Raw genomic sequence first — 144,179 nt, forward strand, 5'->3', positions numbered from 1 at the left:
TTTTTAAATGCAGCACAAAAAGTTTCTGCTGAGAAGATTTTATGGGCAACTTAGTTGAAGTTTACAGAGAAAATATATTCAGTTAACCAAGTGTAATAAAATGACGTGTAAAGTTAGCAAGAGAAGCAATATACCAACAAATTAAGAGATAAATCAACCATTTAAAACATTTAACAAAAGCATAAGAGTTAACAATTTGTGAGACTTTAGCAAAATTAATTTCATTAAAATCATATGCAATGTTAAGTTCAGGTTCAACTAATCTTGTGGGCATTGCCTTCTGTTAAAAGTAGCCAACTGAAGCTAACATAGCCCACTAATTAAGTACTATGGTGATAAGGTTTAAAATCAGCCTGCAGGTAATGTAACTATATCAAGGTTTTCTTTTTTGTTGTTATTTATCTGAAATAAAATAAGACTTTTTAAAACCTCATATTAAAGTGTTTGAAAGCAAAGAAGACTGATGCATATAAAAATGTTTTCCTCATAGCCTAATCTGTAATTAGCATGATGATCAGGCTTTGTAGCTTGCAACTGAAAGCAAATTAATGACATAATTGATTCTGCAGTGCTTCGCATTTGGGGAAGATTAGCCTCCTTGAAGAATCAGGGATTTTTAGCATTTTCAGAAGTGTACCAACTTCTTTCAAACCATTAGGTTAATAAGACACTAAATTATAACCAAATAGCACTTGGGTGACCTAAATGAGTTAATATGCTCCCAAACTAAGTGGAATCCTGGTAACCTAAGGGACACTCAGGGCACAAATCCAGTGAAGACGGTTCAGTAACTTCTGGGTAAATAGGAGGCTATCACCTAATTCTCTCTGTGATAGAAACTGCAGGGACTCAACCCTAGAAAGGAGAGATCCATGTTTATCCAACCTTACCCAAGTGCCTTCCCCTGTACATGCCACTGGGCAGGTAGGACTCAGGCAGAACGCCATAGTCTGTCTTACCTGCGGAGTCAGAGAATGGAGTCTGGGCTGTCAGAGTGGTTAAAAATCAAGATGAGAAGTCACTGAAAGGAGCAATCACTCCTAAATCTGAGTACAAAATCCTCTCAGATCTTTGACTGCAAGCAGGGCAAGAACTCCAGTGATTCCAGGACAAATAGATAGCTGGATATCTGAAAGTACTGAGCAGACATTTCAGCAGCTGACCACTCAGGGGTCTCCTGAGTTCAAAGTTCAAGTCCTGCAAACACTTCGTGCTTTTCATTAAATTTCAAAAGGGCCATGCCTTAGAAATAAGGGCCACTTCCAGGACTAAGGGACTTATCCTAAAACTAAGGACAAAACCAAAGTACATCTACTCCAACAAAGCCTACAATCAAGCCCCTACAAGTACTCATACAAGATGCTCTGTCAGTAATTTACCTCCTAGAAGAAAACTCAACACTGTTCCGAGGGACATAATAGAATCCAGAGTCTCTAACATGTATTATCATACAATTTTAAAAAATTACTAGACAGGGAAAGAAATAGGCAAATGTAAATAAATCAGTCAACAGAAACAGATATACTGGTGCCCCCAATGTTGAAATTAGCAAAGACTTGAAGATAGTTAGATAAATATGTTAAATCTATAGTAGCTATAATATCAATCTATAGTATCTATAGAAAAGTGGTCATAATGGGTGAAGAAATGGGGCATTTCAGTGGAGATATGAAAACCAGGAAAAAGAATGAAGGGGAAACCTTAGAACTGAAATTAAAAAGTTACTGAATGAGATTAACAGCAGATTGAATATAAGAGAAGAAAGGAATCATAAACTTTGAGATAAATCAAAAGGAATCATCCAATTTGAAGCACAGAGAGAAAAACTGTTGGGAGAAAGAAGCCACAATAACTTGTGGGATAGTATTAAGTGATTAACATATGTAATGGGACTCCTAGAAAGAGAAGTGCAGAAAAACACATATACCAGAAAAATAAACCACACTATGCACATCATACAAACTGCTGAAAACCTAAAATAAAGAAAAAAAAAAACTTAAAAGCAACCAGGGAAAAAGGGTACATTATATTAAAAAAATCCATAAGAATGAAAACTAATTTCTCATCAGAAACAAGGAAGGTTGAAGACACGGAACAATCTTTAAAGTGCTGAAAGAAAAAAAGTTGTCCACCTAAAATTCTAAATCCAGCACAAAATATTATTCAAAAATGAAGGTGAAATAAAGACATTTTCAGACAAACAAAATCTGATAAAATTGGTCTCCAACAGAGCTGACCTTCAAGAAATCAATAGTAAAAGAAGATTTTCAGGCTAAAGGAAAATTATTCCAGATAAAGGCATAGACTTGCATGAAGGAATGAAGAGCAATGAATAAGGTTTACATGTGGGTAAATGTAAGACTATTTTTTTCTCTTATTTTTTCTTTGTTTAAAAGCAAGAATAAAAATGTATAATGGGGCTGGTAACAGAAGTAAAATATATGACAACAATATCACAAAGGAGGGGTAAAATGGAATTATACCAAGTTAGGATATCCATCCCTAATGTATTACAGGTAGATTTTATTAAATTGTAGAGGCACATTGTAACCCCAGAGCAAACCCAAGCAGTCTGGCCCCAGAGCTCATGCTCTTTACAACTGTGCAATGCTGCTGTTTGTCAAGTGAACATTTTTGCCACTACTTGATTATATCCTGAAGTAGCAATATTGACAATAATGAATAGCATCATTATCATTTCAATCAAATCCATGATCAGACTGAGAAATCCGTGAGATTCTAACGGTCTGTCCTGCTCACAACCTCTTCTGAGGAAAGCTGCCAGAGATGGGTCCTTCCTCATAATTTGCTGTGGTATGTCACCCTCCACACTGCCCACAATTGATTGTACCAGGGATCTCTGCCCTAATTAAGGGAAGCCATCCTTTTGCTTGGACATAAGGGAGGGAGGCTGTAGCCAGAATGACCCAGTTGAATAATCTCTGCCCAATCAGGGGGCTCTATTTTGGATTTAACTAATAGAATCAATCCTCCTTCAGGCACAGCAGAAGTAGCAGAGGGAGAAGTAGGCAGAGAGAAGCTGGGGAGCACACGAATAAGAGGATGCATATTGTGACTACACAGCAATGAACACCCACTTTGAAAAGGAGGACACAACTCAGTCATCTGAGCAGCTGATGTTCCCTACGTGAAAAAGCCATTTTTCCAGTTCTCCAAGAAGCTTTGCCTCTGATGAGGCCATTGTCTCTTCTCTTTATTTTTACAATAAGCCTCCAGGATTTAAGACAATGTGAGTGTGTCTTGTTCCTTGACCTAAAGGAGGCTGTCCAAACTTATGACACATACACACACACAAAAAAACAGGCCTGCAATTTACAACAGATTAAAACAAATAATTCAGCCATAAAAAATATCACATAAAAAGGAATTATACAATCTGAAACCTAGGCTTTGACATTTACTTTAATATAGGAAATAAGATGTGCAATGAAAATTACTACATAGTTGTTCAAAAGATAAATGAAAATGTGAATAGTTAAGCACCCAGAGTTCTCTCAATGTCATTTAAAAAGCAAGCATTTCAAACTGTAATTTAACTCAAGAATCAAGGGTAAGTTAGGAAGGCATTAGTAACTACACTTAATTTCCTAGGCTCCTTACATCAAACTGAAAGTAATTTTCCATTCATAAAGTTCATTTTTAAAGATATTTCAATTAAAGATATTTTATCTCTATGTGTGAATCTTTTTGTAATAACCAAAATAGTTTATGGAGAAGAGAATATGTATTGTAGCCAATCCGACTTGAAAAAAGGAAATCAGGGTCTCCTTGTCAGTTGAGCCATGAGAACTTGGTCTCTATCAGTCTGAGGATCTGTGTGTAAACATGTGAGCTTTCAATTATTATGACTTAAGAAAATTGTCTTAAAAGTCACCTTATGATTATTTAGGTTTCTTTGGCATCCAAGTACTTTTCAAAAGCGTACTTTCCAGCTGTAATTATTTTGAAGTTTAGCATTCATATATTTCCAAAGCCCTATGCAGTTAATATTTTTGGACAAATCAATAAAATAGTTCTGTACCATTTAGATAAAGTTTTTAATATCTATATCACTGTCCTGAAAAATTCCTTTATAAGACAAAGTCTTTGCCCAAAAGTTGGTTCATTATCTCTCCTTTGGCTTGCAAATGGCACAACAGTTGTCTGTCTCAGGGAACAAGCAGTTTAACTGGGTGTTAAAAAGACTGGGCATGGTCCCCTCATTGAATATATCCACTCACATTTAGAAAAACTTTGAGGCATTAAGAAAAAGGGGTTATAAATCTAGATGGGATCTTAGGTGTGCTTACAACAACATAAACCCATAATAGTACAAAAGAAAACAAAGGCAACATACTATGATTTCTCATAGAGAACTGCACATTTCCAGAGTAGTTTTCTTTTGAAGAAATTAAATAGGGATATTTTACTTTCAAAGTAAAAAATATTCCCCTAATTAAGCCTCCATACAAGCTGCATTTTCTTTATGATCTCACTTATTTATTGATTGATTGATTGATTGATTGATTGAGACAGAGCCTTCCTCTGTTGTCCACGCCAGAGTGCAGTAGCATCATTATGGCTCACTGCAACCTCAAACTCCTGGGCTCAAGAAATCCTCCTGCCTCAGCCTCCCAAGTAGCTAGGCCTACAGGCACACACCACCATGCCTAGCTAATTTTTTCTATTTTTAGTAGAGATGAGGTCTCACTCTTGAAGCTCAGGTTGGTCTCGAACTCCTGGCTTCAAGCAATCCTTCCTCCTCAGTCTCCTAAAGTGCTAACATTACAGGCATGAGCCACTGCACCCAGCCTTTTCATGGTTTTTTTAGATACTCCAAGTAAACCTGGCATATAACATTAAAACTCTTATACTTCCAGTTCTCTACTTTGAACAATACTTTCAGATACTGACATTTCTGAAAGTGGTATTATTTTAAAATACTGCTTATTTTATATACACTGCCACAACCACAACCCCTCTTCCCCCACAAAATGTTAATCTGGTAAATATTTAATATTGAAATCATGTATTTATGACTTGGTACACTTATTTTGTTATAATCAAGTTAGCAAAACAGATAGCTTAATTTAATTGGTGACTAGTACTTGGACATCACGTTTCAATTCTGAAAACCCACTGTTAAACACAAACATTTTCTATTTGAAATTTGTTCCATAAGCTTCAATTTCACATTTAAAGCAAATTTATCAAGTGATTCACACCCTATTTTCAAAATATACTCGTGAAAAACTCACTATAGCTTTAACTACTGCACTCTTGTCAGATGTACCAAATAACAACTCATACCTGCTTAACACAATTTTATTTTTACCTATATTTCTACTAAGATTCACCCTGTATTCGATTGGCCACAATTACAAAGACTGATAATGGGGATCTGGAGTCACTCGCAAATACCGTTAGTGGGAATGTAAACTGGCAGTCTTTCTAGAGCCCAATTTGGCAATAATTCACAAAATGTTACATATATATACAGTTTGATGAAGCAAATTCATGTGTAGAGTCATCCAACCAAAATCTAGACCCAAAGGTCAATGCAATATTGGTGGGAATAGTGACAAATGAAATGAACCTGTGCAGAAAAAAGGTAACATAACAGGCCTAACATTGCTATTCTTAGAAAGGATTGCTTACAGGGTTGGCCCTTGGCTAACATCTAGAACTTGGCTGGTCAACAATTCCCTACAATAATATAAAGCTTTCCCTAAAAACCCAAACCCAGGTATATGAAGCCATCATGGAACTGATGTCCTCTACAAGCTGGAGCCACCTTGCACTGGGACTCACCTGGTTTTAAAATACACTTTCCTTCTTGTTTAAGCCACTTGAAGTGGGGTTTTACTGCTTACACTCAAGTATCCCTCTGGATTTCCATTTCTGTTGGCTTATAATAAAAAGACACTAAAATTATAGGCCTCAGCCCTGTGTTTATATCCCAGAAGCATCACCTACTAACTTTGTGAAATGACACCATGTATTTTTTAAGTATAGTTGTGGAAAAATAGAGGGCAACTCATGGTGTTAGCTGCACAATCTTTGTAAATTCAGTGATCAGACAAGTTCTAGCAAATAGTCTGGTATACAAGTAGCCAATAACGGATCTACACCTCAGCATGCCCCAACCCTAAAATGTTTAAATCCTAGAAACTGCCCAATGTCCACATTATGAAAACTGCCTCATCTATTACCAGAAATATCTAATTTCAGTTAAAGGAAACAATTGCTTTTAGTAGACAATGTGATAGCATGAATTCTAGTAAGTGAAAATTTTATTTGGGTCAGCATTAGTATTTTGATTTTAAAAGATCATATATACAGAGATAATCACACATTTTCACTTGCAAGATATTTGCAGATTTGAATTTAATCTTCAACCCAGACTTTAAATCCCTGAAAAATACAATGCTGGAAAACAATATGAATTATAATCAGCCGTAAGACAGGATGAACCAACCACATGATTTGGAGATGGTCTGCTATGGGTAGTAATTCAAACAACATATCTCAAGCAATATCCGTTTAAATATATGGAAAGAAAAATTAACAGAGAGGCATACTCACGAAGCTCTAGAATCTTTTTCTGTGAATACAAACTAATATACAGAATATAATACATTTTCTGTACCAGAGACACATTCTAAAATTTACATTACTACTCTTAAAGGTTATATTAGAAAAAATTAGGATTTAAGTATTACACTTAAACAATGTATTGACTAATCATAATATATATAAATAAGGACACATACATACATATACCTACATATACACAAACATACATGTATATTAGACCAAAGGAAGCTTTAAAACAAGCACTAAAGAATATTTAATTAATTGCAGAGGTAGAAAATGAGTTGTGAACCTCCTAAGTTATCACGTAAGTTATGACCATTTAAATTTCATATATTAAAAAATAAAGAACATAAGGCAAAAACTTTATTGCACTTAACCATATACAACATACAAAATAGTAAACATATATCATAAACAAATCCATTACCACACTGTAGCTATAAAATAGTCATTTTCCTATAATAAATATTAATATTTCAAGAAAAAAAGATTTTAAAGTTATAGGAAACAGTGATAATCTGCAATTAACAGAATTATTTCTAATATATACTAAATACAAATTTTATCTCCATTTATGCATATTTCATAAAAGAAAATGTTAAAATTAAAATTCAGAGTAAATACTCTACTTTTATATACTTTTATTCTAGAGCAGCGTTAAGGTATTGACATTTCAAAGAAATAACCTACATTTTCCCAGAAGAATTATTTTTAATACTGGCAGTCTTCATGTTCCATACACAAAACATAAATCTTCTGTCAGAAAGCTCAAAGTTAAAAACTCTACACCAGGCTCTTTGTTTAGCGTTTTCTTTTCCTCTTGGGTACAGTGAACTCTAAAGACATAAAGTTAAGAAGTCAGTCAGGTCTAAAAAAAATAACTCACACTTAAATGATAATATTTAATTGATAATGTACATTTAAACTAGATGTTTACTTAGTATAACACAATAAGAATGATCACACAGCAAAGACTCAACAAGAAATCTTAAATTCATGTGACATACACATGAATTTTTTCTTCAAAATGATATAGCAGTTTAAAACTTACTGGAGATAGTAAGATCTCAATCTTACTAAGATATCAATCTATTAAGACAGTGGATCTCAGTCATTCTAAATCTTACTTGAAGTCATTTCACGTAAGTATGCCTTCCCTATAATAAGCATAGATCCAGTGCGCCAGATCTGAAAGGTATCTAGGCCAGTACTAAGAAAGATAAAATGACTAAGATTTCCGCTTCATTTCAATTATATCTGCAAACATAACCCAAAACACAAGTACCATACATCTTTCTCTGGCTACCATAGCAGATGCCATAACCAACACTCAAATAATTGTCCATATAGAAACAGCTGTGAACCTAAAGGTTACCAATCATTACAAGCAAAGAAAGTAATATAGAAAATACAAAAACATAAAAATTATGAAGATATGACAAAACATACTCTCTACCAATGAAAAACAAAAAGGGAATGGCAGAAAAAGGAAAAGAGAAAAGACAAGGGGAAAAAATTAAGACAAAGAAAACGGATTCCTAGAAGAGAGCAGCACCAGGATAAAGAGTACAGCAAGGCAAAGAACACTGTCCAGATGAACAGGTCACAGGTCTGGGAGAGACAGCTATAAAAAGATGTAAGTGACAGAATTCCTAATATCCATGTCCATTCATTTATTGTATTATCACTGACATTTTTTTTTTTTTTTTGAGACAGAGGTCTATATTGCCCAGGCTGATCTTGAACTCCTGGCTCAAGCGAGTCACGCTGGGACTATAGGCACATGTCACCATGCCTGGAGTCACTGACTTTTAAGTCAATCATTAATAATACGATTAATACTGATATTCTCCAATAAGCCATAGATAAAAGGATCACAAGAACACACAGCCAACTGTCACGCTCTTGAATGGTTCTAAACCTTGATGCTCTGAGCATAAGTTTCCTTCACTAGTTTGAGAAAATTTCATTTGTACCTGTTTCACTAAAACTTTCATTCTCTTCTTCCTCTTCTGTAATTATAGGCATACTCAGACTTAAAGATTTATCTTCCTTCTGTACATTCTGTACGTTACCTGGAAATATTTAGAAAATGATTTTATGTGAAAATAAAGAATATTAATCTTTGATAAAACTTTTTACAGAAATAATGTCAGTATTATAGCAACATAAAAATTAGATGTTTAAACTAAAAACTGAAATTATAATGAACAGAAATATGTATTCTAGAATACATATCTTTATAAAGTATTAACATAGTTGTATCCATGCTTTGAAAGTAGTCTCTAATTCTTCCACAAAAATAAAGAAAACAGAGAAAATGGGAAAAAACAAAATTAGCCAGATACTTTATTCAATCTTTATCACACACAACAGGAGTTACATCAGAGAATAATCAGGTGTGCTATTAATACTTCAATTTTGTCAAATTAATCACAAATGTAATTTTTAAGTTTAATAACCCTGTGTCTGAACGCAGACACACTTCCCTCACCACATACGCTCACAGCAAGACATATTTCTCTAGTCATAACTTACCACTGACTTTCTTTTTGCAAAAACACTGGAGGTTTTCTACATCAACTCCTGTTACTTGAAGAAATATTCAAATCAAATTTACCAGATACCAGTGTCACATCAGCTGCCATTTAGCACACAACTCCCATGTCCCAAAAGCAACCCCCATACACAGTTACTCTTTATTCCTCATGCTGCATTTTCTTCTCTACAACACTTTTATCACTTGATATACTGTATATTAATTGTTTCTTTACAGTCTGTCTTCCCATTTAGAGTATAAACACTACAAGTGTAGATTTTGGTTTGTTTACATAATGTATTCCTAGCACCATAGCATATGAAAGTGCCTGGCAGATAGTGGGGCCTCAATAAATATTTATTAAATGGCTAAATATGGATTCAACTGTTTTACAGCACAATATTTCATAGAGCAGATATGTTACAGTAATAAGTACCTATCAACACAGAAAGCAAGAAATAAGATGAAAATGAATTTAAGCTTTCTGCTCTGAATGCGTGTGTGCTATCATAATAGAGTACAGATTTTATGGAATGAACAGAGTGCTAAAATGGAGTTGAGTGAACTGTAGCAATACACATTCATTTTAAACACAATTCAACCTTAATAAAATAATACCAATTTCCCATTAAACCATTGAAATGATTTTATCCTTACTTGCAACTCCTAAGTAAAATGATTTCTTACATGATCTTTAAGATGATACATAATCTTTTAGGAAACCTCTTTCCATAGCTAATCATATATCTTTTTTTAGACTTTGAACCTATAATTTTTTTCCAGTTGTTTACAAAATTATAATCGGTAACATCTACCCAAAATTACTAATATTGTTCTTCATAATTGTTCAGTCACGTCCATCTATTATCAGTACTAATGATTTTTAAAAATCCACATTTACAACCTAACAATCTATCCAGGAATGTCAAGGTAAGGACTTCTGAGTTAACTATTGACAGCTGAAAAACAAAGCTTCATCTAGTCACATGACAATTACTATTTTTTTTTTTTTAAAGACACAGGGTCTCGCTCTGTCACCCAGGCTGTAGTGCTATGGCATAATCATAGCTGGCTATAGCCTTGAACTCCTCCTGCTTGGGGGATTATAGGCATTTGCCACTACAACCTGCCTTAACTAAATTTTATACATCTATTTCTAGATTCAATGAATCAATGTTTCTAAAAGATCTTAAAAACAAACAATGTTTCACCTACCTAGAATGCAGCCACGAACCACAAAGTAAACACACAAAACTTGAAGACATTTATCTCAAAGTCTGCATATTAAATAAAGCTCATGAACTTTAGTCACAGGTATGTTCCTCTGGCCTTTATTCAGAGCCTAATACATTTGTTATACATAAGACTGAAATAAATGGTCAACCAGTTTCCTGGACCATTACAGTTTAGAAGTAGCAAAAGGGTAAAAAAAAAAACTTGCTACAAACCTCCACACTGAGAACAGAGACATCTACTACACTAAATATGACAGAAACACTGTTTAAAAAAAAATAAGATATAACTGATAAAGTACTGCAGCATGAAGTACTGCAGCATTTAGTATAAATTGCCACACACTCAAGCTATTTTTTGATAGGATCATTATATTATAAAACCCAGCAAAATAATATACTCATGATGATAACCATGAGTCATCAGGAGAAAATTAAATTACGTTCAGGATATAGTGTTCCAGAAAATGAGAAAGTATAAAATAATTTTATCTCAATATTTTTCTAATTATAAAAATGATAAATGGCAGGTGCAGTAGCTCATGCCTATAATCCCAGCACTTGGAAGGCTGAGGTGGATCACTTGAAGCCAGGAGTTCAAGACCAGCCTGGGCAATATAGCGAGATCCCATATCTACAAAAAAGTAAAAAATTAGCCAGGTGTGGTGGCTCATGCCTGTAATCCCAGCTGTTTAGGGAGACTAAGGCAGGAATATGGCTTGGGCCCAGGAGTTCGAGGTTGCAGTGAGTTATGATCATGCTACAGCACTCTAGCCTGAGTAACAGAGCGAGACCCCATCTCCTTAAAAAGATAAATGCACACTGTTAAAAAAGAAACATGAAAAAGAATGCAATATATTTTATGAAGCTATCAACCAGAATAATTAAATTTTTAAAAGTAAATTTTGACATTTTAGTCATTAACCCCCAAAACTAATTCCCCAGAGGGTCTTGGGTAGATAGTTTTACTATGCTCCAAGCTAATTGTGTGGGATGCAATTATCAGTACTAGACCATTACTTATTATCAAAACAAATGATTACTAGACATGCAGCTAGAATACAACTAAGAATAAACTTGCTGAAGTATATGTTTAATCTGAGTTCCAGATCCACATTTCTAATGTCATTTCTAATGACAGTATAGTAGACTCAGGCTCAGATTTAGACATACTCTCAATCAAGTTTCAGCTCTGCTAATGATTAGCTAGGTAACCTTGGACATATGAGCAAAAGTATGGCAGGTGTTATACAAATAGTACATCATCTTGACCATCACATCATTACTATTACTGATGCCCTTCTGATAATGTGCATGTTATATTCAAGGAATGACGAACACATAACTGAAGTTTAAATAATACAAACTTAAGTAAATTCAATCCATATGCTGAGCACCTATTTATGAGCCAGAAAGTTATTATAGGAATTGAGTCTGGAAAGGCAGACTGGAGTAAATTCTCCCCCAATTGAAATCCTTATCATGTCATCATATTTCTCCAACATTAAGGACACCAATATCCTCCCAGCTCCTTAGACATTAAGCATTCTTGTCCCACCCCTCTCCATCAGCCTCCATATGTGGGCTCTTGTATCTGTTAGCCTGCTTCTCTAATTCCTACAACCACCTGGCCAGATACTCATTACTCCTAAACCTCAACTACTGCAACAGCCTTTTACTTCGTGTTCCTATTTTGAATTTGTTCCCATCTACCTACCATACTACTCCCAGATTAATTTTCTTCAAGGAAAACTTTGATCATACCACCTTCTAGCTCAAAAATTTCAGATAACTCCCCTCTGACTACCAACTTAAGTCTAAACTTCTTGATTCCACATTTAGGCCTGGTCACAATACAATCTTCAACAAAGTTTTCCAGCATTAACAGTTAACTCCTCAACATATCCTTTACACTCCAGCCTCTAACTGTCTTAAGTCTACAGAATTATTATGTTTTTCTTATTTTTTTAAAAAGGTCTTTGGATCTCTTCTGATTACCAAAGTGATACATGGTTATCATATAAGTCCAAACATTACAGAAATTTATGGACTTGACAGTAACTCATTATCCCATCCCTGAGAATTAACCACTGATAACACTTAATATGTGTGTAGATTTCTTCAATGTGCTTGTGTGTGTGTATATATATTTATTAATAAAAATTGGGATCATATTCTTATTTAAAAAGCCCTTTTCAGCTCTCACAGCCAGTGCAGTACATTGAGCTCCACAGAAACAGCGCCGGGGCAAGTGAGAGTCGTACGGGCAATGGGCGACTCTGTGCCTCGCTGAGGAAAAATAACTAAACATGGCCAAAGGAGATCCTAAGAAGCCAAGAGGCAAAATGTCATCATATGCATCCTTTGTGCAAACTTGCCAGGAGGAGCACAAGAAGAAGCATCTAGATGCTTCAGTCAACTTCTCAGAGTTTTCTAAGTGCTCAGACAGGTGGAAGACCATGTCTGCTAAAGAGAAAGGAAAGTCTGAAGATACGGCAAAGGTGGACAAGGCCCGTTATGAAAGAGAAATGAAAACCTATATCCTTCCTAAAGTGGAAACAAAAAAGTTCTAGGATCCCAATGCACCCAAGAGGCCTCCTTCGGCCTTTTTCTTGTTCTGTTCTGAGTATCACCCTAAAATCAAAGGAGAACATGCTGGCATATCCATTGATGTGATGCAAAGAAACTGGGAGAGATGTGGAGTAACACTGCTGCAGATGACAAGCAGCCTTATGAAAAGAAGGCTGCAAAGCTGAAGGAAAAGTATGAAAAGGATATTGCTGCACACCGAGCTAGAGGAAAGCCTGATGCAGCAAAAAGGAGAGTCATCAAGGCTGAAAAAAGCAAGAAAAAGAAGGAAGAGGAGGAAGATGATGCAGATGAAAAGGATGAAGAGGAGCAGGAAGATGAAGAAGATGAAGATGAAGAAGATGATGATGATGATGAATAAGTTGGTTCTAGCGCAGTTTTTTTTTCTTGTCTATAAAGCATTTAAGACCCCTGTACACAACTCATTCCTTTTAAAGAAAAAAATTAAAATGTAAGGCTATGTAAGATTTGTCTTTAAACTGTACAGTGTCTTTTTTTGTATAGTTAACACACTACTGAATATGTCTTTAGCTAGCCCTGCCCTGGCGGTACTTTCAGTAGCCACTAACCTTGCCTGGTACAGTATGGGGGTTGTAAGTTGGCACGGAAATGTAAAGCAAGTTCTTGTTGGTGCACAGCACAAATTAGTTATATATGGGGATGGTAGTTTTTTCATCTTCAGTTGTCTCTGATGCAGCTTATACGAAATAATTGTTGTTCTGTTAACTGAATACCACTCTGTAATTGCAAAAAAAAGTTGCAGCTATTTTGTTGACATTCTGAAAGCTTCTAATACAATTTTATTAGTAAAAAATTAACAAATAAAAAGCCTTTTTCACTAAGCAATGTATTGATATATTTTGGATATATATTTTCATGTTAATATTAAGAGAGCTTTCTCCTGCTTTTTAATAACTACTAAGTATTCCTTTGCATGTACTGACAATTTTATTTACCCAATTTTTTAATGTTATACACTTGAGTTGTTTACAGTCTTTGCCATTTCAAATAATCCTACAATGAATATTCTTGTGTATTTGTCATTTGCACAGGATAAATTCCTATGAATCGTTAAGTTAAAAATACACACGTTTCAAATTTTGACAGATGATTCCAAGTTGCTCTCTGAAAAGGATGTGCCAATTTACTCTCCCATTTAAATTCAGAGATTTTATCTCTTCACACTTTCACTATCAATGGGTATTCAGGTTTCTTTAATCTTTGCTGATTAATAAATGATATCAAAATCATGTTTTAATTTATATTTCTTTTTTTTTTTAACTTGTAAAGAAAAAATTATTTCTCACAGTTCTGGAGGCTGGGAAGTCCAATGTCAAGATGCTGGCATCTGGTGAGGACCTTCTTGCTGTGTCATCCCATGGTAGAAAGTGAGAGTTGATTTATATTTCTTTAATTATTAATGAAATTAAATCTCTCTTCATATATGCATTGACTGTTTGCATTTTGTGATTGCCTATTCGTGTGCTAAGCCCATTTTTCTACTGGGTAATGGCCTTCTTCTTTTAAGATCTCTTCTAAAATTAGAAATTTTAACATTATCATTTGTGCTACAAATGATTTTGCAAGATCTTTTGTCTTTTATGGAACATAAGGCTCCTCTTTTTGAAAAAAACTATGAAATCAAAAATAACTTTTCCACTGTAAAGAAATGAACTTTTGATTAAAGATAACCTATAATATGAAGTAAGCACTTGGGTCTTTAATATTTAGGTAATTACTTCTGCTTCAGAGTATTTATAGTACCTTATGAGCTACAGGCCGGCTAGCTGGAATAGTCAAGCTATGAAGGATGATCTGAATTCAGATCATATTTTCTTATACTTTATTCTTTCTCATGGGTTAAATCTTCCCCAATACTTGGGTAAATTCAGTAACAAATCTAAGGTGTGCCATGGAGGCTGTCTATAAATTAATTTCAGAGCTCACAAAACAATTTCTTTCAGTAACGACATTAAGTAGTAAGATATGGCTAATGAAGGAAGTGACATTTCATAAAATATACCTGTCACACATTCGAGATTTTTAAAAAATTTCATTTCATTTCTTTCTTATCCTATCTTGCACTTATTCCCCCTTTGTTCCTTAACCTCATAAAAAAATCTGTTTTTCAAGTGTTTAAGAAAGCAGCTTGACCAGCTAACCTCCTTGCCACACCTATATGAAGGTTGATTATTAATAAAAAGTTCTTATGTGGGTTTCTAAATCTAAGTATCCTTGACATTTTAGAAAAAAATTTTAATCCACCAAAAGTTAATTTTTAAAACATAATCAAACTAAACAATCTTTTCTTCATGTCCTCTGGTTTTGCTTTGGTCTGGCTATCGGTCAGATTTACTGAAGTATTATTAACAGTAAATAAAATTTACTATTTTTTAACTTTTTTAAAGAGATGGGGTCTTGCTTTGTCACTCAGGCTGGAGTGCAGTGACACCGTCATAGCTCACTGCAGCCTTTAACTCCTAGGCTCAAGCGATCCTCCTGCCTCAGCCTCCCAAATAGATGGGACTACAGGTGTGCACCACCAACTCCCAACTGTTTTTTTTCCTATTTTTATTTTTTAGAGACAAGGTCTCACTGTGTTGCCCAGGTCTAGCCTCAAGCCATCCTCTCACTTCAGCCTCATGAGTAGCTGGGATTATAGGTGCAAGACACCATGTCGGGCAAATTCACCATTTTTAATGTACAGATCTAGTAGCTTTGACAAATGCATAGTTATGCAATCAAAATACAGAATATTTCCATAGCTCCCAAAATTTCCCTTGTGTACCTGTGCAGTCAACACCTTCCCCAACTCCTAGTCCCTAGCAATTATTGGTTTGTTTTCTGTCCCTATAGACTTGCCTTTTCCAGAATGTCATACAAACAGAATCATATACTATGTAGGGTTTCGTGTCTGTCTTTTTTCACACAGCATAATGAATGTGAGATTCATACATGTTGTTACACGTATCAGTAGTTTGTTTATTGCTGAGCAGTATTTCATTGTATGGATATACTACAGTTTAGTCAATTACCAGTGGAAGAACAGACTAGTTTTTGCAATATTTTTTGCACACAAATTTTTATGTGAAAATAAGTGCTCATTTCTCTTGGGTAAATACCAAGGAATAATATTTCCCTGGGTTAGATGGTAAGTATATGTTTAACTTCTAAAAACTGCCAGTTTCCCAAAGTGACTATACCATTCTGGATTCCCACCAGAAATGTATAAAGGTTCCATTTGTTCCAAACCCTCACTAGCTTTTGTTACTATAATTTTTTTTGTTTTGTGAGGGCTTTTTTGTTTTTGAAGCTATTCAGGGTATAGTGGAACGTCACTATGGTTTTATTTTGAATTTCTCTACTGACTAAAGATGCTCAGCATCTCTCTTCATACGCATATTTCACATCCACATATTTTCTTTGGTGAAACGTTTTATCTTTTTCACTGGGTGAGTTGTTTATTAAGTTTTAAAAGTTCTTTATACATTCTGGATATAAGACCTTTATCAGGGTTGTACTTTACAAAAATTTTCTCTCAGTCTGTGGCTTGTCTTTCCATTTTCTTAACAGTGTCTTACAAAGACAAGAATTTAAATTTTGAGGAAGTCTAATTTATCAATTTTTTCTTTCATGGCTTGTGTTTCTTGTGTCATACATAAAAAACCTTTGTTCAACCCCTGAACACAAACATTTTTCTCCTGTATTTTCTTCACAAGTTTTATAATTCTAGGTTTTATATTTTGAATTATTTTTTATATCTGAGGTATAAGTTCAGGATCTTTTTTCTTTTTGAGACAGTCTTAATCTGTCGACCCCCTGGGTAGAGTGCAGTGGCATCATCATAGCTCACTGCAGCCTCAAACTCCTGGGCTCAAATGATCCTCCAGCCTCAGTCTCCTGAGTAGCTGGGACTACAGGCACATGCCATGAATGGCCAGCTAATTTTTCTATTTTTAGTAGAGACACTAGGGTCTCGCTATGTTGCTCAGGCTGGTCTCTTAATTCCTGAGCTCAAGCAATCTTTCCACCTCAGCCTCCCAGAGTGCTAGGATTACAGGCATGAGCCACCGCAGCCGGCCTGAGGATCTGTTTTGGGCTGTAAAACTGTATCAGCACCATTTATTGAAGACTATCTTTTCTCCACAAAATTGCCTTTGCACATTTGTCAAAAGCTAAAGGGAAGTGTGGTTTATAGAATGCATTACTTAGCATATCTTATTCTATACATAACTTTGATTCACACATAAAAATTATTAATGATATACTTTCAGCATTAAGATTCCAAGAATCTAAGAGAATATATTTTTAATAATAAATCTCATAATATTTTCACTCAGTTATCTAAATCCTTGTTAATAAAGAAATAAAGGTGAGGGGACCTTTAAGACCCATTCTCCCTTGTTGAATCTTAGGAAGACTTTAAAAAGTTACCTTTGTTTCTGGAAGACATCTTCTTTCCTGCTGATTTCACTGTTTCTTTGTTCCTTTTCTTCCTAGGTGTTCTGGTTTGTCCTTGACCAGATGCAGAATCAGAGTCAGAAGAGTCAAGTTTGACTTGACGATGCCTTCTTGATTTGGATGCCTTAAGAGTTAGAAACCCAGTTAACCACAATAAATTACAAAATGAACTGATAACTTAGAGAAAATAGGCAAAAATGAGGAAAAATCGGAAGTATTTGTCTTTAGGTATTATTATACTAGCTGGCTTACTATAATTACTTATATCCCGTAAATTAGCCCTTTATCTTTATAACATGAAAAGTTCCCTGCAGTTATCATCACCATCTATGCATACTGGGTTAAAATAAAATTCTGTTACCTAGCATGGTTGGGACATGGAGGTATAGAGACAAATGCTGTTTTAATCCGATTCCTCCTTTCTAATAACAATAACTATTTCCTTTAGGCACCATCCTGTGTTTTAATGCAACTACTTCATGCCTGGCTCCAAGTACGGCCATGTGGCCTAGATCTGGCCAAAATGAGTTTCATATTCCCACGGCTGCCATGATTTGTTCATAGTGGGTATGTGATCTGTATCATAGCTAATGGAATGCTATTTTACAACTATTTAACTATCAGGAAGGAAAACTTTCTCACCTTCTTTCTTGCCATTGAACCTAAAGCTGCGAATAAGGCTGGAGCTACCATGAACAGCACATGAAGACAGTAAAAGCAACACAGAAGGTAAGAAATGGAGGGCTAGTCCTAATGACATCTGTGCTTGTGGGCAGTTAGCTAAGGACTTTTTTGTTACATCACCCAATGAATTCCCTTATTTGCTTAAGCAAAGAGTTTTAAGTTAATGCTATATATGCAGTATAGGTATTAACAATTCTTAAAAAGCAACCATGTGTAGTCATCCCTCAGTATCTACTGGGGGATGGTTCCAGTACCTCCCACAGATACCAAAATCCACAGATGCTGAAGTCCCTGATATAAAATGATGTTTTATTTGCCTATATAACCTACACACTTCCTCACTCATACTTTAAATCATTTCTAGATTACTTATAATACCTCACACAACGTAGAAACTATGTAAATAGCTGTTATCTCATATTGTTTAGGGAATAATGACAAGAAAAATATGTCCATACATGGTCAGTACAGATGCAATTTTTTTTCCAAATATTTTCAATAAATAGGTGGTTGCATATATGGCTTCAGAAACTACAAACACAGAGGGCCAACTTTACTGTATGTCAATTGTACCTCAATAAAGGGTAAAACCCATAACTATGCAATGACATACATATAACAATTTATAGGGAACATAATTCAATTGTTTAATGACTTAAGAAATGAATAACGTCTTAAGAAATACATTAAACATCAATTAGTATCATATTATATAAACATAAAAAGAGTTCTGGTTAAAAAAATTTGATATAATTATTTTCCTTGGTGCTTTCATTCAATAATTATTTTAGAGTCAATTTATTATGAGGTAGCAAATATATAACAACTAATCAAGAGTCATTTTTCATTTTTTATTACTTTCTATTTCTACAACTAGAATATGATAGTACATTCCACAAAATAAACTCATTCTTAGCTTGATGAAAAAATCCAGCAAAAACATGGGACTTAAGCACATGAAATTATCAGTGCTCTCTCCTGAAATCCCACTAAAATGACAGTAAAGGAATAAAAATACATCAACCCACAAAAACAGAGGTAACAGGAAATAACACAACTGTAAGCAAAACAACAAAATTCTGGAAGATGGAAAGTGGAAAAGTGAGCAAAAGCTGACTTAACAGAATGAAGAAGGCTGAAACCTCATTGCCTGCACTGAGGAAGTTAGCATAAAGCCAACTGATCTAAGTGGATCAGAAACTGGAGTCATCAGAAATGGGATTAAAAAAATGGGGAGATGTTTTGAAAATCTACATAGGGAATAGTGTCCCATTTCCTAGCCTCAAAACTAGGTGACTGAACACCTCCTGTAGAAAATAGGTGGTCTGCTCTCTGGAGGGGCTACAGCCTACAGAGAGGCTGTAGGCTTAAGGAAACTGGTGGAGCTGAGGAAGAGGATGAGTCCTCTTACTGAAAATAAGGAGGTTGAGTGAAGCCTGCATAAGGAATGGCGAGCCTCTGGGCTGATTCTCTCTGTAGGCTCCCATAACACTGACAGCTGGGCTTATTTCCCACCCTCCTCCCCTAGGCAAGGGAATGGAAGACTGCTCTCTGGTAAAAATGACTAGATCCAAGAAAAAAATAGGGGTTAAAAAAGCTGCAACTCATCTTGACCACTCTTAATAAATATGAACAGACATCTGAGGATCTTCAGTCATTTCAAACCAAGCCAACAAAATGAAAGACAGAGATTAAAAAAAAAAAAAAAACAGAAAAAAGGAACTCAGAGGAAATAGGAAGAACTGTCAAAAAACTGTAGTTAACAGACTTAAAGAGAAAAAGATACTGCATCCTGCAAAAAAAGAAAAATGCATTTTTTAAAGACAAAAACATTCAGAGAACAAGAAAAATTCTTAGTAATGATAAAATATGTCAGCAGAAATTTTTAAAAATCAATGGTTCAGAAGATAAAGCTTAAGAAATCTCCTTGAAAATAGGAAAAAAGAGATTCAAAGTAGAAGAGAAAAATAATAAAAGTTCAAAAGAAGAAAAAAATGCAGCAAATACTACTATCAAAGAAACAATGTAAAAAATTCCTCAGAAACAAAGGATATCACATTGAAAGGACAGCTGCCATGAGTGTCAAGGACAATGAATGAAAAAAACCTACACCAAGTTATATTAGCAAGAAATTTCAAAACTCCATGGATAAAGCAAAAGCCCTAAAACATTCCAAGGTCAGGAATACTAGAAGTTGGAAGACAACAACAACAACAACAAAATGGCATCAAAATTCCAGGTAAAAACCAGAAGAAATAGCTAAGAGAAAAACTTGAAGATGTTGCCTCAAGGTTCAGAATACAAGGGTGGGAAATGGTGAAGCAGGAGACTGTCAGGCTGTATAACTCTGTAGTAATATCAGACTTTTTAAACTATGTGTATTACTAATTAAAATGTAATTTCCAAATTACCTTATTAAAGAAATAACTTACCTGAACGACAACAGAAAAGGCCTTTGATTTTATTTTTGCTAATGATTCTGCCCTTTCACATCTCTGGAAATAAATTAAACAGGAAGAAAAAAAAGTTAAAACACACAAACATTAGGTGAAATTTTGAATACCCAAGTATTTGTTATCAGAAATAAGATCTGAGACAGAAGGTACAGTAAAAGAAAACAACATTTACTGGATACTGGATACCTATTGAGTGCACACACATATACATACACCATATTCTCTAGCAGACACAGCAGATGCCATGACACCATGCCCATAGTGATCATTTGCATTCAGGATTCCAGGAGGACAATATGAATGAAAGCTTGGTGTAATCAGGCAGAGCCCTTTACTGGCATTCCCTCCTCATCTGCCTATGCCCAAAGATGGCTTCTTGTCTCAGCCACTAAGATGGATGAAAACTCTGGAGGCAGGAAACAGTAAATAGTAGCTTGGGCTCCAGAGAGGCTGAAAGGCTGACAAGTGAGAAAAGCTGTGTTACAAAAGCCTTACCCTGCCCCTCTAAGAACTGAAGGTGCCTTCCACCATCATCCTTTCCTTTCCCTGCTGAAAACTATTAACATCCTCACACACAACCTACACCTGATGTGGCCTTTCACAAGGTTTCCAGTCAAGAACATACTAGCTTTTCACAGAACCAGGATTCAGAATTTTCTGTGGTATTTATTACAATACTGATCAAGGGTCACAATGCTTAGCATATAGAATCACAGTCCCACATAAAATGAAGCCAACCAAATGACTGCCCCATAAGCAATCATACAGCAAAGTTTTCTAACCTCTGATTCTTGTGAATTTCCTTCTCTCTTTTCTTCTCCATCGTTAATTTTTGATTTTAAGGATGGATTCTGAAAGAGCGAAAAATTTATTTATATATACATATACACAAATTTAGAATTCAATTAAATGCAAATCAATGTCAGAACAGTGAGAATCCGCTTCTTTTAATTACTGAAAAACTAAAAGATCATTTTGCATTATTACAGCATGGCTTACCAGCTGATGTTAAGATCACAGTTGGGTTTCAGAATAATTCTAAAATTCATCAACAAAATGCCTAAATCCTCCTAACAAATGAAAGACAGCATGCGCTTTATGCGTAAGCAAAAAACTGGTTTATTCTCCTTTCCTTCAGATTTTCAGACATCTTAGTAATGCTCACTGAAGAAAATTTATCAAAATACTAACAGATTTTTACATTAAATGCATAGGTCATTTGTGTAACCTATTTGTAGCACTTCAAGTATTCAAACATTCAAAAACTTGACATCTCTCATTAAAATAAATATGGGTAGAGAAACAAAATTATTTTCTTCCTCCCAAGACTGTCATTCTCCTTATCACTTCCCTTGTTTATCTTTTTTAAAATTTAGTTTTCGGCCAGGCACAGTTGCTCACGCCTGTAGTCCCAACTACTTGGGAGGCTGAGGCAAGAAGATCGCTGGAGCCCAGGAGTTTGAGGTTGCAGTGAACTATGATGACACCACTGCACTTCAGCCAGGCTGACAGAGCAAGACTCTGTCTCAAAATAAACAAATTAATTAATTAAATAAAATAAAATTAAGTTTTCAGCCAGCTTCCTTTATATAATGAAAAGTGAAAAAGTGGCAACAAATCTTTCTGTAAGACAATAATATGTAGATAATAATACCTATGTAGCATTTGTGAAAACACAAACACTAACTAACACATTATCAGACACATAGTAAATAATCAGAAATTTCTTATTTTTATTTTTTCCCCAAAGTGTTTACTAAAATAAGACGGAATAGTAATTTCAAAGGTGAATTTAGCAAGGCTGGCCTTTAGGTTTCCAGAGCAAAAAAGTTTCTCTAGCTGAAAAGACTAATGTGGAATATGGGCAGCTCTAGCATCAACACTTTTGGTTAAGAAAACTAAACTGAAGATTTGTGTTGCTGAGACTTGCAAATGGATAAACCACACCAGGTAGGGAACGTGTAAACAGAGAAGCAACTGCCCTATCACAGTGGCAGAAGCCACCACTCAGGTCCAGCTGTCTGCTGCTATGTAGGAAAGTGGGATAAGTGTCACCGGACCTTCTGACTTTTTTTTTTTTCTTTTTTTTTTTTCGGTTTGCCACTGGTGAGTTTATTACATGATTAAAATTCAAATAAAAAATGAAAACCAAACTCTTGGCAGGGAGGCTAGAGCCAGAATCTAGGAGTACTGTCTTCCTGCCCCCAGACTCCCTGGCCAAGCCCAGCTCCACTAACTCAGCTTGACTCCATCAAGTTCCTCATCAAGGCTTGCATCTGTGCCCTGGACAGCTCTGCTGCTCCTGCTGTACACCAAGCGTCCTAGGCCCCTGGCATAGGGGCTTTGGTGAGGGCCCCATATACACCCATGACCTGAGCAACCATACTGGTGACACCACTGGGAATGAAGGGCAGGAGGATAGTGACAGAGTTCTTGACCAGTTTAGAGAACACATTGACACACTGCTGGGTCACAGTCAGTGAAGCTGCTGCTTATCTATTATGTTGTGTCAGAGCTGCAGCCAGGATGTGCATAGCTTTGGCCTTGGCCTTGCCCAGAACTGCACTAGCCTCTCCTGCTGTCTGATTTATTTGTTCAGCCTTTTCTGCTTTGGAGACCAGGATCTGGGCCTGTTTCTTCCCCTCTGACACTTGATGACCAAGGTCCCCTCAGACTCTAGAACTGTGGCCTGTTTCTGCCACTCTGCCTCCACCTGCATATGTACGAACTCATTCATCCAGGGTGGCACATGAATGCAGTGGATGCCCCAGCAGTCAGCAGCCTGGTTGAAGGCATCCACAATGCTGGCATTCAAGGACTCCCACTCCTGGAAGACTTTGTCCAGACACAGTTTGTCAAGCTCTGATCTCATGGTCATCTGAGCCAGCTGGGTGACAGACAGCACACTCAGGGTCTTCCACACCATAGCTTGCCTTGTAAGAGTCCACGATGCGCAAGTAAAGGACCCCATCAACATGCAAAGTTTCATTGTCAAGATTCACAGCCAACTGCTCAGGCACATTGGTGACAATTTCCTTGAGACTCTGCACATATCAGATCCTGCACAGGGATGAGGATGTTCAAACCAGCCTCCAGGATCTAGTAGGATAGCCCACTCACTCCACCACTCAGGCCTCCTGCTGCAGTACAAACAGTACCACAGTGTTTCAGGGGAAATCCAGAGAAAGTGTGGTACGGGTTGGGGGCATAGAAGCCTGCACAGAGCCCCTCAGCAAAAGGGCCCCCAGTGCTCCTTGCCGCACACATCAGCATTGCCCACAACCTACTGATTTTTAAGAGAAGTTGAATATCTTGAATTTTAGGTAAAGTCCACAAATATTTAAATGTTATTTAATTCAAATTTTAAAAACAATGTTAGGATTAAAACAGTGCAAAACAAAACACATCTGTGTGCAGGATTTGGTCCAAAGACTGACAGTGTACAGCCCCTGGAAAATGTCAATTTATAAAAATTATAATTAATCTGTGGTACAACAAGACTATACACTACTCTACAAAAATACATATATACTCCATTTGTAAAGTTAAATAACACCATATAGCTAATAGGCGGCAAAAGTGGAACTGAAGAAGCCCTCTAAATCTCAGTTCCTCAGGAATGTAGCCACTAAACTAGGCTGCCTCTCAACATTATCATCCACATCTAAACATTTGTGTATAATACAAAGGTGAGGTGCCAAAAGAGCAATTGCATACCTTTTTGTCTTTGTGCCACTGCTGATGCTCCAAAACTATGTTCTTAATATTGTCAAAAAAATCATCCTTTATCAAGCTGAGGGCTTTGTCTGGTTGGGATTTGTCAGCTGAAATTACATGTTTCATGTTCTGATAATGATCATGAACATTCAGCATTTCCTAAAAGTAAAAAGATGAGTCTTTTATTTCAATTTTTGAGGAGAAATTTAAAGGCAAAACCAATACAAAATATAAAATCACCTTCCAAAGTGACTATAAATTGATAGGGAACATGCTGTAGTACACTGAAAATAATACAACCATGCAAGCAAAATAGCACAGGTTTATTAATGAAGAGGATGCTTTCATTGATTTATCTCAACAAACATTAATTAAGGTACACGGTTATGGGGAGACTCTAGGGAAAGACTAATTATCCAGGACATAACAAAAATAATTTCTAGTACAACGTATCATTAAATATCACTACTGAGCCAGGGTACAGTGGCTCACATCTGTAATTCCAGCACTTTGGCAGGCTGAGGTGGGAGGATTGCTTGAGCCCAGGAATTTGAGATCCACCTGAGCAACACAGCAAGACCCCTGTCTCTACAAAAAATACAAATGGTGATTTTAGTAATTGAATCCACATATCCTGAGTCCAAGTCCACTCTTTTACATCTTTCTGTTTCTCATTAAGCTTCAAGATTTATAAATCTTGTGGGTGGGCACAGTGGCTCACACCTATAATCCTAGCACTTTGGGAGGCTGAGGTGGGAGGATCACTTGAGGCCAAGAGTTCGAGACCAGCCTGAGTAAGAGCGAGACTCCATCTCTACAAAAAATAGAAAAATTAGCCAGGTGTGGTGGTGCGTGGCTGTAGTCCCAGCTACTCGGGAGGCTAAGGCAAGAATATTGCGTAAGCCCAGGAGTCTGAGGTTGCAGGGAGCTATGATGACGCCACTGCACTCTAGCCAGGGTAACAGAGTAAGACTCTGTCTCAAAAAAAAACGCAAGATTTACAAATCATGATATAATTAGGGATCCCCCCCATACTTAAAACAGTAGTCTATGACTGGTTAAAATCATCAGAAAAATTGTCAGTATACAGTAGGTGAAAGTACAACCTCAATATATAGTTGGCAACAAAACAATTAAAAAAAATTTCTAAAGCATAAAAGCAAATTTACCTCTAATACATCAGAAGTGATAAGTTTCATTACACGATCATCAGGGTCCTTAAATTCTTCTGTAACTTCAGCTCGCTGAATTTTTTTCTTCATTCTATATGACAACTGTATGATAAAGAATGTCTTTTACAATGAATGTCTTTTAAAGGATATTTTTAAAGTACTGAAATATAAGTCAAGTCAGCAGTAAAAACTGTCTATCAGTAAACATGATGAAACAAAAGCAGGTAAAAATGTATATTTGTTAAATATCCATTTTCCAAAGAATTGTATGTCTGAACTATCCTTTTAGATGCCATGCCACATGTTTCGAAGTTCAGGTAAGATTCTGAGAAATTGCATAATTTGTTAGCTAATGCCAGAACCAGATCTAGTGCTCTTCCAACCTAGTGTCTCAATTGTCACATGATTGAAGGAATAACAAAATCTATTAACAGTTTCAACTTTTCACCAAGTGATTTATTAAAATTCCTTGCTCTTCTCTTTCAGTAACCTCTCTAACGTTTGACTAAAGAGAGGCATGAGGAAATGCAGATGCAAAATCTAATTTCCTCTCATAACAATTTGCTTAATATGTGGCATCCAGAAACATTTAAAAGCAGAGGTTAAATTTTTGTTTATAGGAAAAAAAAAGTAATCAGAAAATATTTTCTTCTCCTATTAAGAAGGCTACACGTCTTGAACACTATTAATATTCATTCCATTTTCTGGAGATTGCGGTGTTTTATGGACAATGAAGTATAATTGCTCATTTTGAAAAACCAAATTATTTTAGGCAACATACCAATTTGGGCATTGCTGTAAAGTGAAATGCTCTGTCTAGTCGTAGCTTCCTAAAAATATAAGCTGCATCAAAATGTTGTGCATTTATCAAATCTTGCTGAAATTTTAAAACTTCATCCCAATCTTTCAGGGCAACTCTGATCTGCAACCAGAAAGAACAAAAAAGTTGTACTAATAAATATAAGTCTTTTTTCACAAATGTATTGTAATTTTAAAATACTGGCATTTCTAGAGGATGGTCCATAAAATGACTAAATCAAGCTACATGGACCAGCTAACATTTATTTTAGGACGGAGTAACTTGCAACTCCAGTCCTGAAGGCCACCTCACTCTCCATTGCATCCACAGATTTGTCAGGATAGATTTAACTTCCTGGTTGAGGAAAATGCCAATTTCAAAGTGGCCCCAGAAGCCCAGCATACTCTCTCCCCCCAGTCCAGATATCCTGCATGGAGCTGCCTGTTTGGTTTAATCTGGGGAGCTGACACCTCGCCCATTCCCTACTGACAGGCCTGCACTGTTCACCATTCTAGTTTTTGCATCTGTCATTATCTTTTCTATGCAAGCTTTAATGTGCAATAAATGTAAATGGGCAATGTAAAACAAACAGAAAGAATACTGGCATTTCTATTGAAATCACGTTTAATCACATAACACATATTATAAAAATACAGTACCTGTTTTACATTTCTGCTAAGGAAAAACACCTCACCAACTATTACCTTTTGTTTTGGTTGACACAGTTGGGTGTTATATAATCCATACAGCAGATACAAAGCACCAACTCTGATCTGGAAGGTGTATGGAGGTAAAAAATACCGCCAAGCCAAAGCTAAAGCTTCTTTTGTAAACATGTTCTTTTCTAAATTTCTCATTCTGCCACTGGAAAACAAAGAGAAAATATACTATAACTCATTAAGGAATAAGTAATGAAAAAAGTCAGAAGAAATATACACTTGTTTAAAAAGCAGTTGGTGATAACGGGATGGGGATTCCTTACCTGACTCTTTCATGATTCAACCACAAAGAGCTAATTTTCTACTGTGCTTCTTACACTGAGGTATAGGCAGCTACTAGGTAAACATGATGCAGCTTCCAAAAGCATCAACTTTACTTGCCAAATTAGAGAGCAAGAAGGAAGGGGTTTCGAATTATTACTGGTTAAGTATTTACATCTATTAATATTAAAATAACCACAGTAATACTACAGAATCAAAAATTTTGTGCGTTTTAGTACATAATGAACATTTTCTGCAATACTTTGTCTTTCAAGGCCAAAGAAGACTTCCCTGAGGAACTGTCATTTGAGCTTAAATATGAATGAAGAATAAGGTGGACACGCAAATGGAGTTGGGGGAAAGCCCCAGCCTTAGGAAACGCCTGTAAAGGGCCAAAAGCAGCTGCAGCTGCAGGAAAGTGAGTGCTTGGAGGAAACTGGTAGATTAAGGGATAGCCAGGGAATAAAGATGAAGGGTCTTTCCAGCCACGTTAGAGAACTTGAGCTTTATCCCAAAGGCAATGGGAACCACTAAAGGGTGGTAAGCAGGCGGGTGACGGATCAAATTCGCAGTTTACAAAGTCATCTTCGGTTGTTGCATGAAAAATTAATTCACTCGTGCAGAGTTTTGTCTTTGTGTGTGTGTTCTGTTTTAAACATGGGGTTCTAGAAGAACAAGACTGGAGAAGGACAAATAAATGACAGTAGCCTGGATCAGGGTGGAGGGAAGTGAAGATGGAGAGAGTTGCTTAGAAGGCAGGCCTGGCAGAGGACGCACATTCTGGAAGAGGCCTAAAAAAGATGCAGTCGAGGCCCAATGAAACCGCCCAAGGAAAGCGCGTACCCTGAGCACAAGCGAAGGTCCCGGAGGGATGGAGGCAGCGTTTGGAGACTGCCGCCCTTCTGAGCCCTTCCCACGTGGGCAATACGGTCGGGAACGAAGCAACTTTCTACACAGCCCGTGGGCAGCAGGGAGAGGCGGGCAGTAGACGAGAAACACCCACCAGAAAATGGTCCCGAACTTCATGTTCCTCCAGAGCTCCGTGAAGTCCTCGAACCGTACGCTGTCCGTCTCCTGGAAGCGGCTGAGCAGAGCCTCGCAATCCGTCTGCAAGCCGGAAGGAGTCCCCATGCTGCCGGCGCCGGCACTCCACGCGCGGAACAGCCAGCGGTGGTCGCCGAGGAAACCAAGCCTCGACCCCGCCCCCTACGACCTGACGCACACACGCTCCGTGGCGCATTATTCGGCCCCTTTAGCTCCGCCTTATCCGGGCCCCTTGCTAGTGGGTGTGAGCCGTCTGCGCATGCGTGAAATTGTATAGCTGTTTTCTCGGCTGAGGTCTCTTTTATGTGGAGGGCTGCGATTGGCCCTTTTAATTTCGGAAGTTCCATTGAGCACAAGGATTTTGGGTCTTTATTTTCTCCTAGTTAACGTAAATTGGCTTTACCCTTACTATCACTCTCCTTTACTTTTTTAAAATAAGTCCTTCATTTCATATGAAATTTGAATACAGTTTATTACATTTATTTAATGTTTATGTAGAAATATAAATAAAGATGTTAATATATAATAATACTTATATTTCAACTATGGACCATAAGAATGCGAATATTTATAATCCACTTTACAATGTTGAAAGTGTTTACAAGAAAGACAAATTAGCTGAATTGAGAGATGTACAAGGTACTTGGTTGGGGAAGAAAAATAATAACAAAAGGGTTATTCTGTAGAAATCAATCTATGAATTACATTGAATGCAATTGGGATGATATTTTTGTTATTTCAGTTATTCTAAATTCCTATGAACAAAATTGAAGCCATTAAAATTATGAAAATATAGAACAAAGTTGAAGGTGTAGACAACTGAAAGCTGGGATGGGGCGAATGGTACCTTGATCAATGTGTATTACACTGAGCCATACTTTACATATACGTTATTGGCATAGGAATCAGTGTGAGAAACTCAATATCTCAAAACAGAAAGACCAAGGCAGTCGCATGCATATACAATATATAACAGAGATGGCATTAAAACAGTCAAGAAAAGAATGAGATACTCAAAAGCTTTTAAAATTTTTATATTAAATACATTAAAAACAAAATTATATCCCTAATTCACAACATAGACAAAAAGCAAATTAGTTATAGTAATGAATTCAACTTAAAAACCTTAAAATATCAGAAAAAATATAAGAAATATTTAATGACCTCAAGATAAGAGATGAAATAAAAAAGTAAAATATTATAAGCAATATAAAGTTGCTTATAATGTAAAAAACCTACAAATAAAAACAAAAGTAATCATACACAAAATGTTAAAAAAAAAGATTGGGTGAAATTTTGCAAAAAAAAAAATAGACAAAAATTAGCATCTAGAAATTAAGAAAATATAAACAGTAAAGTAAAAATTGACAAATATTGCCAAAAAGGCATAGCACATAATAGACATTGTATAGAATCAACATTTAAAAATATAGCTAAAATAAAAAATAGTGACAACATCAAAGGCTGACAAAGATGTGGAGAAACTGGATCACTCATATATTGCTGGTGGTACTTTAAAATTATATAGCCATTCTAAAAAACATTCTGGCAGTTTATTAACAAACTATGCAACTACCATGTGATACAGACATTGCACTCCTGGTCATTTATCTCAAAGAAATGAAAACTTACGTTTACACAAAAGCATGTACACAAATGTTTACAGAAACTTTATTTATAATAGTCCAAAGCTGGAAACATATCAGATGTTGTTTTTTGGTTTTGTTTTGTTTCATTAAGATTTTTTTAAATTTCAAAATATTAAGGGGGTATAAATGTTTTTTGTTATGTGGATCGCTTTTGTAATGCTTATCACTCTCCTTTAGAGGGATGCTATGGTGACACAAGTCAACTTTTGAGCTTGGGAAGAACAATGCCCACCTCAACCAACCCCCACGTGGAAGTAGAATCTAAGGAGGGCTTACTAGGAAATGGACTTCACTCACTCTCCTTCTGCGTTTGTATTGGTATGACTTCAAGTTTCATTTTTCTGATAATTTATTTCTATTGTATTTCTATTCAAAATTATCAGTCCACGATAGATTGAGGAGAAATGGTCTTACTACCACAGTTTGAGAAGCATTGGTGTACACCATTTCAGTACACATTTCGTTGGCTAGAACTCAGTCACATGGACCAGGTGCAAGGGGACTAGGAAAGGGGAAATGTAGTCCCTAACGGGGTGACCTCCTCCCAGCAATAGCTCTAATGTGTGGAAGCGGTGCACAAACTTTTTTAAAATTTTTTATTTTTAATTATGGGTACATAATAGTTGTATAAAAGTGCACAAACCCTGTCTTAGTTCATTCCTGCTGTTATAACAAAATATCATAGACTGGATAAATTATAAACAGTGGAAATTTATTTCTCACAGTCTGGAGGCTGGTAAGTCCCAGATCAAGGTACCAGCAGATTTGGTGTCTGGAAAGGGCAACTCTTTGCTTCCAGGATGGCACGTCATTGCTCTGTCCTCACATGCTGGAACAGTGAAAGGACAAAAGAGGCCTAGCGGGTTCCCTCCAACCCTTTTAAAAGTCCTGCTAATCCCATTTATGAGATCAGAGCTCTCATGATCTAATCACCTCCTAAGGCCCCACCTCTTAATACTGTCACATTGGCAACTAAGTTTCAGCACATGAGTTTTGGGGAACCTGCAGATCACAGCAGACTGCCAACATCTCTGCTACAATTTTATTCTAAAAGTCTTAAAGTATTGCCTTTCAATCTACTGTAATCCATCTAAAAATTATTTCTTTTGTATGGTACAAGTTAAGGATCCAATTTTACTTTTTTCCATATGTATAACCATATGTATGCATATGTATTTCCATATGTATAATTTTTCAGCACCTGTTATTGAATAGTCAGTCCATCCTTTCTCAATGATCTGAAGTCACTTCTGTCATATATCAAGTGTGCAAGGTTAATTGCAAACAGTACACAATTGTATACACAACAGGCTCTGTACTTGTTAAAATATTAAACTACAGTATTTCCATTACTGTTAGTGTATAATTACCACCCTGAGCCTATTGACTGCCCTCAATCCTACCACTTGGGTTACCCAGGCCCCTCCCTGGAAACCCCCAGGCTCCCCGCAGTTGAAAACTGAAATGATTAAGCCTGCCACAGGAAGACTTCAGTGCTCCCTCCAGCTTCAGTGTGTCTATGAGATTATTATCTACTTCCAAGGCTCCATTTAGATTTCACTACATTAATACCATACTCTAATTATTAATAGTATAGCTTTTTAAAGAATCATATCTAGGAAGGAAATTTCTTTTATTTTTCTTCAAGGGAGTGTCTTGACTATACTTGGACTTTTGCTTTTTCATATACATTTTTTAATTTGACTTGTCAAATTTCTCTAATGGTGCCTTTGGAATTCTGATTAAATTACATTAAACCTACAAGTCAATTGGGAAGGAATAACACCTTTATCATATTGAGCCTTTCAATCCATAAACATTTCTTTAAGCCACCTTGAGCATCTTCAATAAAGTTTTATAATTTTTTTTTCGTGAACTTTTTACTTGTCTTTGTTGGATCTTTCTCTCTTCCTTCCTTTCTTTCTTTCTTTTTTTTTTTTTTTTGACAGTGTCTTGCTCTGTCGCCTGGGCTACAGTGCAGTGGCATGATCATAGCTCACTGAAACCTCAAACTCCTGGGCTCAAGCAATCCTCATGCCTCAGCCTTCCGAGTAGCTGGGACTACAGTAGGCGTGCATGACGACATCATGCTTGGCTAATTTTTCTATTTTTTGTAGAGATGGGGTCTTGTTAAGTTGCCCAGGCTGGTCTCAAACTCCTGAGCTCAAGTGATCCTCCTGCCTCAGCCTCCCAAAGTGCTTAGATTACAGGCATGAGCCACCATGGCCAGCCTTGTGTTGGATTTTTCTTATGTACCTTATGTTTTTGTATGTCTGTTGTATTTGGTACTGTTTACTTCCTTATATTTTCTAACTGCTTGATTCCAATATATAAAAATGCAATTAAGTTTTATATATTGATCTAATATCCAGTCCCTTTGTTAAACTGTTTTTAATTACTATAATTTTTCTATAGATTCGTTTAGGTTTTCTAGATAAGTGATATCAGCAGCTGTGAATAACGGTAATGATAGATAGTATGTAATTTCACTTGTATCCTTTTTTTTCCTGAGTATGGATCAAATTTTCCTGTTTCTTTTCATATCTCAAAATTTTTGTTAAAGATTGCATACTTTAGATAACTTACTGTGGCAATTGGATACTGATTGCTTCTCCTTCCCCCTGGAACTTGTTGTTTTTGTTTATTAGTTTAGTGACTTGGCTGGATAATTTCAGTGAAGCCCATTTTCCCCACAGTGTGAAGCCTCTGACGTTGCTCCCCAGATACAGCAGCCTTGGCCTTGTTTATAGTCAACTTTGGTCCATGCGGATTCTGCCTGATCCTCTTTGTCTCTTTTCCTGATCACTCTGGTAAACTGTCTGCCTTTCAGTATCCACCCAGCTGTTAGGCTCCACTAATTGCTGGCTGATTGCTTTATTGTTTCTGACAACACCCTGGGGCATACATTGCTCCACAGGCTAAACCAATTAAATTTTACCTCTCCTTTGCTGAGGTATTGATAGTTTTTGAGTTCAGTCTGGAGGTTTGTCCCTTCCCTGGCACTCTCTGGTGAACTAGCTGGCCCGCTGTTTAGCTTGTTGCTTTTAGGAAGCAACCAGCTTCCTCTTAATTGCTTACAACCAAAATATCCATTGTTTTCAAGACCACCTTTAGGTTCAAATTTTCCTGTAGTCTGTTCCAAATGAAGTCATTTCCTCTGAGAAGAGCTTCAGAGTTCTCTGTTCTTATGGAGGCCTCTCTCCCTGGGCAAAATCTCTGAGCCAGGGCTCCAGAGCTGAGGGTGGGGATACTGGCCTTCTTCCCTCAGGGACTCTCTCCTACTTTAGGAGCAGGGCTCTGGGAGGGGGCAGTAGCTTCTGTTCCTCTCAGGGGAACTCCCACCCTATGTGTGAGCTGGGATAAGGGCAATCAGGGTTCCAGTGTTCTCCACCTGCTGCCCCGGGGATAGAGCCACTGCCCTGTGAGTGTCGTCTGAATGGAAGAAAGGCATTCCCAGCCTCTCCAATCTCAGGCCACACTCCTCTGAAATTCAGCCCTCGCCACCTAGTGTGAGGGAGGATGAGAAATGCTGGGAGCCTGCCCCTCCAGGGAGATACCATAGTCCTTTACTGGGATCTGGGGGAAAGGGGAGCCCCATCTTCTTGGCCACACCAACCTGAGTGGCACTTGCCTTGTCCTGAGCAGGGTGGTGGAGGCAGCAGGTCATGGCTCAAGTATCACTCACTAACTACAGCTGTTCTCACCAAGATTTAGTAGATTTTCTTGAATAAACATTTCTTCATTTGCTATATTCCCTTCAGGTGATTTCAAGAAACTTCTAAGGGTTGTTTTTAAAAATCTTCACCAATTATAGTTATTTCATTGGGTAGCGAGTCCACGAGTTCCTTATGCTGCAATTTTGCTGGCGGTGCATTTAAAGGCACAACCCCGTCCTCAAGTTGCTCACTATCTAGTGTAGAACAAGTCACCTCAGGTAGATAAGTACAATGCTAGTGTGATAGATAGTATGAAAGAGTTAAGCACAAGGTTAAGAGTTAATAGCACAATAGTTAAGCACAATAGTTAAGAGTTAATGCTACAAGGGAACAGGAAGGGGAATCTCCACATCCAGTTCCGGAGAGCATAAGCTTTGTGCAGTAGAACTCTGTTGTGAAAAATGAGGGTAATTATTAGGGAAATGAAGATGAGTTAGGAAGGGAGCGGCAGACACAGAAAAAGCAAGCACAGAGGCACAAAGAGGTTAGAGAGCATGTTAATAGGCTATATCACTGGAGCAGGGGACGCACAAGGGAGAAGTTGGTAGAATTTGGAAAAATAAGCAGGAGATCCCAAGGCCTGGCATGACTTGTGCTGGGAGATTTTCTCCCTGGATTTCTCAGTGTTCCTGCACCGTCTGGGCCTTCTGAGTAAAGGATGACTGGATATCAACCCTAGAGATAGAGAATTCTGAAGAGATTAAGAGATTTCCTTGGAACCATTTGTTTACATTCCAGGGTGGTAAAGGAGAGTTAAAGACCTTCCCTTTCTCTCCCTTTCCAGAGAAAATTTGTTTGCATTCCATAGCAATGTTCTGTAGAAGAGGATGGACAGGTGTCCCAGCTGTTATATATAAGCTCCAAGTCTCATAATTTTGGAACTCCTCTCCTGTGGTGCAAACCCTACTGCACATACAGGTAAATATCTGGCCCTCATTGTGTAGCCCATGGGGAATTGACGCATGGTGTGATAAATGTTCTGTTCTCTGGTGTTTCTGTCTTACATGTATTGACAAAAACACCAGAGAACTGAATATATATGTATACACATACACATATATGTATACACACACATATATATGTGTACATATATAAATATATATAAATCTCAGACTTCTCACAGTTTTGGCCTTAACACCAAATATGTAAGTATTTGAACTCTCATCTGAAGTTCAAATTTACTAGCTACTAAATTTTAAAAATCATTATTTTTTAGCTAGGCATGGTGGCAAGCACCTATAGTCCCAGCTACTCAGGAGGCTGAGGCAGGAGGATCACTTGAGCCCAGGAGTTTGAGGTTGCTGGGAGCTATGATGACGCCACTGCACTCTAGCCTAGGTGACAGAGCAAGACTCTGTCTTTAAAAAAAAAAAAAAAGTTCTATTTAGGCTTCAGCTGTGTTTGCACAATTACACTTAAATGTGTGAGTACTTCATAGAATGGGAATTAATCCATGTTCTAGAATATTTATATCACCCAGAGGTCTTAGAATAATAGCTTGCACTCACCCAGCCCTAATTATTCATGGATTGAACGAATTCCCCTGGAAAAGCTAGAAAATGGTCCTGTTTTCCCCACTCTGTTTCTCTGATCATAATTCTTCTCTGGTCCCTGTGTCACACAGGAAATCCTCTCCCACCTTTAATCATGGGTGAGTTGTCTTTGTGCAAATAGAGCGGAAGGTTTTAGGAACAAAGATGAGTCAGATGGGAACCATACCCTGAAGAAACTAAGGGTGTAGTAGGAGAGAAAAGACATGCATAAATTATCATAGAAAGTAAAAAAAGAGACAGAAGTGAAAAGCTAAAGATACATAAGGACGTTCACAGGGGTGACAAATATTTGCAGTTGGGAAGACCCTAAGAAGCGGCATATACAAAGTACCTACCCAGAGTATACTGACTCCTCTCTAATTTTCCGTGTTTGTAGCTCACCTTGGGTAGGTTTTTGCTTTAAATATTCTACCAGCAGACTAGGGAGTCAGGCAGCAGTTTACAATGGTTTGCCATACACCTTGTGCAGTACTCCTAGGAAAGCTTGTGTCACAGCAGTTGTATTTGGAACCATTTAAAAAAAAAACATTTCAAAGAGCAAATGATATCATCCAGTAGTCTTTCACAAGGATCTCTACATAAAACAGGGTTTCTTAATGTTGACATTTCAAAGATCTTTAAAAATTAGATAGGAGTCAAAGAATCCTAGTTTACTTGTCAAGCTATATATGGCATTTTTTAACTTTTTAAAAGGCATGACCCTCTATGATAAATATTACAGCCCACCACCCAGCCTGCTCTCCTCTATGGAGAATGGCTAATCTATGAAGATTAAGCATCTGTAGGACCAAAAAAATTATAGCACTCCCTTTAGTGGTACCTCCCTAATTAAATACAAACACACATATACATGACTGATGCTACAGACCAGTTTCCATTAATAAAAAAATATTTAAAACACCTCGGCTACATTTAAAAAATGTATCCTTAATTTCTATGCAGTTCTATTTGAAAAACCACAATGAGTTTTCCTGAAGGAAACACATTCAAATAAAATGTAATAGGTAGTGAGCTCTGGATATGCAGAGGCCAGGTTATTTATTCTAAACAATACCTAGCTTGGTACTTTATAATAAACTGTGCAATCTGAACCTGATAATTGCAGAGATTAAATTTAAGGCCCTGAGATTTTTCTGTATCCTGTAAACTCACCTTTCTTCTGTCCAACAAGATTATCTTCCCGTAAAAGATTCTCCATAGCTAGCACACATCAAATTTAGAAAAAGAAGCAAACAAGCAAAAAAAACCGAAAAAGCACCACCTGGGGCAGCTGAAGTTTCGACATACTTAATTAGTCATATCTCAAAATGCTTTATTTAAAATAAGGCAAGTCCCTGAGTGCCTTAGGGTAATATATTTAAAACAACTCTATTTTTGACTAGATTAGTAGATGAGGACTAATTTTTATTTTTTATGGTATCATTCTCATGAGGACTAATTTTCTTTTAAAAAATTACATACCTAATCAAGGTGCAATCTGTTAGGAGACCTCAGATATTTCTCTATTCTACAAAGGACTCCTTTACACCCCAAAGCATTTTCTTGGAAATTCGGGGGAGACAGCTCTACAGCAACACCCTGGGCCCCATTCCCCCACGCTCCCCATGTAAAAAGCCAAGGTTGGGGAAGCGCTAGGCGTCCGGACTTTGACAGGTCACCGAAGACAAAGGCCAGGGCCGCCCCTCGCGCCCCGCCCGCCCGTGCCGGCCCAGAGCGCGGCGCTCCCGCATGCGCTGCCACACGTAGGCGGGAGGCCGCGGCGGCCGCCCCACGCAGCACACGCAGCTGCCTCGCGCGGGCCGGAGCCCCGGGGCCCAGGGGCCGGGCGGCGGGCGGGGGCCGGGGCTGCTGCGCTGCGCCCTGGCACGTACCGGGGCGTGGCCTGCAGCCCGGCGGGCGGGGTTTGGGGAAGTTTCTCGGGTGGCATGGGTTTCGCTCCCTTGTCATGTAATGCCAGCCGCCCCAGGAACAGGAGGGGTGCCGGGTCCCTTCCGCATGCTTGGTATTTCGAGGGTCTGATCGCTGCCGCTCTCAGGCACCTGTCTTTCCGTCCCAGAATGGAGCCAAGACAAGGCAATTAAGGAAATTCAATAGTACACGGAGATCGGGTGTCTGGGCAGCGTCTTGGATAAAACCGTCCACTACAGGTAAGAATAAAAATTATGTCCCAACCTCTGAAAGGTGTGAACACAACAAAGCCCCAGAAGGCGTTCATGGGAAGGTTTATGGTAAAGTCTAGCTTTTATCTCATAGGGGGACTATTTCGTATCAAATTATACAGATTGCACTAAATCTTTGTAAAATGATCTGGGACAACAGGTTCAGCATTATTTAAAGGGACGAAATATGAGCAAAGTGGTTAGTGGCAGACTTAAACACTCGAGTGAAAGTTTTTTTCTTTACATTTTTGTTGGTTCCAGCTAGCTACATGTTTGGAAAGGTTTTATTTAACCAAATCTTAATGTTGAAAAAAAGGAAAGATTCCATACTTTGTAACTTGTTTTTGAAATTGCTAGTTAAAATTTTGAACTGTTAGATTAAGTTTTTGCAAAGCCAGTAATTTTAAGGTCATCTTTTCCGTACAGGTTTGTAGAAGGAAATCAGGATCTGGAATGGTAATTGTGAGGTTACAAGAACTTAAAAGAAAATAAACATGTCAAACATTAAGTCAAGCAGCTCTGGGAGAACCATACCATACGTTCATATAGCCTTTTAGAGTTTTAAGTGCTTTCCCATACACTACCTCCTTAATGTGAGTTAACGTCTCCATAACTAAAGATCTAAATCTGTGGTTCAAATTCAGAACCCACTAAATAGCACTTAAACACTTTTATTCTTTTCTATTTATGTCCTGCCACTCCCCTTAGAACATTTCTTCAATGTGCTATGTGATCTCATTACTCTGAAGTGATGATACTCAACCGTCAGTTTTCCACACCCCTGTTGCTTTCTCATTTGCTATCTAAACAGTTAAGAACGGGTAAAGGGGTATGTTCTGCTGGACTGACTAGCACTGCAGGGTGGTTAGCACCATGGGCTTTGGAACAGTGATGGCCAGCTCAAAAGCTCTGAACCTTTCCTTAGAAGGCCAGCTCTCCAAGACTTTCTCATTTATAAAATTAGATACAAGCAGTTATCTCCTAGGAGTTTTTTGAAGATTGAGATAACATATGCAAAATACTTTGCACAAAGTCTAGCATGCCGTAAGTACTCAAGAGATATCGGATTCATTTTAACTCCTAATCTAGGAGCACTGTACCTGGCACTGGTAGGCTCTCCGGGTGACTATTTTCAGTTCTAAGCTTAATGGTGAGGCTTAAAGCAAATGAACAAAATATACGAAATTCTTCTGCTGTACTGTCTTTAGGGTGAAAGTAAATACTATAGTCATTCATTCATAGCAGTATCAGAGAAGGGAGGTGCATAGGCATACATGGGGAGGAGAGAGGATTAAGGAGAGAACAGTTATTACAGAATTATAGTTGTTAGGGTAGGGTTATAGTCCTTGGGTAAAAGCATTATAAAGCATTTTGGGATAGTGCATAATACTGGGAAGGGCTGGTTCTATTTCGAATAGCTTAAATCATTCCAGGTAGCTTGTTTTCTAAGTGACTGAGCAGTGGGTACTTGTTTTCTTCCAGCTCTACTGTCCGCTAACGTGGCTTTCCCTTCTCAATCATTGCTCTCACAAGTCATTTTCCCAGACTCCTGGCCATTACATAATCTGCTTATTTAATAATATTTGAAAATTATACATAACTTCTAGCTTTCAGCTGAAGCTAATTTGCTAAATAAGCAAAATTTTTGATTTTGTGACCTGGGAATATTAAGCAACTACCTTATTCTAAAATACCACCTCTAGTACTATTTGTAATTAAATGTTAAAGCACTTTGGATCGTAGTATTTGTGGTGAAGTACACCTGTGCCCCCCAAATTTGGATTAAATTTTAGTATTGTGTACTTTTGTTCTAAAATTTTCATTTAATTGTAATCATCGTTCTTCATTCTAAGATACAAACAGCCACCTAAGAGATCTGTGGCTTAGTTCAATTTGTCCAGGATATATACCACAGGCTACAGGACCTAAGGTATGGCCTACATAATTTGTGCATAAAAAAAATATTTTTACCTTTAGGTGCATGGATTCATAGTGACTTTTTTGTATCTTTCTATACTGTCTGATTGTTTTAAAAATGAGACTATCTTTCCTTTTATAATCATAAAAGAAATACAGCTATTTCATAAAAGAAAAATACAGAAGAAAAAGAATAAAACTATTTAGATTTGAGAAGAGTAAGCCTTTAAGTGCCAGGCAAGTAGCTGGAGATAATCAGAACCACCTGAGATTATTCTGAAGCCAGGAGGAGTGAGGGAGGTTGGCCTGGGGATGACACCAGTCAACAAGCCAGGACATCCAAAAGGCTGGGCCAGCTCAGGGCCAGCTCAGGGGCAACTCAGGCAGCCACCAGCACCTGAGGTTCCAAGGGATGGGAGCCTGTAACAGCAGCAGGGAATTAGGGAGACAGTCACTTACCCAAGGGTATGCCCATGAAATGCACGGTCCTAGCCCCCAAGCTCCAGCTCCAACCTATTTCAACTGTCGCCCACTAAGAACCTCTTGGAGATTCAGTTTCCTGTCTGGGCAGTAAGAGTAATAATAATTCCTCCCTTACGAGGTTGTTTTGATGAATAAGTGCACATTAACAAAAACAAAATATTTTAAAAAGCCTATCATTAAAACAAAAACAAACTAAGATTTGTTCTAAGTTTGAAGTTAGAGTCAGAAGACCTAGGTTTAAATCTTTGGTCTGCCATCTACTACTTTTAGGGCTGGAGCAAATCATTTCCTCATTTGAGGTCTACATTTATTTATCTATTAATGGGAATAGATTGGAACTCTTTAGAGGAAACCGTAGCCTTTATAATATTATGTAACTATAACGTTCAGGATTTGCTTCACTCATCCCATTCATGTTAAATACTAAATTTCTGTGTTTCTTGCTTTAACGGGCTAAGAAATTTATAAATGACATTTCTTTTCTAAAAACACTCTTTTCAGTGGAATACTATGGTTGTTATATAGGGACTCAACATACATTAAAGTAGATAAATGTAGAAATCAGTACCAATGTAATTTTCATAAAGTACTTAAATTGTCGGTAAACAATTTTATGAGTTGGAAGTGTTGAAGAGCAAATATTAAACATAAAAGTGGATCAAAGGGGGCCTGGTCCACAGAAGATGTTTATTTGATGTAACAAAACAATACAGTTAGTGTTAGATCCAACCACAAAGAGAAAAAGGAATGAAAAATTTGTACAATGTACATAGAAAAACAAGATGTTTACTGTGACAACTATATATTCCTAAAATAATGCTTCTAAAATTACTCATTGAAATCTATATGAAAAAAGAAAGATGTTAATAGCGACAAAGTGCATAAAATCAAACATCATATTTTGAGCAAATTAACATAATAGGCAATTTTGCTAACAATGCATGATTTTTTTTCTTGTTTAGAGTCTGCTCAAAATATCTTTATACCAACAGGGTAGGCAGAACATTTAGGTTTAATATCAATTACACAATATTAGCATAAACTTCCACAACTACATAGGGTATTGTTTTCTTTAAGCTGCAAAGTGACTATAGAAACATCAGATGATTTCTCTGAATTGAGAATTTTATCCAAATAAATGCCACATACCTTCCAGATATATGTATATCTTTCTATATCATGTAAATGGCTTTACCCATTTAAATAATAAACCATACAGCATTTAAGAATCATTATTATATGATTAACAATGTCATGATTCAGGTTTAACAATTTCATAGGCCAAAAAAAAATTTCTTCTTAAAAACTAGTTTTATAAACGCAGAATATATTCCATGTGTAACTGCTGGTATTTTTTAAGAAAATATATTGTGCAATTGTGGCTACCATGTACTGCTGGCAAAGCATTATTGTTTATGTAAAATGTGAAAAAACTGAGTAAAAATTTTTCAACTGCCTATAATCATGATGAAAGGTTACTGCCTTCTTAAAAAAATTATATTGGCATCTTATTAAAAATAATTCGAAAAGGGACAAACTCCATAGCCAAAAATAAATAAATAAAAAGGTGCATTTTAAAAATGATGCTACTGCAATGCAATGGTTTAAATACCAAAGAACTGTGAAAGTGAGCTGTCTGTGATCTGGCATTAAAGAACATACTAAAAAAGAGCATTCGTGTAAATTAAGTAGAAAGGGGATCAAATTTGAACTAACCAAGTTTGTGCAGTATTGTAGCCAGGCTTCTAAAATTAGATATAGAAAATATAAATAGACTGCTTTAGGTAATGAGCCACCAGTGTCCAAAAAAAGGAATGAAATTATGAAAAATCTCAGTTAACTTGATCCAAAGCTCTGAGTAATTCTTCACCCTGCAGTAGGTTTCTGCTGCCTTGTATAGGAGCATTAACTTCACAATCATAACTGGTCAGCTGTGGTAATCCACTCTCATCCATTGATTGCCCCAGCAGTCTACATGCTAAATCTGAAAAACAAAGAAATACCTAAGTATTCATTCATCTAGTCATGAGTATTTACTAAACACCCAATTATGGGTTAGGTATTGCGGAAAGTAAAGCAAATACACTTCTGGAAGTTTAATCTATCTGGCAAAACCACAGCTATGTAAACAAGTAAGTGAAATCTAGTGTTAACACTGCTATGTCAGAGTGTTTACACGATACAATGAAAGCACAAAGGACTGATAAATCAATTTAGAAAAAGGAATAAAAATTTACAAGTTTCAGCTTCTATCAATATTGATAGCACACAGACATAGATTTATTAAAGGGAATTACTAAAAAATGAAAGTTCCATCTTGAAATATTTATCCCTGTATTACAGCCATTAGATGAAATGCTACTTTACTTTTTAATCTTGCTACAGAACCAAACTCACTAGGATTAAAGTTCCTAAATAAAACAGTTTCATATATTTTAATCGTCTTTGTGATGTTCAAGGGCAGAAAGAATCAACTAACCAGAGGGTATTAAAATAATTGTCTTTTGCTCCATTCCATTCTGTTCACTAGATTTGCATCCTTTTACACGTTTCCAAGAAAGTGATGTAGTAGCTGCACGATCATCTGGCTGCTGTAATAATGTTCCCTAAAAACAGTAAAGTTATTTCAAGTTAATGTGTTGAATTTTTTTTATAATCAAAAACTCTGAAATCCAGTGTTAGTAACAACATATAGCCAGATAATATTAAGATAAAGTCATTTGCCATCGATCATGGCTAATTGGTCTATAGATACTTTCCAGTTAATTTGGTCTAAAAATATCAGTGTGTATTACACCAGCATTGACTTAACCCAAAACACAGTAGTTTGGTTAATAAGGGAAAGTAACTTAAAGGGAAGAGAATGAGACTGTGGTGACCAATACTGAGGGTGGAGTAAGGGGAGAACATCACTTCTTACTCAAAATACATTTGAATTGTTTGGAATTTTTTATACCAAGAATGTATTCATTAAATATTTATATTTTTAGAAAAGTGTGTACAGAATAAAAAAAAAAAATCAATGTATAACTCCTGAAAATACAACTCTAGTAATTTGGAAAAAACAAGGAATTACGTATATAAATATAACTTGGAAACAGCACATTAGCTAGAAGAGAAAAGCAAATATACTACTCTCACACTTACAATTCCTACTGCTTGAAAAAGTGAACCATCATGTTCCATTTTTCGCTTTCTCTGAGCATTCTGCAAAGCTAGTATCTTTGGATTTAGTTCTTCCTTAGTAACGGTAGTTCTGAAAAAGAAAAAAAAATTCTAAATAAAAATATGGTGGTTTTATTATTATTTTTAGAAAAATCCACTGATCTCTTTTAAACAAAATACACGATATCTTTGTTTTCCAACATTAAGGAATGTAACACAAGAGAATTTTCCTGATTGCTAAAGTTTATCACCTTAAAGCCCAAGCTCAATTTTTAAAGCAGAAAAATTTTAAGCTGGGCATGGTGGTACAGACCTATAGTCCCAGCTACTTGGGAGGCTGAGGCACCCAGGAGTTCAGGGCAACAGTGAGCAACGTCTGTACCACTGCACCCTAGCCTGGGCAACAGAATGAAACCCTGTCGCTAACAACAACAAAAACAAAACCAAAAAATTTTCTAAACTATGCATATCCTTATTTTATAAAATAGAGCCAAACAGAACTAAATTGACATTGTAGGGTCAAAAAAACAGCTAAATATCAGCCTTTTATTCCACCTAATATAACAATACACTTATATTCTTGGAACTACTGAAATACAAGATCAAATTCACATTTGTATAGTGTTTTCAGTTTATAAAACATTTTATGTTCCTTAGTCCCTTTTACCTCACTCAAGTTCCCAAGATAGGTAAGGTAGGTGTATCATATCCATTTTATAAATGAGACACCTGAGGCCTGTTAGGTAACTTTCTTAAACTCCCACTGCTAATTAGTTGCAGATATGGAACTCTAGGTCCAGATACCCCGCCCACCGACACCTCCCTCCTCTTACCGCTATGTGCTACTTTGCCCTCAAACCATCTGGTTATCACACCTGAACTATCTGTATCTAAAATTAGTATTAAATAGTGAAGAACTGTTTTAATGAGTCAAGCATATCAGTTTTGTTATATTTATTTTGCTTTTCAAGAACCCCCTCTCATGATACATAATCATAATGGCTCCTTGCTGTGTTCTAGATGGTTGAGAATGCCAAATGAGTGATATATTACTCTAACTGCTCTCCTATATGCAGTTTTGTTTTTAAAAATTCTATAAAACCTCTATTACATAAACAGGCAGTTTTAAAAATTCCGATACAAATATCTTATCTTTATGAAATATAATGCTATCATGTAAATATCTTAGTAGTAATACTTTTATAAGTCATTGTCATTTATATTATAAAAGTCATGCATCTATTAGTCTAACAACCGGTAGGCGGTACTACACATTAGATCCTGAGCTAAGTAAGAGTATCACTAAAATGCCCAAGACACTTTCATTGCCCTAGCAGTACTTCTAAATTCATCTTAACTCCCAAGATCTTTTCCTGGCTCAAGGAAAAGGCCTCTCCCAGTGCTCTAGGTCAAGGTGGTAATGCTGGGCAAGGAAAAAAAACCATGTGCTCTTAATATGGCAGTGCTTCTTTCCTATTGCTATGGATACTGACCCCGTACAGACACAGTAGTGAAGGAATCCTTTCTGTCCTCCAGACTGACTAGCCAAAACTTCTTTCCTCTAGCCATAGCCTCAAATTTAAAATATGTCAAATCTCACTAAAAATTACATACAGAAATTATAACTTAAAAATTGGGTCACGTACATATGTTTGTTCAAACTAGAAGCAATGTCATAAATCATGCTTGGATCCCTGGTGTAGACCTCAAAAACCTATTTAGTCTATAATATAGCTAATGTTCTCTACAAATATATAATAAAAAATAAAAGCAACTTTTATACAAGTATATATATATAACAAAACTTAAAAAGAAGGCTTGTAAATATTGAACACTGAAGTTAATTAAAGCCCATCAGGCTCAACTGGAATGGGCAATTGCAAATAACCCATAAGTTGGAAGGGCTTTTATTCAAGTAAGCTTAAAAAGACCTCTAACAAATAGAAGCATTCTAGTAGTGAGGATAGTTAACTAGTCTGATTGAAACAACTGTAAGTATGTCTAGGCCAACTCTTACACATTTACAGAACTTACTGGCTGGAATTTATTTTTAAAGGCATTAGGAGACTTTTCTACCTCCTACATTTAGATACGTAAACAGAACTTACTGGCTGGAATTTATTTTTAAAGGCATTAGGAGACTTTTCTACCTCCTACATTTAGATACGTAAACAGAACTTACTGGCTGGAATTTATTTTTAAAGGCGTTAGGAGACTTTTCTACCTCCTACATTTAGATACGTAATATGATTGTTTTAGAGAAAATAAATATAAAGGCTATTTTAGAAATAGTTTCTTGAGTGCTTGTTGTAAGTTCAGAATTTGTATATCAGTTTTATGTTCCTTAAAGCATATAGATCAGAAGGTTTGCTGTATGTTTAGAAATCATTTACCATCACACACATTTTTTTCAATAATAATAAAAACTATAATTTTAATGTTATATATAAATACCTTTGACTCAAAGCAACAGATAACACATTAGGGCTTCTTGGATGAGATTTTTCTGTCTGTTCTATGACTCCTTTTCCTGCTCTGTTTGGTGAGGCTGTCCGACTTTGAGTATCACTATATGGTGATGTTGCAGCACTAGTAGTTTCTTTATGTACGTGGGTAGGAGATGGAGATGCAATCAATATTTTAATGTCTTCCATACCATCTTTTGCCACTGTTTTTAACTCATCAGTGGTGGCAGTGTTAGTGGTGGCATTAACAGTAGGTTCTTGTATTTGAGTCTGCTGGAATACTGTAATTGTGCTTTGAGGGCTTGCACTTTGAGGGCTTGAAGAACTGCTTTCTAATGGTGACAACTGATCGAAGGAACGTAACTGAAAGTCATCATCCATTGGGATATAGGGGGCTAACATCTCCAAGTCTAAATCAGTGTCCTTTAAAACAACAAACACATGAGTTTTTACAATGGCCACATGTTGTAAATAAAAAACAAGTTAAAGTCACTACAGATTAAAATTTAAGAAAATTTAATATAAAATACAATAAACAAGTTCATATACCTGAGTAGAAAATGGATTCTTTGCTTCTGTGTCTTCAGCAAAAAGTTTTTCTACCAATTCCAACTTGAATTCATTGACCATATCACTGTCCACATAAAAACAATATTCACTGGGACTGTTAGGCTGAAAAAGGAATTAAATGTGTTTATTTTCCCTGATAAAGCCTCCACATTATTAGACACAGGAAGCTGTGAAACTGAATCATTCTAGATTTAGAAAGAGCCTGATGTGATACCTCTAGTCTTGGCCAGCCTAGTCTTTAAAGACTATTTTTACTGTGTTTATAGGACAGTTGATATCAAGACAGATTTAGAATTAAAAAGACCAGTTATTAACTGTTCTGGGTAAGACTTGGTATATTCATGTACACTTATCCAGAATTTTGAAATAGTGATAGAAATAGGACTAAACTGGGCAAAGAACTTACAGGGTCCTTTCCCATTCAAAAAGCCTGTTGCCACCAGACAATTCTCCAACTCAAAGAGTATGTAATAGTCTGGAGCTATCTTGTGCATACACAGATAGTATTATTCTCTTTGGATGTCCAAATTCAAGACTTTTTTTGTCTTACCGATATAAATATATAGAGAAATACCTTTTAGGTTATATTAAGCCATTCCCTTCCAATGTTTCTGATTATCTTTGAGCCTATAACATACACTGAGGTCTGAGTTAGGCTAATAGCTTTTGTAATTTTAAAATGCTAAAATGTACACACACACACACACAATTTGACATGTGGTTCAAATTAAAATTTGAATCAAATTTATAAACACTTTCCTGAATGTTAAAATCTCAAAGTTGTCCTTTTCTTATTATATCATGACACCAACCTCAGGAGAACTGTGTCTAGTACTTCCATCAGAAGGACTGGTTGGCTGATCTTGAATCTGGGGCATGGTAAAAGAAAGTTCCAGTGACTCTGGATTTGGTTCTAATTTCAATGCAACTTCTTGATTGAGTGCAGGGTCAGCCCTACTTCGAAGTGGCTTTGGAGTTTCCGAGGCAGGTAATGGAGACATTGCCAAATTTATATTCTGTAATTTTTCATTAGATGAGGGAAGCATTACATCATTATACAGTGGAATTTCCTCAAGTTGTTGGTCATCAGTTTCTGTGTCTGTGGGGAAAAACATTAGTTAATCTAAAGTATATAAGGATTTTAACATATAGAAATTTCTTCTTTTTTCAAAAGATTTGTCTAATTCATCAAACAACAAAAATGTTACCAAATTTTTCTTACTCAGAAAGTTTACAGGTTATTATGGTATAACCATAAGATTAGGTTATCTTTCCAGTCCATTATTGACAACTCCTATTAATCCATATGGCATAGACGACCTGCAATTCCAACCTTCTTATACGTTAAAACGTAACCCAGTTTGAAATTAGTTTCTTTGTTAATGTTTGATGTTATATAATATTATGACTGCTTATATATCCTTTAATACAACTATACCTATTGCAATATAACTCAGCTAAATTGTAAAGAAAATCTGAAAGCAGGTTATTGAGATAGCAGAGTAGCTGGGAAAAATTTATGTGAGAAGAAGAAATACCTTAAGGACACTATGAAACAATTTCTGGCAATGTGAAAAAAGCAAGAATGCTAAGAAATTACAGGGGCAAAAATATTTAAGCGCTTTCAATCAAAAAAAATGTATAAGGCTGTAATGTCCAAATGATTACTAACAAAAAATGTCTAAGTTTAGTTGAAATGGGGCTTGCAGCAACAGCCATGATTTAGGAGATGAACAAAATAACTAAATACCAACCATTACTGCCAAAATCTAAAGATATGATTGTGTCTCCAGCGGCCGGGGCCAGCAAAGTTAAAGCATCAGGTTCCTTTTTAAGTTTATCAAAGAGGCTACTTGTATCTTCTGATTCAACTTTGGTGAACAGCTGAGTCATTTTCATATCTGAAGATTCAACTGGTTTGAGGACACATTCTGTTTGTTGAAGGGAGAAAATCAAGTCGTGCTGAATAATACCACTGTCAAAAAAAGAGAAATTAGTAATCCTTAAGTGAGCACTTGACACAATGAGGGGGAGGAGATCTGTGAAATGATCTTATTTCTTTAAAAAAATTCTGCTTTATGAAAAGGAACATTTTGGCTGGGCACAGTGGCTCATGCCCATAATCCTAGCACTTTGGGAGGCCAAGGTGAGGGGATCACTTGAGGCCAGAGTTCAAGACCAGCCCAAGCAACATAGTAAGACTCTTTCTGTATAAAAAAATTAAAAAAAAAAAAAAAAATTAGCTGGGGATGGTGGTGCATGCCTATAGTCCCAGCTACTCAGGAGGCTGAGGTAAGAAGATTGCTTGAGCCCAGGAGTTCAAGGTTGCAGTGAGCTATGATGGTGCCACTGCACTCCAGTCTGGGCAACAGAGCAAGACCCTGTCTTTAAAAAAAAAAAAAGAACATTTTAAGACTTTAAGATTTCTTGAGATGTATGATCTCTCAGGCATACTTTGTCACATTTAGGGTTTTAAAATGCCAGTATGAAATAAAGACCTAAGAAGATTCACAGTACAAAGTAATTTCAGTAATTTCAATTAAAAGCTTCAGATACCTTTTGGGAAAAGTGGTGGTGACAAGGAAATTTGCAGTCAAGTACATGAAGGACACAAATAGATCTTCAGAATTTTTGTACTGATCCACATATAATGAAATAGCTAGAAAAGAACTCTTTGGCTCTAACATATGAGGCATGACCTAAGGATGGTCCTGAATATATACAGATAAATAACCAATGTTTTTCTAAGAGAGATACCAAACTTTCTTTGGTGGTAAGAAAATGATATGGTGATACCATCTTCAGGATAAGGTTGAAGAGGGATGATGAACAATAGCTCCATCTTTGCGTTTGGCTTAAATGTAAATTTTATTACTCCTTTAATTAAATGTTCACTATGTAAAATGAACTGAGGATACAAAGATCAAAATACTCAACCCTTGCCCTCAAAGAAGTTCATAACCCATTATGAAAGCAGATGTGTAAACAATTAAAATACACTATGATAATTGCTAAAATGGAGAAAGCTTGCTTCACTGAGAAGCTAACAAGCTGAAATAATGAAAGAAATGTTTGATTAGAATTAAAGAAATGTTTGATGACAAAGAAATGTTTGGGTGCAGGTAACAATTTGTTAGGCAAACTGGGGTTGAGGGGAAAGGAAGGACCTTGCAAATGGGGCATTCTTATGAAATGGTAAAGTCACAAAACAACTCTTTGGTACTAATATTAAAACATGGTGTCAAAAGTGGCAAGAATAAAATCAAATGACCAAAGTCTTCCTAAGAGATGTGACTATAGATTTTAGAGGGAGGGCTAACTCTATGAAATCATGAATATGATGACAAGAAATGATGCTATGCACATAGGCAAGGATTTATCTTGGGTGTGTATGATAAAGGTATCTTTTAAAAAATTCTAAGGAAAATGAGATGATGAGATATCCACACTAGAAAGCTCAGCCTGGTAGTAATGCAGAAGATAGACTAGAATGTGGTGGTAATATGGACAGGTAGACTAGATAGGGCAGGAGCCTAGTGAAATAGACCAAATGAAAGATTAATTTAAGATATATATAATATGCACAAACCAATGAACTAAGAGAAGAGTTCGTGAATATACAGGAGCCATGTATCACCATTATACAGCCTTTTAAAGTGATCTCACATAGAATTTCATTATAACATTTTAAAGTAAGCATTACCGTATTTACATAGATGAAATTCAAGAAATGAAGAGACTTCCCCAAGGTCATGGAGCTAATGAATAGCAGAGCTATGACTCAAACCTAACTTTCCAAGGCCAATATTCTCCCTACAAAAATAACATAGCTGTCTTGAGATAGGATATGCTGACAGCTGTATCAGTAGAGCAAACTAATCCATAGATCTGGAATTTTTCCAAGGTCTTTTTAAAAACAGGAGTGAAAGTATGGGGATAGACAACTACTGATAGTTATTTAGTGGCATCACTGTGGAATAGTTGTAATGGAAACCTAGGTCAAAGTACTGAAAAATCTTAATTTGGTAGAAATGTAAAAAGTAAAATAAAATTCAGTTAATTTTTTTTTTAAGAGAGAAAGGGTCTTGCTCTGCCACTGCTGCTGGAGCACAGGATACGATCATAGCTCACTGCAGCCTTCAATTGCTGGGCTCAAGTGATCCTCCCACCTTGGCCTCCCAAGTAGCTGGGACTACAGGTGTGTGGCCCCACACCCAGTTAATTTAAAAAATTATTTTGTAGAGATAGGGTCTCACTGTGTTGCCCAGGCTGGTCTAGAACTCCTGGGCTCAAGCAATTCCTCCACCTTGGCCTCCCAAAGTGCTTATTATAGGCATGAGCCACCACGCCCAGCCAAATTCAGTTAATGTTTTTAATCTTCTCTCTCTCTATAAATGAACAGAGTATACAAAAAGAGTTACTTCTTTGTTCCCCAAAAATGTTTATTTCTCAAGCTTACCTCACAACATAATTTACACATACAATGCATTGTGGTTGAGAGTTCTTGGTGTTATATATGACAGTTGCTTGAGTTTCAACCCAAACATATCCACCTCTTTTGGCAAGCATCCTGTACTGCCCTGTGGTGACTTGTCCTTTAGTAAACACTAGGAGTGAAAAGGAAAAAGAATCATGCAGAGAAAATAATAATTTAACTTTGAATTTTCAATCAAATGAAAAGATGTTGAATATTGGTCATTGTTTTAGAAAAGGGGAGAAACGTTTATTTTAATGGAATCAGTTGTAACTGTTTAAATTGATGGAGAGCAAGAGAAAGCCCCAGCACAGCTGAAAAATACTTCCTTTTTCTAAACCTCCAAATAAAACTCCTTTCCGCCAGTCTTCACTTGGAATAAAAGAAAAGTCAGGAATGAGAGAGAGCAGTGACTAAAATTCCTTTAATGACTTATGTTGAAAGTGTCGAGAGATCAATGACCTTGATTCCATGGGAAGCATTCAAGAAAGTGGTACTGCTACCATTTCCTTAAATTCTTGCTATAGTTTCCACAGAACCAAAGAAGCTTCAAAAAGCTGTACTTAGCATATTTGAATTCCATGTTGTAGTCTTTCGGCAATGGACAATCTAATTATTAATTTGGAAGAAAGTACTGAATGAATCATAATGATGATATGTCATGAGTTCTGGGGCTCTGACTGCAGAGTTGGGCCTACTCTTCAGTTCAAGACTAATCACACTAACTCAGAGGCATTCAGATATCCCTAATAACACTAGGAAGTCATGTTTAGGTTCAGATTAAACAGGCAAGTGAGAAATTCCAAAGTTTAACTTACCTTGGGGATCTTAAATAACATTCATTTGAGTAAAATTCAGAATCATATCTATGTCAAGGGTACTTGTTACCACAAGTGCATGATGTTAATCATTTTCACATTCACTGACTGACTGTACAAATATTTTCTTAGTGCCTTCTATATACCAACCACTGTTCATTGTATTTAGGCAGATTCTGAAAATGATGCTATTAAATACTCTATAACATTTGATTTTTTTTAAAGTTTATATATTTAAAAATGTCAGGGAAATTTTATATATTATTAAATGATTCTACTTTTACTGATATTTGTTGTAACAAGTACAAAACATAGATTTAACAGTCAAGATCCCCTATGAAGTCTGTTAACATATTTAGTCTAGGAAGACTGGTTCATTTTAACCAGAAAATTAGATAGCCAAATAGTAAAGAGATTGCAAGAGTTAAATAATTAGAATATTCATGAATTCTTCCATTGTACTTACTATCATGATGAGTTTTGGTCAGATGATCAGAGTCCAAAGCATGATAGTATTCATAAATTGAGCGGCCCAAAAGTTCTTCTGGCTCATATCCCATCAATTCAGTGATTCTGTTAGTAAAATGTGTAAGTTTAAAAAAAAGAGGGGGGATACACTGATAAAAATTTGTTTCTCTAGAATAACTGATATGCATTAATCTTATGGACAAGTGAATTTTCAAAAATAGTGTCCTTCTTTGCTTAGAATAAATTAACACCTCATCTTTAGTAACTCTATAGTTATTAAGTGCAGTTTATTACAAAATAAATAGAAAACTGACTTGTCAAAAACCAAACCAAATGGCTCTGCAGAAGAATGTATTTAAAAAAAAAAAACAAACAAATAAAACCAAACCCAACCAAAGCCCTCAATTCTTTACAAAGGGATATTCCTAAACACATCAACACTAGGTGGCAGCATTATAAAGGAAAATACTGTTTTTAAACAAAGTCATATTTCTTTAAATTATACTTTAAAAATACTTTTAATTGGTCTTATATTTTGTACATTTAAATAAAATTCCTATAGAACTAAAAACACTTTCACTATTCAAACCTTTGTGTGCTTGGCATTGTATTAGGCATGAAAATGCAAAGACAAAACTCAACATGTGGCTAATCTTCTGGTACACTTACCATACTACTTATGAAACAATGTGGTAAATGCAGTGATGAGAATCTGTTCCAGGAATCAGAAGAATCATCCCTGTCCATGAGAAGGAATGGTAGAATGAGGGACAGCTTCTTATAGGAGACTTATGAGTTCAGTACAGAAGAGAATCGAAGAAAAGGCAAAACCATTTCAGGAAGAAGGTATAGTATAAGCAAAGATAAAGAAAATGGTACAGGTACCTATGGTACAGGTAACAAAGACTATTGATGTGGTTAGTGGAGACGAGTAGAGAGAGATGATGGCTGCCGAAGAAGCAGAAGGATCAGATCAGTGGGGGTCTTACTCATTGACTTAGGAAGCTCTGATTTAATCAGATATCAATCAGTGCTTCTCAATCTGAGATATTCCTACTACTATGGGATGCCAAGAAGCTCAATTTTATGTATATTGGAGGAAGAAACATAAAGTTAATTTAACTTTAGAAAGTGACATAGCTTATATTGTGCATGAAAGCAGGGGGTATGGGGGGAATCCAGAAAATGTGATCACAAAGTGTTTTTAATGGACTAGGACATCTGTGATCTAAAGTTGTATACCATTCATTCATTGTAAATGTCTTAAGGGCAGGAACCATTAATCTTCATTCCTACTTTAGTGCCATGAACATAGCAGATGTTTAAATAAATGTGTTGAATGATGATAAGTGGACATTACTCAATAAATAATAGTGGTTTGTGGGATATTTGGGATGTTAAAAGCTTGATATGTTAGATTTTCTTAAAATTGAGCAAATTTTTTCCTGTATCTTAGTTCTTAGGGACTATAGATATGAAGTTCTTGGCAAGAGCTCTAACCAGAAAATAACAGTCTACTGGTCAAACTCAAAACCTTTCTTGGTTGATCTGTAAACTGGCTGTCTTTACTCTTAACTTCTCTGTCATGATCATTTTGCTAATTTTCTGATGTAACCAGAGGTGAATGATACTCCCTTTCTCATTATTGCTCCATGACCTTCCTTTCTCCCCAGCCTCCCCTATACTTTGTTACTTTAAGTTTTCAAAAGATGAAAAATAATTCCTCAAAACAAGATGGGCATCTCTGTTCTAGCATACATTCACATGAATACTGAGTAAATACCAGAAAATAGTTCTTAGCTTTTCTATCCTTATTTTCTTAAAACTGACAACAATGGTGAAGCACTCACTGTGTGTACTATGCATTTAACTCCTTTAATCCTTACAACAACCTTTTGCAGTATAACCTTTATTTTACAGATGAGGAATGTGAGTTTTACAACAGTTGAGAACCAAGGCCACACTGTAAGTACCAGAGCTGCAAGCCAGGACTAAATCCAAGATTATGTGATTCCAAAACCAAAGTTCTGTCACATTTCCTCATCAGTAGAGTGGGGGATTTTTGTCTACTTTATATTATGGCTAAGTACTTAAATTGGTTTTACCATATAATTTTCAAGTTAATCCCATAAAACAGGTGTTATTAAAGATGAAGAAACTGTGTTTAAAGAGAAGAACTAACTGGTCCAAGTCCCTTTGGATACAGGCAGCAGAGCCAGGATTTAGTAGTCTAACTACAGAATCTATGCCTTCAGCCACTGTATTGCACAGGCTTAGAGTGAAAAATAAGACAAGCAGAACAATAGGAGAATAAATGCTATGACAGAGGTACGTACAAGGAATGGTGTAGTTTCTTCTTGAAGGACAAGTAAAGTTCCACAAAAAAGTAGGTGCTCTTGGAAGTTAAGTATGTGTTAGGAGGTGAAGAAAATTTCATTGCAGATTAGGAAAGTATGTGCAAAGGCACTAAGCAGCATGGGGAGCTCTCTGGTTGTAGGGCGCTGGGGGCCACATCAGAATGCGTGGTCCCCCTCCTCCTGATTAATCTGGAGAAGTAGGTAGGGGCCACATGGTAAATATCTTTGTTTGCAATGCTAGGAGGTTAGATTTTACTGTGTAGGTCTATTTTTCTTTCATTCTTTTAAAATACACATCTTCATTTGATAAAAATCTCCTTCTTATTAAACAAAGCTTTTTTATGTGTGAAGATGAAGGGAAGCAATTGAGGCATTTTTTAACAGGAGAATGACATGATCTGATGTTCACATTAGGAAGTCCACTATCTGGTAATCTGGATAAAAGATTAAAAGGGCCCAAATCTGTTGGAAGAAAGGCAGTGCAAGAGACTATGGCAACAGTTCAAGTCAAGGTAATAATGAACTAAAGAATTCAATGACAGGCACACAATGGTGGAAAGGAGAGAATGATCAAGAGATATACGTAGATAGTAAATCTGTAAGATTTAGAGACCAATTTGTAGACAATGAAGATAAAAGGATGACTTCCAAAGTTTTCCTGGACTTGTGTCTACAGTGGTGTGTTAACCACAATAAGCAATATAGAAGGAAAAGCAGTTTTCAATGCTATTGTTTGGGAGAAATAGTGATACAGTTCAGTTACAGAAATATTTAGTTTACAATGCAAAAGAATTATCTATCCTTATAGAATTATCAAGTTGGCAATTAAATAGTAGTAGCTACAGAACTGAATTTGGGAAATAGTGGGAGAAACCATGAGCAGAGTTGAAGCTGTTCAAGGAAAATATGGAGGATGAAGAGATGTCCAAAGACTTGGCTTTCTAGTCCATAACCACATGTAATCTATCCTTCCTCAAAACATTCACTGTATGTATTTTCTTTCTTTAAATAAACAGAGCCCCTAAAGAAAAAAGAGCTCATCTTAATATTTGGATAGACCTGGTAAAGTAAGTGTTCATAGTACAACGTAGTAAGTGTTCAATATATGTGGCTGAATTAATTTAGAAAGTTAATCTAATATTATTGAGTTCCAGGAAGTATTATCCTATTCAGCTTAGTGGAAAGCATACAATTTAACAATGAGCCTTTACTATAGTGAACATTAAAAAATGCTATAGACTAATTAAAAATTTCACATTTACATTTTTGATCTAATTTACCTTTCATCACAATAAGAAAATTTCATATCCAGGCTGTGTCGACTGAGAAAAGTCTTGCTATCTAAGGGAATTTCAATATTTGATGGATGAGGAATGGGTTCACAAATCAGCACCAAGCACGTCATGGGTGGTTTCTTATACCCACACTGAGACTGGTTATTGTTGGTATCATATACATGAATATGGCCTGTGCAGTGAAGTACCTATGTATGAAGAAAAAAAGTTATTTTTAAAAATTTACAATGCTAGAAAAAAAAATGCAGAGATAAGTAGTTGAGTCTGACATGGCGAGTTTTAAGCTTTCATAAAATTTACCATCATTAGTGGATTAACCATATTTTTAAAAATCAATAAGTGTCTTCCCCACAACTCCACCCATGACCTACTCTCCAGGTACCATAGATTACTCTTTAAAATATTCCCCTCATATAAATCTGGGCTGCTTTTTCATTCAACTGGTCATCAGAGCTGTTTGATAGTTATTTTTTGCTCTGATGACTGTTTCAACACTGAACAAAGAAATGAAATAATGATGAATACAAAATTAAGTTCTAAGAGGATTCAAATAGTGGGTGGTTGGCAAAGCAAACTGATTAAGTTACCTTGGTACCTCAATGCCACAATTCACATAATTTAGGTTTGTGCCCCAAATTGGCAAATTACCACACTATTTTGGATTTGGGGGATCGCAGACAAATTAGTTGAAAGTGCAGATGTTAAATCTCCAAACACCAAGGAACAACTGTAAATTCTGCTCATAATTCTAAAGTTACCTTAATACTAGCAATGTCTACATGTATGAATTTATCTACAGATCAAGTACATCATCACTCACAAATCCTTTTTACTTACCTTCCATGTCGCAGACTTTATGTTCATAGTTCTCCCTCGACTAGTTAAAGTACACTTCATTCTGAGAAAAAAGCTTCGCTGTGTGTTTTGCTCTTTACCTTTTTTCACAGGGCCTAAAGAAAGTATGGAATAAAGTTGTAAAACAGAACTCAATAAACAAATTTGTTACAATAAAAGTAGCAAACTCCTGACCTCAAGCGATCCTCCTGCCTTGGCCTCCCAGAGTGCTAGGAGTACAGGCATGAGCCACCGCACCCAGCCAATTCACACCTCTTTGACCCACTCTCATACAGCCAAGATATCTGATACATTCCACTCAGTGATTTACTAGACTACAGTGATTCCTTGAGTTGGTGAAAGAGAATCCATATTTGGGATAATACTTAATCATTCATGTCAGTAAACTTGATCAAACTACAAAGAAATATAAAAATGGTATAAGTTTGCTTTATAACTGTGCTATCAGTGTATAAGCATGCCCAAAAAGAGAACTTCCACAAACTTCCTATCCTTTACTAAACATGCTAGCACAATTTATAACAGGCACGCAATGTATTTATAGAACTTTTAAAATAGCAACTTTCAAAAAATAAATAAATAAATAAATAATAAAATAGCAACTTTCTTTTTAATAGCAAATAGCATTTTATACATCTGATTTTTTCCTTGAGTTATCCTGTAAAGCAGGCAGGAAATTATTTCTACTTTGTTACTATTGAAAAAAAAGATTGAGTGACTTATCAAAAGCTACAGAAATAAAGCAAAGTCAGAATTAAATAAATTCAAGTCTATTCACTCCCATTCCAAACCTCATATAACTAAAAAATGATATTAACTTGGGTGACTAAGCAAACGGCGTCTTGATTTCTTATCTTCATTGGTCAGCCTAGTTCAAAACACATACAAAGATATTCAGCATTCAGAACCTGGACTAGATATTGCAAGCGATACAAAGATGAATAAGACACACTCCTTTCTTGGAGAAGTTACAAATGGAGTTAAGTACAGTAACGTTAACATACAACAATACAGTGAAGAGTTAAGTATTCAAGACTTACATTCTTGTAAGGACATAAAGCACAGAGAGAAATTATGCAATATCTTCTAGTCAAGGAGAATCAATAAGACCCACTTAGAAAAAGAGATACTAGAATTTCAGTAAATTTCAGTAAGCAGAGATGGGTTAGAAGGGCTTTCCAGGCAAAAGAGAGTGAAAAGCACAGAAATAAGAAAAATAGCACACATTTGGAGAACTGTAGATAGTACAGTTTGTCTGCAAGTATAAAGTATATGTAGAAGAGTAATAAGATAAAGTTAGAAGGGAAAGTGAGTGCTATTCTATGGAGGACTTCATATGCTCAACTGAGGAATTCAGCCCAAATATACAACATGGGGCTTAAAAAAATTCTGAGTTTGGAAGCACAATCAGGAACTTGAGGAACATTAACTTAGCACTGAATATCTATGGTATGTCAGAATTAGAATAAGGTGATGGTAATGAGAGGCTGAGCCAGTAGCAATAGGAGCAAGAAGAAGGGTGGCAAAAGATAAATGAAGAGGTGGAATCTATAAAAACTTGAAAACTGATGGAAATAAGAAAGGAGAGAAATCAAATCTGGAAATTTTAAGGCTAGTATACTAAAAGAACACTGTCAAGTGGAAAAGAAATAAGAGAATAAGTTTAAATTTAGGCAGAGATAGCTAGAAATGTTGGACTCTTGAGGAAGAAGATGAGTTCTAGTTCATACTTATTTGCTAATGGAACAAGGAAAGACAGGGCAATCCTGGTGCCAGTGCAAGTATCTTGGGTTTACTTAAATAAGGACTGAATTTGCCCTTCCTAGAAGCATTCAAGAGTAGATTTTTAAAAGCCACCACAAGAATCAAAATGGTCTTGGTGATGGCATAGGTGTATGTGTCGGGGGTAGGTGGTAATGACTGTGGTCATGGCAGTAGAGATCCACATGTAAACTTCCTAGGGTATTTTCAATCCTTCATAATCTAAGCTTGAATTAAACTGACCTTTGGAAGAAACCCAAGGCCTCTGAATGGGGAGATGCAGATAAATTTAAAAACCAAGGTAAGTGAAAAGTACTAGCATTTTCCTAATGGAAAAAAACTTTTTTAAAAACTACATTTTCAGCTCTCTAAAATAAGTCATATTTCATAATTTATGAATTCTAAAGCATATATTCAGAATTTAAATGAAAGAATTACAGGATTATTTGTGTAAACATACCAGTGGCTCTTAGTGTATCATTAAAATGTGATGCTTTGCGACAGCCCTCATTTCTAAAAGTGAAACTCTGCATTTTAGTTTCCCAACAAAACATCAAAAATTCATTAACTCCATTAGGAATGACTTAAAAAAATGTTTGTGTGCTTTAAAAAAGAACATTTGGTTCAAAACATACATTTAAACTATATTAAGACTTTATCTGATTTAGAATAATGTATTAACATCATTACCAAATCCAAGCAAGGCTTCCTAATATCCATCCATTTATAGTCTAGCCCCAGGGAAGCACTGACTGAGCGGTCAATACAGACCTCAAGTCTAAACACTAGATCTCATATATTAAACTCATTAACAACCCACTTGGGTCCTTGCTCAGAGCATATTCACTCCTCCTTTATACAGAAGTCTAAAAAGTATGTACTTGTTTTCCAAGTTCACAGTAAAAACACAATATGAAGTGAAAACAGGAGAGGGCACCTACTGAAAAAAGACAGAATGTAGTGAAAGCAAAAACATGAAAAGATCTCTAAGGTACTAATGAACGTGGACTATGGAGCCAGTCTACCCAAGTTCAGGCAGGCCAAGTTCTGCCATTTGCTAACCAAGTAATGTTGGGCAAGTTACTCAGTAACTGTGCCTCAGTTTCCTCCATAAATTAGAAATTGTTAACAGTTAACTTCATAAGGTTGTTGTGAGAAATAAAGGAGTTAAACCATATAAAGTGAAGAGAACAGTGTACTGGCATGGAATATTCTCTCAGTAGAAGTTAGCTATTATTATTATACATGAGATAAAAAAAGAAAACCTTAAAATTATTCAAAAAGTACTACTAATCTGAGGTTGTTTAATATAGAAGCAAACAACCTTATATACTTAAATTGAAAAGTAGTAAAGAACTGTAGAGAATAACAAATTTTTCTTATGGCAACGTTTAGACACGGAAGAAAGGTTCAATTATGATCAGTATATACTGTTTAAGGAGGCACAGATGTGGAAAAGACTTTAATTGTTAAGTTTTTGTAATTCAAGAGGTACTGCCCAAAAATCTTGGAACATGTGATTTTTTTAAAAAAATTCATTCTTAAAGGTTAGAGGTCTTGGTTTCCCTTTTTTTTTTTTGAGACAGTCTCGCTCTGTCATCTAGGCTAGAGTACAGTGGCATCATCATGGCTCACTGCAACCCTTAACTCCTGGGCTCAAGCGATCCTCCTGCCTTAGCCTCCCGAGTAGTTGGGACTACAGACCCACACCACTACGCCTGGCTAATTTTTCTGTATTTTGTAGAGATGGGGTCTCACTCTTGCTCAGGCTTCTCTCAAACTCCTGACCTCAAGCAAACCTCACTCCTCGGCCTCCTGGAGTGCCAGGATTACAGGCCTGAGCCACCACGCCCAGCCTGGTGTCTTTTTTTTGTTAATGTGTGGATGTCCATAATGTGATACCTTGTAAGCTAACTGCACAGTCTCAAATTATTGAGAACATCCCAAGATGTTTAAATAAGCAGTTATTATACTCTTAAAATTCTGGTGAACTTTTCCTTTCTTTCTTGGGGCCCCTAGAATAAGCTCAGACTCAAATTGGTATCTCAACTTCAATAACTATCTAAAATCCTATTATCTGCCATTTGTAAATTATGACTTCTCCTTGTCTTAAAGTTGTATTTTAATTTATCACTCCCCTGGTCCTGATCTTTATTTATTTTTTCATTTTATTTTATCTATTCATACACACACACATACAAACATACATATATATAATTATTTATGGAATTAGGTATTTTAAGGTATTTCTATGAATTTCCTACAAATAGATTAAGAGTTTTAATAATAGAGTTAACATTTTATTAAACATGAAATAGCATTTTGCCATAGGTTAGTACAATAGCAAAATTTAAGTTAATAACAGTATCTGATTAAAACCACATGTCACATTAAAGCAACTAATAGGCTTTTCTTACCATTTCTGTGTGTAAGCATTTCTCTCATCTCCTCATGGTCACATGGATGAGTAAAATCAAACACACTGTGTCCAGTTAGTTCAAACTGTAAACACATTTTTAAAAATTAGGTCTACATCATAAAAATCATAAAAACATATGTAAGAGCTCTTAATATGAGGCTATTTTACCTGAGTTAATCCCATGTATTTGTTCACGTTATCAGAAATGTAAATCATATCACCATCATCAGTGAGAACCATAACAAAACCATCCAGGGCTTTCAAATAAAAGCAATTCATCTGTGCCTTCATTTCATCTTCAATATCCAAATCACCTAAAAAGGGCATAAGAAGAGGAAAATCTTATAATTAAAAAGATTAAAGTAATACAGCAAGAGAAACCACTGAAAATAAAGAAGGGTCATGCTTTTAAAGGAAGAAAGGTACATAGGTAGAGGAGAAAAAGCAAAAAAAAGCTATTATCTTAAAAATTCCTGAATAAAGCTTTAATAGCAAATAATAACATGAATGTCATATTAGAGAAGAATTTAGAGTATGTTTAACAGAATAAAGCAAAACAATTTACAATGCAAACAGAAGGATTATTTCAAAGAGTAACTAAACTTATTAGAAAAAAACTTGGTGAAAATAGTAACGATTACTGAAAAATTATAAAAAGTATACATACCACAACATAATGGGGTATACAAAATAAAAACATTGTGACCTCCTTCTAAAAATAATTTCTAATTATTAATAGTTCTGATTTCTAATTTTCAGGCCTATTATGCCCTTATAAAACAACTCACCAGCATCCAGAAGTTTCCTCACACGCAAATAGCTGATGGTAAGCCTCATAACAGAAGCCTTATCAAGATGCGAGCTCACATTGTGGGGAAGTGGCAACTGATGAGCAAGCTCATAAAAAACTTCAGATTCTTTACTTCGCCGAGATCTGGCTGCATCTCTAGACTTTTCTTTTCGACGTTCAGAACTTATCCTACTTAAACAAAAAAAAAGGGGGAAAGAGACAGAAAATGTATATAAGTTAATTTGCCTTAGCTTGAATAAAACCAATTTTACATTTCTGCCTATCACAGGATTAGAAGATGCCATGTAATTAAATTATATGGAGATTTGTCTACTATTATTAGATGAATGATTATAAAAGACAGCTATAAAAATTTTGGATTACTGATGACATAAGGAATTCTCACAAGTCTGAAGTCAAGCTTTAAACCTGTCCAAAGCAGGTATTTTCTCCCTGGTGTGTCAAGTTGGAGAGGATGTTTTTGTTTTAGCCAAAAACTTAAGGTAACCTGTATATGTAAGGCTGTACCTCATAGTCATTCAACAGTAGACTTAACACAGAGAAACCAATATAATTAAGTCTAGAGAAACTATGTAAAGTTGTACATACTAACTTGAAAGCAAGAGTTGTTAAGCAGGTAGAACAGTAATAGCTACAAACTGGTTTTTGACTCCAATACTTTCTCACCTTCTACCCTACCACATGAACGATATTGACTATAAGCTATAGGAAATGATATTAGCAGTTATAATGAGCCACTGTTTTCAGTTGCCTACACCATTAGCAGCCCCTTATCTATTACAGGGATAATAGGTAGTAAATAAGTACAGAGATATGGGAGAAGAAAAGATGTGGCACAATACCAAGAATTTAAAGGGACGGGTTAGCAAAGATAAAGGTGTCAGTACAATGCTATATCTTTAGGGAACTCATCCAAGAATAATGTCAGAAAGATTTTCATAAGTCATACCAAACAAAGCTATCTTCCTTTGCTTAACTGCCTAGTGGCATCTATTCCTCCTGACCCAGATGAACGCAAGGCTAAACCTGGTTCTGTCCTTAAGCTGTTTCCTTAATAGCTATTGTTTATCAAAGCCTATTATGTTCCCCACACTAGGTACCAGGTACCTAGTTCTCTCAAAACAACCTGTAAATAGGCTAAATATTGTCCCTATTTTATAAATGAGGAAACTGGGATTCAGTAAGTTAAAAACAGCCATTATATAGCAACCAGGATTTGAACCCAGGTTTTTTTTTTTTTTTTACTCTAAAATCTTTGCTCTTCCACAATGTTTATCTTCTTAGTGGAGAATGTTGCTTCTATTTCAAATACTTAAGCTGATCTCCTAGGCCCCTCAACTCAATCCTGTTAAATCGGTTATTTACTAAAACAGCCATGATGATTTATTGAGCATTTAGCTAAGGACTTTGCTAGCATTGTTTCACTTAATCTTCCTTACATCCTATGAATGAGGTAGTAATTGTCTCCACCTCAACCCTCTCTTTCCTCCAAATAATCTGCAAAGCTGAAAGATACAATCATAGAACCCAGTTTTCCTGTTATGTTGTATTGTGATCATAGTGATACTATAGTTTTAGCACTTACTCAAGTTTGTGTGCTTAATTGACCTTTATACTTTAATAAGGAATGTAAACATTTGTTATTGCAGTAACCGAACTTTGATGCAAGAATTTCAGTTCAAGCATCTCGATCAATTTAACTTGAATACCTTGAGATTTAATTTGAACTATTAAAAACTGTTATCACTTGTAACTACTTATTTATATGAACCAGGATGTTCTCAATGGTGTACATTTTTAAAAAACAGAAATTAATTGCTGAGGCTACTTGAAAATGTAACAACATCAACAGTCTGCAATTTTATTTTTCACATAGAGTTGCCTCATTATTCTCACTGATTGTAAATGTTTTCAATTTGAACTTAAAATGTATAAAAATTTATTGTTGTTTTTGTTTTGAGGCAGGGTCTCTTTCTGTCACTCAAGCTAGAATGCAGTGGTGTGGTAGCTCGCCTCAGCCTCCTGAGTAGACAGGACTACAGGAACACACCACCATGCCCAGCCAACTCTTTATTTTTTGTAGAGATGGGGCCTCTCAGTGTCGCCCAGGCTGGTCTTGAACTCCTGGGCTCAAGAAATCTTCCCACCTCAGCTTCCAAAGTGCTGGGATTACAGACCTGAGCCACCGTGCCTGGCTAAAACAGTTGTAAAAATCGATTTTATATATATACTGGAGTTCCACACAATATTCCTGGAAAGAGATGGAGGAACCGAGTTGGCTCCCATTGACCCTAACAGATGCTGTTTCCTTCACATTTTTCACCTCTTAAAGTGGTAGGTGACAGGCAGTGATGGCTGTGGGGAACAGATTCCTATCTGGTCCAAATAAAAGCACCCAAAGAAAGAGTGAAGATCAATGACCTAATGATAAACCTGAATATTATTTCAAATGCCACAATTAGTCCAGGTGTTCAGAATCTTGTAAGCAACTTTAATCAGACTTACTATCCTACCCTTCTTTTTCTAAACTACTCAACTGATGTAAGCTACTGACAAGTTACTACCCAAATGAAACACTGGGTGAAAAAACTGAAATCCTTATAATACCTGTGATACAGTTTTCTTAAAGGCTATCCGATCAAGCTAACCATGGTGATGAAATGTCTCCATACCTTTAGAAATACCTGTATTGTCCAGAACTTTGGAGATAACGAAGTATGGCAATAAGCTTCTAAAACAAATCCATTAGAAACAAGAGGTTGGACAAAACATTTCAAGGACAATATATTTAAGCTAGTGCAGACTGTGAGAAGAATTTGAGCATGAGCCTGGATTTTGGATGAAAACTGAGCTTGAAGAAAATAAGTAATATGACACCTCAAGAATTGACAAACCTACATTAGGTATGAAGAAGGTGATGAAAATCATTATGTCCTTTATTATATAAACAGTCTAGACAGAAGGCAATCAGGGGACCTATAATAAAGGTTTAATGGAGAAATTTGTAGGATGCTCTTCACATGTGACTGTGGGAGCTCTTAAAACATTTCCTAAACTTAAAGCTAGTTTCCAAAGCTCTTATGAGTTTGAGAATCTGAATTGTCCAGCCTGTCTACTCACAGGAAGGCTCTTTTTTATCAGTCATATACCACAGAATCAGAATACTGACCAAGAATTATTTCTGTTAGACCACGGGGCCTAGATCCCACAGAGATGACTCTTGTACTATCTGTTTTACTACTTACACTGCACAGTGAAAAATGTGTAGACCAGAAGGAAATAAGTAGATTTGCAGCATGCAAATAAAGTCACTGTATTTCTCTATCAATTGCCATCTTTTTTTTTTTTTTTTTTTTTGAGACAGGGTCTTGCTCTGTAGCCCAGGCTAAAGTGTAGTGGCGTGATCACAGCTTATTACAGCCTTGAACTCCTAGGCTCAAGTGATCTTCCTGCCTCAGCCTCCCAAGTGGCTGGGACTAGAGATGCCCCACCATATGTAGCTAATTTTAAAAAATATTTTGTACAGGAGTCTCACTATGTTGCCCAGGCTTGTTTTGAACTCCTGGCCTCAAGCAAACCTCCTGCCTTAGCCTACCAAAGTGCTAAGGTTACAGGCATGAGCCACAGTGCTGGGCCCTATGTTATTTTTACACATATCAATAGTACCTGTATACGGTGCTATTTCAGTTAAGAGTACAGTCAAAATTCTGTCTTTTGAATAGTTTACCCATTTCCATTACTGTTCTAGAATAAGTGTTTGAGTAAACTTGCAAAATAGCTCAATCTCTGTGGTGCTATGGTTTTTGCATACTTATTATTTTATTGTTATCTAACATGCAGTACTGTACATGAAACTAACAATCGTATCTTGAAGTTATTTCATATATGAAATATATTTAGAAAAATAATTTTCAGCCAGTGTCTTATTAAAGCTTGTGTACAAAGTTCATGAATAACCAATCAATAGTTGTTTTACAGAAAATGTTTTATTCCTTAGATTAGGAACATAAAATAATTGCAGACATCTTAAGTCATCTGTGTTGTCTACTAATTACACACAAAAAGCCTGTTAGAATTCCTAATTATAAAGATATTGACTTTTAAGAAATTGACTTGATCAGACTTAAAGTTAATGTATAAATTTTAAGAAATATCGCCCAACTGTATTATTCAGTGAAAAAACTTTCTGGTCTTGAAGATACAAGTAGTTTTTTGTTGTTGTTTTTCATTTGTGTCAGTATTTTGACAGGACAGACATTCTGAAGTGAAATTTCATGACATAAAAGAGGTGCTATTTAAATTTTTTTATAGATAATACTTTTCCAAAAAGGTCTGTACCCAATTTTGTCTCTGCCAATACATGTGTATATCAATTCCTGCATGCACTCTTCAGTATTACGTATTATGGATCTTTTTTTATCTTATTATTAATTTTTGCCAAACTGATAGATGTGAACTATATGTCATTGTTTTAGCTGCCTAGCACTTCTTAAAGTCTTCGGTCCAAGGAAAATGCAAGGAAATTTTCACGTTCACTCTTTAGTTGGCATTTTTGCCTCCAGCTTTAAATCTAAACACTTCATGTATGGTGCTTACTATGTACACAGTGGTATTCTAAACATTTTCACCTATTAACTTATTTAATCTTTATTATCATCGTGTTACAGATAAGGACCCTGGCTAAATAGCTTACCCAAGGTTACTCAGTTAATAAATGGTAGAACCTGTATTCCAACTCAAGCAGTCTGGCTCTGCAGTCCCTTACAGGGGTGGGAAACCTGTGGCCTTAAGGCCACTTGTGACCTTCTAAGTCCTTAAGTGCAGCTTTCTGACTGAATCCAAACTTTACAGAACAGATTCTTTTATTAAAAGGGATGCAGCAGAGAAAGATGAAACTTTTCTTGCCTCCTTTGGTACTTAAAAAAAAACCACCTTGAAATCAGAAGGCTGCCTCTCAAAAACTCATTCTAATTGCCAAGATAAGTATTCATAAATCTAGACCATTATTATAAAGTTCAAAATTTGTCAACTTCACAAATCCAAAGACATAAAGGGGAAGGGACTGGCTTTGGAATTTAGGACTTGACCCTATGTTACTCAGAAGGACTCAGGACCAGGCTCGCCCTTGGAGTCTGTCTGTAAATCCAAAATCCTAACTGAAAGTTACCTACAGTAGATAGATGCTCTCTGCTCCACTGTCCACCAGCTTTTCAAAGCAAGGAAAGCTTTAAGTGGGTAATGCCAACCACTGTAGGGAGAGAATCAGATGATAGTAATTCAATCTACCCCATACACTCCCAGTAGACTTTATTTGTACACAGCAGCTATTTGAACATCTTAGATCACCACTGTTGGTGTTTTATTTGATCAACATCTGTTTGGCAATCACAGCCACTTCCTTGTTTTCTTTGTACTCATTTTGACAAAGTTCTTCTGACTTGTATTAGGCCAAATTAATGAAAAAAGGCTGAAGGTTTTTTAAAAATATTAAAACCATTTTAGATCTACACCTAAAGCTAATGTACATAATATAGTGATGTATTCTCCTTAGGTGAGGTGATTTCTGAGACTAACTGGTTTTTAAGTGGGAAAGGGATCTGTCTGTCCTCCAGATTTTGATAGGACAGTGGCATAAACACTGAAAGGTAACCCTCAAGATCTAACTTTCAAGGTTTTTAATTCCATCATTTTTCACAGGAAAACAAAAGGAAGATTCACCAAGTTCTTGATTTGTATTTTGCAGCAATTTGAAGGGATTTTAGAAACCAAAATACCACTAAACAAATCAACAAAAATTATAAAACAGTCACTACTTGGTATAACAACATTGCACATTTCCATAAGAGAATCCAGTTACTATTCTTTTCTCCTGACTGACTTTGAGCATTGTGTTGCTGTTTGCATAGGACCATCTACTAACCTGTCTACTAACCTGACTGACCCGCTCTTACATGCTTGGGAAGCTAGATTTTGCACATTCCAGTAAACATTCAATTTGGTGCCAGCTTGACATTAAGATATACTGCATAACTTCTTACAATTCTACTCTACATTTCATGATCTGCTCATCATGTAGAATTAATTTACATTGATTCTACTTTTATAAATCTAAATAATCTCTTTATGTTATAAATATAAACCATGTCATATTAGATGTCAATTTTTTTCCAGAATCCGTTCCCTTTTGTATTTGTCTTATGGGAGCAAAAAATACTTTAAGCCAAATTAATCTTTTCCTTTGAAATTTCTAGTGTTTTATTCCTTATTAGCATTCTTCCAAAGAATTAATAAATATCTTGATCTGCTTCCACCTATTATAATTTATTAGATATAAACCACCTGGAGTTTATTTTGGTGATAAGTAAGGTGGGAATCTAAATTCTTTTTTCCCCATATATGCCTTTATTTTTTTAAGACAGGGCCTTGCTCTATCACCCAGGCTGGTGTGCAGTGGCACATTCATAGCTCACTGTAACCTGTAACTCCTGGGCTCAAGCAGTCCTCCAGCCTCAGCCTCCCAAGTAGCTGGGACTGTAGGTGTGCACCACCATGCCTATTTTTTTTTTTAAAGATGGGATCTTGCTATGTTGCCCAAGCGGGTCTCAAATTCCTGGCTTCAAGTGATCCCCCCACTTTGGCCTCCCAAACTGCTGGGATTATAAGCTACTGGATTATGAGCTACTATGTCCAGTCTCCCATTGCTTTTTTTATTTCTGACTTTAACATGTTAAATTCTCACCTATTTTGGATATTTCTTAGAGAATTTTGTTCAAACTATTTCTGTTACATATTTTGTACAGTTAAAATGATAATTTAAAAATGTGGTAAGGTGCATCATTGATACTCTTATTGGATATTCGTTATTGGCAAGAATCCCAAAATTAAAGCCAATCTGCATACCCACTTCAGGAGATCTGGCTGGGCATAAGCTAATTACCAGATACCTAAAGTGAGAAGTACTATGAAAGAAAAGATGAAGAAAATTTTCTCTAACATTTACTGAGCACTTAGTATGTGTCAGGCACTGTGTTAAGTGTTTACCACGTATCAGCTCATTTAGAGAACCAAAAAAGTAATGAGGAGTGGCCTCCTTGAACCTAATAACATGCACCATTCCTTCATTCAAAGAATATTTACTGAGCATCCATCAAGTACCATGTACTATGCTAGGTACTAGGAAGGAATATAGTGATAAGTAGAACAGCCCTCAAGGAGCTTCAACGGCCTCCCACTTAGTCTACTAAAATAGTCACCTAATGCTTGCTGTATTCCCAAATGCTAGTCTAGCTGCATCACAACCTTGGGGGCATCCACCATTTCAAATTCCTCAGCCCCACCTTTGTAAATTCTGATTCAGTAGATCTGAGGCAGAGCCCCAAAATTTAGGTCTTTAAAAACTCCCTGGAAGCACATGATATACGTAGTAAGGTTTGGGAACCACTGGTCATTGTCACTTACCACAGTGACTTTGCTTTAATTTCTCTCTCAAATTACCACCGCAAGGTAAAAATTCTGGTATTAGTCTTACTTAAAATCTCATCAAATGCACACAGGACAAAGTCTAATTATTTTAAAAGGAAGCCCTCCCTTACCTAGTTTCCTGCCCATCTCTTTATCCTAATCATTTCTCACATTCTTCATTCACAGTGTAGTTACTCAAAAGCACTATATTATTCCTTTCTGGCTTGCCCACTCTACTCTCTCTACCTGGGGTACCCTTCCCAATACACAGCTTGGTAAATTTATGTGAGAAACTTTAAAGATTCAACTCAAGCATCATTTTGTTTCTGTTTTTTCTGTCTTCTAAAACTGCTATCTGGTAGAAATGACTATTCTAGTTATTTGGCTATATTTATCTTCCTCTACAACCCTTAAAGCTTCTTGGAAGCAGGAAACTGCCCCAAATTCATCGATGTGCATAAGTTTTACTTTGAATTTACTATTTGGCCCAAATCTGCTATTTGACTTTAATTTCAGGCAAAGGAAAGCTGACTGCCTGCTCCTTCAACACTCTGTTTGGAAATCCCGGTGTTTGTGCTTTACAGTGCCTTCTGTAATCATACAGATTATAATCATAATTAACCAGCATAACACTGCCAGTACTATGAACTAGGCATACTATTTATATTTATTGTGATTATCTGGATATGCATTTTCAAATATAAGTAAGCATACTAGATAGAGTGAAAATCTTGTTATTCTTTTGTCCGTCTGTTTATTTGTCCCTTGTAGTCTTTCCCTATAACAGCCACTAGAATAATCCTTTTAACAAGAAAACCAAGTCACATCACTCCTCTGCTTAAATTGGCTTTTTGCCTCATTCAGAGTAAAAGCCAAAGTCCTTAAAACAGCCCAAATGGGCCTCCATGATCTGGCCTCATTACCTACCTCTTAGATCTCATATCCTACCACTTTCCCTCCTTTGCTCTCTCTGCTCTAACCACACCGGTCTCCTTGCTGTTCTTCAAACACACGCTCTCCTTAAGGGCCTTTGCACTAGTTGTTCCCTCTTCCTGGGCTACAGCTCCCTCAGTCAGATACCTACAAGGCTTACTTCTTACAAAGACCCTTTCAAGTCTTTGTCCCACTCTCACCTTCTCATCGAGGTGAGATTCCCTGACCGCTGCTTCCATCCTGGTCCTCTTGCCCGGTTCTATTTTTCCAAAAGCAATTAATCATCTGTAAGTGTATATCTTACTTGTTTATTAAATGTATTATCGAGCTATACCACAACTCACACCTGCACTAGAATGTAAGTTCCACAAAGGCAGGGACTTTTGTCTATTTTGTTCAGTGATACGTCCCAACCACCTAGAATGGTTTCTGACACGTAAGAAGTATTCAGTAAGTGCTGGCCAAATTATGAACTAGTAAGTTGAAATTCTATCACTCAACTGAAATATGTTTATTTATTATTGCAAGAATAAATGCTACAATAACTGATTGATAGTTAATTTTGTGTACAAAACAACCATTCATTCACCTAGCCAAGTTCCTGACACATAAAAGCAGCTCAATAAATGTTAAATAAATGAATTGTGGAATAAATGTGAACACAGACAAATACAAGCATTAGCCAGGTCAACACCAGAGCCAGCAGTGTCATCCTCCTTAAGTGAAAAAAACAGCTATTGATTGAAACAAATCACCTAGCAACGTAACAGTGAATAAGTAGCACCACCATCATCACCAAAGAGAATAAGTGATCTTGCCAGGGAAGAGATTTAGAAATGTAAGGAGAGAGCTGAGAAACAAGAATACCAATTTGCTAAGAACAGGTTCAATGTTTCAGATTAGTTCCCCTTCCACTTCAATCTACATTCTTGTCTTTTTACTGTTTTATCCTAAGCTAATGGGGTCAGGAAAATGCATGGTTATAGTAAATGTTCTTAAACCATTAAATTAACACCTTTATCATCTTTATGTCTTCAAACCAAGGCAGAACCATGAGTTTACTAATTTTGTTTTCTACGGTCTTTTTTAAGAAAATGATGTCTTTTTAAGGGGGGTTACTTTGAGACAAGTATTTTATATTTATTATCATGAGTATTAACATTATTAACAGGATCTGTTATATTTTCTATCTAGTAATTGTTGCAAAACCAGAATATTTCAAACAAGTAACATTTAATTAAAAAACCTACCCCTACTTAATGGAAAAAACAGCAAAAATTTAACATTTCAAATTAAATATAAATTATATTTTCAGGAAAGCTACACATCTATAATTTATCATTATTTTCTCTGGGAAAATATCTTCTGGATTCTAATCAATAAACTTAAAAATGAACCTTTAGGATACTCTTATGTTAGAAAATGTTACTTATTCATCAAATATTTCTTGATCATCTTTCCTAGCACAGGACACAGTGCAATAAGCAAAACAGACCAAGACCCTACCCTCATGGAGTTTGTTATAGGATAAATATATCTTTGTGTTGCTTGTTTTTATTCAATAACAGTTACCAAGGTCAGTCCCTAACCGATAAAACATTAGGCATAGAAATTATCTTTCCATAATCCAAATAACATAAAATTTCAGGACAAAGGCAAAGTCTACAGAAACTAATCTTACTTATACAATATGCTACACTACAGTATTACGTGAAAAGAGCAGGTTATACAAAAAGAATTTGAGTATGAATCCACTTGTGTGTGTATAATGCGTGTGTATATATAAACATATGTATCTCTACACATACATATTATTATTCACAGATGCACAGATAAAACCAGAACAATACAATGATAAAGAGTGTTAGTGACGTTTACAAATATGAATTATACTAGATTGAAGATGGCAGGATCACAGATTTGTAATTTAAGAAAAATTCACTAAGAACTGAACTACCATTACAGCTGCATTTGCCAAAAAAATCTGAAAGAGGTAGTAATCCAACTTTTTGACTTGTTTACCAGAAAGATTAAAAACAAGTTAAAATTTTTCTTCATTTTGGAAATAAAGCAGGGACGATCATATTTCTTTCCAATAAAAGGCAAATATATTCTAGTATGTATTCTGGATGTTTTTTAAAAAGATAAGTAGAGTCTAAATAAGCAATATAACTCAATATTTTCAGTTTCTCATGCTAGTCTAATTTTCAAATTTTGAAAAGTCTGCATTTCATTATTAATTTAAAATTCAAAAATCAGAATACAAGGCCGGGCGTGGTGGCTCACACCTGTAATCCTAGCACTCTGGGAGGCCGAGGTGGGTGGATCCATCGCTCAAGGTCAGGAGTTCGAGACCAGCCTGAGCAAGAGCGAGATCCCGTCTCTACTAAAAAAAATAGAAAGAAATTATCTGGCCAACTAAAATATATATACCAAAAAAAAATTAGCCAGGCATGGTGGCACGTGCCTGTAAGTCCCAGCTACCTGGGAGGCTGAGGCAGTAGGGTCGCTGAAGCCCAGGAGTTTGAGGTTGCTGTGAGCTAGGCTGATGCCACAGCACTCACTCTAGCCCAGGCAACAAAGTGAGACTCTGTCTCAAAAAAAAAAAAAAAAAAAAAAAAAAAATCAGAATACATATACTTTTTTTATTTTTGAAAGCAACTTAAATTTTTTGGCTTAGGTAATCATTATCTTAAAAGCATGGCAAGATCTCTCTTAAACACCACAATTAGAGATAGATGGATTATTCACCTTCTAATAGCCTCACAAAAATGCTTAAATATTTGATTTTCTAATGCTGCAGTAAAATAAATGGGGGGATCACAATTTAAAATTAGAGGGATACATTCTGAAAATGCAATCTATATCACATCTGAAGTAGAATTTATTTACACATTCATCACATTTATTAAGTAGCTAATAGATTTCTATGTGTTTGCATTAATATGCCTTGAAGTTCTATTTGTGAAAAGAATGTGCTTTTTGTTTTTAGATTATTCCTGATTAGCAATATAAATAAAATCTTTCCTGGTCCAGGATTGGTATTGAGCCTCTCAACCAATCTTTTATGCTTGACTACATATAAGGTATTATATTGGATAAATAAAACAAAAAAGTGTGTATGTAAATGTTTTATGCTAAAATAGAGGTTCTGAAACATAAACTTGAATCACAATTCCCTGGAGGAATTCTTAAAACACAGATTGCTGGGCCTTCCCTCTAGAATTTTTGATTCAGGAAGTCAGTCTGGATGAAACCTGAGAATCTGGCTTTCTAACAAGTTAGCATTACCAATGATGATGGTCTGGGGACCGCTCTAAGAAAATACTTCTTTATGTGTCTTTCAAAAACACCCAAAGAAGTCAAAGATTATTCATCAACACTCAAAAGTGGTTTATTATACATTTTCTCTTTAAAAATATACACAAATGCTTTGCAAATACAGGAAACGTACCCAACTCCTAAGACATTAATACTATCACATACTTAGAACTTAGTAACTATAAAATACCCTAAGGAATAGACTAGTCAATGGTTGACCTGTGGTATATATCACAATCACCAATAGAACTTTTTTGCCCTAGATATACAAGTCCAGATCACAACCCTGCAGATTCAAATATAGGCTTAGCATATCTGTTTAAAAAACAATCTCACAGATAATCCTGATGTTCACTCTGAGCAATTTAAAGCCTGTGTTTCATCTATGAGTGCTTGTACAATTTACAGATTCATAAGTCCCATTCCAAAATTACCAAATCAGAATCTCAGATGCTCAGGTGATTAAGCCACAGAAGTTTGAGAACCATTAGCAGATCTTATAGCAGAAGTTTAACAGGTAGGCCAGCACATTTTGAAAAATGAGAAAAATTTATTTTTAGCTACAACTAAATACACATTCTATAATACATACTGTTTGTCAGGCAGAACACTAAATTGAGTGGGTTGGGCAATACTATGTAAAGGGAAGTACAATTGCTGGGAAGAAGCAGCTAACAATAAAACTTAATGACAAGCCAATAAGAATAAGTGTGCATTTAATAAAACACAGTAACTTTGCTTCAACATATTAGGCACATGAGTAGGGTTCAAAGACGAGCAGATGAAGAATGCGATAAATGTGGAATTTTTTTCAATTATTTGGAAAAAAAATTTTTTAAATCACCTTTTAATACCTTCATGAACACCACAAATATCAGAGAGTCAAGAATCACGGTCTGTGGCTAAGAGCAGTGTATTACAAACCACATCACCTACTCTATCCCTCTTCTCCTTTTGTATTACTTCCTCCTCAGCTGGAAAATCCTTCTCTTTCTGTTTCCCTTATTATGTGCTTTCAGACAGAAATAGACCTGAGACTGGAACTTAGGAAGGTCAGCAACACTAAATTTTGTGCATGTATGTGTGTTCAAAAGAATATATCCTTGAAATAATTATTTCCTTAAATATAAGGGAAGATGAATAAGTTATAATAATCAAGTACTTATATAACAGAAAAAAACCACAAGTGTCAAAAATCAAGGTATACCATAGAAATCATACTCTGAAGATTTTTTCTATTTTTTCTATTTAGTTCTAAGCCCTGAACATGATGAAGATTCTGGAAATGATGACAAAGGAGAAGCCCTCCTGAAGCAAGAGTCTCTGTTCTCTACCTATACTAATCCATCCTATGCAATATTACCAAATAAATTTTCCCAAGTAACCCTCTGATCCTGTGTCCTTATCTATAAAAAGGGTATTAGGTAACACTATTAGTGATAGGCAGATCTCAGATTCCACCTGAGAATCTCTACTTCTCCCCCATTTTAATATGAGCCCCCATTTTTATTGTAGCCTATGCCTTGCCACAAATCATATGCTCAATATATAATTTTTAAATTAAAACATTAAAGAAATTTGGGACAATTTTACCTTAAGAATAGAAGGAAGAGATATGATAGCTACCCTCAGATATTTGAAAAGGATGTCATAGAGAACGCAGATTTATGCAACTCCAGAGAGTAATAAATGGGAATAACAACATGGCAGGGTTTTTTGTTTGACAGAGTTTAAGCAAGGTTGAAGGTGTATTCTATGAGAATTTTAAAATTTGTTTTCATTTCAGTGGCAATGTAAAAGAAGAAAAGGCATATTCTAGATCATCTAAATGATGTGTACATAGTTCTGTATATTTGCTACAAGCCTTCTGTGTTTGAGGTTGCATTTGTTTATGATCAAGTTGGTACCAAATGATCACTAAAAGGAACAGTGTTACATTTTTTAATGCAGTATACTCACAATGAGGTCACCAGGCACATCTCAAAGGTTCATAACGATTATTTGGCCCCAAAAGAGAAACATTAGTCAAGCTGAGAAACAAAGAACTTTCTAACATTTATAGCTACCAAAAAAGAATAAACTGTCTTGTGAGAATGTCTTGTGCATGTCTAAGAAAATTCTAAAAGCAGACTGGCCAAATTAGTAAACATGACAATAGACAATGCTCTTGTGACATTATAGTAACAAAAGTTAAAACCAAAAGTCAGTATTTTGCAAAAACCTCAAACTTGAAATCATATATTCAACAGTGCCACAAGCCATCGACAATTCAATGCTGTGCTCAATAAATTAGTTGCACAAATATCTGTGAATTTGTTGCAAAAATAAATGAATGCACAATAATCTGTTATAGGCCATAGTGGTTAGGTACTAGAGTTGTGGTCAAGGGTTGAAGAAATTTTTTGAACCACTGAAATAAGTCAATTTATTCACAATATCCAAGAAAACATCCCTTCCTCCATTCACAGTGAAGGCTTTGACTATTGGTTTGACACCATAACTATTTAAATATTTTAAGTATATTATCTACAAAGGCAAGCACTTTCCAACTTTCCTCTGCTAACAAGTGAAAAGACATTTAATGAGATTCTTGACACCAAAATAACATGGAAAAGTAGGTTTTCTTAATTTCCCATCCTATAGCCCAAATAAATGCCTTTGAAGAGAATATTTTTCTTCCATGTTATTATCACTACAGAAAATAATTATTTTAGAATAACATGTCTATGCAAAAAAAACTAGTATCTTCATTTAATCTGCAAAGTCCAGATATTCATGGAAAAAATCAAAGTAAAGAAAAAGCATCAGTAATTCTTCTACCATTATTATAGGTCACCGTTGGCTTGGCCCAAAAGATATTAGCCTTTGTCAGATTATCACAAAGAAGACTTAAGTGATTCTAAACAATATAATGATACTTCAAGGGAATGAAATTCTTCTGAAAACAACTTATTAAATATTATAATAACGTGAATATAAGGATAGTTTCCATTTAATTAAGCCCTTACTTTGTGCCAAGAACTGTTCTGAGTGTTTCACATGGGTTGATATCTCATTTTATCCTCATAACAACCCTATAAGGCAATTATTCTTATCATCCCAACTTATAGATGAGGAAAGTAAGACTTATAGAGATAAAGCAACTTATGGAAGATCACACAGCTAGTACAGTCTAAGCTCCTCGCCATTACTATCTTTTTCTTAAGGAGATGAGACAAAACCCCTAATCCATACAAGAGACTCTAAACTTCCCTAAAATTATGGCAAGAATAATTGCAATGGATCAAAACATAAGACTGATTTTTAAAAGAAAATTCTTAAAGGCTGTGTACACATCAGAATAATCCTGATGATATGTTAGCCTCTATTAAGAAGTTCTTATGAGAATTTTATTTATCAAATTTTTCATATACCAAAGTCTTGGCATCCAATGGTAAATTATTATTCATAATAAAATGTCCTCTAAAATTAAATGAAACTACTATTAAGCAATCATCTAAAATCAAATTATTTAGTTATCAAGAACACCTTAATATTAAGTCATTAAATCTAAAATGTCTGATTTCAAATCAAAAGTATAGTTTATTATATCTCAAACAAGAAGCTGTACAATTAATCAAAGTATGTGCCTAAACTATCAACACAGTTTTGCAATCTTAACGGTAGCTTGTTTATGCCAGCAGCGAAGAAGCCTGGAGAGTGAGTGGCCATGAAATCATTAAAGGCATTTTCCACAGCTTGTTGAGAATTGAATATTTTTCCTTGCAAGAGGTGGTCCAAAGCCTGGAAGAAGTGGTAGTCAGTTGGTGCAAGGCCTGGTGAATACAGTGGAAGAAAGAGAGCTTCCAAGTCCAGCTTCTGTTTGAGCAGCATTGTTTGTGCAACATGTGGTCGAGCACTGTCTTGCAAGATTAGCCTGTCTCTAGTGACCCATCTTGGCTGCTTAATCACAAGCATCCTCATCATTTAGTCCAACTGGTTGCAGTAGACATCCACTGTAATTGATTGACCAGGTTTCATGAAGCTGTAGTAGTTATACCAATACTGGACCACCAAACAGACACCATTGGCTTTTTTGGTGATATTCAGTTTTGTACTGTGTTTCGGCACTTCATCTTTGTCCAACCATTGTGCCGAATGCATGTGATTGTCAAAAAGAATCCATTTTTCATCACATTTAACAATACACTGTAGAAATGTTTCACCTTTATGTCCTGACAGCAAAGAAATGCAAGCTTCGAGAGGATTTCTCTTCTGACACTTGTTTAATTCATGCAGAACCCATACTATCCAGCTTCTTTTACCTTGCTCATTTGTTTCAAATGGTCCAATATTGTTGGAGCAGTAACATCAAACCTTACTACTAGTTCACACGTAGGTTGAGATGGATTCTCTTCCACTACAGCTTTCAACTCATCATTACCCACCTTGGTCTCAGGTCACCCATGTGGCTTATTTTCAAGATTAAAATCACCAGAACGGAACCTCTCAAACCATTGAGGTATTGTGCGTTCATTAGCCACATCCTTCCCAAACACTTCATTGGTATTTCGAGCTGTCTGTGCTGCATTGGGTTGGTTCCACGATGGAACTCATATTCAAAAATAACATGAATTTTTGACTTATCCATGGTTTCACAAAAATTGCTCTAAAAATATTTGAAATATAATCATAAGCAAAAAAACATGCGTTTTAAAGACTGAGGATGTACCTTCACAATAAACATAAAACAAGAAGTGTCAAAGTGAAATGTCAGAAATAACCAACTGTCAAACTTAGTACGTAAGGAAATTGGACATTTCACACTTAATTACCTAATATTTTAAATCTTTGCATTCCTGATTATGAACTAAGAAGATCTCTACATTGGTTTATAGTAACAAATATTTAGAAACATAATTGTCTAACACAAGGCAACTATTAATATAAAAGTTAACAATAGCAAACACTATTATACATGTATTTGCTAGGCATTTTTCTAAGCACTTTATATATATTAACTATGAGGCAGTTATAGATAAGAAAACTGAGGCACAGAGAAGTTACATAACACAGAGAAGTTAGGTCCCACTAACTAGGTAGTAACAGAATTTAGATTCAAACCCAGGCACTCTACTAAATCCAATGCTTTTAACCACGAAGAAATACCACCTCTATAGTACTTCTAAGCTATATAAGGGAATAGTATGTAATTAAAATACTATTTTAAAACATTTAAATGTTGGAAATGTTCATAGTAAGTGAAAAAAAGGATATTAAAATATGCCAAACAGTATAATTTTGGCTAATGAAAACACATGCATGTCCACATATAAAAAAAGATATGGAAGAAAATACATTAAAATGTTGGCCGGGCGCGGTGGCTCACACCTGTAATCCTAGCCCTCTGGGAGGCCGAGGTGGGTGGATCGCTTGAGGTCAGGAGTTCGAGACCAGCCTGAGCGAGACCCCGTCTCTACTAAAAATAGAAATAAAAATTATGTGAACAACTAAAAATATATATAGAAAAAATTAGCCGGGCATGGTGGCACATGCCTATAGTCCCAGCTACTCGGGAGGCTGAGGCAGTAGGATCGCTTAAGCCCAGGAGTTTGAGGTTGCTGTGAGCTAGGCTGACGCCACGGCACTCACTCTAGCCCGGGCAACAAAGTGAGACTCTGTCTCAAGAAAAAAAAAGAAAAATGTTACCAGTGGTCATCTCTAAGTGGTAGAATTACCAGCACATTTTTCTGTATACTTTTTCTGTATACAAAAATACTTTTTATATTTTCCTAATTAATATGTGTTGCTATGATTTTAAAGAAATATTTAAGATTATATATTTATATATTCAGGGATATTCATCGTGTCTTTTTCGTAATAGCAATAGATTAGAAACATCCTAAATGTCTATCAGTTGGGAATGATTAAATAAATTATGGTAAATCCATGCTAAGGAATATTATAGTTAAAGAGAGTGAAGTAACTCTTGTACCAGCAATCAAAAATAACCAAGATATTGGCCGGGTGCGGTGGCTCACGCTTGTAATCCTAGCACTCTGGGAGGCTGAAGCAGGAGGATCGCTCAAGGTCAGGAGTTCGAGACCAGCCTGAGTAAGAGCGAGACCTCCCCATCTCTACTAAAAAATAGAAACAAATGATTTGGACAGCTAAAAATATATATAGAAAAAATTAGCCAGGCATGGTGGCACATGCCTATAGTCCCAGCTACTCGGGAGGCTGAGGCAGGAGGATTGCTTGAGCCCAGGAGTTTGAGGTTGCTGTGAGCTGGGCTGATGCCACGGCACTCTAGCCGGGGCAACAGAGCGAGACTCTGTCTCAAAAAAAAAAAAAAAAACAAGATATAATATTACAGGAAAAAGGGGCTTAAATGAGATAATGTATATAAAACATGCAGAACCAGGCAAAATATGTATAGAAATTATGTAAACGTGGAGAGAAGAGTCTATAAGACACACTAAACTAGTAAAAGTGATTCTTTGAGCAAGATAGTGGTGGTGATTGTGATGGTAGTGGTAAAGGGGGCTTTTGAGTTTTTACTCCATACTCATCCATAGTTAAATTTTTAAATCCTACTGCTGGGTATATATCCAAAGGAGGGGAATTCAGTATATCGAAAAGATATCTGTACTCCCATGTTTATTGCAGTACTATTCACAATAGCCAAGATTTGGAATCAACCTAAGTGTCCATCAATGGATGAATGGATACATTGTGGTACTTATACACAATGGAATAGTATATAGCCACAAAAAAGAAAAAATCCTGCCATTTGCAACAACATGGATGGAACTGGAGAACATTATGTTAAGTGAAATAAGCCAAGCACAGAAAGACAAATCTTGCATGTTCTTGCTCACATGTGGGAGCTAAATATTAAAAACAATTCATCTCATGGAGAGAGAGAGTAGAATGGTGGTTACAAAGGCCGGGAGGAGTAGTAGGGAGGGAAGGATAAGGGGGGATGGTTAATGGGTACAAAAATTATAGTCGGATAGATAGAATGAACAATATATAATAGCACAACAAAGTGACTATAATCAACACTAAGGGTATATTTGAAAATAACTAAAAGCATGAAATTAGAATGTTCCTAACATCAAACAAAAGGTTTGTTGAACCTTGAAGACATTATGCTATGTGAAATAAGCCAGTCACAAAAAAAACCCAAAAACTATATGACTCTACTTATAGAGGTATCTAGAATAGTCAAATTTGCAGAAACAGTAGAATGGTGGTTGCCAAGGGCTGGGGGGAAAGGGAAATTGGGGATTATTTAATGGGTATAGTTTCAGTTTTGCAAGATCAAAAACTTTTGGAGATTAGTCACACAACAATGTGCATATACTTAACACTATTAAATTGTACACTTAGAAATGGTTAAGATAGGAAATTTTTTTTTACCAAAAAAACCACAATCACTTCTCAAATTAGGGGAAAAAATAGTCATGAGGTAATCACTTAACTTTTGTTTTTATAATTTCAGATTTCATATATTAGACTTTTCTAAAAGGATCATATCTGGCAAATAGATACGGGTTTATTAATTTTTACTGCAGAACATATGAACATTAACATAAACTCAATGCACATGCAAAACAGTTAATCCTTGATGTGCCAAAGGACTGAGGGATACAATTATTTTTAAAATTCCAAAATTTATAATTAATTTAAACATTATCACCAAACTTTTACCAAAAATACTAAGCAACAAGATTAGCGTATCTTAGTTACAAATTCTCTTTCCAATACTCTAGAGTTAAGTTGAAAACATACACAACACATACACCACAAGTAGCAAAACGCTAGGTAGCTAACTGGATAACTAGTCCTGAAGTTTAAAAAAAAACACACAAAATAATTTTCTTCTTGTGAATTAAAATCAATTTCTTGATAGGAAATTAATCCAACAACATGTTTAAATTTAGATTATTTTCTCCTGATTGAGAAACAGCCCTATGTTAACAATCTTAGATAAAAAAAGAGATATAATATTTCAAGTATCTATCTAAATTTTAAAAAATTATTTATTGAGAAGGCAACTATGAACAAGCAGTAATTTCACCCAAATCTTTAACATCCATGCATAACAATTTTTTATTTCACCACCAAACATCATAAACTATTTTGACTACCTCTGAAAAAATCAGTCAAGAGACTAATCCCACTCAGCCTCCTAAATACCATTCTTGACATACAACAATAGAATGTAACCACAAAATCTAAACCTGAGCCGAGATACCATTAGACCCAGAAAGACAATGGATGTTAACAGGTAGAAAGGTTGGACTTTTTCCAGACTGCACTAGGTGCTTTTCAGGGTACCACAGGAATGAACTGCAACATTCTTCTCAGTCTAAATCAACCTGAGAGTTCAGTAAACACATATATGTGATTTCAGTAATATGGATTTCATACAAATTGAGTGACAAAAATTAGACCAAAATTACCAGCCTGAAGCCCTGCCTTGAGTTGGAAACCAATGGTCTAAACTCTGGAGAAATTCAGAAACCAGGGTTAGTTTTTCTACCATGTAGGTGCTTTCCTGAGAGGATTTTTTCAACTCATCATCTTTAAGAAAGATTAATTTTTACAAAATTATCTACTTTAAACTTTGGCATCAAGACAAAAAAATGTTTTAAGTTATTGCCAATCCTAAGACTGAAGTGCCTTGTACATATTTTGTAGAAATGAACATATGAATAAAATACTGTACGTATTTATGACTCTACAGTCCAGAGTATATTCAAAGTAGTCTGGGGAGAAGTCATGAGGGTGAGGAAGTATGAAGAAGGGGGCCTAAAGTAGAGAGTAGATCAGTCGCTCAAGAAAAATAACTGATGTAGATACCAATATTACCCAGGGATATACTGTTATAACAGGAATGAACCCCTTTTCAAACTCTAAGTCCAATGCTAGTCATTTCATTTGTAGGTGACAGAAAAGATGCATGGAGACAGAGAGAAGAGACACTAAGAGAAATAGTTGGAAGGACTTGGAAAAAGAGCTTTAAGTGTTGTGGAGTTTAAACTAGAACTCTGAAAAACATAACACCAAATTTCAAGTACACAAAGTGTTAACCAAGATTACTATCCTAGGGACTATGCTAAGTGCTTTACATGCGTTATCTCATTTAATCTTTATACTAACTGCTCAGATGGTTGCTATTATTATCATCATTTCAAAAGGAAGGAATAGGCTCGGAAGCATTCAGTAATTTGCCCAAGCTCACAAGTGGAAGGATCAGCTTCCAGATTTTATTCTTTTACCCACCTGACATGCTACTTCCTTAAACAAAAGGAAAATCAAAGTAAAATTATAACAAGAGAAAAGGTAACTAATAAGAGAACTTCTTGATATTTAATGGCGCAAGTTAAAAAAGGAAATTAAGGAATGTCTATTTTCAGAAATTTTACTTTAATGATCCAATAATTATTTGTTTTGGAAAACTATGAAGGAGTCTGGCCTGAAACCTGAAACAGAACAATGAACCTCCTGACATTCCTTTGAGATCTAAAAATCTATATGCATGTCCTAGTAAATAAGTCCAGCCCCTATAACTAAAGGACCAATATAAAATACCCTATGTTAAAATCTATTACAGATCTATATATAAAATCTAAATCTATTATAACCATACCCATTCTCTGTTCTAATTTCTTCCAATTCCTCAGGTTTTGAGTTTCCTAGACCTTCTTTAAAAAAGACAAATTTGTTTCCCTTACCACAACTATGGGAGCTCATTTAAAATGAAAATATGGCAAGAAGAAAATTCCTGACACTCAATCTGTGCTATCTTTCAAAAAACTTTAATTAGAAAAGGTCATCTTTAATAAACAGCACCTAAAAGTTGCTGAGTAACCACCACTTATGAAGTGTTTAACTTAATTTTCCAGTTATATTAAGAACCTCTATATTAAGAAATATGATCCCATCTGATCCAAGGTTGCTAAATTTTCAAATGAGAAAACTTTGAAAATAACATATGGGACTGAGGAAAATCTAAGAACTCACTTAGAATTGGGGCTGATGCACAGTAGCTAATTCATTTATTTTAAAGGTGCTTCTGATATTCTTAACTGATGAATGGTAAAGAAATGAGTAAAATATTGTATATAAAAGGAAGTGATTGGTGCAAAACATAATGCATTATATTAAGTATGATTCAGTATATAACAAGTACAGAAAATTGGCACTACACAGAGGTAATCTGCCTTAGGTTTACAATATAGTAGCCTCATCATTTCATCAAAAGCACTGTAATCACTTCTGCAAAATTAACTGTAATTAATTCCTAGTAAGTCTTCGAATTAAGTCTAGACCTGTCTGCTCACTTTTTGAATTTTATAAAGTGCTTTCTCTGGTGTACAGAAACTGAGAATTTAACATTCTATTGAATAAGGACCAAGATAAGGGATCTGCAAAACAGCAAGACTATAAACAAGTTTATCTTCTGCTGATACTGATTAGGGAAGTTAATCTCTCCGAGAAGGGTGGAAAGACTTCAACAGTAAAGCCAGTCTATTAACCACAACTCTTACTATAAATCTTCAATTCCTTAAAATGATTTCCTCAAAGGTTAAAATACCAAAGTGGACAAAATTGGAGGCAGGGGTCCGCTCTTAATACCACTGGTCCAACTCACAATTCTTAATCCTTCTATAATGTACCCCTTAGATTCAAACTTCAAGGTGACTTATAAATTTGCATTAAGTTCTAACAGAATGAGTATTTACTTCGGACATACGTTGAAGGTTTTCCTTTAATATACTTCAAGAAAATGAGACAGAGTTCTAAAAAATTTGCAACATTTTAGCGCTGCATTTCATTTGCTCTGATTCTATACTTTTTTCCAATCTCATTAAACCTCGTCTAAATTTAACCAGCCGCTACATTTTCATTAAGCTACTTCAAGAATGAATGAGGCATATATTGATTTATAACGTCTGCACTCTCTTGACAGGTGATATGAACATAAGTATCCAATTCTGAAGTTCTCTTTAAAATGTTGCTATTTCCCTAAATTTCCGTTACTCTGACTCTCATTCTTAGGCAAGTTTTTCAAGGCGATTAAAACAAAACGATACAAAACCTGCACGTGCAAACTAAAAAGTTAGCATCTTAAGGCCATCGCGGCAAATCCCTAATGCACAAAGGCAAAGACACCCGCGGCGGACGGACAAGCGCAGGACAAGATCGCATGCGACCACGCCAGCCCCTCGGCGGGGAACTCCGGCCCCGAGTCCACAGGAAAGCCAGGACCGGCGCGCGGGGTCCGCCCAGGGCCGAGTTTTCAATGGAACCGGAGAGAATGGGGGCGGGAAGGAGCGGAAGCTCGGTGCAGACCGCGGCGACCGAGCCGCGGCTCATTTCTCTTCCCGGGGCTTTCAGGCTGGGTGAAGTCCCCTCCGGAAGGGGCCACAGTGCAGGCTGGGTTTTGGAGGCGCGCAGGGTGGGCGGCGCAAGGCCCCGGCGGCCGGGGGGAGGGCGAGCAGGCTCAGACCCCGGCCCCCGAAAGCACTTTCGAGGCGTCTCCCACCCCCCACGACAAGATGGCGACGTGGACAGCGGGGGAGCCCGGCCAGCGAGGTTGGGGGAAAGCGAGCGGAGGGGAGAAGAGGCAGAAACAAAAAGCCTGGCCCCTCGGAACCCCCAGGCCGGCCCGCGAGCCCGGAGCGGGCAGGCGGGCGGGGGCGCCGGCGGGGAGGCGGCCGGCCGAGCGATGGGCTTACTTTTTCTTGTCGTTCGCGCCGCCGGCGCCCTCCATGGCGAATCGGTCCCCGCGGCGCCTTTACGGCCCGCGGCCCCCAGGCTCGCTCCGGCCTAAGCGCTGGCTCCCTCCACACGCGGAGAGAGAAGGAGAGCAAGTCCAGACGTGGGGGGTGCGAGGCGGGAAACCCCTCGTGAGACCAGAGGCAGGAGGAGCAGGCGGCAATCGCAGGGGTCTGGGTCCGGCTCAGAGCCTCTCGCCCCACTGCTTGTCAGGGCCCAGCCCGCCGCACTGGCCGAAGCACCCGCGAGGGCGATCCTCGCGTACCCTCAGACGAGGCAGCTCTGTGCACTGAGGCGCTGAGGCAGCGGCAGGGGGCGGGCAAGGGCGGGGGCGCGCGAGGAGGGGAGGAGTGGGGCGGGAGCGAGCCCGCCCGCCGAGGCTGGCGCGCGCTCCCGCGGTCCCGCCTCACCTGAGGGGGAGGCGGGTTCCCGGAGAGCCAATGGCGAGCGACGCAAGCGGCCCACCCCGGCCCACGTCGCTCTCAGCCAATCAGGAGGCGGTCAGCTGAGGCACAGCTGGGCCGCGCTGCCGCGCTCACGTGTTAGTCTGTGTGTAGCTGCTGAGGAAAGAGAAAGGAGGTGGGGGCGCGGCTGAGCCGGGGTCTGGGGACTCTGCTGCTTCTCCTAGGGAAGGCGGTGGCTGGCTTTGGGAGGCGCTGCTGAAGGGGATTTCGGCTGCCGTGTCCCAAGCCTGCATCATATTTTCCTGCTCTTGGTGCGGCAACCTGAGGCTCCCGCTCTCTTTCTCCTCTGCCGCGGGGCTGGGCAGGGTTGCCGCCCAGCTCTGCTGAGTTCCCAGTTCAAAAAAGCAGACTTCGCGTCGTGGCAGCAAGCGCTTTGGTCTCGTTGCTCAGATGTGTTAAAACGGGGTCTTTCCTTGCCAGGTTACCCAACCACGGGTCAGCGTCGCCCACCGCACTCTTTGTAACACGAGGGAACTCTCCCTGCCCGCTAAGTTATCTGTGGCGAAGTTTGATTACTGAGAAAATGCAATTTAAAATGTAAAACAAACTTCTCTTGCTGTGAACCTCTCAGGGGGAAGTAGTTAAAGTTGCAGGGACATCTTAAAATCTGAAATTATCTTAAGCATTTATAAATACACACACACACACACACACACACGACTTTGGTAATTGAGAGCTTAACTGAATTTCAGGGAAAGAGTAGGAGAAGTGGCTTTAGGCAGACTTATTTGGCTTTCTTGATGCTTTTAAAAGAGCCGAAGATAATCTTAGATTCAGAAAAGGGGGAAGATGACTCTTAGTTTGAGACTTACGTCCTTGAGTTGAGTTCACTGTGTAGACACAAGAGAGGGAGAAGGATTCTTCAAATCCTCAACCAGACTGAGGCAGGACACAGCCAAACCGCAGTTAACTCGGTGTCATGTAGGCGTGTATTGCTTGTTTGCTAACTTGGCTTTGCAAGGTAATGAATAAAACTTAATCACTTTTTGTCTTTGAAGTCATCAATTTCAAGCCTGTCAGTCTTTTAAAAGAAAAAAAGTATATATTTTGAGCTCAACAAAGGTGCATCGCACATGTATCACTACTTGACGTTAGATTATTTTACTTCTCACCTTTGCCTTATGAGTATATTGTTACAATGTAGCTTTGGGTTGTATATTAATTAATGTGGATATCTGGAGTGGATTTCAATTATATTGGCATGTAAAAACAATGGCCTATATAAAATCAAACTCTGATAAAACAACAACCAATGCATATATCACCTCTTTTTAACTGATCAATGGACTCATAAAGATATAATTAAACACTGATCTTAGTTGGGCAGGGTGGTATGTGCCTGTAGTCCCAGCGACTATGGAGGCTGAGTTCAGGAGGGCCTGGGCAACATAGTGAGACCCCAAAGAAGAAATTAAATCCCTTTTAAAAAATTTTTTAAACATTGATCTTAATGCTACTTTCATTTTTCAGGTCTACAACACTGTTTTCTTTTTTAGTTGTGGAAGGAGTAACTATAAATTACAAACCTTTTAGTTTAACATTCTGAAAATGCAATGTTAAGAACACTGGTTCCAGAATCAAGAGTGAGCTTGTATACAGGCTCTGACACTTAGCAGCAAGTCATTTAACCTCTTTGTGCCTCAGTTTACTCATTTGTAAAATGGGGATAATAATGTTTATGCCACACAATTATGGATGATTAAATGAGATAATACATGTAAAGCACTTAGAACAATACCTGGCACATAGTAAGCAATCAGTAAATTCTCTTCCATGAAACTTAGGACAGGGCAGGGTACACAGGAAGTGAGTGGCGGGCAAGCCAGGGAAGCTTCATCTATATTTACAGCTGCTCCCTATCACTTGCATCACCACCTGAGGTCTGCCTCTCTTCCCCGCCACCCCCACCGTCTCTGGAAAAGTTGTTTTCCATGAAACCAGTCCCTGGTGCCAAAAAGGTTGGGGACCACTGCGATTTCTTGGCTTATTATTCCCCTTAGTTGTTTATTTCTTCTTCTCTTTCTTCTTTAAGCTACTCGTAACAAGAACAAAACAAAACAAAGTGTGCCAGTTGGAAGGAAAGTGCTTAGAATATAGTAGGCATTAACATTTTTTTCCTTTCAAGAATCAAAATAGAAAATAAATATGGATTTTTGAGTTTATAGGAATATGAATAGACTAAAAATTTGACATTAGCACTTTTCAATTATGATAAACATTTTTAGCATGAATTTACAAATGAATGCCAAGGGGCTTCCAGTTTCCCGTTCAACATGTAAAGAGCTTGGAAGTTGTCCTTCCCATCCTTGTAACAAGAAAAAAGCTAAACAAACTGAAAATAAACAACTCTTCATAGATCCATCAGAGAATTGAGATCACAGGGAAAACTGCTTCTCTGAAAACTAGAGAGACAGACGGATGGATACAGAGAATCACAGCTTATCAAAGGATCACAGGTTATCAGGAGAAAGAGCCCAGGTGCAGAAGCCAGCAGCTAGAGTCAATATCAGACAGAACACAATAAACTGTAATTGAAGAATTGCTGTAGGTTCAGTGCAGGCTAGCTTCAAGGTTAAAAACTCCAAGGGGGCTCAGCCTAAGAGGGGCCCTAACATTTTCCTGAGTTTTACCTCTAGGAATCCTACCAGATTCTCACTGTGAAGATCTGAGAAAAATCTCTTCTTCCTTTTGGCAAGGAGAAAGGAAAAGTAACCATTTTGAAATACGCTCAGACCTCTCCGTTTTTCTTAACAAGACCTGTCCTCAAGGAAAACTGTTTTATCAGAGCCTAACGAACTGGGGTCTACCAAAACCTAACCAATCTGGGGAAAGGAAAATTACCAACTCCAGTCACCTCTAGCCTTCTACATAGGAGAAGGGAAATACTCAACTCAGGCTCACAAAAGACTGAGACCTAATCATAGGACTATTGCATACTCCCTCCCTGCCCCTCACCTTACCACCACATCAGAAGAGGTCCTGTGTAATAGCAAGGCATTATAGCTAAAAGAACTCAACCCTCAGACTCTATTTTAAGAGGCTCTAGGGACATCCAAAGACAACATGGGAAACAAAAACAAAGACACTACAGGAAATTTTAGCCTTTGACACCACAACTATACCAAACAGTGACACAGCCTAACTCCTAGCCAGATAAACATGGAACCTCACACTAAAGGCCCATCTGCCCAAGTTCCTTTTTCCTTATATAGCATGTCTGGCTTTCAACAAAAACATTAGAAGACTTGCTAAAAGGCAATAAACAGAGTCTGAAGAGACAAACTGAACATCAGAACCAGACTCAGATATGGCAGAGATTTGGGAATTTTCACACCAGAAATTTAAAATAACTATGATTAATGTACCAAGGACTCTAATGGAAAAAGTGGATCATAAGTACAGATAGGTAATAAAACCGGAGATATGGAAGCTCTAAGAAAGAATTAAAAGGACATGCTAGAAATAAAAAATAGTGTAACAGAAATAAAGAATGCCTTTAACAGGCTTATCAGTAGACTGGACACAGCCCAGGAAAGAATAAGGAACCTTGAAGACAGGTCAACAGAAACTTCTAAAACTGAAATGAGAAGAAAAAAATAATGAAAAAGATGGAACAGAATTCCCAAGAACTGTGGGTGTGGGGCAATTACAAAAGGCAAAACCTAACTAAACCTAACTATAATAAGAATACCAAAGGAGAAGAGAGAGAGGAAAGAAGAAATATTTGAAGAAATAATGACTAAGAATTTTCCAAAATTAATGACAAATACCAAACCACAGATCCAGGAATCTTAGAGAACACCAACCAGGATAAATGCAAAAAAAAAAAAAAAAATCTACACATAGGCATAGCATATTCAAACTGTAGCTAAACAACGACAAAGAAAAAAATCTTGAAAGAAAGGGCTGAGGACAGGGGATTGTGGGAATAGGGAGGAAACACCTTCCTTACAGAGGAGAAATAATAAGAATTACATCAAACTTCTTTTCAGAAACCATGCAAGCAAGAAGCGAGTGGAATGAAATATTTAAAGTGTTGAAAGAGGCCGGGCGTGGTGGTTCACGCCTATAATCCTAGCACTTTGGGAGGCCGAGGCGGGTGGATCGCTCGAGGTCAGGAGTTCGAGACCAGCCTCAGCAAGAGTGAGGCCCCGTCTCTACTAAAAATAGAAAGAAATTATCTGGCCAACTAAAATATATACATAGAAAAAATTAGCCGGGCATGGTGGCGCATGCCTGTAGTCCCAGCTACTCGGGAGGCTGAGGCAGTAGGATCGCTTAAGCCCAGGAGTCTGAGGTTGCTGTGAGCTAGGCTGACGCCACGGCACTCACTCTAGCCCGGGCAACACAGCGAGACTCTGTCTCTAAATAAATAAATAAATAAATAAAATAAAGTGTTGAAAGAAAAAAAAACCGCCAATCTAAAATTCTGTACTCAGCCAAATTAATCTTCAGAAGTAAAGGGGTAAACTCTTCTTTTTTCAAAAGTAAGCCTGAAAGACCATCTCAGACAAATAAAATTGAGGAAATTTGTCGCCAGTAGACCCACCTTTCAAGAAATGTTGAAAGTTCTTCGGAGAGAAGGAAAATAATATAGATCAGAAAATTGAATCTACATAAAGAAAGGAAGAACACTATAAAAGGAATGAATGAAGGTAAAACAAAATACTTTCCTTAATTGATCTAACACATAACAGTTTGTTCAGAAAAATAATAGTAAAAATGTATTCTGGATTATAGCTTATGGAAAAGTGAAATGAATGGTAAAAGGGATGGGGGGTTCATTTCTGGGTCACTTGAAGAAGCAGAAAGAAAAAAAAAAGGGATGGGAGAGAGAAATTTAGAATACCATTATAAGGAACTTGGACTACCAGTGAAGCAGTATAATATTAATATTATTTGAAAGTGACTCACAATAGTCCATTTTGCCTTGTCATTCCTCACTGTTGTAGTTATTGCTTATGACTTTTTTCACCTGATAATCTGTTATTGTAAATACACTGCCAAAGCTTTGCAATGGTATACATAAGTTTAAACCTTCTATCTAGGGCATCGCCCCAGTTCAGCAGGAAGTAGTTCAGTGACTACATTGCCCCTCCTCCCATAGGTATGGAAGGGTAGTATTGATGGGGGGGATGGAGGGATGGGATATGTAATAGAGGAAATTAGTAGACACTCTCCTCCAACAGATATGGAAGGGATATATTGACAGTGGGGAATATGTTATAGAGGGAATGGCCTAAAAAAATGGCAAAAATAGTTTCTGTCTCTTTAAAACATCTCCCACTCTTTTGGAGAACAAGGACCTGCATCCCTGCCTCAGGCCAGTGGTCAGGAGGGGCAGGGGAATGTCTTTTTTTCTTTGTGCCACAGGAGATGGCTCAAGGGAATTGTCTGGGCGGAGGTCATGAAATTGTCTTAGCCAAAGATGGGACTAATCAGAACCTTTAAAAGCTCTGTACTTCTGCTCAGAAGCAAAATGCTGGGACTTTGAGACAGGAGTCTGCCAACCTCCTCATTTGCTGGCAAATTAATAAGCTTCTCTTTCTTTCTCCTCAAAAGAAAGAAAAGAAAGAAAAGAAGGAAAGAAAGAAAGGAAGGAAGGAAGGAAGGAAGGAAGGAAGGAAGGAAGGAAGGAAGGAAGGAAGGAAGGAAGGAGAGAGAGAAAGAAAGAAAGGAAAGAGAGAGAGAGAAAGAAAGAAAGGAAGGAAGGAAGGAAGGAAGGAAGGAAAAGGAAAGGAAAGGAAAGGAAAGAAAAGAGTGGACTTGGATTGGTTCTAAATATATACTGCAAACTCTAGGGCAATCACTAAAAAATTTTTAAGTATAATTTATATGCTACAAGAGGAGAGAAAATGGAATCAGGTAGAATGCTTAATTAAAACCAAAGGAGGCAGAAAAAAGAGTGGACTACAATAAAGAAACAAAGGACAAGGGCAACAAAGAAAATTAAAAAGAATTGACAATAAATAAACGAATAAATAAATAAATAACCAAAAACTCCTGAAACAAATAAACCATTATAGTGAGGTTGCAGGATATAAAGTTAACATACAAAAGTCAGTTTCTTTCCTATATACAGCAGTAAGCAATTGAAATTTGAATTAAAAACACAACATCATTTACATTAGCACCAAAAATTGAAATACTAAGGTATATATCTAACAAAATATCTATAAGACCTATATAAGGAAAACTACAGAAATCTGATGAAAGAAAAGCAAAGGAAATCTAAATAAATAGAGAAATATTTCACATTCATGGAAAGGAAAATTCAATATTATTAAGACATCAGTTCTTTCCCCAATTGATCTACAGATTCAATGCAATCCAAATTAAACCCCCAGCAACGTACTTTGTGGTTATCAACAAATTGATTCTAATGTTTATATTAAAAGGCAAAGACCACAATGGCTAACACAGTATTCAAGAAGAACAAATTCAGAGGACAGATACTACCTAATTTCAAGATTTACTACAAAGCTACAGTAATCAAGACAGTGTGGTACTGGCAAAAGAACAGACAAACAGATCAGTGGAACAGAATAGAGAGCACAGAAACAGAGAGAGAGTACACAAACATAGCCACCTAGAGCAAAGACAATTCAATGGAGAAAGAATAGTCTTTTCACCAAATGGTGCTAGAACAACTGGACATCCACATGCAAAAATATAAATCTAGACTCTGACCTTATTACACCTTCACAAAAATTAAGTCAAAATGGACTCTAGACCTAAATGTAAAACTATAAAGTTTCTGAAAAATAACATAGAAGAAATTCTAGGTAACGTTAGGTTTAGCAGTGAATTTTTAAATACAACACCAAAACCACAATCAAGAAAAAAATGGCTAAGTTGGCCTTTATTAAATTTAAAGAAATTTTTTCTCTGCAAAAGACTGGCAAGAGAATAAAAAGACAAGCCACATATTAGAAGAAAATATTTATAAAACACATAAAGGACTTGTATCTAAAATATACAAAGAACTCTTAAAACTCAATGATAAGAAAATAATCCAGTTTAAAAGTGGTTATAAGACCTGAACAAGCCACACTAAAGATGTAGAGATGACAAACAAGGTATGTAAAGGTGCTCAACATGATATGTCACCAGAGAAGTGCAAATTTAAACAACAATGAGATACAACTGGACTCCTAAAATGGCTAAAATCCAAAATACTGATAACACCATATGCTGGTAAGGATATGGAGCAATAGGAACTTATTCATTGCTGGTACAAATGCAAAATGATACAGCCACTTTGGAAGACAGTTTGTCAGTATATTACAAAGCTAAACATAGTCTTACCATACAATCCAACAATTGCACTCCTGGTTATTTACCCAAATGAGTTGAAAACTTATGTCAGTTAAATACAAATGCTTATAGCAGGTTTATTCACGATTGCCAAAAAATGGAAGCAACAAGGATATATTAATACCAATAGGTGAATGGATAAGCAAACTGTGGTACCTCCATACAATATTATGAAGCAGTAAAAAGAAATGAGCTATTAAGCCACCAAAAGACTTAGAGGAAACCTAAATGCACATTGCTAAGTGAAAAAAGCCAATCTGAAAAGTCTACATATTGTATGATTCCCACTATATGACGTTCTGGAAAAAGGCAAAACTATGGAGATAGTAAAAAGATCAGTGGTTGCCAAGGAGTGAGGGGACGAGGGAAGGAATGCATCGGTGGAGCATGGGGGATTTTTTAGGTCAGTGAAACTATTCTGTGTGGTTCTTTAATGTTGGATACATGACATTAAGCATTGGACAATACCCATAGAACTATGCAACATGAAGAGTGAACCTTAATATAACCCATGGACTTTAGTTAATAATAATGTGTCAATATTGGCTCGTCAATTGGGACAAATGTACCAAACCAATGCAAAATATTAATAATAGGGAAAACTATGAATTTGGGGTGGGGGAATGAGGAAAGAAGAACCTTCTGTACTTTCTGCTCAATTTTTTTTTTTTTTTTTTTTTTTTTTTGAGACAGAGTCTCACTTTCTTGCCCGGGCTAGAGTGAGTGCCGTGGCATCAGCCTAGCTCACAGCAACCTCAAACTCCTGGGCTTAAGCGATCCTACTGCCTCAGCCTCCCGAGTAGCTGGGACTACAGGCATGAGCCACCATGCCCGGCTAATTTTTTTTTTTTTTTTGTATATATATTTTTAGTTGGCCAGATAATTTCTTTCTATTTTTAGTAGAGACGGGGTCTCACTCTTGCTCAGGCTGGTCTCGAACTCCTGACCTCGAGCGATCCACCCGCCTCGGCCTCCCAGAGCTAGGATTACAGGCGTGAGCCACCGCGCCCGGCCTGCTCAATTTTTTCATAAAACTAAAATTACTCTAAGAAATAAAGTCTACTAATTAAAAGAAAAAAATGGAATACCCTTCCTAAGTCAAGTTTTTGTATCTTTCCGAATAAGGCAAAAGCTTAGATGTGTAAGAATAAACCTTAATGAAACATCCTATTCACTATACTTTGACTGGAAAGAAAAATGATATTTGGACATTTTTTTCAACATCAAAGTTGGTTGGAAGATTTTGGAAAGCCACAGTTCCATAAGATTTTCCATTTTTAGAAAAGAAAGACATAAGACAAAAGAGAACAGAGTTTCATCTTTGAAAATTGATAGTAGTACTCCCCCCAATCCAGACACTTATGGGATTTCAACATCTTTCTTCACCCAGAAAATTAATTTTAAATGTTAAAATTGCCAACTTCAATAGCTGAAGAGTAAATATCCTGTCTTTAAGTTAGTACATTAATAAATAGAAGAAAAACGTTTACTAAGAATCTGCCTTGCCCACTTCCTATCCCCATTCCAGACCACACCAATGTGTTAGCTTACTTAGAATACATCATTATATCATTCATTAATTCAATATATATACTGTATCTGTTCTATTATGGGTCAGTTATATAATTTTTGTTTAATCTTCAGGCTTGTGTGAAAGCAGAGTATGAGCTCCTTATGGGCAGGAACACTTTTATCTTGGCAGCCCGATTATTTAAGACTGGTGCCCAGCACACACGAACAATCATTTCTTGAGCACTTGCTACATTCTAAGCACTGTGCTAAGCATTTTAGATATCAAACTGTGATAATTATGTGTAGAGAATGTTCACAGCTATGGAATGGGGGTTGAGGATGAGGGAGGGTAAAAAAAACATAGTTTGTCTTCCTGGAGTATCAATTTTAGAATGAAAGAAAGTTGAATAATACAACTACATGTGTGTATTTGTGGGTATGTTATATATTTGGTTTAAAAAATTTTAAATACAGCAGATAAACAAATACAGAAAAGTTCTCCTGACCTCCCTTGCTGCTTCCTTCTTTCTAGAGGTCCCACTGTTATCAATTATCTGTGTATCTGTCCAGAGACATTCAATTAGTATGCCAAAAGATTTGTGTTTAGTGTCCTTTCCCTTATGTACAAATGATAGAATAGTATACGCTTTGTCAACCTGTTGAATTTATTTCACATAACAATATTGTTGATTATCTCTTACAAGTTCATATATATCTAATATTTTAAATATTTTACAATAAAATAAAAAAATACATGATGGAAGTAGAATACAAAAATCACAAAATTTTAAAAATTAATGTGACATTAATATGTATGAACAATGATCTTTTAAATTTGATTGCAAATAAAATTAGGTTTCTCTAGGCAGGTTAGAAGAGAGATATTTAACAGCTGGAAAGACAAACTTTACAAAAAGACAAACTTTAATATTACACTTTGCTTTGGGCAAACTCCACCATATCAATTTCCTTATCTGTGTGTAAAAGCCATCAACCTTAAATGAATTACAAATAAAGAAAATTACTTTCCACCTATAGTCACTATGCCAACCAGCTGAAAAATTTTTTTTTCTTTCTTTTGTCCTTACTAATTACAGAGTGACTACTCTGATATTGCACATTATACATCATTTTTTAGCTGCAAGGACACTAAATCTCTCCATTGTAAATGACTAACAATTTCAAAATCCAGTTCAAACTAGCTTAATAGGTTTTTTATGAAAGCGAAGGGTGAAAAGTACACATGAACCTAAGAATTCTAATGTAAGAGTTTTAAGAATTCGCCTGCTAGATTTTGAGCATGTTATGATTGTGATATGAATTAATATTATAATATTATTCTTTATTTGTGGCCAAAATTCGAATTTGTTCACGTCTCTAGAGGAGAAATATCTTCAAGTTCTATATACAATCTGCTGAACTTCTGCCAAAACATGGCCAAACAATAAGCTCTTACTAATCGGTGAATCTTCTGGAATTTCTGTGTATCTCTGTCCAACTTTGTTTCAATGTTACAAAGAAAACTTTTTTATATATATAATAAGTAATACAGGCAGTCAGGTGATGAAGGGTAGGTGAGACAATCTCAAAATAAATCTTAGAACAGAAGTTCTTACTTCTATAAGCTATTTGTGTGATACAGTCATTCTCTTCAAAACAACTGTGGTTTCTGTCAGGAAGAAAAGCACCATCAAAACATTAAAAATGCCAGTGAACACGGCATTTAAAAGGTATTTTTCCTCTAGATGTTAATTTCCACTACAAATTATATCTTTTTATCCCAGGATTTTAAAATTACCATTTTAAATGAAAATACTATAATAGAAGACTTAAAGCAGAAATGAAAGAAGGATCTGACATTGCTTAATATTTATCCTAGCTTGGTTTTCTTTCCATGTGCCCTAAGCCACTGGCAATCATATTTTCCAAATTTGGGGTGGATAACGTTTTCCCTTTGATTTTTTTGTGGGTAATAAAGAAACATTAGCTGTTTGGCTCATATATTGGAAAACTTATAAAGTTTCCTCTGGTTAAGTGTGTCAGAACTTGCCTGTGAAGAACCAGAGGCAGTCACAAGAAGTTGATTAATTTTATACCTGGACTTGCAAAGACAGGTTAGCTACTGTCCTGTGCAAATGTAAATTACATGGCAGAACCACATAAGCCAAAGCATCACAGGATTATCTTATTCTCAGGGATCGTGATTTAAATATGTACTATGTGCCAAGGTTTGGAGTGGATCTTGGGAATTGCAGATATTCACTAATGTTACCTCAACCAACACTTTCTGACTGTACCTTCCACCGCCTACACTTTTTTTTTCCTGGGATGCTAAGGGACAAAAGGAAGACCATCTAGCAAGTTGTTAAAAGTTTTTGTATTTAGACAGATAAGTGTCTGTATCCTTGAACTGACTGTTCCTTCTACACCCCCTACGTAACCAGACAGCAGAACATTTTTGATCTTGCCGCATGGACATTCTCCAAGCCCTGTTCCAGATCCTGTTAGCAAGATCTGTGCCAACTAGGTTCAGAAACAGGAGTTTGCCTCAAGGTCTTATTGCTCTTAGTACTTCATTGATACATTCTGTCGGAGCAAAGACAAACCCCAGAGCCTGACTATCTTAGGACCTGCAGAAGGAAACAGCTGAGAATATTATCAAAATTAATCTTGCTTGAAGTTGAAATATGCTTCATTAATTTTCTGAAAATTTCAAAACCATAAATATAAGCTATTTTTTGTGTTTACAGATCTCCTTTGCTAAATCTGTATCTCCTTTACTTTCTGTAAAATGAATTATCCTATCAAAAAGGTTTACAAATCTTGACAGTTTCCTTCAGAAAGTCATTTGACCCCTGTATATAGAAGAAGCCTCATATAATGTTCCTTATCAACACTAAATTTTATGAAAAGGCAATCATATTTACTATGTGACTTTATTTTATCGGTAGTTTTAATTATAGTAAAAGAGTAATAAAGAACTGGACTACTATTTTTGTCAACCAGTTGATGTCAATGTACAATGCAGTTTATTGCAAGAACATCAAGACATACATTCTTCAGGTGAGCTATAAACTTTTACATCTTCCAAACACTGAATTTGCTCCATCAGAAGCACCAGGACACCTAATTCCTCAATGGTATTTGTGTTTCATCAAACCAAAATTCTACAGCAGCAAAAATAGATGCTCTAGTATAGTCAGTTTCTAAAGAATTTACAAATATCCCTTCTTGCAATTTTCAATCATCATTAAGACAACAAATAGTTGTCATTAGGAGGGCTTTATTGTCAGTAACTATTTCATCAATCTGAATAGAAAATTTTTGTTTTTAATGTGCCTATTAACAGCTTTTCAATGTTAACTGACAACTCGTAGACATTGAATTGAATCAACTGCTCCATGGCAGTTCTTTTAAAATGCTGGACTTTGCTTCATCACTTTTAAAACTGCAGTATCTATATTCATATGACAGTCTCAGCAAATGTATGATCATGGCCAGGTTTTGCAATAATTTCTGCAATTTTATAAGGCCCAATCATTTCATCGTCATTTCTTTGTGTGTCCTTAACTAAGGAAGTAGCAGTGTTACATTGCTCAAAACTCTATTTAAAATCTTTGAAATATTCTCTAAGTTTACTTACCTTACCAAGATGTTTCCATTTCAAATGATCCAAAATTCTTAATGATTTCATAGCCTCAGCTGAAAAAGAACTATCACAATATAAGACATACAGACTATCTTGAGTTGAGTGGGCTTTCCATAAAACCATAGGCTGATATTTCAGTAAAATATTCTGTATTATTTCTTTTCAGCACTTGACATAATTAATGATGGGCTAAATGACTTTTGTAGAATTAAATACCATATAAACTATTTTTACTTAAAGTCCAAGTCACACACAATAGCACTGAGGGTCAAATATAGGCAACACTCACAAGGTAGCCAATGGCAGCCAACAGGCACACGCCATCCACCTCTCACCATACAACTTCAAGATAGAGCAATCAATTAAAAGAAAGTCTTCCAATCACAGCCATCTATTTGCCACAGTTTTGTAGCACTGGTCTTATATACTTTTCTGTATTTCCCATAAAGACAATGTCAATATTGCTTATGTAATGCCCAAGAAAAGAAATGAAATATTAAGGAATAGGATTTTGTCAGGTAAGGTTGAGATTTGGAGAACCACAAACTATTGTAATATTTAAGAATATTTCTCTACCCACCCAAGAACCTATTTTTGCCCTCTTGTGGGCAATATCACCACTGTTCAAAATGCATGTATTAGAGATACTTGTGCCAGAGGTGGGGGGGGGGCGGGGGACATCATTTGAAGTTCATGGCAAGTCCTGAAAGGAAAATCACAACATAGACCTCTTGGAGTTCTGGTACACGGCCATGTCTTCTGCTGCAAAGAACTATAAACCATTCAAAAAGCAGCTCTGTGGGTTATTGGGCCATGGTAGAGATAGAGCATATGACCATGAGACATCACATAGCCATGTAGCTAGAGCTGCCCATCATGAGCTGGATTCTTTCCGACTTACCTAGGGACACACTTTACAGCAAAGGAGTGCAACTGTGGCACGTGGCCATGGGGTCCACTGGTTTTATCATATATTGTATCCCTTTTGCTTCCTATCTTTCAATTTCTGTGATACAACCTTTCACACCCTTCCCTCTAATTTATTAATAAAATATTTGTGGTCCTTATGAGTGTCACAATGCTGATAAGCATTGCATTTCTTTACTTTTTAAATTTTTGTTTTGTTATACATTTTTCAGAAGAGCATTGAATTTCTTTAATGTTGATCTTGCAGTATCACAAAGCAAGCAAATCATCTTATCTTCAGCAGAAACAAGATAATATTGCAATTCCCCAATCCTCATTAAAAAATCTGTTTTCTTCCCTCTATATTCTCTTCGTCTTCTTTGACATGATGGACTGTTAAGCAGACAGAATTTAAAAACACTGTCAACCTGTGCAACTATTCACAAATTCCACTTCAAACAGAAACACAGAGCACCATTGTCAAAAGCTGATAACAAACTGGTGTACTTGACCCCATAAACTCTTGCCAACCAGCCTCATGTGGTAGTGGAACAAGTCAGGCAGGGGAAGTTAGAACTAAATCATGAGTGTAGCAGCCTTCAATTTAGCCCTTACTAATGTTCTAACTGTGCCGGTCAATCTGGGAGGATTATTTTGTTGAAACTTATTTTATTCTTTGGTATTTTAAATAGGTTCATTTTTAAAATAAAATAAAAACATAAAAGAACAAAAATGTATTAATAAAAATAAAAGGACTTGTTCTGTAAAATTTGGATTCAGTCAAAAGGCCATACTTAAGGACCCAGAAGGCCACATGTGGCCTTAAGGCCACAGGTTCCCTACCACTGGCCTAGACCAACAGAGGTGCTAAGCGAGGGTGAAGAGTGGAGGAGGATAATCAGCATCAGTTATGGCCCCAAGATCATTTGCTGCAGCAGAGGCTGTACTGCACCCCACTAACCTTTCAGAGAATTAGTTAATATTTTATTATTTTATTTTATTTTATTTTATTTATTTTATTTGCCCAGGCTAGAGTGCAGTGGTGTCATTATAGCTCACTGCAACTTCAAACTCCTAGGTTCAAGCGATCCTCCTGCCTCAGCCTCTTGAGTAGCTGGGACTACCAGTGTGTGCTACCATGCCCAGCTAATTTTTTTTATTTTTTTAGAGACAGGGGTCTCAGTATGTTGTTGGTCTCGAACTCCTGGGCTCAAGCAATCCTCCCACTTCAGCCTCCCAATGTACTAGGATTACAGGCATGAGCCGTCATGCCCAGCCCCTTACCTTTTTAAGTTGCCCAGAAAACATGGATTTTCCCAACCAAACTCCTGGAGAAGCTACTTTCAGATGGAGCAGAATTGTAAAAAACAATTGGAATTGTGTGCAAGGTGCTGTGGTGGACTTTGGTGGATTCTGTGGTGCTCCACCTAGGTCTCCTCTTCAGGGCTGATGCATCCTACCCCAGCTATTGGACAGGAGTATCAACTGACAGCTTGTAGCTGTGTATCTCTCTGGCAATTGTCCTCAGCCATAGAAAACGACCTTACCAAATGCTATCCCCACAACTAGGGGTGACCAATACCTACCTGATGTGCAGGTGCTGGGGCACAGCCCAATTACCTCAATTTGAGACAACTCAGAGGGACCATCCCAGTTCCAGAGCTGTCTGTTGGATTAGCTGAAGTCTCAGTTGCAAGTGCATTGTGGACTGTTTTCTTCCTCTGCCCAATTCTGTCTTCCTCTCTTCCTTGCAAGTGCATCTCCTTAGAGCTCTCCTCAGTAAATCTTCTGCATGCAACTTTTGGTTTCCAATTATGTTTCTAGGAATGCCAATTTCAGACACTATCCTCAAAATAATTCAAAATTTCCAAGTGAACCAGCCCTAGCAACCTGGTTACCATTGGCTGCAACCAGATGACTAAAACTGCAAACTCTGCTTGTGACATTATTATTGTTGACTTCAGGTAAAATAAATGTTTATTGCTTCATTCATGTTTTAAGAAATCTGTTTTTTTTAATGTGGTTTACTTGAACAAGCACAACAACTGTTTATAGAATGATAGTAGAAATTTGTGGAAAAGTACAAGTATTTATCGCTAAGTATTAATAGAAAGTTGATGGATTTGGGGGTGGGGAATAGGGTGAGGAGGTGGAAGTAGAAGCACAGAAAAGATCTGTCCTCCTTTCCACCTATTTATTTCATTTATGTTGTTTTAAAAATAAAGGCTTTGGTTACTTATGGCTGAGAGAAAAGTATTCCTTAAGTCTCACTAAAAAAATGAGATCTGCTTAGACTTACAGTATTCTTAAAGCAATGTCATCATTAAATACTTTTGTTCGTTTTTAGATTTAAGGCTTATAGGTTTATTATTCAGCTTATGAGTTTTCCAGCATTCTACCTCATAATCATCCATAAAAAGGAAATTCATTTAAAGAAGAGACTGACCTAAACCCAGTATGACTTCAAACATATTCTGTGCTATTTAGGAGGGAGATTACTGAAGGTCACATGCAATGGATTCTTAGCCCAGGGGAATTTTATAGCATGTTCAGTGGAAGCTGTACTAATTCAAGAAATTCTTTGAATACTTAAGAAAACATTCTCAAAAACACTACTCTGAGACCAGAGTCTCCTGCACACTGCATAAGGGCACCCCTCTCATACATTAATCATAACAATTGAGATCCACCTGGTTGTGGTGTAAGCACTTTGGTTTGCAGATGAGTCTCTTGAAGCATAGGAAGGTGTGACATAATAACAAATGTATCTTTGGCTTATGCCCTGGTTCCTGGCACAGAGATCCTAAAACTCTTGTAATTTCATGAGCCATTGGGATGCATCTTTTGTTCTAATATTTGGTCTTTGAGCTTAGTTCCTAATCCTTTGGAATTTCCTGGGTGATATGAGCATCTTTTGCTCCAACAAGGTGAGTCTTTGTGGGTTCTTGGATGGGTGCTGGCCACCAGAAAGACCATGCCGTAATTAGAAACTTGGAAATCTCAGCCCCATCCCCTGGAGATTGCATTAATAATTGATCATGCCCATGTGATGAAGCCTCCATAAAAATCCCTGAACTATGGAGTTTGGAGAGCTTCCTGGTTGGTGAATGCATCCATGTACCCCATACTCCATGTGGCATACCCCAACTCCATGGGGACAGAAGCTCTTGTGCTTGGGACCCTTGTGAACCTCAGCCTATGTACCTCTTCATCTGGTCATTCATTTGCATATTATAAATACCGTGTATTATAATAAATAGGCAATAGTAAATAAACTGTTATCCTGGGTTCTGTGAGCTGCTGTAGCAAAATTATTGATCCTGAGGAGGGAATCATGAGAACCTCTGATTTGTAGCCAAGTCAGACAGCAGTTGTGGGCAACCTGGGGACCTGCTTTGTACTTGTGATTGGCATTTGAAGTAGGGGTCAGTCTTGTAAAACCGAGCCCTTAACCTGTGGGATCTAGTGCTATTTCCAGGCAGATTGTGTCAGAATTAAGTTAAATTATAGCACAACCAGCTAGTGTCGGAGAATTGGTTCATGTGGGAAAACCCCCCCACATTTTGGTCACAGAAGTGTTCTGTGTTGAGTGTGAGAATAGAGAGGAAAAACAGTTTGTGTTTTCCTTTACATCTGGTGTCAGGAGAGGAGTGTTGATAGTCTAGTAGCAGAAAACTGTTTGCTCTTTCCTATGTACAGGAGGTTATCTACTTATCATGAAACAGTGTGAACTCTGTCAGCCAGAAGTTTCTATCCACCAGCACTTCCTCCCACACTTCCTCAAGCAGACTGTACTGTAATTATATTTAATATTTGTAAAAATAATCCTCAAGCAAGGTAAATGTTAAAGGTTAAATTATGCTGTATATAGTTTAGTATAATGTTATACTTTACCCTACCATTTTCTAATTCTGTGAGAATCGGTAAATTTGCACAGTGTTTATGGAAACTCTTTACGCAGATGTTTCCATCCTTTCACCTTGCTGTCTGGGTTGTCCCTTCCCCATCCCTATCAGCAACTGTCCCTGCCAACTTTTCACAGAGAAACTAGAGGCAGTTGGACAAGAACTCACTTGACTTCCTGCATCCCCCTTGACAAATTTACCTGCATCTGCCCCCATCCTTAACTACTTCTCCCTAGGAAGAGATCTCTCCTGCTGCCAGCAGCTCAGCTCTGCTCTTGTTTTGGGATTTTATCTCCTCCCCTTTCTTCAGGATCTGAAACTATCATTTATCTCCTCTCTTACCTGCATCATCATCTTCCCCTTAGAGTACACACAGGCTCAGACACCTCCCATCTGAAGAAGAGACCTTCAGTTAGACAGTCCCCTCTACCTGTCACTTGCTATTCCTTTTCCTTCACAGACAAATTTTCTCAAAAGAGTAGTCTACACTCATTGTCTCCACTTTTTCATTTCCTGATCACTGCTTATTCCCACTGTCTTCTACTCTCACCACTCCACGAAACTGCCTTTACCTAGGTTTTAAATTGCTTCATTCAATAGATGCTTTAGAGTTTCTAACTGACTTTACTGATCTGCAAAATGTGACACTGTTAACTTCTTCCTACTTGAAACACCTTCCTCAGTTTCTAGGATACCACCCTTGGCTGGTTTTCCAGCTGCCTCTTGAAGTGTTGGTTCTTTATTTTCTTCCTAGTTTTGGTTATTTAGTATTTTGTCTTTAGCCTCTTCTCACTTTTTTCCCCTTCATATTTTATTGTAAAAAAATTTAAAATTTGAGAAAAGTTGGAAGAATTTTGCAGTTAGTATCCATATATTTGCCCTTTCTCACTTTACTTTATCATGCTCATAGCCACTCCTACCCCATATATCCAGCTGAGCACAGCTCTGAGTTCAGACCTATCTATTCCAAATAGATGTTTCTACCTTGATGGCCCAGAGGCATCTCAAACCCAACTTGGTGAAATCGAAGGCATCGTTCTAGATTCACCCTTTATTTTTCCCTTTACTGTATCAATCTGTCACCACCAATTCTTATCAATTCTATTTCTTTAATATCTCTTCATTCTGCCCAAGTTCAGGTGCTCATCGTTTCCTGTCTCAACTGCTATTTCTGCAGGCAGGCGGGCTCATCTCGGAGCATTGTTTGTAAATGCAACTGTGGCCATTTCAATCCTTGTTTAACATTTTTCAGGAATTTCAGTTTAAGCTTCTGTTTAGCAGAGCCCTTTATGGTCCCTAGTTAGCCTCATCTTTCACCATCCTTTCTCTCCAACGTTAGAAACCAGGGTATGCAAAGCTACTTAAAGTTCCCAGAAAATGCCTCTGTGTTCACACCATGCTAACTCTTCTCATGGGCATGTTTTCCCTTACTTTTTTACCTAATTGTTGTCTTCCCAATTTCCAACAACTTTTACAAGTTGTCCTTCAAAACAGAGTTTAGATATTACCTTCTGTGGGAAGACTTCCCCAACCTCCTGTTCCTGCCATTCTATCACTCCTGGTCTGGGTTGAGATGTCCCTCACAGGGCCTTCACATAGCACCTTAGCACATTGTGCTTATTAGTTATTAAATGAGTCATGTAATAAATATTTGGAGGCTTACAATATACTCAACACTGTGTTAAGAGTTGGGAATGTAGCAATGAATAAAATAGGGCTTCTGCCCCCAAGGAATTTATAAATCACTTTGGGAGTTAGACCAGCAGAAGGAACAACTGTAATAAAGTGTGGTTAGCTCATGAAAAAAGCATGGTCAAGGCACTCTGGGAATACTTAGAAGCGGCAAAAGTCGAGACTTGAGCAAGTGAGGGACAGCTGCTTGGAGGAAGATTCATCTAAGGTACAAAGGAAGAATGGGACTAAGCTAGGGGAAGGGGATGGCTGAGGGAAGGAGTGTCTGGGGAAGCTGAAGGAGAGAGGGAACGTGGTTCAGGCTGCTGGCTAGTGAGAGCCTGGCTCATTCAGGGTAGGGAGTATCCCCAGCGCCTGGCCCGGTACCTGACACAGAGTAGGCACTTAGTGTACCTTGGCTGAATGAATGAATGAATGAATAAGTAAGCAACTGAGGCTGAAGAAGAAGGGGCCAGATTGGAAGGACCACATTGAAAAGGAGTTTGGATTTTATTCTGAGGACACCCTATTGGTACTCCATGAAAGAAAGACTTTAAGCAAGAGGTTGACATAATCAGATCTGTACTTTATAAAGATTACTCTGGGTGAAATGAATTGAAAGGAGAGTAAGAGGCAAGTCTAACAGCAGGTGATCAGTTAGGAGGCTGCTGTGGTTATTGATGTCAGGGATGATGGTGATCTGAGAGAAGGATGTTTGGTTGGGATGCAGGACTGTTGTGAGAGATTAAGGAGACAGAGGTCAAAGGACTTGGTGATTGATTGTCAGAATGAGGATGAGAACGGAATCAAGGATGCTAGCTAAGTTTCTAACTTGGGCAATTGTTGACAGCAATTGTTAAGGTAAGAAACAGGCCAGGCACAGTGCCTCTCACACCTGTAATCCTAGCACTTCAGGAGGCCAAGGTGGGAGGACTGCTTGAAGCCAGGAGTTCAAGACCAGCCTGAGCAAGAGCAAGACCCCCATCTCTTCAAAAAATAGAAAAATTAGCTGGGCATAGTGGCATGTGCCTGTAGTCCCAGCTACTCAGGAGGCTGAGGCAGGAGGATTGCTCAAGCCCAGGAGTTGGAGGCTGCACTCAACTATGATAATGCCACTGCCCTCCAGCCTGGGGGACAGAGTGAGACCCTGTCTTAAAAAAAAAAAAAAGTTAGGAAGCAGAGGCAGATGGAGAGGTTTCTGGGGTTAAGGGTAGACTCCGAAGGAGACAAAAAGTCCAGTTTTGAACATTTTGAGTGAGTTTGAGGCATGTATTGATGCTGGGCCTGTTTGCCCACAGATCTGTTTTCCATATGCCATTGTGGATCATCACTGGGAGCCAACTGGCTGGCTACGATTCCCAGGCCCCCACGTCAGTGGCTTGTGGCTTGGTTCGGGCAATGAGAAGCACTGGCAGAGGATCAGAGGACAAGGGGAGGGGCAAAGGCAGATATTACTCCCTTTCTCTCTCTACCTCAGGCAGCATCTGCACCGGTGGATGCGCCTTGTCTGTAGCCCCAGCTCCTTCCTGACAGGCTTGTCCCAGCCTTCTCCAGTCACCCCTGCCTTGTGCTCTAGTGCCACAACTGCCTCCCTTTGTTCCTCCATTCCAGGGGTGAGAGTGGCTTCCTGCTGTTGCTAGACTCGGGTTCCCTGAGAGTCTCCCGTTTGGCTTCTCAGCACTCTCTCCCCTCTGCAGCATTAAACTCTCTCTGTTTTAAATACTCAGTGCAGTTTCTGTTTTTGTGAGGGACATCCAAGTGGAGATATTCAAAAAGGAGCAGAGTATGTGAAAGTTATGGGCTGAGAGTTATTGACACCTGGATAGCTGGAGTCTCTACCATAGCCCCTACTTCCCCAGAGGGCAACTGTCTCCTTACCTGTGTGTGTCCTGCACCAGCCTGAGAGATCCTTAAGTGCAGAAAGTGTCTTCTCTCTGTCCATTTCCCGGGGTCCACTCAGCACCTGCCACAGAGTAGGTGCTCAACAGTTTATTCAATGAAGAAATCAATTTATAAACACTAAGCATTGTTTTTAGATGATCTTAATTGGCGGATGTATTTTTGCAATAAAACTGAACTTAATCAACCTGGGGGTGCCCAATCTTAGTTAATACAAAATCTAAATCACTGAATATTTGTTAATGCATGCAATTTTCTTATCTTCAGGATTGTCGTAGTACAAATAAATGGACAGCAGTAAGTTGCCCTAGTTGTTAAGTCATTTATTGAGTAGATAAGAATAATTAGAAATCATTGTAGCTGTGTATATAAAGAATATTGCTAAATAAACAGAAGATAGCAGGTTTGTTTAAATGGGTTAAACATTCCCCTGACTCTCCTAATCTTGGATACACAATGAATTTTCCTGGAAATGATCTGCAGAGGTAAGCTCGGCCAGGGTCCATATTACCAAATCTGAGCTGTGCTGAATAAATCAGGTGTTACAAATAGGGCATTATGAAGTATAGATGTTGGCTTTGGCCCAGAGGAGAGTCAGGTCTGTTCCTGAGAATCGTGGATCATGTGCTTTGCTTCCGTCACCAGGGTGGAGGGCCACCTGGGCTCTAGGGACTGTGTATATGTCAGATGCTGCTGAATCTGTGCTTGGGAGGGAAGAAATGAAGCCAGTGACAACTTCATTTTGTCCTCTGCCTTCTGGTAGTTGAGAACCCACCAGAAGCATTTCCTCACGCTGCCTACATCAAAAATGGGAAGTTGTAGTGAGAAGATGGGGAAAATGAGTCCTTGATACCTTACTTTGAATAGGAGTGACAAATCTTGTATTTTAGATACATTTTAATTTTGCAAAAAAGAAGAAAAAAACAAAACCTATGGATTTGTCACAAAATTTAAAAATAAAAATAAGAAAAAAAGGAAATTAAGTCATTGCAAATTCCACTATGTAGAGGCAACCTCCTTTGACAAGTCGAAATAAATCCATCTAAAATCATTGCCGTGCAAATATGTATGCTTAAAAATATCTTCATGTTAAACCTGTTGTTCTGTAACTCACTTTTTTCATGCAAAAATATGTCACAAAGCTTCCATGTCAATAAATGGTTGTACTTTTAATAGTGGTATGGAATTCCATTTTATAATTTCACCATAATTTATTTAACAGGTCTCCCACTGAGAAACATTTGGATTAGTTCCAATTTTTCACTACTGCATACATATGATGAATCATCAGCAATTTATTTTTAAGGTGAATCTTCAAGCACTTGTAATATTTTGGGCCAGGCTGTAGGCAGAGTGGAATAGGGATATGAACGAACCCAAGGGAGGGAAATGTCTTATGAATTGAAATTGTTGTTGATACATAAAGGACATTAGTTAAGAGGAGTGAGGTGGGGGAGGGGTGGTGTTGGGTGCTAGAAAGTGAGAAAAGATAAAATGACAGGCACAGAGACAGGAACACAGAGAGTCAGACAACAGAGTGAGAGACAGACAAAGGGAGAGAAAGAACGTGCCTAGAACGGACGGAGAATCAAATACTCATCAAGGGTGTTCAAAATAATAACAAAAATCCTTTTGTGATGATGACCATTCAAGTCACATCTCACTGAATGAATGAAAGGGGATTCTTCTGTGAGACAAACTGCCCAAAACCTGAGGAAGGGTTTGTTTGATCATCAGAATATATAAGGAGTAAACTTTGAAAAACTCTGAAACAAAGAACAAATAATTATAAAGAAACCTCATTCTGCTTTACTAACCACAAACATATGTGCATATTGTGTTAAACATTGTTTGTTTTTTTTTTAAAAAAAATAGCTTAGAAAATCATTTTTTAAACTCTTGCCACTGATACTTTTAATTATGTGTTCTCTTATGGTGACTGACTGGGATTAACATATGTTGCATCATTGCTTTGCATTACAGCCCCAGAGAAAATGAAAGGGGAAGGAGTTAACTTCCCTTTTCCCCTGCTGTTCTGCCTGCTTCCTGTTTCAGAAAAATTAAAATAAGGCGTGAGCAGCCACTTTCTCTTGAACACGATTCTTTCGTATATTTGGGAGTAGGGTGGGCGGGGTGTGTATTTGTGGGGGCTGGAGGATGGTCTATATTACAAAATTTCCTCTGTGTGTTTCCCTTATACACTAGTGGGGAACAATAAAAATTACTTGTACAATGAACATGACTTATGCAGTACACATATTACAATGCATTTCAGTTTTTTTAAAAAATCAACTCATATGAAGAGAAGAACAACCCTGACTTATCTCATGGGGAAGCTGTGAGGCACCAATGAAATTATTAAGGTGAAAATGTTTGGCAGAGCAAAGAAGGGAGAGGGTGGGTCACTGCTTCTTTTTAATATTTTTTTATTTTTGAAGACACAGGCTCTGTTGTCCAGATTGGAGTGCAGTGGTGCGATCACAGCTCACTGTAGCCTCGAATTCCTGGGTTCAAGAGAACCTCCTGCCTCAGCCTCCTGAGTAGCTAGGACTACAGGCGCGTGACCCCATGCCCAGCTTTTTATTTTTAATTTTATTTTTAGAGATAGAGTCTTGTTATGTTGCCCAGGCTGGCTTCAACCTCCTAGCTTCAAGCAATCCTCTGGCCTCGGTCTCCCAAAGTTCTGGGATTATAGGCATGAGTCACCACACCCAGCCTGGGTTGCTGCTTCTAAATGCTCCTAAGGGCACTTTCATTAAAGTACTAACGCCACATGCCCAGTAAGTTCAGCATGACTCAAGAAGGTGAGCCACTTAACACCATCCAGCCCAGGAATAAATGAGCTTGTCCAATTGCACGATCTAGAACAACGGGTAGCAAACCAGATGGCATGCTCAAGTCAGTCTCATTATTGAACAGTCAGATGAGTGAGTAGGTCACAGCAAGGGCAGTGTAGACCACTGTGGATCCTCATCATGACATTGCTCTATCAGGTTACCTTGTATCCAGTTGAGTGTGTGCCAAGCACCTCTCTGCAGAGGGCAGAGGGTGCAGAGGGCTTTTTTTTTTCTTTTTCCGCATTAGGGATTGATGCATTTCACACACAAATGAGCCCAAAGTATTTTAAGTTTAAAAAAGCTCACCATCACCAACTACACTCTACCTTATCTTTCTTTTCTTAGTATCTACATGTAATTTAGTACTTTCTGAGCATTCTGTTCTTTTCTGAAAGTGTAAGCATTCTTTGTGTAATTTGCTTGCCTTATCATTCTGAAATCATTTATGCATACGGTTAAGACATCTTGTTTGTTTAATATGAGCAAGCCACCTTACTTACTGTAACCAATGTTCTTTTTTATTCTTCTGGAAAAAAGGGAAATTAAATACAAAAGACACATTTAAGCTATTCATTCCAGTGTGTAATGCAGAGGATGCTGCTAAAATACTTAAATACGGTGTGAGGGAATTCCACAATGCTGTTTGCTTTTTGGTTTCATTTATATACACATATATACGTCTACACACACATACATACAAACAAATATATTTTTTAATATGGTGATGCCACAGTACGGGGCAGAAAGAAATACTTTAGTGTCTGATTGATGAACAATCTATTCATTCACTCACTATGAAAGTTTTAAAACTGGACAATTCTGATAGTGACTGGGTTAAAGGAAGTTAAGATATGTGGTTCATTGTACTTTTATTGCTCAGCTTTATGTTTTAGAGATGTTATAGAGCCAGATTTTTAAAAAATGGTATCTGCGACTGCTCTGGTAACGCTGGTATATACAATGTCTGTTGGTTTTGTGTAAGAGCTCATGACCTGCACGATATTACTCATGTGCATGTGTGGGTTTAGCTTTGGATGTGGAAAGAATGCCACCTGGCAAAAACAGTTTTTCTTTTGCTTCTCAGAGGCTTTTGTACTCAGCTCAAAAATCACTAATATCTGTTCCCTTCCTTGGGTTTTAGGAATCCCTTGAACTCTATATTTGTATTTCTGTACCCTTTTTTTCAGTAAATTTCATGGATGTTTTGGAATGTTCTCTGCACAAATTCACTCCCCAGGTGCCAGGGAGATTTTGTTTCTTTCTACCATCTTCCACTTGATTGTCCATAAACAAACAGCCTAACAACTTTTCCTGTGACACGTGTAGGCCTCAGAGGGTAGCCTCTGTGGTAGACAGTACACTGTCTAAAACTATGTATATACACTGATTTCTGACCGCCTTGAAAATGTGATTATTGAGAAGCCCACACAGGCTTTCAAATGCAAGATAGTTTCAGATTCAACATGGTTTCCTTTAAAGGTTGTTACTAGGAAATAATTTGAGCAACCAGGCTAGTCATCTAGTCATCGCCATATCCTGCTACCACACCAGAAAGATAAATTACTTCCTGTAAGTTACAACACTTCATCTCCACCCATGGCAGTTCATTGTACTACCCAGTTGTCTTCTCAGTAAATAATGTCTGTGAACATAGTTGAAAGGCATTCAAGTTAAAATGTACTCACACATGTTCACCTACATACAACAACATATAATATTTAAAAATAAGTAAACTCAGCCTTTTCTCCCTTTGAATGTGTCAATGACTAAAGCTTTCTATGGCACCTTGATCCCAAAAAAGAACCTCAGAAAGCCATTTAATCCAGTCTCAGACATCTGGACAGACTAGCTAACATTATGCTCGTCTTCAACAAATGTGGCCAAGACTTCTTGTTACAGTTTTACTTTATTTGTGGCTTAATTTTTTTTCTTTCTCAGTTGAACATCTCTCATTCAGAGTATTGAGTCAATGACGGGTCCCACCTAAAAGAGTAGAGAAGAGAAAGATTTGCTAGGACAAACTTAATAGGAAGAATTACAGTATTTTAATTTGGAAATTGTTCTTAGATCCTACAATATATAAGCCGACAATTACATGCTATTAATAATTATTATGAAATGATACAAGTGTGGCCCTATAAATACTTTCTAATAGTTTCATAACCTGTCTGTTGTTCCCTCTCCACCCTTCTAGGAAAAGAGATCAGAAATGGAGCTTTCACAACTCCCTCCTAACAGCTATGTATGCATTGATCCCAGTTGAGGCAACCTGACATTCTGTTAGTGTCACAATGACCTAGACAGTAGTGCATTATTTTAGGAATGGAAAAGACAGATCATTTACTATATAGCAACTTTTTCTTTTTTCTGGTCCAACGAGTTGGGCAGGCCTGTGGCTATACCACAACTGTGTATGCTTCTTATTTCCTATAGTCTCTTTTTGCCTGCTTGCATCTTCTCAAGGCTTTTCACTGTCCAAATGTAAAATTTAGGTCTTCCCTATAATTACGCTCTTTTTAAAAGTGTATTTTTTGTGCTTGTGGTTTTCTGTAATTTAGTTGCTGGGCCATTCAGAAAATTATTTACACTTTTAACCCAGATACCCTATTTATTTAGGGCCAATTTATTCACTTTGGTAATATTTGTCATTGAGTTTTTGTTGTAAAAACAGTGTTTTTTTTAATCCTAAAAGGAATCTATCTAATCTAGTCCTCTCATTTCAGGGTCGAAAAAACAGCCCAGAGAAACTAACTGAGCTCTAAGGTTAATAGATACTAGGGCAAGTGAGAGTTGAGACTGGAGCCTGGGTCCTTCTTATTTCTAGTTCAGGGCTTTCTTTCTGGGGAGAAGAAATTTTCATCACTGTATGTGTTTTGCCACAGGGCTTTCAAAAATCTTACCAGTAACTTAAATGAGTGGTTAACTTCTATTATTAATATTATAGCAAAATTTTCTAATGATTTAAAACTTGGTACAAAGGGAGCTTTCTTCCACTGGGAGCAACATTTTCCAGACTCACTCTTCCAGAAGCCTCTAAACAACAAGCAAAATATTAATACTTCAATGGGTATAGCATTGGACCACGTAACTTGCTATTAATTGGTCTGGACCTGTACTTGGAACAACTGTGTTCAGAGTTCATTTTTCCTTCCAGAGAACATCAATAATAAATAAATACAAAGCAACTTCCACCCATCTCCTTGCTTAAATCTCATTAGAAAGAATGTCAGAAAAATACATTCAAATAACCCACATTAAGAAATTCAGATTGCATCTGCAAAGTAGATAGAACACACCTTTCTAAACCATCATTGCCAAATGTTATATTTTTGTTTGTGCAAGTCTGCATTTAAGAAAGATCTTCATTTAAATTAGTATCATATCTAAAAACAAACTAGCAGGCAAATCAAGATATAACTAGAAGAACAATCAGTAAAATCTTCTAGGTAATATAAATGGGAAATCACTGCCAGAATCTATTTGGTTAACAGGCAGGATGGAGCTCTCTCACCAAGCCTTGTACTAACCATGATACCTGATATTTCTTCCAAAGAGAATCTGAAATAAAGCTCTCAAAAAGCAGATATTTTAGTTGGGGATGGGAGTATCACTGACTACTGCATCTGGATTAATTTATATTTGGATTAACTGGGTAATAATCATCTTAGAAAGCAGGAGTAGGACTCTAATGGATTTAGATCCATCTTTAGAGAGTTCAAGTGTAGATAGGATGAGTTAGAACCATGTTTCCCAAACGTTAAGTCATTTGCCGATTACTTTTATGATTTTTTCCACTTCTGGAATGTTCCATTTATACATTTCTTATGTCATCTTTTTAAGTTGATTAAATTTAAAACTTAAATGTTTATATAAAAAGAAGGCTTTATCACTCCTATAAAGGGCATCACTTGCCAAAGAGTAAATTGTGAAGATTAAAAAAAAAAAGAAAAACCAAACAATGTTATTATATTTTAGTTAAATACCATTACCTCATTAGGCTGTGATCCCAAATCAAAAAAATAATAATCAAAAATAAAAATAAAAAATAATGCTACTTTTTTGTTGTTGAAAGTCAGAGTAGTAAACATCAGAGGAATGTTAAATATGTGCTAACATCAAAGTGAGACCTTTGTCTGAGATAATGAGAAGAATTGAAAGAAAATTGGAAAAGACAAAACCTGCCTCTGCAATGTTATCTCCTGCCATTATTTCATGCTAGCTCCTGGGGCCTCCATGTCGCTCTCCAATCTGCTGAGCTCACGTCTGCCCCAGCACCTTTGCACTTGCCGTACCCTTCCACTGGATAGGTTTTTCCCCAGATCCTTGTAGAGCTCCGTCTCTCACTTGCCGCTGGACTTCAGGTAAGTCTTCTCTGACTTACCACAGGCAGTAAAATAGCTCCTCATTCATTCATTCATTCATTCAATCAGTCTGGGTTAACTTTCATCGCAGTCATCTATTTCACTTCCTTCCTTATCTGACCCTGCTCCTTTCTGAATGGCTGGGTTCTCTTTGATATACAAATAACCAAAAAAAAGTAATTATTTTCTTCTTATTTGCTAAATAATATTATTTGGATTACATGTGGATCAATTTTTGAAAAAAAAATATGTGACTATGCAAAAAATACAAAAGAAGTATACAAAACACCTTAACCATTTAATCTTCAGGTAGTAAGAGTTATGGTGATTTTTATTTCCTTTGCTACTTTTCTGTATTGGCTGATTTTATTCCCAGTAACATCAGTCAAAGATTACAAAAATCTCTGTTTTTGTAATCGGAGAAGACAATAGGGCTAGTTCCATGTGCAAAAAATTAGTGCTGTTCAACATAAATTCTCAGCACATTATACTAGGGAATGAGTAGGAGTAAGGGTGCAGAAACAAGCCTTGTTTAGGTGAGTAAAATTTTTTTTTTCGAGACAGTGTTTCACTCTGTCACCCTGGCTAGAGTGCAGTGGCATGACCATAGCTCACTGCAACCTCAAACTCCTGGGCACAAGCGATCCTCCTGCCTCAGCCTCCTAAGTAGCTGGGACTAGAGGCACATGCCACCATGCCTGGCTACTTTTTCTGTTTTTTGTAGAGACAAGGTCTCACAGTTGCTCAAGCTGGTCTGGTCTCAAACTCCTGTCCTCGAGCAATCCTCCTGCCTTGGCCTCCCAGTGTTTGGATTACTGGTGTGAACCACTGCGCCTAGCCTAGGTGAGTAAATTTGATGAGAGAAAATCTAGTTTACAAAATCACAGTTTAAATCCTTAACTCTAGGCAGCCACTTCATAAGTGGTTTTCTCTGGTCAGACAAGGTGACTGTGGGTCACATGGGGTGATGCTAGAAAAACAAATCAGGGCTTCTGTCTGACTGACCACTTGTGAGATATTTTGCCCTCCCATGAAAGAAAGGCCATTCTATGATGCTAAAAAGCTTGTCAAGTCTGCAACAATCAGCATTTCCTCTCTCCCTGCCCCTAATTCTGCTTGGAGCATTACTGTGCAGGCTAATGATCCAAACAAAATTAAGATCTGTTAAAAAATTCCATTGTCCCAATTAAGAATTTATTTTGCACTTACAAAATTGAACCATAGCCCTGTGTATATTTTTAATACAGGAAAACATTAGTAAAACAAATTTGTCATCTTCATTTATGTATTTTGGAGAAAGGTTTATTTATACTCAGTGAAATGATAGCTTTTCTGGTAACTTCTCCTTTTCCCAGCAAAGAAAGCTTAATCTCCTTTCTGAAAATGATTCTCTTTGGGCAGCAAATCCTACATTGAAAATTGTTCCAGATCTCAAGTTATATAACTGAACAGATGGCATTCGCATGGCTTTGACATGTCAGGCTGCAATCATGGGACATGCTGAGGAACCAGCTCTGGAGCCTTTCGGAGGAGGGGCAGGCAGCACACGTGGCTGTGGGATCAGGTGAGGAGGGGCACTCTGACTCAGCCTCCCATCTTCACGGCCCAGGAGCAAATTCCTCAGGATCCTAAAAGAGGTATAAATAGTCCTGGAGAAACTAGTGGCACATTTGAATCATAAAAATAAATATCTCCTGTGGGAGACAACAAGTCTCTCAGGGAATGTCCTACGGGAAGAGGGATTTAGTTTTTGGTAACAGTTGAAATGTCACAGGCAGATGGACACTGAACTGGATGTGTTTTAACTGTACCTTGGGCTTGGAACACAATGGGGCGAAAACAGGAAAAAAACCGTATCTTCACAGAGCTTGCAATTTAGTGGAGGAAAAGACAATCATTCAATCACTCAATCAACACATGAACAAACAAACACACATGAGAGTGATAAGCGCCAAAGAGAAAAACAAAATAATTCCAGGAAGGGGAATAAGAAGATGTGTATATGATAACTTAGATAGAAATCCTTTTGTAAAAAGATGACATTTGAGTAAAGACCTGAAGGACATGAGAGAGCAAACCACGTATTTATGTCAGGGGAAGAGCATTCCAGTAGTGAAGGGAAACAGCAAATGCTAGAGCCCTGAGCCAGGGGGTCCCCGGAGCGTCCAAGGAACCATACAAGGTCCAGGTGGCTACGGCAGAGCACCACAGCGAGAGCCTGAGAGCTAGTGTGAGGTCAGGTCAGACGAGTCTTAAAGTTCATAGTTTGGAATCTGCCTTGGCTTCTGAGTGACATGGAAACCATCAGCAAGGTTTTGAGCAGGCAAATAACATGATGAGAATTATTGTGTACCAGGCTAGCTCTTTGTAGGAAATACACAGTGGGGTAGTGAGGGCAGGGAGGAGACCTTAAGAGGCTGTGTGGACAATCCAGGTGAGAGAGAAAGGTGGTTTGGACCAGGATGGTGGCGAGAAGTGGGCGAATTCTGGGTATATTTTGAAGACAGAATCAGCAGTTCTGGCTAATGGATTGGGTATACTGTGTGAGAAAAAAGGGGAGTCTAGGATCACTCCAGGGTTTGGGGGCTACACAACTGGAAGTACGGAGTAGAGCTGAAAAGTGTAATAAGAAGATGAAGAATGTGGGAGGGGCAGGTGTGGGGACATCAGGAAGTCAGTCTGAGATTGATTACATTTGAGATTTCTACTAGACAGCCAAGTAGAGAGGGTGGTCAACTGGATATACAAGTCTGATGGACCGAGCAGAAATTTGGGCTAAGGACATAAATCATCAGCACATATATGGCACTTAAAGGCATGAGGCTCAATGACTTCACCTAGAGAGTGAGAGTGAGTGCAGAAACCAGGCGAACATGGAGACATTCTGTGTGGAACGCTGCTGCTAAGTAGCATTCTGACCATCTGATTTAGCCATGCGCAGGTCATCATCGATCTTCATTGGAGCAGCCATGTAGAATCTGGGGCAAAAGGCTTGCTGGGCTGGGTTCAAGAGAGAATGCAGACATTGGAGAGTGAGCAAAGACAATCCTTTTAAAAACATTTGCTTTACAGCTAAGGAGAGAAATGGGTGGTAGCTGGATGGGAAGATAGGATCAAGAGAAGATTTTAAAAAATTTTTTAATGCAGTGTAATATTAATATACATGATGAAAATGCATACAGATTAAGTGTATACCCCTATAGTTTCACAACCAAACACACTTGAGTAACTATTAATATTTTTAAGGAAAAGATCTTACTAGCCCCCCAGAAGCCTCCTGCTGTCTTCCTCTCACTGTCCCTACCCAAGAGCAGCAACTATCCTCAACTGACTTCTAAAACCAGAGATGAATTTTGTCTGCTTTTGGACTTTGCATAAATGAAATCATATGGTTCATGCTCTTCTGCCTCTGGCTTCTGCCTCTATTTTGTGTTTGTAATATTCACCCATATTGTTGCCTGTAGTTACGATTTGATCATTCTTATTGTTGTATAATAAGCCATTGTGTGAGTATGCCAAGATTTATTTATCCATTATATTATTGCTGGGCAATAGGGTATTTTTCAGTTTTACAAATAATGCTGCTATGACCATTCTAGTACGTGTCTTTTGGTGAACATAGGTACACATTTTGCTGGGTATATTTCTATGAGTGGAATTGCCTGGGGCATAGAGTAGTAATCCTCTGAGACCTGCCTGCAGGCACAGGTCGAGGTAAAGCAGTGATAACTGCATGTGCCTTCTCCTCCAGCTCACACTCATCCATCCCGTTTACTTTATAGGACTGGGAAAGACAGAGAACTCAGGATGCTTCACTGACCATATTGCAGGGCTAAGAATAACATGGAAGCTCAAATACCCCTCTTCATAACTTCCTCTGCATCCATCCATCAGACAAGGCATTGCACCAGGTTGCTGGAGGGGCTGAGGAAAAGTAACGCCCTGGCTATGTCAGATTTTACTGTAAATCATCTAATAAACTATCTCTAAGAAAACCATACTCTAGCTCAGCATTGAACTTGTAATCATAGCAATCCTAACGAGGGCGAGTTAAGTTATAGCTAGACAGACTTCCTTGCCCTTTGCAACTATCTGCAGATGTTCATTGTTTATTTAGCGAATAAATTAAATATACTTCTGCATTTAAGAAATTTCCTTTCCCAATATCTATGTCCATCTAAAAGGAGTTTCATGGCAACACTATTTGTGACTAAAATCATCATGATATCCAAGGATTGAATTTTTACCAGAACGTATCTGATTATACCTTTTATTCCCATGTTGAAAAATAATTAATGGAGTTGGTGAAAAGCAGTATCTTTCAGTGATGTAATCTTCTACGTAAAACTAAAATCTTCCCCATTTAAAAAAAATATATATACACTTTAGCTTTTAGAGTAGTTTTAGATTTATGTAAAAGTGGTATAGATAGTAGAGATTTCCCATGTGCTCCATATCCAGTTTCTACTAGTAACTACTTAGCATTGTATGCTTATCATTAATAACCAACACTTATGTGTTATTATTAACTAAAGTCCATACTTCATTCAGATTTCCTTAGTATTTACCTAATGTCCTTTTTCTGTTTCAGGATCCCATCCAGGATACATTACATTAGTTGCTGTGTCTCCTCAGGCTCCTCTTGGCTGTGACATTCCTCAGACTTAGCCTTGTGTTTTATGAACATTGATCAAGTACTTTGTAGAATGCCCCTTAATTGGGATTCATCGGATGTTTCTCTCTTGATTAGGCTGGGTTATGTGTTCGGGGAGGAAGACCACAAAGATAAAGAGTCATTTTCATTACGTTGTATCAACATGACTTATTACTGTTGATGTTGATCTTGATCACTAGGTTGAGGTAATTTGTCATGTTTCTCCACTGTTAAAAGTTAAACATACTGTACTCTTTGGAAGGAAGTCACTACATATAGCCCGTGTGTGTGTGTGTGTGTGTGTGTGTGTGTGTGTGTGTGTGTGTGTAAAGGAGTGGAGAGTTATGTTCTACCTCCTTGAGTGTGGAATATCTAAAAAAATTATTTGGAATTCTTCTGCATGGGAGATTTATCTTTTCTCCCTTGTTTACTTATTCAGTTATTTATTCATATTAGTATGAACTCATAGTTGTTTATTTTATACTTTGGGTTATAGTTTAATACTACATTATTTTATTGTTCAAATTGTTTCAGGTTTGGCCACTAGGAGCTCTTTCACTTGGCTACTGTATCCCTTTGACATTCCCCTATCAGAGTGTGTGTGTGTGTGTGTGTGTGTGTGTGTGTGTGTGTGTGTGTGTGTGTTAAACACTTTCTTACTTTCTGTCGCTACAAGATACTCCAGGACCATCCTGAATGTATGCTGACCCAATCCTAGAATCAGCCATTTCTCCAAGGACCCTGGTTTCTCTTATTGCAGAATGGTATTAGAACAAGGATCTGAACACTAGGGGTTCCCCTTGCTGCTGGGGTATCATTGTTTTCAAGGCTCTCTTAGCTGACAGAACAAAGGAATATGTATACTAACCTCTGTTTGTGTGTATATGCTTATATATGTATCTATAAATATTTCTATATATAACCATATGAATCTATGTTGAGCTAAACGTAAGTTCATACTGGTAGCGTCAACTCTAATTTATTACCCCATGGACCAACCTAGCTTATTCCTGTTGCTTATCTGTGAACTCCCACTCTGTGAGAAATCTGGCTCCCACCATCCATTTTGCATTTACTTAACTGTTCAATTCCAGTATACATGTATAGTAGTACTGTAACAGTTCAACTTGAAACCCCATGGGAAATAACTTTATTAACTAGAGTACACTTGTATGTACATTTTCTTTTGCCTTTAGTCTTACAGTCACTACTCATCTCCAAAATTACTTAAGTCAGCACCTTTTTCTTCGACCTCCTTTAGTGAAGTTGTTTTATATATTTTAAAATAGTTAGATCATTCTGTAGCTTCTTGCATTCCGTCCCAGGATCCCCTGACCTCCTCAATGATTTTTAATCAAACTTTTTATTTTTAATTATTATGAGTACATAACAGTTGTATGTATTTATAGGGTACATGTGATGTTATGCTACAGACATACAATGGGAATTAATCAAATCAGGGTAACTGGGGCTCAATGACTTTTATATTTGCATACGTTAAGGTTTATTATTTGTGCTGTGAAGTTCCATGGATTTTGACATGGAACTTGCATAGTGTCATGTATCCACAATTATAGTATCATACAGATGGTTTCATCATCCTAAGACACTCCCTGTGCTAAATCTACTTAACGCTTCCTTCCCTCTCCCTAAGCCCCTGGTAATCAATGATATATCTTATTGTCTCTATAGCTTTGCCTTTTCTAGGTCATATAATTGGAATTGTACAGTATGTGGCCTTGCAGACTGCTCCTTTCACTTAGCACTATGCATGGATTCATCCATGTCTTCTTGTGAACTGACAGCTCATTTCTTTTTATCACTGAGCAATATGCCATCATCTGGGTGTACCACAGTCTGTTTCCCCATTCAACTATTGAAGGACATCTTAGTTGCTTCCAGTTTGTGGCAATTGTGAATACAGCTGCTATAAACATTTGTGTTCAGGCTTTTGTGTGGACATAAATTCTCAACTCAATTGGGTAAATACCTAGGAGTTCGATTGCTGAATCATATGGTAAGACTATGTTTAGCTTACCTGCCCTGTTTAGTTAGCATGTGCCACTCCTCAAAATCAGGTAGTGACTACCCCTACGATCACTGACAGCCTTCACCATCAGTTACTTCACGATTTCTTCCACCCTCATTCCAATTTTTAGCACATAAATATGTCTACTGAAGTCCCTCCTTTGTAAGAATAAACATTCTTCACACTTTTCACAGTCCTTTCACATGCATTGTCACAATAAGTCTAAAATAGCAGAACAGGAGCCAACCTGTTCAAGGGAGAATCCTAGCTCTGGCCCTAACAATGACCTAACACTGGGAAAGTATCTAAATCCTTTCACCTGTAAAAGGGAAACTAATAGAACCTATCTAAACCTACCTCTATGTGTTGTGAGGATTTAATGAGTATTTAGAGAATGCTCTTCTTAGACCAAGCCACATTGCTATTTGGCCAAGATTAGAACGTGAATCTTTCGATTCCTACTCCTAAGCTTTTTGCCCTGGAGACCAGATTACACCCCAACCTCATTTCCCTGTTACCTAGGCCAATATTTGGGCCTCAATGACATCAAAGCAATTGACTGTCAATTTAGGAAAGGCCCTGGTAATTTTTGTACACATGCACGGCAGAGGAGGGATTTGTTTTTAGCCAAATAGGATGATCCAAAAACCATCGACAGAAATAGTCAGTTTTTTTCTCATCTTTAACTGGAATAAAAATAACAATGGACTTCATTTTAATGTCAAGGCTCTTAGATCAATGAATGGGCTAAGCACTGAAATAGTTTAATGATCCATGAATTGAACTGCATGAACATGAATTTATGCATTAAACTCTAGGGACTTGAAATGGATCTGCTCAAAAACAAGTTTGGGCAGTTCACATCTGGTACATAGTGTTTTCAGAGGGAGGTTTAATTATTTTTAAGAGGTTTCAGAACTTTGTTTCCCAGCCAGAAAATGTTTATCTGCTTTATGCTAGTTTTTACCTGTAGAGTTTTTGTCTCTGTGACATCATATATTCCCTCCTGTATTTTAAAATGCATTGCGGAATGGTGGGAACTGATCTAAGGTTAATCATACCCTAGCAGTCCCTGTGCATGCTAGCAGTTACTGAGAAAATTTCAAGAAGGATGTTATTTCAGAATATACCATGGTCTCTTCTACATGGTCAATTTGACTTCCTAGGGTCATTCTGTTGCTTATGTAAACAGTGAAAGTGCAAAAATCCTTGAGGACTGATAAACAAAAATTAATATTATATTTGCAAAATAAGCAAATGCAAAAAATCCACAATGCTCTTACATACACATGCACACACATATACGCACGCACACACACACACGCATGTGCAAACATACCTCTGTTGCAACCTGTTTGGCTGGGACTAGAGGTGTGTGTGGGATGTGACTGGAACTATCAATGACGATCATCAGATTTTCAAACGACTTACAATGATTGATATCAGTCATAAACATACTGAATTATCCAATTAATCATGGCCAGATTCTACATGGTGTCCCAAAAGCTGCCATACATAGGGAAAATGGGGAATTACAGCTAAGTGTACCTTTATTTACAAAATATTCATTATAAAATTTTACAAAATTTTTTCTTTGTATGGAAACTTTTGGGACACCCTGTAGTTTAGAAACTATTTATAGATAAAATCACGTTCAAGTCATAACAGAAAAATTTAAAGATATAAATATTTTAAGTAAATGCTAATTGTGACTTAATGCCTTTAGTAGGGAAGAATAAAAGTCAAATTCATCCAGTGTTCTGTTTACAATTATAATGTGAAGGATAGTTCTCTATTGGGTGGGTCGAATATTTGTACCTTGAATATAGGTGTCAGATAGGAGTATGATCTATACTCCTACCAAAAACAGCAAGAGGTGTGGCATCTATTTGTTCCCTGGTTTACTTAGTTCATTCATTCTACAAATATTCAGCATTTAGTACATACCTGGCATTGAACTTTGCACTGGGGATCAGACAACCTAATGATGTTTGGAGGATTGAAACAGTTACAGAGCAAGTGGTCTAACTGACTAGAGGTTTTTATTTAAAGTTGAAGGCTCAGGCACAATAAAACAACCAAAACCATTTTGGCTAGTTTTACCTGTGCACACTCAATATGTCCACACCCACTTTCTACTAAGCCTCTCTTGGCATCCTTGCCTACTTTCTAACCACTATTGGCTATGTAACTTCAACAGATATACTGGCTATAAGTGACCAACTTACTTGCATAAAAATGCAAACCATCTTAATCCATTCACTTCAACTATGCTTTAAGTATAATGTGAGTCCGATAAACATGCCATTTAAAAATGAGGTATGAGATTTCAAATTTTCACTTAAAAACATCAAACTGAACCCAGAAATGATCACAACAGAGGCAGGTAGAGATTTCTTAGAACTTCTTTCTACTGTGTATTTCCTAGAACTATTTTCCTATAGCTTATTTTTTGATTTTGTATCACAGATAACTATTTGCTTGATGTGTTTAATTTGTCTGCAATTAGATTTGCAGAACATATTATTTAATTTTAATAAAACAGCTTTGAATCACAGCCAAATTGCTGTAGGACAAGCAGATTTTGTTTTCTTACAATTTTATTAGTGAAAAATCAGGATACCAATATTGAAATGTCACAAATATGGAATTTTAAGTCAAACATCTGTGTTCCCTTAAAGGAGAATATCTTTTCTGAAGCTTGAGGGCTTCCATTAGTGAACAAATTAGTTAAACAGACATTTGCAATGAAAGAAAATTCCCATTAGTTTTGTTGAATTCTTTTTGTTTCATTATAGCTTTATTCTATTATTAAAATAGAAAAATGCATACATTTATAGAAGAATAAGGAAAAAAACAATCAATTCTGGTTCCACTAGGCAAATGATTCTGGTGTGCTTCACTGAACACATGACGCAATCTAAGCCCCTAAGAAGCTGGTTCCTATCCCTGGCTTGACAGAGCATCTGTTTCTCACAGACGCCTGAAAAAATATTGAGCCGCTCTGGATCGTGGGGCTCATTTCTGGTCATTGCACTACTTTTAGCACAGAGTGCAACCACGTATTCTGTTTTTGAGGGATGAAAGGCTATAGATGGTTGTGTTGAGCATACTTCGGATTCTTGTACCAAAAAGAAAAATCACACTTAATTCATGGCCTATGATTGTACAAATGACAAGAAACACCAGGTCTAGTACTGCAAAAAAGCCAGTGGAAGAAACAATAATCTCTTATTCAGACACATTGTAGTAGCGAAAAGCACATACCCAGTACAAAGGAAGGGGCACCTGCTCTTCTTAGTTCTGGGGACTGCAGTGTTTGATGACTTCAGAAGGACATGGACAAGGTGGAAGGTGAGTGCAATTCTAGTTTTTTCACTGCTGGTACAGAGCACTCAGTGAACACACAAATATTTGTTGAGTGAATGAAAAGAGAATGACTACAACTGTGATGGAGTTCTAAAACAGGACTAAAACAGGCCATGTGGTTAAAGGAAATGAAGCTACTTAGCTAGAAAGGAGGAGTCTTAGGAAGTACAATAGTTCTCTTAGTATCTGAAACAACTTTTCACGTAGAGGAAGACTTAGACTCAATTTGAGAGACTCTGGGGAACAAAATAAGTGACTGTATAAAGAGGAACTTACAATTAGAGCTGCCCCAAATGGAACAGTAACCACTGTAATAACATTGGGTAAGTCTTGACCATTCTAATTCTTAACTAGCTCCCACATCTTCCTGTGGAAACAACTGAAGTTGTTCATTCATTCATCCATTCATTCAAAAACACATATGTACATGAGTATACACTTATCTATAAACTCATCAAGTTGTATACATTAAATATGTACAGCTTTTTGTGTGCTAATCATACCTCAATAAAGTGGTTTAAAAACAACAACTACTCCCCCACACACACAAAAGTACATATTGAGCTCCTTCAACATACAAGTATTCTAACAGCAGTCCTCAACCTTTTGGCTCTAGGGACCATTTATTTTCATGGAAGGCAATTTTTCCACAGACTGGGGAGGAGGGCAACGGTTTTGGAATGATTCAAGAGCATTACATTTATTGTGCACTTTATTTCTATTATTATTACATTGCACTACGTAATGAAATAATTATACAACTCACTATAGGTTGGGGACTCCTGCTCTATTAGGTTCTGGGGAAATAACAGTGAACCCAACAAACATGGCCTCTTCTCTCATTCAGTTTATAAGCTGGCAAAGGAAGCAGACGACAAGGAAATCAGACACTACAAAGTCAATTGCTTAAACTAAAGTTGTGTGATCAGTTGCAAAGGAGAGCAAAAGGGGAAATCCTGAATCATAGTCCTTCCAACTTTCCAGATTCCTGGGGTACAATGCTTTCTCCTGCATTCTCACCTCTGTCAGCAGCCCCATGACACCCAGGAGTCATTATGTTCACCTTTATCTTCCTCAGCTCTGCTTTCAAGTCACTACTGAGTCTTGACCATACTAATTGTAATTCCCATACCCATATCACAAGGTCACCCTCATGGTTGCTGGCTGGCCCCTCCTCACTGGGTCCACGCCTCTAGTCCAGCAGTGTGCAAATGGTAGAGCACAGCATTCCATGACACCTAATGCAGCTGCTCTGCTCATCAGAGGTTCAAAAATAAGGTTCTTCAGTGTGGTGGGTTGAATGGTGGTCCCCAAAAGATATGTCTATATCCAGATCCCTAGAACCTATGAATGTCACCTTATTTGGAAAAAGAATCTTTGCAGACACAGTTAAGGATGTTGAGATGAGATCATCCTGGGTTCCCTGGATGAGCCCTAACTGCAATCTCGAGTGTCCTTATGAAAGACGGGCGAGGAAGCAGCAAACATATAGAGAAGGCAATATGAGGACAGAGGCAGAGACTGGAGTGATGTGGCCATGGGCCAAAGAAGCCAAGGACTGCCAACACCTACCAGGCGCCGGATGAGGCACGGAAGGATTCTCTCTTAAAATCTCCAGGAGTGTAGCCCTGTGGACACCTTGATCTTCTGGCCCCCAGAACTCTGAGAAAATAAATTTCTGTTGTTTTAAGCCACTCAGTTTCTGGTAATTTTTACAGCAACCCTGGGAAATAACCCATTATGGTTCCCACCATCCAGTACAAACAACTCTTCACAATGCTGCCAGGGGGGTCTTGCTAAATGCAAATCTGGCCATCTCACACCCCTGCTTTAAACCTTTGTTGTCTCTCTGTCCGCTATTGCAACACTCCCTTTCTTTGCTATGACATTCACTTGAGTGACACACTCCCCTCGGGGGGTACACAGGTGACAGTCAGCACACAGTAGGATGGAGTCAATGCCACTGCCCCTCCCACTCAAGAATTCATATCAGAATGGAACTGAGTGAAACTTTTATAGGGATAGACACTCTTAATTTAAACACAAAAGCAGGAAAAGCAGCCACTTTCAATCTGCTGCATGCCATTCCATTACTTGGAACACACCCCGTTGAACAAACTTTGCCACCTGTGGAGCATCATCACCTGGTGTCTGCCTTCCTCTCGGGCCCCTTCCCTTCCCGTGCTGTGCGTCAGCAGTGCTGACTCACTTCTACTTCCTAAGACACAACTTGCGCGTCGGGGCTTCTTTGCCTTCACACATCCTGTTCCCTTTGCTTGTAATCATCCCACACTCACCCACCTCACAAACTCCTACTCGTCTTGTGAAGCAAAGTTCATATTCCATTTACTCCAGGAAGCCTTTTTGCCCACTTAAGTTTTGGTCCTTCCCTTTCATTTGCAATGATCTTGCTTTTTATAAAATAGAAAGTCTTATTTTACCTACTATGATTGCAAAGAATTGTAATTCTTTGTTTGTGTGTCCATTTCCTTGAAGGCCAGACTATTTGTAACTCATTCAGCCTTAAGAAAAAAAAAAAAAAAAAACAACCAGGAGATCCATCCTGCTATTTGCCACAACACGGATAGTCCAGGGGGACGTGCTAAGTGAAATAAACCAGACACAGAAAGAAAAATATTGCATGATCTCACTTACATGTAGAATATTATTTTTAAAAGAAGTCTTAAATAATAGGACTAAAAAATAGTAACAAAACAGTGGTTACTATCGGCGGGGTTGGGGAGGAAATGGAGAGACACAAAAGATACAAAGTAGCAGACATATGGGATGAGCAAGTGTAGCGATCTAATGTACACACAAGGACTGTAGTTAATCAAGCGGTATTGTATTATTAGGGATTTTTATTATAGTAGATTTGAGCTGCTCTTGTCACACACTAAAAAGTAACTGTGAGATGATACATATGTTAATCTGCTTCACTATAGTAACAACTTTACTATCTATGTATATCCCATAATATGTTACAAACCTCAAATATATCCAATAAAATTTATTTTTAAAAACAAACTCATCAGGGTATTTTGAGTGCCCAGCACATAGAAGAAACTCCCCACAAATCTGCTGAATGATATTGATTCAGAACTTATGCTCTGGAATTGATCAGGTTTGAGGGTTGTAATACTTCTTTTGTGATGAAAATAACACAAGTATCAATATTTAATGGAAGTTTTCATGATTTTAGGGGACAGGTTGTGAGAGGCTGGTAGCGAAAGTGAAGGAAATGCATTCATTCAATTATTAGGCAGCTACACCGGTTTCCTAGAATGGATCTGAGAACTGAGAACATGATGATCTATGTACCCAGTCCTGCTGATAAAATGGAAAGGGGATATTTTTATTCTTCACAAGAAGAAACAAAAGTAGTTTTGAGAGCAAGTCAGCATTTTCTCTTCATTTTCACATGCAGATGCATCCTGGACCCTGGTCCTCGTAAGTTGTCATCTGCCTGTGCCTCTTCACACAGCTTTCTCAGCCCTACCAGAATAGTAACAGCAAAGGCCGTTGTGACTCAGGGTCCCTTTGGGAATGGATGTTTGGAATAAAAATAACGCCACAATACCATTTCCACAAGTCCTCTAAATGGCTTAAAAGAAAGCCTCTTGGTAAAAGTGTTCCATCCCTGTCCTGAAGCTGGGATTCTGCCTGAGCTATTTTCGGCTGTGTTTCCAGTTGCCGCTGGCCAGTGGCAGCATTTCACACTCGGCTGCCACTTCTCATTGCTGCCCATCGCGCCCTTTTTGGGAAGGCATCTCCTCCCAGGCTGACACATGTGGAAGGCAGGTGGCGGGATGCTGCCCCGCCCTTGCTACGGGGTGGGGTGGGAGGGATGCTTGGAGCGGTCTGGTGTATTTGTGTTTGGCTAGGCAGGGCCTGCACCTAAACTTCCTGAAAGATAGTCACTTCTCCCCTTATGCCACAAGCGCAGGAGATGTAACCACTTTCTTAGGCGGTTGCAGTCAGAAATTTATCCACATAAATACAAATGCAGCAGATTTCTCTACCCTGCTCTCTGCCCTGGGAAAATAAGCTGCATGGACAGCATCAACAGGCTTCCCTGCACTCTGGCTTCCACAGGGGCTCAGCCAAGGGGGAACCCCAGTAGGACATTGGAGAGAGGCGATTGAGGTCAGGATATATGTCCCCTGACTCCAACCCTGTGAGGTCACCTCAGGCTGGCTGCAGTCCTTGACCTAAGTCACTGCCCTTCTCAACGTAGTATTTCTCTGCATGGGACTCTCTGAGTTCCAGTAAGTAACATTGACCCTTGAACAACACAGGAGTTAGGGTGGTAAAAAAAAAAAATCCATATATAACTTTTATCTTCCCCCAGACTTAAATACTACTAGCCTACTGTTGGGAAGTTTTACCAATAACATGCCAGTCGATTAACACATATTTTGTATGTTATATGTATTATATACTCTATTCTTACAATAAAATAGAGAAAAGAAAATGTTAAGAAAATCATAAGGAAAATACATTTACAGTACTTTACTACATTTATCGATACTGTAAGTTTACATCGTCTGTTTACCAGATGAATCAGCTATCTGAAATGGCAGCAACCGTCTGGGGAACATAGGAAACGATTCAGCTTTTTCTTGTAACGTCATGACTTTTCTCTGCTTCTTGAGGGCACTTCCAGCGTCACTAGTGGCACTTTGTATGGGTCTCATGGTGCTATTCAAGGTTTACAGTATTGCACTAAACATGGTGGAAAACATTCGAGAACCGTGACAGATCACTTTCTCCTACGATACAGAATTTACTGGAGAGACGAACTGCTCACATGGAGATGATTAGCGATGATTAGTGTCTAAGTGGACACTTGCCAACACTTGAACTCACCATAAATAGTGGCTATGAAATTATTACAGTAGTTCAGCATGTACTACAGTTAATTTTATACAGTTATGATTTATTACTGCATCTTGATGTTTATTTACATTTCTCTACTGTGAATGGTGCCATGTATGGTCTGTGTTTGTGTGCACAAGCTTTGATAAGTTTTAACTTTTTATAATAGATTTGTGTATATTTTGTGGTCATAAATGATGAAATAGACTAGTATCTACATATATTTTATTCACTCATGATATATCCTTTTCTTAATTTTTTCCACATGTCTAGGCTGCATAGTTCATCTGTTTTTTTTCAAATTGCCACAAATCTCCAAAAAATTTTCCAGGATATTTTTAAAAATTGCATGTAAGTGGACCCACACAGTTCAACCTGTGTTGTTCAAGGGTCAACTGCGTTACTTCCCTTTCAGGCCCAGGTGTGGTAACCACTCTGCAGCTACTGACCTTGCGTTATTGCACTGTTCCCTGCGGCTCTGTTATGTCCCACCCACACCTTTGTAAACACTGCCATTGTAAATCTTCCAATTCTCCCAAGTTGAGTGTGCTATTTGCTATGAGGGCTCTCACTTACAGATTCACCTAGACGGGAGCTACACTGAAAGTTTAATTAACAGGAGTCTTTATAGGTTTCAGCAGATTATTTGGTTTCAAGGAACCCACTCAGACTTTCATTGAAAAGAGGGTTGATTGAAGGGATATAGGGGAATTAAAACACAAATGAAATACATAAAGATGTCATCTCCTCTGAGAACTAGAAAGTCTCTGTTTCTTGATCTCAGGTCTTACACTTGTCTCTGTTATCCGTCCAATTTTCTCTACAGAGCATGTTCCTGTTTTCTCTTGATTCTTCCTTCACATTCTCACCTCATAACTTCAGAGTGTGCATGATTTTGGCTTGCCAAGACAGACGCTGACTTCATTCTTTACCTCTGACCTAGCAGTTGCCCCAACTAATTAAGTAGACATTATTGGAGCATAAGACAAATTAATAAGCAAACTAACAAGACTGTGGTTATCAATGAGATGAAAGCAAACTCAGATTCTTTGGGGATGAGGCAGAGTATAAATGAATGTTTGTGAACGATGGAAGTTTGAGTTGTTTAAGAGATGCACCTACCTGTTTCTACAGACTCATAAATGGTGACATACGTCTATGTACACATATTTCTCAGAAATGAGAATCAAGTCAGTTAAAGAAAACATTGTTGTTCTCAAACATGTTACTCAGGGACAACCTGGGATGAGAGGCCTGAGTTTTTTGTACGCAGCAATCTAGTGGTTCTGCCTCCCTCAAAGTGGTCTGAATGTCTCTGGGAGGTCGGGACATGCTGTTTGAACTTTAAAATGATGGTAAAGAACCCACAGCAGCTTCACAATGGTTGAGTTTATTAGACTTGAAGAGATGCTTTGAGCAGATTACGACAGGACAGCTGACCCTTCCTCCTGGTGTGCCCAGACCCTAAACAGAGCCCGCTGCCCAAGACCTCCTTTTCCCAGAGAAGTCTGGTCCAGAGGAGTGAGCTGGAGAGAAGAGTCAAGGGTTAAACCTGGGTTGATGTCAGCCAACATGACATGACATGACATTGCTAAAAAGATCATTCACTTTAATGTTTTTGTTTTACATGAGGAAACTGAGGCCTAGGAAATTTAAGTGACCTACTTGTCACACAGAGAGTTGATGTATTTTGTACCAACTGCTCTTCTTTAGCTGATTGCCCATGGTACCAAAAATGTTTTCAAATCTAGGGGCAGATTTCAGTGTTCATGGAAAGCCCTTAAGAGGGAGACTTCCACAGTAGGTTGATAAGAGGTGAGGGTAACCATACAACTTACTGTTCCAAATGGGACCACTGTGAAAGTGAAAAGGAGTGCGGCTGTTAATAACCGGGCCAGGTCATCGGGCATCATGTGGGAGTGTCCCCCTAAATAAAAGGCCATTGCAGAGAAACAGTAACAAGGAACCTCTAGGCTGAGCCGGGAACCTGGGTAGGGAGGCCCAGAAAATAGATGCCTATGTGACCAGGTCCTCTCAGGGATGCTTGCCCAGGTTCTGAGCCTCTGGCTGCTAAAATACGTAGAAAACGGACTCCTCTAAAACATGGAGCCTTAGGCTGAGGTTCTTTACATAATTGGAGGTTTGCTATTACCTTTGATGGGATGGGGAACCATTTCTCTCTCAAATTATAGACCACTGGTCTGTTGGACAGCTCTCAGAAGCACACATCAAATTACAGAGTCAGGTTTTTTTTAAGTCTAGTACCTTGCATGAGGAAGAAAAAGGTTGTGGTATCAATTTCACTACTGATTTTGCTATATACTCTTTGATTTCATAAAAAGCAGGTAAGAGTAATGGAAGTACTTTTACAGTGCAGATCAAGTCCCTCATCTCTCTCACTCCATAAACAGGGGACGAAACTATATAATCTGTTTCCAGATCACTGGCCATTAATGCTTCTTCTATGTTCGTGTCATGGCACCACTGCGAAAGTCTAGTGTTAATTGAAATTCCAGCCCTAAGTTGCAGAAGGTAGGGCTGTGTTTAAGTTTCCTATCTCTTCTTCCTAGTATATATTTAAATAACTTGTCCCCATTATGCAAAAGATCAATCAATCAATCAATCCATGCCTTCCAGGTACAGCAAAAAGGAAGACAAGTTTCTATCAAAGTTTTGATTTTATTTTTTTAAAATAGAAGCAGATGACCCTAATGATTTCCAGAAAAAGCATCATGATCAAAGAATAACAAAACTAAATTCTCTCAATTGATAGATACACTTCCTCAATTAAGTGAACCATGAAATAACTCCATCAAATAGATCATTTATTCATTCGTTTTTTTCTTCCATCAATAACCCTTAACTTCTTTGGGTCTAGCTCTAAGCTTGATACTAGGTGCTGGGTTAATTTATTATGTTAATTTTTGGTATATTTTTCCTTCTGATCCATCCTGCCTAATCTAACAAGGAATAAATTATGGAAAATTAGATATTTTCCAGAAGACTTAGTGAAGTTATTTCATGATCAAGACAGTCATTTGTTAACATCTATTCTTAATATTTTTTATGTCAAAATCATATTTTCCATGTTGGCACAGAACTCTGCATTATCAACCAAGTACTGGTCTACATTCATAAGTTTTCTTTTGGAAAAACTTTACCCTAACTACCAGGCACCCTCATAGCTTATGCCAACATTGACAAGGAATGACATTGTCTCTGGCCAACTCTGAATGATAATTCTTCTACCCTCATTCCCACTTTCTCAAGTACTTGGCTAGATCACCTTTCATTCAAAAATGATATATCCATAATTTTCAGTGTTAGAAAATGTCCTTTGATATTTTGCAAGGCTTCCCTTCAGACATCTGATATTTAAAAGAAACAATCCAAAAGATGGTACCTGGTTATTCTTGGTTTCTCCCTGTTGAGTTAGAACAGCTTATTATCCACAGTGTCTACACATACCTGTATGACCTTTGAGAAACTCTCAGAATTATATAAGCTGGAAGATAGCCCGTGATATTTTTAATGACCTTATTTGATGAAGTATGCTATATACAGATGAAATTTAATGTTTAAATATAAAATCATATTTATTAATATGTACAATTTTATATCCTTTATGTAATAAAACAAATCATATTTCTGTCATTTGCTTTTCTACTTAAGAAAAGGGCTTTCCTCCCTCCTAATCCTCCCAAGTCTAACATGAGGTCAGGGTGTTTCATATTTGACACCACTGGAAAAATATCAGGAAGGAGGAAATCATGGTGAAGTCATGGATTTAGGATTTTTCAGTTTATGACACTATGTCAGTAAATTGCAGTATTTCTGAGTCATTCTCTCCAATCTTTCTGGGGTTGGGAAGTGGGCGCTATTGTTGGATTACTATTTGTGCCTTAACCCCTACAAAATCCAAGTGGAGGATCCTATAAATCTGTCATCCGATATTTACTGTAAATAGAGGATCAGGTAAAGTTTAAGGAAAGAACATAAAATGTGGAGTTTCTTGGAGGTAATACTTTTCTATTTCCTTTTATAAGAAAACATAAGGGATGTACTAAGAATGAAGTTGTTAATATTTTTTGAATCTTATTAATAGATAGCAAATCATTCTATTTAGTGCAGGCTCATCACTTAAAAATTAAATGTAGACTCTTTGAATAATCCAACATTTAAGTTGAGAGGGATCATGGAAATAGAAGAAAGGAGAAGGACCATTTTGGAAAAGAGCTCGTGTTACAAGTAATTTGATATTAATACTACTTAGAGGGATGAATTCTGCCAATGACTTATCTCCTTTTCTAAATTAAAGCAGTATTAAAATTATATCCATAATAATGTCCTCTTAATTTGCATTCAGATGCACTATCTTAAATGGGAAAGAAAGAGGAGAAAGGGATATAGAAGGAAGGAATTAATTATCCATAACTGTGGAAGTTTGTGGAAACTTGTGAGCATATATGTACATCTGTTTCGGTGGAACCACAGAATTAGATCATCAAAAAATAAATTTCATATACAATTTCACATAATCTCGCCAATAAAATGTCTTTACTGAGTTAGAATTTAATTTTATACCTTCAGGCTTTATATAGGATCAACATAGGAAAAGTTCTCTAGAACACCTTCATAATTTTATAAAATTGTAGTTGAAGACATTGTGCTCCATTTTTTAAGGACCCTGCAGTAATTCATCCTTGAAATCAGGTTAAAAATATTTTATTTTAGAAAAATTTCATTTGCTTCCTTTTATCAGACAAGGAGTATGATATATCTTCATATGTAGCCCAATATGTTTCTATTTTTGTCAAAGCTTCTAAAAAACCTCAAATTAGATTCATTGCCTAGCTGTAGCAATTAATTTAGTTCAATTACGTAGTGACTTTTATTGAATTTTATTTATGAATTATTTATTTTAAAAATTGAGCATTTATTTAAAAATGGCTTATAATAACCATATTGAAATGAAAAAGGTATTAATATGAAATAGATTAGAGTAGGGATTTATATGCATAAATTCTGTATGGTTGCTTTTTAAAAAATTCTCATTATTCAAGAGTCATCTGTTTTTGTTTTGTTTTTGACAATGGGCATTATTTATAGGGCTGAAATAGAACTTTATTGATATAAATGAGAATGATTATAAATAGCAAGTTTGTAAAAAATTCACACATACTTTTTTGGACACAGCAGTTAGTAGAGGTGATCATAAAATTAATTTCTAACCCTTCACCAAATTGGCCAATGATCAGGAATAAATATTGGCTGCTTTGTCAATTGTTTATTTTCAGGTCTTTACTAGTATGGTCTGCCCAGTCATTGGTCTGAAAAATAATTATGGTTATAGATTTTGTTCAATACTTCAGAGTTCACCTTGGTAAATGAATACATTCTTTCCTTTACCACGTTTTTATGGAAAAAGGTATATATTTACATGAAGGAAGTAGCATATTGCCTGGGGAGAGATGAGCCTTGGCTGAAGAATTGAAATTAGATTTATGTGACAGCAGCTGTTCTGCAATATGTGTAGCAATGTCACCAATTTTGATTCTTAGGATAAGTATGTTCATTCCTCCTGACTTCCAACCAAAGACACGCTTAGGTAGGGACTATAGTTCATAAGGATACTCATTTCACCAATATTAAATGTAATATTTACAACTAAAATATACATGATACTTCATGGTTTGTAATATAAAGAAATGGATCTACAGGCAGAAACGTCAAATTCTGCATCTGTAAGGATTAAATCTGGCTACATAGACAAGAATAAGAAAACACACATATACATACACACATATACACACACGCATAAATAAAACAACAAAATAACATGGCTGAAACAAGGAGAAGGGTAATTCTCTATTAGCCTAATAGAGGATCTGAGATAGGGTGTCTATGGTTCATGTGGCAGCTTCACAGCATCTTGTTGCTCTGACATCCTTACTATGTCACTTTTTGGTCTACAATAGCTACCTCTAGTCCAGCCTTCATGTCTACATTCCAGCCAAGAGAAAGAAGGAGCAAGAGAAAGGCCTGCCTCCCACCGTTTTAAGGAAACTCCCTGAGAATTACAACCTAAGAGTTCCACTTATACATATTGGTCAGAACTGAGTCACATGATCACACCTAACTGCAGAGGAGTTCTGAGAGCTATAGTCATTTAGCTGGGCACATGGCTACCTAAGATAAATACAGGTTCTGTTACTAAGGAGGAGGGACAGAATGGATATTGTGCTAGGAGCTGTTTTGCTCACTGGTTGAAGAGTATCATGCAATAGTTAAGGGCATAGGTTTGGAGTCAGACCACCTGGTTTCAGTTTCTGGCTTCATGGATACTAGTTTTGTAACCTTGAGCAAGTAACCTGGTTCAGTGCCTCAGTTTGTAAAATGAAGATGACAATGGAACCTAACCCATAGGGTTATTGATTATAAGAATACAAATCACTTAATATAGTGCTCTACACATAGAATATTATCAGTGATATCTATTAATGTGCTTGTTATGTATATTGTCTCATTGAGCCTTCAGAACAGCTCTATGAAGGGCAAATTCTTACCCTCATTTTACAGATGAAGAAGCTGAAAGCCACAGAGGTTAAATATTTTCTCAATGGGCATTTAGTCAGCAAGTGGCAGAGACTAGATCAGAGTCCACGTCCTTTGACTCCAAATCCTTACTCTTTCTACCATGCAGACTGCTTCATTACCAGATGGCTGTTATGTGATATCTTAGCCTGGGTTTTCTAGAAAGCAGATCCAAGGCAAAATCTAGGCACCGCTTGGTATCAAATTCAACTGACTCCTTAATCCTCAGGACTGTCTTACAAAAAGTCATAGGAACTACTGCATCTCAGGACAGCCAGTGTCAGGGGAAGAAGGGAAAAAACTGTATTCACCAGCTCTTGTCTCCTACTGATGAAAATTTTGCTCCATGTGTGGGCAGCAACTGGGCCTCACAGCATCACATTTCAGCAAGAATAAGAAAGGCCCAGGGTGGGCCTGGCGCGGTGGCTCACGCCTGTAATCCTAGCCCTCTGGGAGGCCGAGGCGGGTGTATCGCTCAAGGTCAGGAGTTCGGGACCTGCCTGAGCGAGAGCCTGTCTCTACTAAAAATAGAAAGAAATTATCTGGACAACTAAAAATATATATAGAAAAAAAAAAATTAGCCGGACATAGTGGTGCATGCCTGTAGTCCCAGCTACTCGGGAGGCTGAGGCAGTAGTAGGATCGCTTAAGCCCAGGAGTTTGAGATTGCTGTGAGCTAGGCTGATGCCACGGCACTCACTCTAGCCCGGGCAACAAAGTGAGACTCTGTCTTAAAAAAAAAAAGAAAGGCCCAGGGTGGAAGATGAGATGCATGTATTATGGACATGAGGCGAGGCAAGGCATTGTGAGGGTGTCCCTGTGCAAAACTGATTGAAGGCAGCACAGCATTGGTACCACAGAAATGGCTGAAGCAGAAACAGTGTCCAGGGGCCCTCAAGAGAGGTGAGGCCAAGAGGATATGGGGAGTGCATAAGAAGTACTGGACAAATATGGCAATGGGTACTCCTTTAATAAATCCTTTATAGCTCTTAGCTTGCAGCTAGGTCAAACAGGATATTGCTAAGAGTAATTGTCTAGTTTATGCTTGCCCTTTCATGTTTAATAGCAATTAAGTATAAACAGCTGTAAATGTACTGCTGACTAAGGCACCATGGAGCTGGGGTTGCCAGATAAAATCGAGAATGCCCAGTGAAATTTGAACTTCAGAAAAACAATGTATAAGTAAGATCTCAAATATTTCGTGAGCATCATGTTAAATTTGACTTTCAGGTAAGCAACTAATAATCCTTTCAGTCCAAATATGTCCCAGATATTGCACTGGGCACATTTATATTTAAAAGGTGCTCATTGTTTATCTGAAATTCAAATTAAAATGCATGTCTTCCATTTTTTTCCTCTCTATCTGGCAACCTTAATGTTAGCTCGCATGGTAAATCAGGATTCTAGCTAAGGACCCACGACTGGCTGTATACTAAAGTAAGTAGACACACAATAAATGTGATTGAAGGAGGTAACAGACATTTTCTACTTAAAAAATCTTCCCCGCGGGCTTGCAATGGTAGGAGCTGACGTTTCTACTATTCGAATCATTTATTTGCATTATGACATCTTATCTGCCGAGGTTTTAATTGAAATGCAGATAAAGTAACTCAGAAGAGCTCCTCTCATCTTACCTACTACCAAATTAGAATGGCTTGGTCACCATCCCGTAGCTGCCCCACCAGGAACACGTGGACCTGTTGGGTGCTGTGGTAGGGAACGAGGCACTGAAGAATCACGCACCAGTTTTGCATCACTCCCCATTTCACTGGCTAGAACAAGGCAGGTGGCCCCACGCTAGGAGGCTAAGCAGTGAAGTCTGCCTGTGTCCAGAAGGAGAGGAGAACTGGATGTTGGTGAACACAATGTAATATCTTTCTCAAAGAGCCCTAAATGATTAGGGAAAATCTTGAATCATCAGATTTTGATTAGAGAGAATACTGTGAAAATAATAAATTTATACATCATATGGCTCCACAATTTGTAATATTTCATTTGAGCATTGCAGAATCCTAAAAGTTATACAAACATAACTTGCAGATTAAAAATTGGAGACTAAAAGATTAGGTGACTTTCTTGAGGTCATAAAGCTGGTAAGAAACAGAATGGAGACTGAACTTACATTTTGTGACTTGAGATTTCCCGCACTTTCTGTATTGATAGAGCTCAAATTTATTCAAATGACAGAGCCTCTAAAGGTTATGGTGTTCTTTGTGAGACATCTACTTAATTCACAAGATTATATATACACAAAAGGAAAATCATAAGTACATATGTCCATGTCAAAACTGTCCACTAAAATGAAAATGAGTCATTTGTAAGTTTTTCCATGACTATAAATATAGCAATTAAGAAGCAATTTACAACAACCCTATGAGACAGATACTAGTATTACACTCATTTTGCAGATGATAAAATGGAATATAAAAATTAAGAAAGTGGCCCAGTGTCACAGTAAATGGTGAAGGTGAGACGCCAACTCAAGCTGACACCAGAACCCATGTTCTTTAGCATTATGTCATCATTTTGTCAACAGTCAGGAGGACCAAAAGTGTAAGAGAAATTCAAGAAGAAAAGACGTTACATGGAGAGAAGATTATACGTTAATTTGTATATGTGAATTTGGTAAGGTTGACATTATTCAATTTTAGTGGTAAAATACCTTAGTTCACCGGTGGTGTCCAGTATTTCGAGGAAGCCTCGTTTGAACAGTTCTGCGTTGGAGCATGGGAGAAAGACATCTGATGAGATCTTACTATAGGGAGAAACAAGAGTGCACTGGGACCTGCAGTAACAGGCTGTCATTGTCAAATATACTCTATTAACAATGTTGTCCAAGGCTATTCCCAAGGCTTGATCAAAAAGCCTCAATATGGGTTACATATCTCAAAAGACCAGAAGGCAAGTGACACCTATATCATTTTGTTTAGCAAAAGATGGGCAGAAATTCAGAGGTTAGGGAAATGTCACCTTCCTCCTACAGACACCTACATCCATACTGCACCTCCTGACTTCATTATTTTGTTGAGCCTGCCCTGCTTTTAGGTTGGACGCCTCTGCCTATACTATTTCTGCACTCTAGAGGACCGATGGGCAATTGAATTGGAGTCCAATTGTAAGAAAGGCCAACCAACCTTGTGGATAGAAACTAGCCTTAATGTAAGAGAATCAAAATGCTTGGCCCAAGGTGAACAGATTATAGTCCCCCCCCCCAAAAAATGGTCCAAGGACACGGGGTGGAGACGTGGTTTTAAATGTAATGAATCTCATGTCCTCCACTCAATCTCCTAGGTGCTCGGTTAAATCCTAGGGAGAGAGGGAGGAGGCAATAAAAATTGAAGTTAAGAACAACAATGGTGATAAGCTATATTACAAGAACCTTTTGAAAAGACCTGAGAGGCCATGACAGCCCTGTTTTGAGAACTTATATCATCACCTTCACATGGTACATTTCTAAATAAAGGCCAAGATATCTTGAGTAAGAGAAGATATCACACCAACAAACTAGGGTGAAGGAGCTCAAATTAATGCTGGAGAGAAAGAAGTGGCAATTTCTTACCACTCAGCCATCAGGTTAGGGCAGGAAGCACCTATGTGAGAACCACAGACAGGTTAATAATATGGCATCTCTTCAGACTGTTATCTTGTGAGCAATAATTTCTGAGGGGAGAAAGTCCACATATATAGGGAAAAGACCATGAAAGAGAGTCAATGAGGGCAGTTTCAAACTTTCTACTTTTTCCTTCCAGAACAATTTCACTTTAGCTCTGACCTGAGAAAACATTTAGCCAAGCATAATCTCTCAAGTTAACCCAATCCACTCTCCTTAGAAGCTGGTCTATTGACCAGCACCTGTCCATACTGTAGCATGGCTCTCGTTGAGAAAGGGTTGTCTGCCTCCATTCTACTCCAAATGACTCATGGAAATTCTTCTACCAACCACATACAGTGTTCCTCCTGAATTTTGTCCGAGTAATTTTGTTTTTCCTGTCTTGTTACATTTTCTGCCATGTTTCACTAGTCCAGTGATGTATCAATGTGCCTTATAGATGGGCAGCAGCCCCAGGGGGCCCTTTAATCCAGTTTTAACCAGGGTCTTATTCCGAAGCATGTGAGTGCCCCACTCCTAGGCAATTGAGGACTATTGTGTTGGAACTACAGAAAGAGAGAAAGAGAGAGAGACAAAGAGAACCAAAATTCTGCAGATGACCATTCCAAAATATTGTCCTGTTACCATAATTGGGACCCTTTTGTGCCTATGGGGTTTGAGCAAACATAGTGAGAGTTGTGGGTGATGGAGCAAATAAATGAATGCTTTTTGTCATCTCCCTAAGCATCCTGAGCCTGTATGTCTCTGCCAGAGTCCCAGCAGGAAACAGGTGGCACTCAAAGTAGATGACTGGGGAGAGTTTAATGAAGAGAATATATGCAAGAGTGAGGGTAGGGTTGAGGGAAACCAAGGGGAGATGGTGAAACCCTCCTGTGCTAGCACCAGCAGGGAGCTGTTATCATCCCTATGACCTGTAAGCCTAAGAGGCAAGAGGAGAGGGAGGTTACAGGAACTTGGAGACTTGGTTTGGGGGTGGAGGCATTGTCAAACCATGACCTAGCAGTGAGGAAGCAACACCTCTCCCTTCTCTCCTTCTGACCTTTTGCTGGTGATGCTCACTGGCCCATCCCAACCAGAAACCAGAGAGTTAAGGAGCCTAATTGATGCAGTTTATAGAGGTTGCTGTCTTGGATGCAGAGTAGGGTGGAGGAGGGTAGAGACTAAATCTGAATCAGGCAAATGGAGAAGATCCAGGACAACATGTACTGCAGTCAATGATAATTATGTTTAGAAAATGGCTGAATCTACTCACATTATGTTAAACACAGTGTATACACTGAGTCTAGCAATGATGAGTAGCTGCTTATAACCAGATATCAGGTGTACAGCATGACAAAAGTCACCCCTCTTGTTTACCCATATTGCAGATGCATTCCAGACAATTTCTGAATTCATCTTTTAAGAACTATGCTTTTTACATAAGTTCCTTAAAGGCTCATTACCACATGAAAAACACTACAGTATATTCACGAAAGGCTATAATTAATTTTGGACAACTTATAGACTTTGAAATGCCTTTTTGAAAGGCCAAAATTTCTTACATTTTCTGAAAGAAAATTTACCCAACAGGCAAGACAGGAATGTGGTTGTGAATTAATACCCATCCATGCAGTGTGATTCACCAACATCTAGGAAGCGCCTCCTCACTAGACCCTGAGATGGTACATCGAATAACTGGGAAGTCCTCGTTATGACTTAGTAGTTTTGTTATTTTATTTTTGGCATCTCTTCAGAGTGGTATCTTGTGAGGAATAATTTCTGAGGGCAGAAAGTCCAGCTACATAGGGAAAAGACTACGTAAAATGCAAATACCCTGAAAATTAGAACATCCTTCATTCATTCATTTAATTCTTCCTTCATTAAACATTTACTGTTACACCAGGAGTAAAAACATGAACAGGACAGTCCTTGTCCTCAAGGTGCTCAGTGTCTGATGGAGGTGGGACAATGTAATCGAGGACTCCAGAATTGGTTGATACATGCTATGGTAGAGGTGTGTATACACAGTACCATGGGGGAATACCTAACTCTTTCTTGGAGGATGGAGAAAGAGAAGGAGGGCGGTGAGTATAAAGAAAGACTCTTCACAGCTGAAAGGATATCTACGCTGAAGATAAATGGGAGGGCACCAGATGGACTTAGTAGAGGTGAGGTAGAGAGCCCTTACAGGAAAAATAGACCCTCCATTATTTGACCCCAGAGGATATGAAGCTAGAAGAGGACTTTGAGGTCAAATGATGCAGAAACTTGACTGCTATTCTAAAGAGTCAATGAAGGGGTAAGTAGAGGAGAGGCCCTCCAAGAAAAATCAGAAAAATCTTCCTGAGGCAATGCAGAAGACTGGAAAATGAGTCAGGTAAGAAGGCCTTGCCATGGTTTTAGCGAGAGGTGATAAAGTGTGAACTAATGAGGTAGCGGTGAGAATACAGAGGATGGAGAGATTCCAAAGAATATTTGGAGGATTACTGAGCATGGCTTTGTAAACAATTCACTGAGAAGGTATGAATAAGTAAAGAAGAAAGATTGGAACGATGCCCATGTTTTTGTCTTGGGTGACTAGGTAGGGAATATAGTATCAACTGAGATGAGAAATACAGGCAGTGTTCGGGGGGCTGTTGGCAAAGGGAAATGATTGAATCTTATTTTAAACATCTTGAGAAAAAGCGTGGCAAGAGGTCTGAGGGACTTGAGTGTGAGTGGTAACTAAAACAGAAGGTTAGGAAAAGCCCTTCTCAGAAAGTAGGCGGGGTAAGCAGAGAAGAGGTTTGAAGGCAAATCGTTTGGGAAACACCCATATTTGAGGGCCTTGTGGAGGAAGAGGAGTACATAGATGAGAATCAGAGCTTTTAATGGAAGAGTGGTCTACAATATCAAATGCTGCAAGAGAGATCATGCTAATTAGGATATATTTGGCTGCAAGTAACAGAAAAAAAGTGGCTTGTCATTATAAGTGACTTATCAAGAACTCTGAGGTAGGTGGTCTCTTTCCAGGTTCTGTGATCCAGCAGTGACATGAGGGATCCAGACACTTTCCATCCTTCTGCTCTGCCACCTTCAGCGTGTCAAAAACTTCTCCCTCAGGGTCACACGCTGGACACTCCAAGCAAAAAGTTTGCATCTGACACCATTCTAGGCAGAAATCAAGGGGAGTGGAGACAATAAGACTTTCTCCTTGTGTGCCTCATTCTTTTTCAAGGACGAAAGTATTTTCCAGGGGACCCTGTCAGCCTTCCCCTATGTCTCATTGACCAAGGCTCATTCCGTCTCCTAGATCAATGACTGACAAAGTGAAGGGGTTGTCATGACCCATCTCTGAGGCTGGGCAAATAAAATAGGAGTCACGCTAGCAAGGAGAATATGGAAATGGAAGTTTTCAATGTCTCCCTTCCACAGGAGTCTAGTTAGTATAGGACCAAGGGGAGTCCATTGGGTTTGGCAATTAGGAGTTTATTGGTGGCCTCAGTGAGAGAAGTTTCAGTGGGGCTGCATTAGGAAGTGGCACCGAACCAGATTCCAATGAGTTGATGACTGTATAGAAATAGGCTATGGGCTATTCTTCAACTAAATGTGAATGTATTTATCAATCCTTTTCTGAAAACAGATTTTTATGAGTGGAGCGATGGCACAGGTTATCTGACGGTTCAGGGAAAGAGAAACCAAGAACGAAGGAGCTGGAATACGGAAGACAAACTTTGCCCCATTCATCATTTGAAAAAAGTCCTCTCTTTGGCAAGGAAGACGATTTTCTCCAAATTTGAATTTCTTTTCACTGCTAGGCTTAGCCATACTGTAATTTTTAGAAGTCTGAGTCAGCAACAAGAAAGAGAGGTTGTTTTGAACTGTGAATAGAGCCTTACTATTTCACAGCTGTGTACAATTGGGGGGAAATGTGATTAAAAGGTTTCTACAAAGAGTCTAAATTAAATTAGCTAGAGAGAGATTCAATTTTGAACTCCTTTCAGGAGTTTTGGTAGATTATATATTTCATTTAAAAAATAAAGATAAGGTGGAAGGTGGGGTGATACATCTAATTGAGTAAGAGTATAGATTTCCTACTAAAGTCATGCGTTGTATTTTTTTCTTTGGTGCTTAAGAATAGTCCGTGTGTATCTGTATCAGCCTCAAAATGCATCTTTTCCTCTTTTCTTCAATGAGTGGCAGAGCCTCATCTCCATACCATAGCACAGCTCGAGAATAGACAGTCAGCTAATCTTTTGGGTTGATGAGTTGTCTCTTATGAGCTCTGGCCATCATAGTCTTAACTTTTGAGCTTAAGAAAATGTAAAGCAGTAGGAGAAAGGGTACGTCTTGTAGGTAAATTTACTGATCAGAGTAAACAAAAGACAACCAGTGACATCTTTTCCTGGCTGTACAGCTCTGTCTCTAAACATGCATTTTAGAGAAAGAGTCTTAAGTACAGAGAAGTTAAATACAGAGTAATTCAGTCTGACTCTATCTGGCTGGCGCCTTTTTGAGCTGCTTTAACCAATTTGGAACAGAATTCACTCTGGGTTTTACCAATTTAGAAGCCTAGAGTATCAGAGATGAAGGATTTAAGCAATCCTCTGATTAATATGAGAAAACAGAGGTCTAGTAATCTGTCAGATACAGCTCCAAACCAGAATCTGCAGCCTTTGCTCTGTTATACCTGGTGGCCTCACTTTCACAATATTTTATTTAATTAAGAGAAAGCCCTAGGAAAATCTTATAATCTAAATTGTTGTCAAGCTCTCTTTAATTTTCAGGCACTTAAATGAAATTGAGCTCTTGTTCCAGGCAATGACAAACAGCGAGCTCAGTGATGCTTTATATGTGTGGAATTACTAAAGGAAGTTTAAATTGCAGTTTGCTTATTTATCCAATCTCTTGGATTTCTTTTTTTCTTAAATTGAAAGTTAGAGTATTTTATCTAGTTCTTTTACTTTCTTGCAATTATAGGCCAAAAGCTAGGCATTTTTACCAGTCAGCGTTTGTTCTTAGCTGCAAGCAACAGATATCAAACTCTGGCTAATTTAGGCAGGAAATGAAATTTAATAAAAGGATATTGGATAGTTCCTACACTTTCCAGAAGGGGTAGGAATCAGGTTTAGAGGATACACAGCCAAGCCGTGCTGAAAATCATGTTGCTGAACTAGTTCTATGAACCCACACTGCCGCGGCTGCTGGGTGACAGACACTGCAGATGGCACTCCCAGCATCACCAACATTGGTCCCTGGGTGTTGCTCTCCCTGCTGACTCTGAAAATGGGATAGAGCTGCCAGTCCCGTCAATATGCACTGCCAGAAAGGCGATGCTTCGGTCCCCTCATTGCATCTCTAGTTTCCAATTTAAAGTCTGGGGCAAGGGCATTTGATTGGCAAAACCTTGGTCATGTGCCAACATTCTAGCAGCAAAGGAAGCAGGAAAAGTGAGTATCTCGCATAATCAGTTTCTACAGTGGGAGGTTTAACTCTTCTTTATACGGTGACTAGTTCAAATGCTGGGTGGCCTCAAGAAGGACAAATATTGACTATAGTGACCTGTGTATCACAGTAGCTTCTTATTTTTACTATTATTTGTTTGAATAGGGAACATATTCATACATTGCAGAATTCAAAAGATAAGAAAAGATATATAGTAAAAAATGGAGGCAGAATTCACTCTTGCTTAGGGGATGTCATTCTTCTTTTCTATTCATGCCTTCAACTGATTAGAGGGGACCCACCTACATTTTGGGGGGCAACCTGCTTTAGTCAAAGTCCACTGATGTAAATCATCTAAAAACACCCTCAAAGAAACATTCAGAATAACATTTGATCACATATCTGGGCATCATAATCCAGTCAAATTGA

The 144,179-nt window shown here is 37.4% G+C and overlaps 2 protein-coding genes, 1 long non-coding RNA gene and 2 pseudogenes across 5 annotated transcripts; 2 read left to right on the forward strand and 3 right to left on the reverse strand.

Moving 5' to 3' along the window:
• Positions 1–6,307: 6,307 nt before the first annotated feature.
• On the reverse strand, positions 6,308–28,431 carry SNAPC1 (small nuclear RNA activating complex polypeptide 1). 2 transcript variants are annotated; one of them, XM_045566006.1, is made up of 10 exons: positions 28,230–28,431; positions 26,951–27,110; positions 26,229–26,369; positions 25,445–25,549; positions 24,276–24,434; positions 21,341–21,409; positions 20,535–20,597; positions 17,392–17,542; positions 8,574–8,672; positions 6,308–7,433 (listed from the first exon to the last, which is right to left on the reverse strand). In XM_045566006.1, the coding sequence occupies exons 1-10, from the start codon at positions 28,355–28,357 to the stop codon at positions 7,399–7,401; spliced, it is 1,110 nt and encodes a 369-aa protein (XP_045421962.1). In that variant the 5' UTR covers positions 28,358–28,431; the 3' UTR covers positions 6,308–7,398. The 2 variants fall into 2 exon arrangements, with proteins under 2 accessions (XP_045421962.1, XP_045421969.1); XM_045566013.1 differs by lacking the exon at positions 26,229–26,369 and having other exon boundaries at positions 28,230–28,426.
• LOC123648296 lies at positions 12,659–13,318 on the forward strand (annotated as a pseudogene).
• LOC123642926 lies at positions 22,314–23,821 on the reverse strand (annotated as a pseudogene).
• Positions 28,432–37,090: 8,659 nt separating the features above from the next.
• Positions 37,091–74,309, forward strand: LOC123648323. The gene is made up of 3 exons (XR_006738565.1): positions 37,091–37,335; positions 61,154–61,220; positions 74,173–74,309. It is a non-coding gene; the product is annotated as an uncharacterized LOC123648323 (long non-coding RNA).
• On the reverse strand, positions 40,416–85,131 carry HIF1A (hypoxia inducible factor 1 subunit alpha). Of its 2 annotated transcripts, none has more exons than XM_045566040.1 (15): positions 84,653–85,131; positions 61,183–61,373; positions 60,563–60,708; positions 60,393–60,477; positions 56,197–56,309; positions 55,345–55,547; positions 51,706–51,812; positions 50,407–50,554; positions 47,702–47,922; positions 46,760–47,046; positions 45,927–46,049; positions 45,367–45,800; positions 42,895–43,003; positions 42,227–42,353; positions 40,416–41,731 (listed from the first exon to the last, which is right to left on the reverse strand). In XM_045566040.1, the coding sequence occupies exons 1-15, from the start codon at positions 84,685–84,687 to the stop codon at positions 41,580–41,582; spliced, it is 2,481 nt and encodes an 826-aa protein (XP_045421996.1). In that variant the 5' UTR covers positions 84,688–85,131; the 3' UTR covers positions 40,416–41,579. The 2 variants fall into 2 exon arrangements, with proteins under 2 accessions (XP_045421996.1, XP_045421987.1); XM_045566031.1 differs by having other exon boundaries at positions 61,183–61,376; positions 84,653–85,084.
• Between the last annotated feature and the right edge of the window lie 59,048 nt (positions 85,132–144,179).

The sequence above is a fragment of the Lemur catta genome, chromosome 1, assembly GCF_020740605.2.
Source record: "Lemur catta isolate mLemCat1 chromosome 1, mLemCat1.pri, whole genome shotgun sequence".
Taxonomy (NCBI): domain Eukaryota; kingdom Metazoa; phylum Chordata; class Mammalia; order Primates; family Lemuridae; genus Lemur; species Lemur catta.

Excerpts from the sequence above, each read along its gene's own strand:
- HIF1A (XM_045566031.1), bottom strand. The coding sequence starts at position 84,687 with ATGGAGGGCGCCGGCGGCGCGAACGACAAGAAAAA. Across the intron at positions 61,377-84,652 it reads GGCGCGAACGACAAGAAAAA|TAGGATAAGTTCTGAACGTC; the intron begins GTAAGCCCATCG and ends TTTTTGTTTAAG. Across the intron at positions 41,732-42,226 it reads AATTATTTTAATACCCTCTG|ATTTAGCATGTAGACTGCTG; the intron begins GTTAGTTGATTC and ends TTTGTTTTTCAG.
- SNAPC1 (XM_045566006.1), bottom strand. The coding sequence starts at position 28,357 with ATGGGGACTCCTTCCGGCTTGCAGACGGATTGCGAGGCTCTGCTCAGC. Across the intron at positions 26,370-26,950 it reads TGTGTCAACCAAAACAAAAG|ATCAGAGTTGCCCTGAAAGA; the intron begins GTAATAGTTGGT and ends TTCTGGTTGCAG. Across the intron at positions 8,673-17,391 it reads GATGTCTTCCAGAAACAAAG|GTAACGTACAGAATGTACAG; the intron begins GTAACTTTTTAA and ends AAATATTTCCAG.